Raw genomic sequence first — 121,896 nt, forward strand, 5'->3', positions numbered from 1 at the left:
GTTGGACTCAATGATCATCATGTGTCCCCTATAACTCAGTTTATTCTGTGATTCTGTGATTCTGTGACCTCATGGCAAGCCAATTCCCAGCTTCCAAAAGCCTGTCAGATTGTATTTCCTTCACACATTCACTCAGCAGTGACTTATATTTCTGACATATGGACAACATGCTTGGCTGTCCCAATAAAGTATGTCTATGCCTTCCCATCTTCAGCAGAAACTGCAGGCATTTCCAGTGCAAGGCAGAGCTGCAGCAACTTCTGCCTAAACTAACATTTCATTTCCTTGCTACAGCTCACTTCTATTGTCATCACTTTCATGCCTCGAATTAACTTGCATCTGTTTCGTGTTTGAAGTTTGTAACACTTGCCCACTTTGGCTACAGTAGTTTATAACCCAGCACTAAACATATGTTTATGTTTACTGCACACTAGCTCTGAATCCTTTGACTTAGCATTGTATCAGTTCATTATACCACTAATGGAGAACTCTGAGACAGGGCTGAAGCCTAAGTGGCAATAAATTGGGGCATCTTTTGGAGGTGGTTGAAGAGAGGTGGCCAGTGAGACGTGCCTGGCCTGACATCCAGAAATGTTGAGCTCTTGCCACCCACCCTGTAACCACTGGGATTTTTAGCACCTCCAAACATGAAACCACAACAGCTTTCAGCAAAACTGTCATCTGGATCTTAAAGAAAATACTAAAATAGTTTTCCATCTTTGTTCCAGAGGCCTTCTGGAACAAAGCACATCCCACCTACCTGTAATCTAAGTGTCCATTGCCTTTGCAATAGGGCTAATGAGATCTTCAAAAGGATTTCAGAAGGCCAGGAGGGAGAGGGGGTTGTATAATGTACTATATTACACTTATAATATATAGCATATTGCTAAGTGGTACTTAACACCTGCCCTAGCTGTTAGGTGACAGACTGGTGTTCTGGCACCAGCTGAGGTGAATTTTAAGACCACGTTTATATCCATTAGCGTCAGCAAAGCTTCTTCTGTTTTCCCTCAGACATGGTACTGATGCCAACATCTGGGTGAAGTAAGCACACCGCCTCCTCCTCCTAGCCGGAGCCATTAAGGTGGTGCCTAGACAAATGTGTTTGTTTTTCATACAGATAACAGGATGCTCCTTAGAGCTAATAAGTATTTACTTTCCCTTGCATTGCTATTATCTCCCTCATTGAGAACTGTAATTAACATCATTGATCATTTGTGTAGTTTGCCTTCTAATAGTTTTTTTTTGTGCTATGGTGGACTGAAACTGCAATGTGCATTATGTCAATACAGAAGAAGTTATATTTGATCTCTGCCCTTACACTGGTCTGATCTACCCTGGAGCTGCACTGTTCCTGCGACACACCACAATATTTTACACAGTACTTCCAATTTAAAAGGGACAACCACATATTTTCCATGCAACAAAAGTACCCTTGCTCACAACACTTGAATTAGTTGCTTCCACTTTGCTCATTGCTTCTTGATGGGGATAGACAGCCAGACCCTGAGGTTCTTCTTGGAGTAAGTTTCTCTCACCAAACCATAGGGCACATGGCATGCAAATACTGCTGGGGACTGAGAGATGGAAGGACCTTCCCTTCACTCTCTCTGCACAGGCACCACTCTCAAGAGGTTGCTTCAGACAGGACAATTTCCACAGGAATGTGACCATCTGACAATTGAAAATGTCAAGAGTCTTCCTGTTGTTGCTTGCATACAGTGAGGATTAAATAAAGCCACAGCTATGATGAAGAAGGGCTTGCTCTCTCACAGAGCTTGAGATGCAGAAATCAATGCTGTCTTGCTGGTCAATGCCACAAAGCTGAGTTTGCAGCAACAGATACCTGCCCAAGCCAGTATCTCCAGGGCTGCTGTTCTTCCTGTTCAGGAGAAAGCATCAGCTGACAGCCATCTGTGGTCATTTGTTTAATTCAGGCAGCAGGAGCTACACAAATAATAGATTAACAATAATAAAATTTGTGCAGTAAATTGTCCTGGAAAGTAAAATCTTCTGCATGGCCTTTATTTTTTTTCTGATTTCCACATACTCACATAAGTGTGAGCACACACTGAGAGGCACACTGTGAAGAACGTCTGCTTTCCAAAGAGTCTCTGAGAAGAAAAGCCATCCCAGGCATGAGATCCATTGCAGGACCCCAGTATCCTGGAATGGTGGCTGGAAGAGGTGTCAGCTCCCTCAACATCCCCAGCAGAAAGGGCCTTCATTAGAGTCCAGCCAAGCCACTCACAGCATCACCTAATCAAAGACAATCCATGCCAAAGCCACTAAGCTTTGCTTCCCCTCTGCACCTGGCTGCTTGTGCCTTACCCAGTAAGAAACAAGCTGGAAGAGAGTCACCCCAGTTGCTATTACATCTACCTGCATTGCTTCCTAACCTGTTAGAAATTGGAATGGGAAAAACATCTAATTTCTTTTGTCTTGCTTTTCTCTCATCCTGTTGGCTAGGAAATACCCAGACTCTTCCCTAATTTGGCATAAATTCAATGCACCGATTCTCAAACCTTCAGAGCAGAGAAGAATCCATTAAGCTCATTTCCATTTGTTCTAGCAACAAATCAGTATATAAAGACATGAAGAAAATAATTTTAACTACTTTTTCCATTATCTAGTTATCATTTCCTGCCATTTCCCATTTGACTAGCCTGGCTTCTTTATTCTCCTTGTGTCTAGCCCATAGCAATTATCTCAATATCTAGGAAAAAGCATTAGGTTTTAAGATCTCAGGCTCCCTTTTGACAAAGGCTTTGCAATCCAGAGACACTAAGGGGAGAGGATTAAACTTCCATCTGTTTGCCTTGAGGGGGCAAAGCAGAGAAATCAGAGAGAGGTTTCAAGAGATGCTTGTGTGATAACATTGCACACTCACCAGGCAGGGAAGTCTCAGGGTAAGATGTATTTGCTTGGGAGCCATCCCAGTCACCAACTGGAACAGGTTCTTAAAAATTTGCTTTATGCACAACAGACTAGAAAGATTCCTTCAAGTCCCTTCCTCCAGAGTGTCTGATTGCCTCTCTAGACCTGTGCTATCTGCAGCTGCAAAGTTCTGGACAGCAGGGAGGAGGAAGTGGCTCGATCCTGCACTCTGCTGAAGCTGGAACAGAAACACCAGTGTGGCTACACGCAGAGGGAGCAGAGAAATCCCACAGAGGAGCAATCCTGTCCCTTTGTAGGGGTGATCATCCCTGGCACAGACAGGGTAGTAGGTGGTAGGACCAACACCTGCCCCTGCAGCACCCCAGTCCTGAGGTCACTGTCCCTGGGGAGGGGGGGTGCAGGAGCCATTGCAGTCTGGCTGCTCCGACCCTTCTGGGCACAAAGCTGAACGTGGCTGTGACTCAGCAGCCTCTCTCCCTCACCAGTGGCTGGTGATGAATTGTATTTAGTACCATTCTTCATTCTTGTTTTGGGGAGAACAAACATAAACAGACTCAGCTGTAATTGTTGCCATGTCTCTGCTGCTTCCTCCTCTGGCCAAGTAGGGGTTTTCCCACACACTCATAATTTTAGAGCAGCATTTTAAGTACTTTTTCTTATTTTTAACAAATTGTGTGAACATTTCTTGACTGGTGGGAAAAGAAGGAAGGAAACTTCAAAGAATAATTTCTGATTTTGTGCATACTCTGAGGGAAAAGTTTCTCTAACCTGTCTGTAGAAGAGGGTTTGTCTGCTCTGGGCAGAGAGTTTTGCCACAACACAAAGCAGATTGCTTACCAGCACCCTGGAGAAGTCCACATCAGCCCTGGAAAGATCAGTTGTAAGGATGACTTCTCTAAGGACATGGCCCAGAAACATGGTGCCCCTGGAAACAGGTCTCCTGTCTGATGATCTCTGCTGAGATGATCTCCATCGATCATCTCGAAGGCTGATGTGGAGAACTGTGGCTGCTGCCACACATCCTGGCCTGGGAAGTACATACCTACAGATCTGTGTCTTCTCACACGTGCTTGTGCATATACAGGTATCACAGTGATCCTATATTTAGGTTTCCACTCCCACCCCACATTTGGTTGGAAGCTGTAGCTCATATCTGGAATGGATTTGAAATTTTCTTAGGAGTTTCTACTTCCTAGCTGGAGAACATATGGATTGGCCAGAGAAAGCAGGGAGAAGAGCAAAGAATGAGTGTGTGGTCAGCTGGACAGGGCACTCTACTCAGGTTCTATTGGATATATTGTTCATTATACAAAATATTAAACAATTATAAAATAATTTATTTACTACTGATATATAATCCTCATCCTCAGCCAGAAGATCAAGATTACTTTATTTATAAAGTTTATAGACACATTTTTATGTATTTTAGAATATGTTTAACCCAAAGCTCACCAAGTCAGATGCTTTCCTGAGAGACAGGAGACCTTTGGTCCAGCTTTCACTGACTCAATACCCAGAGGATTGTTTAGTGACAGCAATGGCAGTGACAGTGACAGTGCCCCTGCAAGGCAATCTGACCCAGGCTGGCCCCAAGCACAGACTGCCAGCCTTTGCAGCCTGCAGTTAGGTGTTGAATTGAAGGTGTGGGGTTATCTTTGTGCTCTCTGCAAGCTGGCCTGTTGAAGGAGCAGATCTCTTGCTGCCAGACACCTGCCTGTGCTGTGCACCCAGCTGGCCCTGGTGAAGGATCTGCCCCCCTCTGGGAGCTGGGAGCTTTGGGGGTGCAATGCCCATGAAACACAGCATCTCAAGAGCCAAACTCACCTGGTCCACATGCTGTGTAATACAGCATCAGCAAAGAGCTGTATGCAATTGAGTTCAACCCCGTATGCTTCCTCATGCTGGCTGCAGCCATCCCATCAGATCTTTGCCCAGTGCAGTCATCCAGAGGCTGCAGCAAAAGCCTCCATATGCCATAGGAGCACTGAAGGCTAAAAGCAATTCATCCATGCTGTGTTACAGTGCTGGGATAAGTTCACATGTTGCTATTTATGTTAATTTTGTATAGCATACATGGATATTTTCAGGGGAGAAAATAGGTTATCGCACGCTCTGATTTTCCCTTTGTGCCAAAAACTTTCACCTTGGTCCAGGTAAAAACTCTTAGTGACCTTTTCTGTCTGTACTCCACTGTCCTGTTTTGAAACCCCATATTTCACTGCTGCTAATGCTGTTTGACTGTACCAGACTTTTAGAAAGCTGTTGGCAAAACACTAGCAAAAATCAAGGAAAAATAGATTTAGTATCTAAGAGTCCAGGTGGGCAACTGAGTGTGGAAGAAATCAGTAAGATAAGAAAGTCAAGTGAAGACTGAAAATTAGCTGTGTATATTGTATTTCTGATTAATTTTCACTCAATAATATATGTAGCAGACCCCTGTAATCTCACTGTTTGATGTTTTTATCCACTGTGAGAAAAAAACTCTGACAGCTGTGATCAAGCAGATCCATCTGTCCTGCAGCAGCACTTTCCTCAGGAGCAGGCAACTCACAAATCCCAATACTGGCAACTACATACTTAAAAAATTTCTCTTATGTATTGAAATACTCTGGAAACTATTTGTGAGCAAACAGTTCCCAGGATATTTCATTACTCATTACAGATTTGCAAATTGCTCATGAATGATCAAATATTAATGTGTAGCTAGGGTGCAGTCCCAGAAGGGATGCACTGCTTTGATAAGGATTGGCCGTGCTCAGTGGGCACCGGCTCGCTGCTGTGCTCAGCACTCCTGCAGCCTCATCCACGGCCACGGTGACACAGGGAATGTCACCGAATGCTTGGCCATGTACTGAAGATTACTGGGGCACTCTAACCTGCTTGCTCAGACACTCACAGGAGAAAGTGGAACGCTTCCCACGTGTGGAGACACTCCATACACAGGGCTGGCTGCTGGAGCCCTCGGTGCGCTGGCTCCAGCACGTGTGCAGCCCCGAGGTGGAGCAGACTGTTTTTCTGATACCGTGTTCATAACACTCCACCCAAGCCTCCCTGTGTAAATAAAAAATAAAGTCAAATCATGTCAGTAAAGAGTGGATTACACTGGTCACTGGGAGTGCTTGTGTATGTTCAGCCATAATCTACGATAAGGTGCTTGCCATAAAATTCCTCCTGGAGCCTGTAGCTCTCCTGGGAGCTGCAAGATGCCAGCAGAACCACCAGGGTTTTGCGTCACACAGTGCAGGAAGCAAGGGGGGCACTGAAGAATGGGTCAGAGACCCAGAAGGCTGCACAAGTCCCTGGGGCCATAGAGTCCCTCTCTATTACAGGAGAAAGGCAGGAGCACCAATTGCCAGCAGCAGATATAAGGAGACAAAGTTCAGTTCAAAGAGGTAAAGGGTTGCAACCTTTCTACAGACAAAATTATCCCACAGTCAATAAAGCACAACAGAAATCAGGACAGATAACAGAGCAAGTAATGAAGGCAAAGATTACAAAACTCCACAACCAATCCATCCCATAGCAAAAAGGTGCTGTAAAGCAATTTTAACCCAGCATATAAACACAACTAGAAACATTATGCTTTGGTACAAGATGTTTTTTAAAACAAAAACATATGGCAAGTTTCATTTGCATTATCATAAATGAATATCTGAGCAGGCCCCAAATTTGGTGCATTTTTTACAAAAACAAAAAAAAATTATTTCTGTCGTCTGTTGATGAAGAAAAAGAAAGTGTTTCCAGCTTCTGATATAAAAGCTTCACAAAAAAATCACTTACAAGAGAGTGTTTGTACTTCTTTTTTATGGAGAGGAAGATCCCCACATTTGGGTCTGTCCCGTCCTGAGAGGAAACTGCTTGTCAGTGGAGGTTGGCAGAGCCTGGCTCTGCTCACCCACCTGGGAGTCCCTCATGAGGGAACCACTCTCCTATCTGCTCTCCTACTACCAAACAGCCAGGTGGAACTGGGTTGGAAGAAACATAATTGTGGCTGTCCCCTAGAGTCCCCAGGAAAAAAAAAAAAACAACAAAAAAAACAAATAAGGGAAAGCTTATTGTGGACTGATAACAGCTAGGGAGGCTGGGAACAGTACCTGTTGCCAGGGAGAGTTTGCTCCAGTGCAGGCAGGGCACCCTGCACCTCCAGCCCTGTGGACAGAGCAGAGAAAGGCATCCAGGGGAGGGAGGGCCGGAGCAAGGATGTGAGATGAAGAGCTGCAGAGATTGCAGCCAGCCAGAACAGGACTCAGATGGCTGGGGGGGGGAGATTCAATAAGGTGTTGTGAAAAAATATTGCATGCATTCATGTAATTAAAACCCTGATCATCATGCACTGTGTGAGACAGAGGGGGATGATGGCTGAGAGCACAACTTTGTGCACTGGGTAGACTTAGAGAGCTGGTCTGCTGCAGGCTTAGCACACGTGATTTCTTGTGTGCAAAAGCATAAAAGGCTTTAGGTGAGGAAACGTCCCTACACCACCTACAGAAAGGGGAAGCTGCAGCCTAGGACAAGGCTCTAGAGCCAGGTGAGATGCTGCCCTGACAAACACACATCCACACTAATTTGGCCCTTGAATTGTGTCCAGCACGGGCTTTTGCTCCCCCATCACTAGCCACAGCCAGGGCAGCCAGATCACTGCTCAAGGGAAAGCACTGAGTAGATGGCCACCAGTGGTGTGACTGTGACTGAATGCTGACATCAACTCTCAGCTCCCCTCCATGCTTTGGCCAAGCAAATGCCATGGCCAGGAGGGGCTCCCCCAGAGCCCACTTTGAGAGCAGGTACCCAGTGCAGAGCTCAACAAAGCCCTGCCAGCAGCAGGGACAAAACAGCCCCTGGGACCGGAATGAATTATGCATAACCTTAAGTATTTTCAGGATAGAGGCCTTAGCTCACTGGGTTAAAATACCAGAACGATATAAAACACCTCTACCTCTGGAACACACTGCACTTCATAAAAGTGCCTGAGACCCTGCTGGAGCTGAGCCATTGTCGATAGCCATAAAAAATTGGTTAATAAATCTTCTTCCATTGATGAAATAGCTACTTCACAGCCAGAACTCAACAAATTGAGCATTTCAAAGCAACCTGCTTGACACAAGCCCTGATTTGCACACCAATACAAGCATCCCCAGCCTGGGCAGGACCCTGACCCTGTTCTGCTCCTCCCTCCCCACTGTCACAGCCAAGTGCCAGGAGGAGATTTAGTGCATCAATATTTTCCTCCCAAGCAACAAGAAGGGGATTTATACCGCAGGCCTTTGGAGTGAAAAAGTCCCAAAAGCAGAGACTAGCCTGGCACTCAGCAGCCACACTGCTACACCACTGGCACTGCCAAGGTGACAGTCCCCTGCCCCAAAGCCTCTCCCTGACAGATGCTAGCTCATCATAGTGCCTACTTTATTTCATCATAGTGTTTACCTTTTTGTTTTGGTTGGAAAACAGGTAACAATTAATGTTAAGAGAAAGGCAAGTGTTTCATCACCTTGCTGTCTTGAAATTTTAATCTAACAGGTAAAAAAGCAGTTACAGGAGAGGCTTCGTTCTTGACATGCTGTCACAACTCAGTATTTTTTAAACACAGCCTATAGCCAAGGGGAATGAAACAATACATTTACTCGAACAATACATTTCACCCAAACAATACATTTCACCCAAACAATACATTTCACTCAAACAATACATGTTCGCAACTGCACAGCTGTTGATATGTTTAAGCAGAGTGATAACTAGAAAGAGGAAAATACTCTAACATTTCAGTTCTAATAAAAAACTTCTTTAAAAATTGAGTCACCCTATATTCATGCCAGTGTGGGTTTTTATGAAGTCAGGGCTGACTTGTTCTCTTCCTTTCTGCCTACAGGGAAAAGAGCAGAGTTCAGCTGGAAGGCAGGACCTGCTTCCTAAGCAGAAATATTTATTTAGTGAAAACTTGCATTTAAATATCGATGTTTCAACAGAATTTACTATTTGCTTAACCAAATGTTATTGATTTGCCTAGACAATCATAACGGGGAAATTTTAGGCCTTTTTAGCAACACTGAATGTTTTAGAAGCAGTGATGAGCAAATCCTAAATTTTTCAAATCCACGTGAATTGTGGCTCAGATTTCACAGTAAGTTGTTAGCATTTGGGTTTGCAAGACAGGTGTTTGGCATTTCTAACTCCCTGCTCCCTTTAGGAGACATCAAACTAAGCATTATACTCCTGCGGTCTTGAAAGTTCAAGTCAAGGTGGTTTTTGTTTTGCTTTTCCCCCTGAAGGTCAGCTCAGGATTGGATCCTTTTGTCAAGGTTGGCTGGAGAGCAGAAGGCTCTGTTAATCTGCAGGCACTGCGGCTCCCTCCTGGCTTCCTTTCCTTGCAGTTTGTTTTACTTCAGGATTCACCCCCTGGCATTGTAAAGGCTGCAGATGAGGGTTAGAGGTGAAACAAAGAAAATGAGGTTGGGTGTTTATTTAGAGGGAGACAGAATTCATAATGTTGGAGACACTGGGCCCCTCCCAAGAGATAATCGTAATTTACCATCCCCTTTCCACCACTTATTTTTTCCCAGAAATAAAACACAGTGACAGATGCAAAACACTACTTTCCTAAGTAGCTCCTAGAACCAAAACAAGGGAGACGGTTTTTTCTGCAAAGTGACCAGACACTGGAACAATACAAATATGCTTCCAGTGATCTCCATGAGAGAAAGTACCTGAAAAAAGAAATAAAGGCAACTTTGCCTCCTTCAGAGACTTTATTTTTTTATTAACTCAACTTGTGCCTGATTTTTTTTTTCTTGGTAGATTGCCTTCTTATCACTACCTCTTTTTCATGGGAAGGTCGAATTTTGCTTTCATTTATTCACTGTAGAAAGCAACTGACCGGGAGCTAAGGCACATCCCATCTCACACAGGCAGCCTGGTGATATATTTTCCCTTCTTCATACCTTATTTTAATTATCACAAGAGCACTAAGAGAAGGTGCAGATGCATCCATTACACTAAGAAAAAAACTTGCTCTTTTCCCAGGCTTTTTTTTTTTTTTTTTTTTTTTTTGTCGTTCAGCCTCTAGGGCATCATCCATTTGCAATGAGATCCCTGGATTTACAACAACAGAGCAAGCGGTTGTACAACAAAAAACTGGATTCCGGGGTCCTGATAAGAGAAGGCAAGCGTCCTGCGGCCGGAGCCTGAGCAGTCATCCCTCCGCTGACCTGGCCGAAGCAGCGGACCTCGGGGCTTTGTGCTGAACGCACACCGGGGCAAAGGCGAGAGCGGCGCTCAGCGCCGGCAGCGCAGCTCCGGCGCTCGGCTACCAGAAGGGGCTGCTTACTTTCAAGCTCTCCGCACAGCCTGTAATCACTCAATATTGAAACCAGATTTACAAGCTCTTTAGAGGAGAAGTTTGTGATTTCCAAAGCAGACGCATTTGGTATTTCAGAAAAAGGTCAAGCCCCCTGTGGAGTAAGGGGTTTTTAATAGAATCAGTTCAGCAGGAGTTAAGAGGAGACATACCAACCCAGCGGCTCCCAAAGCCGGGAGCGGCAGAGACACAAGAAAAGCTACAGCCATTATTGTTTTCAGGAAAGAATCAGAGAAAGAGAGAGGCACGGGGTATTGCCAAACTAAATCTTGGACATTTGATTTCATTTATTCCAATCCGAGAGACTTTCTCAGTTGGAAATAGAGGGCTGTCCTTACACTCCCCGGCTCGCAGGGGTTTCAAAGAAAGTAGTGCTTGTTTTTGTCTGCAGGAGAAACCTGAGAGTGCTTAGCACAATGGCAAATCCAGGCTCTTAACTCAGATGCATTTAAAAGGATAGCCTTCGATGACTGTCTCACTCTTCAGCCTCCAGCCCCTGGCCGGGCTCTTCAGCTATTAATACTTGCTGCCTGCCTCGCTGGGTTGGGTGAAGTGGCTGTCTAGGACTGCTTTGTTTCATGCTGGTACAGCACCTAGCAGCCGGGAAGCCCAGGGAACATCACTAAGGACCCTCCTTGTCACAGGAGTACAAATTTTTAAATAGTGCTGGGGCCTGCAGGCTGTATAAGCAGCCACTGCAGAAATACTGGCGATGAGGCTGGCTACTGCTGGCTCCAACGCCCTTTGGACTCTGCAGTCAGTGGTTTCAGTGAAAAGATTTGCAGTGGTTTCAGTGAAAAGATTCGGGGCTCATTCCATAACTCACATAGCTGCTGCCAGACAGACACCAGAGCTCCTAACACACTTTCCTCCGTGTAAAGGCTTAAAAATAAATTGGAAATCCAGATTTCAAACTCTCCTGGTTTTGGCTGGGATAGAGTTAATTTTCTTCTTAGAAGAAAGCTTGGAAGACTCATAGCCCAGGAACTCCTAGGCCGTATCAGCTACCACACCTAAACTCCAAGTACCACCAGGTAACAGAAGCCCAGGAGATGGCAGCTGCTAAGCCAAGCCCCAGCCCCAGTGCTCTGCGGCCCTGCTGCCATGACTGCAGGGGATGGCAAACAAGCTCTTCTTTAAAACATCTCCACAGCAAGGGGCCAATTAGAGCATCCTGGTCTTACTAGCCTTTTAATGGCAAGCATAAATAGGCCCTTATGTATTCAAATCGGCAGCAAATGAGTAGTGAAGGTCACAGGATGCTTAAATGACTATACAACATGCTCCCTCTGATTGCTGGAGAAGGCACTTAAAAGGTTTAGCTATTAGATTTTTCTAACTTGTCTAGTCACAGTAACTACTGGGGCAGCTACAGATGATATTTCAAGTTTGTCTCTTTCAGCATCAAGTTCCCAGTCAGTCATTCCCAAAAAAAAATACACTTGGCAGAGCAGACAACTGCCCTAGATTTTCAGATCAGTGCAAAGGAAGGGCAGAGCTCTTATAGGAAAGCAGCACTTTGAAAGGTCAGCCAGAAGACCACAGGCCAGATTCCAAGAGAAGTTGTGGCCACGTAACTTCTTAAACTTCAGCAGCAAAAGAGGTAGAAATCAGATGTAATGCTCTGCCTTAAAGCAACTCTCCAGGCACACTGAAGTAGTAAGAAGGGTCAGCAGCTTGAGGTACACAGATGAAACTAATCCTTCTAAACTGCACTTTAGTATTGCAAACATGGGCACAGTGGGACCTTGGCATTCCCAAGGCTCTCACTGCACTTGGCCCACATGAGTGTTTAACTGTAGAGGTAAATTTGCAATTTCAGTACCTCTGTTTGCACAGCCAAGTGACCAACTTATCTCCAACAAGAACCCTACCACATCGTTTAAGTGTACTTTCACATGAGCCTGTGACTTAGAGGGGCAGTTTTCCCTGCTTACATCCCTTTGCACTTCAGCCTGCACATCCCAAAGCAATCTACCACAGCAAACAGCACATGGGATCAGAGCATTGCTGCGTGGCTGTTGTAACCCCATGTGTGTTAACCCTTTCTCACTGCTGGCAACAGTAGCACCTCAGCATCACAGCCAGAACAGGAGGCAGACGCATTTCTAAAGCTTCTTAAAGCATAGATGGATACTAGACACATGCCAGGTTTTATCTTCTGGAGCAGAATTTTGGATACTTCTTTCACCGCAATGTGGCTTCAGCCTTTTAAGCAAGTATACTTTAATTATTGCAAAGTCCAATATAGCAAGGAAAATAAATACAATAAATTCCTTGAATAATCCAGAGGTTGTTTTTAGCAACTAAGCATTGAATAAATGAAATTATAAAGTGGTGCCAACTAGCAGAAGGACTAAGAAGCACTTAAGTGCACAAATATCGGCCAGGATATGCAAGAACAGAAAAGGAGGAGTCAGAGATTAAAGTACGGTGTTGTTTCTTCAGTCCCACACAAAACTAAGAGCATATGATACTTAGTTACATGATAGAAGAGCAAGGCAGATGCTTTCCACTGTGCCCAGAAGGGTTATAAACAGGGGAAAAAAAAAAAAAAACAACAACAAACAACCAAACCTAATAGGCAGTGTAGTTTTGGGGTTTCCCTCTCTGCCCTCAGAAAAAGTTTGGGTGTAAAAAGTACAAAAGCAAAACAGATCATAGAAACAAGAATTGTGAGACAAGGGAGGAAAACCAGCTATAAAGTATTAGGAGTCACTTTCTGACACATTTTGCACAGAGGAAGTCTTTCTTCATTAACAGAGGAAGAAAAAGTCATCATCGCACAAAGCTCTGGAAGAATTCACTGAGGTTATGAATGAAACACAACAGCCAAGAACCAAGGATGTGGGTTCACTGCTACTTGAAGTTTAAAATAAAGATTCCACCTTCATTCTCAAATAACCACCTAAAGTCCTTTGCAGAGTAGGAAAGAGTCTGCTTTCAGAATCTAATTGTTATGCATGGCATTACCATGTACACCTTGATTTGTTTCCTACTGTTAACCACAAGAAAAGCCATTTTCCAAAACAGAAATCACAAGCAAGTTTCAGAGAAAATATATATATTTTAAAAAATCTTTACAATAAGTCAGGAAACATAGGAGCTTGCATACAGTTTATTATAATAACTCAGTTCTCAGCTCCCTACAGTTCAGATAACCCTGGTGACAGTGTTTACAACTTCTATCCTTTGCTTTTGCAACTCTGAAGCAAACAATATATTTGAGTGTATTTTACTCTGTGCAAATAAGACAACTTTTGGAATCCTTCAGAAGAAATATCCAAGATTCTGTTTGCAGAGGTCCTTTGTTTCTCAAAGATGATTTATGAGAGTTTTTGTTTTAAGATAAAGTGCTCCTGTCCAGCAGAACCCAAAGGCCTTCAAGAGTTCAGAGAGTAAGTTTAGCTCAGATTAAAAAATAATTGGTCATACAAATTCCAGCTTCCCATGTCCGCTGTACATTCCCCAGTGGACTAGTGAAAGAATTTTATCATTGGTGAGGTCTGAATGTCTCATTTTATCACAGGTCATGCAGCAGTTCTCGTGACCAGTCACAGGCACCATGCATTCCAAGTCCAATTTTGCCACCTGCCCTTTTTTCGAATGATGTCCATGAAAACTGTAGTGCAAACGAGAGAGCATTTGCTGTCGTTGATCTTGCAGTCTCTTGTTTTCACTCCTGAGCATCCTCAAGGCCAGCATGATAAGAAGCACCAAGATTAGCCCACCAGCTATTGGAACAGCAATTACAGCTGCCCTGAACCATAACTCTTTCGAAGAAGTCAATTCTTGCACCTTGGTGATGAGATTCCTGCTGCTGTCATGTTGATATCTGCTGCCTTGTCCTGCAAAGGGGAAAGATGTGAAGCTTACTTCAGGATTTATAAGTACACTGATTTACATACAAGCATCTCCCTTAAATCGCACACAGTCAAGTTTAAGGAGCAACTGCTACACACTGTGGTATCTACAGAAAATACCCCTGTAAAGAAAAGATTTCCAAGTTTGTTTATAACATGGAATTTCTTACCCCAATAGTCAGTTGAACTAGGAACACCACTCCCACTAACTTGGACATCATATCAAGATGGCAATAGAAACTTCCAATATTAATGCAGACAAAAAAGCTAACTGGTTGAGATGTTCCCCTGCATCCAGCCACCCACTTCTCCCTCTGGTGTCTCCACTTACATTAACAACTAAACCAATAACATCAGAGGCACAAGGTTTTGACTGTAGCTGGCCTTATGGCCTGAAGAGGGGTTTCACTGAAGCTTTATTGACCTACCTGAAGCATCACCCCTGGAAGGAGACAAAACATCATGTAATCCTCTGTAATTGCACATATCTTCATGACAGCATTCCAATGTGGACATGGTGGTGGTGCCAGAGTGGTTTTGTGCTTGTTTGGCTTGGCAGATATCAGCTGTGCTTGCAATAGAGTCCAAGCAGCCATGAGTAAGTGGGGAATGTGTATTCTGGGGATCAAGCAGTCTGGAGAAGCAGGCACTAAGCTCAGATTTGCACATATAGCCAGTTGCAACACAGTGTGCAGCATCACAGTAGCATCTGATTTCACCTAAAAAACAAAAATTGTGCAAGAAAGGTAAGAATTTGGTCCTCTAAGGACACCTCACCATATATACTTATTAGCCACATGCATCACACAACCAAACTCTGTGCCAGTTTTCAGATATCTCTCCAGGCTGCAGAGCCAAAAGAGCTGGGGCTGTTCCCTTCCCATCACTGTACAGCGCCTGCCTCTTGAAACCTTAATCCTTGTAAACGCCTTGGGGCACTTGCTTTAATGACTACTACTACAGTCCTTTGAATTAAAGCAAAAGCATTTCACTAAAACAGGGACTGGGGGGGGGGGGGGGGGCGAGAAGGTTTTTTTTCCAAGGTAAATAACTAACAATTTTATAGTTACTTCCACTCGCTGTCAGCAGTTGCATTTAAGCACATTTAAAGTGAAATACCAGTTCTAAAAGCAACACACACTTTCAGTCCTAGAAGAAAGTCACATCTATGTTTTTAACCATTACTTCAGGAACAGCATTCTATTTTTATAAAAGTAACATTTTTTTAATTGCACATAAGAACACAACAAAAATACCAGGCTTAAATATTTATGTGACAAATGAAAAAGAAAAACACGGAACTGCTGAATTGTTTATTACCTCTCAATACTGCCCCAAAATTTAAAAGGTTTAACTAACACCTTATAAAGCTATTAGCTAAAACCATTACCATCTAAGTCTGTCAGATTTTACTGTGTGCAACTGAGCAACTATTTCTAATTTCTACAGAAAGAGAAAATCTTTAGCTAGTTCTTCATGCAAAAAGACTTTTTAATCAATATTAGAGAATAAAATTGTTCCAGTTTCTAATTATTCTGCTCACCAGAGACAATGACTCTCAACTCAAATATGAAGTTTCTTAATGGAGTGAAACTGCAAGGCTAAAGGCTCCCCCTTGCCTCTCCCCAGTTTCACATGCAATCGAACATGCAGTAGAAAAGAGGAAACACTTAAGACTGAAAATCCTCTACCGGCTCTATGAAAAATATCAGGAAACCTCAAAAATTCCTGAAGGAAGCGATAAAAAAGTTCCCTTCATAAAATTCTTCATTTTGTGCTCTCCAAACTGCTCTGGTATGAATTAAACATGTCCTGTGCTGTAGCAAAAACATACTCTTTCTAGGCAAGTTGCAATTCAAACATAATTCAATGTCCCATCGAGCCAAGGTTTAAGAGGAAGTCAGATTTTGGAGACATCCTTGGAAGAATGGACTTAAAGCTACTTCTGGTGTGCCTACTGTACTTGCCACCATAGTAGCAGCAAGGCTTTCAAAGTTGACTGAATAGTCAAATGTCTTCCTCTTACAGTCTGTATTCTGAAAAAATAAATCTCCAGGCTTTCCTGCTGTCACCCCTTCTTATGATGTTACCTACCACCTACATCTAAAAAAAAAACCCTGTTCTGTAAGATGTTAAAATCATCCCAAACAAGTTAGCTTCCCCTCGTCTGGGCTACCTTAATACTTTCCCCAAAATGCTACTGGAGGCTCCAGGCCTTGAAGTTCCCGCTGCTCTTTAATAACTCTACTTAATAGAAGCCAAATGATGGAGTGTCTCACTGTCTCCAGTCCAATTCCCTTGGGGTTTCAGACCAAGTAACCTAATTTTTCATGAATTCACACTCACTGTCATCCAGCATGTTACAGGAAAAAAGACTCAATTTTCTAAGCATTCTATATGAGGTCTCCCCCCTACCCCTCTGGAAAAAATAGCTTTCATAATTTTTGCACTGTTAAGTGCAAGCTACAAACATGGCACAGTACCAAAGCTGACTGCTCTTTCATGAGCCTCAGCACAATACGGGAATAAAGAGAAATAATACACATCTTCCATTTTATACAATCACTGCTTATACAATCACGTTTAAAAAAATCTACATGTTATTGCCCCAAGACAATATTTTAAACAAAATCTGTCAGGCTAGTCATCAGGTTAATTCAACTGCTTTTTAATTAAAGCCACGTTTTCAGTGAAACAAAATGAACTTTGTATTACTGTATTTCTGTCAATTCATAAAGTTTCTTCCTGTGCTATGCAAAAGGCCAGAAAGGGTATTTAGTATTTTGAAAGAGCGAACAATGCCCTTCTGTTCCCTCCTCTTTCTTGTTACTGTATATAGCTATTAAAGAAAAATGTCTGCTTTTAGTCAAGATGGCTACAGGAGAGACTGCAGGCTTCTCTTAAAGCTTTTGAAGTCAACAGCAGCCAGAAGTCTGTGATCCCCTAATTATATCATTATCAGGCACATAGTTTCAGTATCTGCGACTTCACATCACTCAGTCACTCCCTGTTCTGCCCGCTTTGATGGGGCCAGCAGGCTCCCCCCTGCACGCTGCAAGGCTGTTATTTAGGGTTAATTACAGCCTTCCTCCCAAAATAAATAAATACCGTCGCACATCACCACCACGCTAACTTATCCCTTACCCCCCTCCCCGGAGCACGACGATTACCGGCAGCCAGCGGGTCGCCTCTGCCCCCGAGGGCGCTCCTCGGGCGGCCAGACCACGGAGCACAGCCCCCAGAGCTCCGGAGAGAGCACAGCCACCCCCAGCGGGCACAGCCCCCGGAGAGAGCACAGCCCCCGGAGAGAGCACAGCCCCCGGAGAGAGCACAGCCACCAGAGCTCCGGAGAGAGCACAGCCACCCCCAGCGGGCACAGCCCCCGGAGAGAGCACAGCCCCCGGAGAGAGCACAGCCCCCGGAGCTCCGGAGAGAGCACAGCCACCCCCAGCGGGCACAGCCCCCGGAGAGAGCACAGCCCCCGGAGAGAGCACAGCCACCCCCAGCGAGCACAGCCACCCCCAGCGAGCACAGCCACCCCCAGCGAGCACAGCCCCCAGAGCCCCCGGAGAGAGCACAGTCACCCCGCGGGCGGGCACAGCCCCCGGAGAGAGCACAGCCCCCGGAGAGAGCACAGCCACCCCCAGCGAGCACAGCCACCCCCAGCGAGCACAGCCACCCCCAGCGGGCACAGCCACCCCCAGCGGGCACAGCCCCCCGAGGGAGCACAGCCACCCCCAGCGGGCACAGCCCCCCGAGGGAGCACAGCCCCCCGAGGGAGCACAGCCACCCCCAGCGGGCACAGCCCCCCGAGAGAGCACAGCCCCCCGAGAGAGCACAGCCCCCCGAGAGAGCACAGCCCCCCGAGAGAGCACAGCCACCCCCAGCGAGCACAGCCCCCCCCAGCGAGCACAGCCACCCCCAGCGGGCACAGCCCCCCGAGAGAGCACAGCCCCCCGAGAGAGCACAGCCCCCCGAGAGAGCACAGCCCCCGGAGCCCCGGAGAGAGCACAGCCACCCCCAGCGGGCACAGCCCCCGGAGAGAGCACAGCCCCCGGAGAGAGCACAGCCCCCGGAGAGAGCACAGCCACCCCGCGGGCGGGCACAGCCCCCGGAGCCCCCGCGGGCGGGCACAGCGCCCGGCGCGGCCGTCCCGCCCGGCACCGGCGGCCAGGCGGGAGGGGAGGGACACGGGGCGGCCGGCACAGGCCCGGCGGCTCCGCCAGCACCGCGGGGTCCCGAGGCAGCGCCGGGCCCGGCGGCTCGGGCGGCAGCTCCCGGGACCCCGCCCCGCCAGCCCCGCAGGCGCCCCGCCGCAGCCCCTCACCTCTGGTGAGCAGGACGGCCATGGCGCACAGCTCCAGTTGCAGCCAGATGAAGATGTAGCTGGAATGGCGATCCATTTACCCGGCGCCGCTCGCCGCAGCCCGCAGCACAGGCACGGCCGAGCCGCCGTCTCCCGCCCCTGCCCCGCCGGAGCGCCGAAGAGCCGCTCGCCCGCGGGCAGAGCCGTGGTGCGGCCACCGCGGCGGCGGCGGGCCAGGGGACGGCCGCGGCTCTGCGCCCTTCCCTCGCAGCTCCGCCACAGGAGCGGCAGCAGGAGCGGCGCGCTGGCGGTGCCCGGCGGGCGCTGCCTCACTGACACGGCGGCGGCGGCGCCCGCCCCGTAAATACGGCCTGCGCCGGGCGCCACCGGGCCCGCCCCGCCCCGCCGCCCCATTGGCTGCGCCAGCCGCGAGTGGGCGGGGACTCGCTCCGCCCCGCCCTCCGGCCCCGCGCCGTGACCCGCGCCCCGCGCGCGGCGCCCCCGGGCGGCGGCGGCGGGAGCGCGCTGGGGCTGCGACCGGCCGCGGGCTCGGAGCGCCCGGAGCCCCCAGACCGCCGGCAGAGAGCCCGCCGGCCGCACCGAGCCTGCCGGCCGCACCGAGCCTGCCGGCCTCACCGAGCCTGCCGGCCTCACCGAGCCTGCCGGCCGCACCGAGCCTGCCGGCCGCACCGAGCCTGCCGGCCGCACCGAGCCTGCCGGCCGTACCGAGCCTGCCGGCCTCACCGAGCCTGCCGGCCTCACCGAGCCTGCCGGCCGCACCGAGCCTACCGGCCTCACCGAGCCTGCCGGCCGCACCGAGCCTGCCGGCCGCACCGAGCCTGCCGGCCGCACCGAGCGCCGCGCTCCCCGCCTTAGGTTCGGGGCTCTCCGGGGACGGGGCAACGGGCGCCGCCGGGTCCCCGAGGTAATTCCCTACGGAGGCAGCAGCGCGGGGTTCCACTAACAAACATCGTGTTCTGACTGCGAATGCGGCGGAGGCACGATGGATGGAAGGACGGACGGACGGACGGGTGGATGGACGGATGGATGGATGGATGGGCTGCCCGCAGCCCCAGGTCGCGGTGACGGGCAGCACCGGAGCGGAACGAGGCGGCGGCCGAGCCCTCCGGCCCGCGCCCGCTGTCCCGGCGCTGCCGCCGGCCCTGCCTGTCCGCTCCGGACCCGCAGGGCTGCACGAGGGTGCAGAGGTGTTGCCCGAGCGGGAACGGCGGCAGTTCCACCGCAGCCGGGGCTTTTTTCCCAAGGTTCTGGAAATCCTGCGCTTGGGCTCGGCGCAGCGCGGAGCCGGCAGCCGTCGGCTGCAGCCGGGGTGTCCATCCCCGGCCCCACGCCGGTGCCCACCGTGCGGCTCGGGGGCTCCTGCATCTCGCACTCAGCCCGCAGGGTCGCACCCACTGCTGTCACATCCACGCAGCCCGTGGTACAGAGCTATTAGCGAATATACCCTGCACTAACTGTTCTCCTTCCAGTATTTCGTTTCCAAGAACAGCTGTTGGGGATGGAAGCACGAGCTGGTGTTCTATCACTGAGCTTCGATACAACTCCTGTGGGTCCTGTTTAGCTTGGACAGTTTTCCTTCACGTATTGGCCCTGAAAAAATTGTGCCTCTTAATTAAAATTTCTTTGCTAACTTAGTTTTCTTCTTTCTTTGTTCATTACGTTTTATAAGCCTTGATTTCTACAGCACAGACTGTTTCCCATTTATGGGCAAAATGCTTTACGTATTTGGGTCCACTACTAGTATTAAAGCTGTTGGATAATGCGTAGATAATAATAAAAAATTTGACAATTTTCATTTGAAATTTTTTGTCAGTCTTTAAAGACATTTTCAATAGGGGATATAATACCTCATGTTGGAGACATTCCTCCCTGAAAGAGAAAGGAGGAAATATGAAATCTGAGATTGAGATAACTCCAGTTTACTTTGGCAGAGAGGAACAGACTGGATCTCAGCTAATTAGTGCTGATGCCATCACATGTTATAATGGTTTTACTGTGAGTCTTGTGATTTGCATATGTATAAGATAGATACACGTGTGCTGCGCTGCAGTCTTTACACTTATGTTAGACATATTTGTACTCCACCACAAAGTAATTTGCTAATTCTTGTTTCTGTTTTGAAATTACAAAAACAGCAAGAACAGCCAAGTCATATCTCCCAGTCTGGCACCAGCTATCAGACACTCATTTGCAAACATACGAAATATCATTCATTATAACTTAGAATCATTACAGCAACATGTGCAATTCTGCTTCTCCTGTTCCTATCAATGGTGACAAGCGCATTTAACAGATCTCATTTGTTACATGCAGTACCGACAGACTGGAAATGGCTTTTATTCATGGAGCCACATTACTGCACTAAGTAACATGAGAGACTCCCTGAGTATTATAAACATCCTGGCCAAGGGAGCACAGACAGACTAACCAGTGGGCAATGTGCTTGAGATCAGTTTTGAACAGCAAATTTCATTGACAGCTGTCAGCTTTGAATTGTGAGGTACAATTTACTGTAAAAAAACTTCTGTTTCTGTATGCTACAAGTGTGCATGAAGTATCAAAAGTGAGGGAGGGACAGCAGGGATCACTACCCAGCCTTAGTTCCCCTGAAAGCAACTAAAGACCCTTTAGTAAACCTGTGGATCAAGTCAGTGTCAGAAGGGTTTGACCGATTTACTGTGTCTCTTCATTCTCTGGTACACTGCTCAGAGAGACATGCAAGGTTTGTGTGGGGTCCTCTGACAGACTATAACATAAACAAGATAATTCAGCTTCTGCAGTGCTAATTTGCTTTTGTTTTAGAGACAAGAGCTAACAGGGCCAGATTGGCCTGTAAAAAAGGGACAGGAGACAGACCCAGCACAAAGCAATAATAACAACATGTTCTGCAACCAGAAGGAATGTGGGATAATGACTACAAGGAACCATCAAGGAAAGCGTCAGGAGCCTGGGGCCGCATTACGTGTCTCCAGCAGCCATGGGAGAGCAGCCTAAAGCCTCCACTTGAACGGACTGCAGAGCCTGTAGTCAGAGCCTGCAGAGCACAGGCTGCTCCCTCCCACCAGATACGGTGAAGGCCTTTGAAGCCAACATGAACAGAAGGACCTGGTTGCAAAATCAGCCTCTGAGCGCTTCACAGAAAGGGACTGCTTTGGGCAGCATCTCACAGGAGCACGTTCTCTGCATCAGCTCAAAGCTCTGTCACAGATGCAGAATTTTGTCTTTAAGAAGAAGAAATTGCCAACTAAAACAAGAGATCCATCCAACGAGTCTTTGCAGGCCACACAGATGCTGGTTTGATTCTTTTACTTCATTTCACAAGCCAATAGTTGCAGTGCCAAGTTTCTGGCAGGAGGACTTTAGAACTGACAAGTCCTTCTAAAAGACCAATGTCCTGAACTATTGCAGACCAGGATTTCTCCTATCAGGCAAGCAACAGCTCAGGACAGCACCTGCTCTCCTCCAGAATCACATTTCAGAAAAGGCTCACTATTTCCCACCTGGAGCGTGTGAGCAGTTGCAGCCATGCAAGAGTCTTCTTCCAAATGTCAGGGTGCAGTCCCTCCAGTGAAAAGCCAAATCACATCCATCACCTTCTCCAGAATCTCTGTATGCCTGAGAGTCCCAGCACAGGCATGAGAGGATGGCTGCCATGAGGGATTTAGGCCTTGACTGCATCAAGGAGGAAAATAAAACAAGCCAAGACAGAAATCAGCCTGGCAGAATTTTCTAAGTACAGAACTCTAAACAAGAGAAAAGCTCTTCTCTGACTATGGGAACCCAGCTTTAGAAAATTCAACTTCCTCCTATTGTTTTGCTTCTTTCATATATTCTCTTTCTCTTTTTCACATGAATTGGCATAAATGCCTGTCCCTGCTGTTACTGCCTAGTGTTTATGTGCCACCACAGCAGCCTGTCTGCAAAACAAAGTTATAACTTCAGCCTGCAAGTGTCCCTGAGTTAGGCAACTCACCCCAGAAAAACAGTTTGGAATCAAAGATAATTCTTTCATCAGACAGCTTTGAACATTATCATGAATTCCTCACCCTTCTATAAGCATTCATGGCATGCTGTCAGCTCACCACCATTTCCCCCAAATGATTGGATGTAACCCTCCTGTCGATTTCTAGCAAAAAGCCCTGTGTTTTTACACTATGATTCTCTTGTTTGAACTTTTTAACAACAAATCCACCCCCCCCCCGCAAAAAAAAAAAAAAATAGGCAAAAATAAAAATGTATTAGAGGCTGCAATATGGAAATCCTTTCTACAATCACCTCTCTAGTCAAGGCGTTGCTGCTGCCTGTCCTGGGGAGACCCACATTCCTCAGGGAGATGAGGATTTGCATAGTGCTGGATCTGCATGAACACACCAGCATTTGTCAGTACTGCCACACTGGATGCTCTTAGCAAGGAAAGGTTAGTACTGCTGCTTTGGAGTAATTTCAAACGGGTGTCAAAAGCAACATTTGCACACCATATCCATTCCTTTTTTCACCTTGAAGTTATGATTCAGCTGGGAATTTCTCATTTGGGAATGATGTGAAGTTAAAAGCATTGGGACTGTTTAAAGCATCTTTGGAGCAACATTAATCAGAGTAGTTTGGGATTTTTGTTAACTGCTTAACACTAGCCAACAAACAACCATTGTTTTTTGAGTTGCTTTGCTAGCATTTGGGATATGATACACAAAAGCTAATTCTACAGAATTACATTTATTTATGCTGATTATTGCCTTTAAAAAATAATTAAGGCTTAAACTAGCTTAGCTTGGCATAAAAGCCAGGGGGCAGGGAACATAATGTGACTGTGAAATTCTTTTGGCTTCCCACTTCAGGGTCTGGCCATGGATTTCCTGAAGCAAGTAGCCATTTCAGGATCTAAGGCTATGCAGATCTCAAAGGCTGGCTCCTCCAGCCACTCCCCTGTGACAAACAGGCTGCTGAGCAGGTTCCCTCAAGGTTAACAACTCCCAAGGAGCTTTATCCCTGTAACTGGGGCAGTTCAAGGAGGTGGACATAGGCCTGCACATTAGTCCCTGCTCATTTTCAGCAGCAATTAGCGTGTCCCCAGTGAAACCCAGTTACCTTCAAACTGAAGGAGGGGAGCAGCGTTCCAGAGATGATCAATTATACATGTTCACCTAAAATAAGTAGGAAACCAGACTAGTGTCTATGTCGCAGGATCCACCTCTCCATGCACGTGATATATTATCCAGATGGCACCAATCTGCATCCCCCTCAGACACAGGACATGATAAAGAGACGCTACTTAAGAGGCCCAGAAAGTGAAGCATTTCCTGCCATGCTCATCACTTTTTTTTTTTTTTTTTTTTTCATTTAAAACTAATCCTCCCTCCCCCAAGTGAGCTGCACTCCTACTCCTCCCAATCAATAGGGCGATTTGCATTTATCCTCCTGGAGGCATCGCTCCTAGAATCGGGGCCAGAGCGATCCAATCGATAGGAGAAAGCTGGAGCAAGACTGGAAGAGAAGCAGCAGAGAGATTTCCCCGAGGGAGAAATGCAAAACACTGGAGAGAGGCAACAATTATTGTAATTGAAGGTAATGAGGCCGAGGCGCCAGCCCCAGCCCTGCTTACCATCATTCAATACAAAGTGAGACACGCATGCAGGAGACGGCCCGAGCCCGGCCGGCCCCGCGGCGGCCCGGCCCGGCTCCCGCAGCCGCGCCCAGCCCCGCAGCGGCGCGCTGCTCCGGGACAGGCTGCTGCGCTTGGGAGAGTCACTCTGCCCTGACTGCTGCCGGCGTCCCAGAGACCTCCTTTCCCTGTCCCTAGGAGGCTCCGTGTCTGTAAAATTCTCCGTGTGTTTATTGTCACCGTGCGGTGAAAGTCGCGCTGAGCCCCAGATCCATCGGCCAGGACCAAACGCCGTCCTGTCCTGAGGCAGGACAGGCTCAGCCCCTTAACCTTCAGCCTTCCCTGCCCGCACCCTCTCTGCCACCGCAGCCGGGGGTGCGACTCCCCGGGAGGAGACGGGATGCTGGAGAGGAGCTCCACCTGCCCTGCGGCTCTCGGAGCGGCTCTGCCGGGGCGCGGTGCAGGTGGTTCGGTGTCTCTGTCCCTGTGCCCGGCCTGAGCTCGGAGCAGAGCTCACACCGGCTTGAGGCGAGGGCTCCGCACTGGACGCGCTCAGCTGCGCCTTCGCCCTGGACCCCTCGGCCGCCGGGGGTCAGGGAGCCGCCATCACCGGGGCAGGCTTGTGGAACTCTCCCCGGGATTGAGGCGGCCGGGGCCGGCGCGGGGGAGCCCAGAGGCGGCCGGGGGTCAGGGAGCCGCCATCACCGGGGCAGGCTTGTGGAACTCTCCCCGGGACTGAGGCGGCCGGGGCCGGCGCGGGGGAGCCCAGAGGCGGCCGGGGGTCAGGGAGCCGCCATCACCGGGGCAGGCTTGTGGAACTCTCCCCGGGACTGAGGCGGCCGGGGCCGGCGCGGGGGAGCCCAGAGGCGGCCGGGGGGAGCCCGAGCGGCTCAGCGCGGGCGCCTGTCGCCCTCTGCCGGCAGAGCCCGCCCTCGCAGGGCCGGCCAGGACACAGCCCGGCCGGGGCAGGGCCGGGGAGCGCCGGGCGCGGCACGGGGGATGCGGCTGCTGCAGGCGGAGAGATGAGTTACACTCAGCGTCTACCCCCGGCCACATCCTGCACACGGGAGTTAACATCCAGGATTCAGCCATCACCTTCTGAAACATCCATGTAAAGGTGTTACATGTCAGGATTTATAAACGGTACCTAAAAAGTCAAGCACCACCTATCGGATCTGGGTTATCAGGTGTCTAGAGATAAGGAATGGCAAATATTAGGAATTTGCTTTAGATCCCAAGTATGAGAAACCATTAATTAAGTGCTGTCACAGCATAATGTCTGCGTGGGGGAGAAGAGCTGAGGCTAGACATGGCCAAAAAACCCTGGAAATCGAGCATTACTGTAGCAGGACAGAACATGTAGTTCAACTAACATTTCTCCCAGAAAGCTATGGTTTGGATATAGGACATGTAGTGAAATACTCATGTTTGCCACTGAAACCAGAGCCTCTTTAGAATAAGAGCTTATGGCCTAAGCAAGAGTCTCAGGCTGATATTTGCACATGCAAGACAGACTGTCCATGAGTCTGAACACAAACATCAGTTCCTTGGAGGACTTATCCCAACCCTTGGAAGACTTACCCCCAGCAGTCAAACCCTGAGTGCCCTGCAGGGCCTGGGGGCTATGTGAGACTGTTCTACACTCTTGCAAATCTATTGTCAGCAGCCCCTTCACAACAGCAGCTCTAAAAGCTTTTGATGCAGATAAAGAAACTCTCCAGAGATACATTACTTTGTATTAGTCAATATTTATTGCTCCAGCTCTATTTTCTGAGCCAAATACCAGAGCCAAGGCAGTCAATTCAAGTCAGGAAAGCCTGCATACATTGTAACAGACTGGAGTCTCAGCTACTTAAATAGGCAGCACTCTGCCAGATTACACCAAGCTCCAGTTCTGAGAGACATTTGTAAATACAGTAGAAAAAACTGAAGGAAGAGATAGATCTCAGAGCAAGGACCAGCAGTTTCAAGAAGATGGATATGTATCTTAATTGTATCTTAATAAGATTTTAATAGTTCAGCCCCACAGCTGCTGTTTGAAAAAGAGGGCAGCAGGACATCTAAGCATAGATGTGCAATTAAAACAAAACCTTAATTCTCACTTTATCATGAAAAGGAGAAGGAAAAAAAGTATTTGTGAGAGAGGACATGAAGAGCTAAGCCAATAACTGCTGTGGACTCACTTAAATTCTAGCAGCCTGTGATGGTGTTCTCCAAGGGGAGAGTGTGGACAATTCTCTGCCCTGACTCTGGGGCAGGATCAGTAAGTACACCAGAGATAGCTTGTAATTCTGAAAACTCTGAGTCAGAATAATTGTAAAAAGGACAAATAACAGGGCAGGGGGAGCTGCAGTGAACTTTGACAAATACATAAGAAGCTGAAGGGATTCAATATCCAGGATGTCAGGCAGGGCAGCATCTGAAGACCCAAGCCCACCACCTCTGGTGGGTTTAACCAGGGAGGGTGAAGGTAATGACACCGTCAGCTTTGTGCTAGCTCTCCTTGAGGAGCTCCCACCCCTGTGACAGGGACTGCAGATGGGATCACCCATCCCTATCACCTGCTGCTGAAGCACCCCAGGAACAGGTTTGAGCACCCTCTGACTGAGAGGATAATCTCAGGCAGAGGAGGAGGATACACAGCTTGCTGCCAGCAACACCTCAAGAAGCCACAAGGGTTCATATGTAGGAGCACTGTGAGATCAAAGGCAGATCAGACAGAGGAAGGGATGGGTGGAGAGAGCAGTGTTGGCAGAAACTGATACCAAATGCAACAGAAACTCAGATTCCTGACAGTCCAGGCCTCAGAGGCAGAAAGGAGGCAAGAGGGCTGAGTTCAGAGAGCTGAGAGTCCTGGAAGTGGGGAGAAGTGTGGCCCCTATGTTTTCATAATCATGAATGCAAGACATTAAAGTTACACAGGACTAAAACAAAACTAAGAAGCCTCAGAGAGAGAAAGCAGTTCTGATTATTCTCAAAGCACCTTTTGTTACAAAGAGTATTATATGGCAGAGTAGGATATTAAACCAAGGTCTTCTCCACAGGTTGCAAGGCAGTAGTGAAACACAAGAGTTAAACACACTGGAGGTGGGGAGCAGGAGAGTGCTGCCCAGAGCCCCAGAGCCAGAGGTGCTGGACAGCCTTCCCCAAGCCTTGTCCCCAGCCCCCAGGTCTCTGCACTGCAGAACAGAACTGGTTCTGCCTCCACTGGGCTGCCATCCTCTTCCTCTGCCATACCTCCAACATGCTGCTCTTCTACTCTGATGTGTTCAATACTGTTACATGTTTATGGACAAATACTTTTCCTCCACTTTGACTGAAAGAAGTTAAAAAAGGAGTGTGTTAAGTTAAAAAAGGTGGTGAGAGTGTTGCCATCTGAGCCCCAAAGGGAGCTTCAGAGATGGAGTTCCAATGTACCAAAAGTAACGAAGAGACTAAAATATGGCCTTCAGCAAATACACCAGTCTGCCATAGACTGTGAACAGGCTGGCCAACTGCTTTGTCTTTTTTGTTGCCTTTGATGCTTATGGCAGCACCATGCTGCCTGTGGCTGCTGCAGCCCTGTCTGGCACACCCCCCTCTCCCAGCAGCCCATCAATGACCACCTTCTTTTTTAATCAATTCAATAATAACCTAATTTTCACTTTCATCTTCACTATCGAGTCCTAATGAAACAAAATTCTATCAATCTCTCTAAAGACACATTCAGAGTGATATTAAGTTTGTCTCTTTATGTCCCCATGGACAGCCTGGCAGGAAGGTTGATAAAACACAGAATGTCCTTTTAACTCCCAAGGGCAGATTTTAAACTTATCTTGTTCTAACCATGGGAGTAGCATAAGGGCTGATATTAGGAGCCCAGTTAAGGGAAACTGCTGCTGAACACTTAGCAACTGAATGGCTATTAGCATGATAGAAATCAGACACAACAATCTGCATTAATTAGTATCCCTGTTGTTAACACTAGATACATGCATTTCTAAATAAATACATGTAATATTCATCTGAATTGCATTCCCACGAATAAAGCTGGACTCAAGCTCTGTGCCAAAGGAAGGAGGACCCTGAGGGTTGCTGTTTTCAGAGCAGGGCTGGCAGAAGGAGACACTGGCAGCAACTCTGCCCCCATGCTGTGTCCAGCCAGGACAATTTAATTTAACCAAGTCTCTTTGCCTTTCCCAAAACCCTCAGGTTAAAACAACATTGGCTAATTCATGACACAAATGCCAACTGAAACACATCTATTTCCAGTAGCAGGAGGTAACACTTGATTCAGCTCTGAGGAGGCTGTGCAGGGTTTCTCTGCCTGTCCAAATGGCAAGAGCTGAGAATAACTACCCACCAGCTTTGTTGGGCTGCTGGGCTCCCATGAACATCAGAACCAAAATTGCTCAAGATCATCCCTACTGACATGCTTTTCAAACCTCTCCCCAAACCCCTGAATTTCTCTTTACCCCTGTGTCTCACACTTTATTGTTTGCTGTATTTACACATCAAGCTAGAAAGTAGCAACAGCAAGAAGAACTGAACTGTTGAAAAAATGAAGTGGAGAGAAAACTGGCCAAAACAGAGAGGAGTCCAAAAAGCTAGCAGGGAAGAAGGATGAGGAATGAGCCACCCAAGAGAAAAGCAGTGAGCGGATCTGAGCACAAACCCCACAGTGAGAAAAGCTGGTCCTGGCACTCTGTCTGCTGGGGGATCAAGGGGTGATGTGCCAGGAAAAAGAGATGTGGTAACGAAGGCTAAGGACAGAGTGACTGACAGGGACTGGCACTGCCAAACTCTGACGTGTGAAAAATTGTCCTCACTGTCCTCTCTACTGCTTTGCAGCTTGACAAACCTAGGAGCCCAGCTGGCACTGAGGAGGTGCTTGGAAGGACTGGGGACAAGGAGTAGGTACAGGAAGAGCACAGAGATGAGGTGCACCTGAAATTTGGCAGGAGCACAGAAGCATTCAGGGACACTGCGTAGGACAGTGCTGTCAGGATCCCTCTCTCTGCTGAGAGGGACCCTCCACATCCATTCTGGAAAATCTGCAACAGTGCTCATACTTTCATTCCTAAAATCTACCATGCTCCAGAAACAGATCATTATTTCCAGCATGCCAAGCTCAGAATTTTTCACTGTGCCCAGAAAACAAGTCTCCCCATGGCCTACTCCATCCCTAAGGGTCCTGCAAGAACACTTGGGTGAGGAATATCTCACTGTGGCTGACTGAGTTTTTCCTTTCTGATTTCAGTGACGTAATTAGGAAATCACAAATGATGAGGCTTTTTGAGAAGGCATGCTCCTTCCCTCTTTGCTGGCACATCTGTAGCAGTCCTTCTCACTACATTTGTATCATAGATTTACTTCATTTTTGTTGAAAGAAGGGGTTGTCAGAAATCTGAAAATGGAAACTGAGCCAGGGTCCTACCTTAATCCTTAAAACTACACAGCTGCCCCAGACTCCCTCACACAGATTGCTTAAAAATGTGATGGTATGCAATGACTTACCATCATCAACCAGCAGGAAATGGCAGATAGTGTGTCAGGAGATACCTTCAACTTATAAAGCATGTTTCTTCTAGAATGTCCCTAAAGCCCAGTATTAATATCAGTCAGCAAAAATTATTCATTCTCATTATATTTGATTAAAAGGCCTGCATTTTCTCAATTGTGGTACAAGTGATGATCCTAAATAAAAATGCACATGCCAATTCTGAAGCAAGAGAAATAAATGTTAATTGATTCTCTATAAATTGGGAAACATGTAATTCTGTCACCAGCCTTATCACAATATTAAACTTCATTGGACCATTACCAAAACCAATCCTACAGCTGATTCAGAAAGCACAGTAACTCATTCATGAGCTTCTTGTTTCCTCCAGACTCAGTGATTAAAAGAGTGGGATCCTTCAGGGGAATTTAATGGTGCTAAGTTCCCAGTTGCCACAGACACACTCATATATTAACACAGGGTGGTGGTTAAAAACCAGGTCTGAATGTGGTGGACATGGGAAGCAGAGCAAGCTGTCAGTGAGAGCCAGAATGAGTTGGTGAATTTGCACACCCAGCAGCAGACACCCATTCAAGTACCCCCACTGAAAACATCACATTTACTTCAACAGATGGTTTCCCTCAGCAGAGGCAGTGTCCTGTGGACAGTGCTCCACTGCAGGGGTCCAGCTGACCTCCATACAAAAGACCTTCTCTTCACCTGGCTTTCCCTTGAACTGCCCCTGCAGAAAATCTTTAGAAAATCTTTAGAAAATATTAATCATATCCCTGCAGAGATCATCAGAGACTATCCTGTTTGACCCTTTAAGAATAGATGAAAGGAACAGAAATGAACCATATTTCTCAATCGATCTGCAGAAATAATTCAATTATTCAAAGTGCTGCCCTACCCCACGCTAGACTCCTGCTGCAGTACATAAAATAATGTGTGAGACTTGTTCAGCATCCAAAGCTGAAGTCATCAAGTTCTACAGATGTTGGAAGTTCATCTACAGTCATCCAGAAATGACAAGGAAAGAACTGCAGGCAGCTATAAAGTATCATGGCATACATAATCATTTCAGAACCAAAGAAAAATAAAAGTAACACTTGACTAAAAAAAAACAAACATAGTGCAGTCAGAGTTGCTTATACCTTGTCCTACCTGCCAAGGACACAGAAAAACTTGTGTTTCTTGCAACTACTCTCTATATATTTGAAGATTTGAATATTGCATGTTCCCCTCTTTCATAGGCTGCCCCAGGCTAAGCTACCCCTGTTTTTTCAGCCCTCTCTTCACATAAAGTTTTGGAGATCATTGTCCTCATTCTCAGCCAGATTATTTCCAAAGTGCAGTCTTCAAATACAGACTCCACCCTACACCTCAGACCCTCCTTGCCTGATTTTGCAGGCAGGAACATAGCACATATCTCTGAATTTGCTGCTTGCCTGCAACAGCAACACACTGAGATGTATCCTGAACTGATCTCCAAAGGAAGAACTTCATCTCCCTGTTGCAAATTTTAAGGCTACTCCAGAGGATGTTCCTGAAGAGTTGTCTAGCTAAGGCAGTCCAAATTTCAAAGAAGAAGGTAACTGGAAGGGAGTTTGGGAAAGATGGCATCAGGTAAGGTGTGTCTGACAGACACACAGCCAGTACCACATTCAGCTTGTGTGATACAGATGGGCTCTCAGACACCTTCCAGAGCTCAGCTCCTCAGCCATGTTCCTGCCTTGTGCACAGTTGTTCTTTTCACCAAGGAGTTTTTTCAGAAAAAATACTTTTCGCTTACTTTACACCCTACATTGTGAAAGAAGAGATAACATTGTAGCCAGTATCATCTCTTACTGTTCTTTCTTTCCTTGGTCCATGCTAGAACAACTTCTTTTGGCATACTTGGGACTCATATTTTAATTATTATTTAAAGGAATTGCCAGTTCTGCTTAACTCCTTTTTCCTTCAGGCTTCCTCCCTGAAATTACTTGCTAATTCTGATTTTACTCCAGACTTTTGCCTATAGTTTGCTCTTCTCTCACTTTGTATTCCTGAACAGCAAATACCTTACCTTTTATCTTCATAGTCAACACGTTTTGTTTTACTGGTTAGACTCAAACCTAGAATTCACCTTTTTAAATTACTTTTTACATATATAAAGAATGTGGAAAAAAAATTAATTTTCCATCTCATTCATACAGGTAGGAATAGGCACATATATTTATGAAACACATTATGGCAACAAGTGCTGGAATTTCTCGCCAGTCTGCATCCCACTCATCCTTTCCCAGCAGATGATTATAGCCCTCCGTGACCGCCTGCCACGCTCTGTGCTTTGGATGACACTGCTGGATGCTGAAAGGCAGCCTGGTCCACCTGATTTTCCTACTACAGGAGCCTGCAGGAACATGTGCAGCCACAGTGCTCCTTTCCCTCTCATCCTCCCTGACAGAGCCAGAATCTCCTGTGAAAATCTTCACCTCCTCTTTGGCATGGCAGCCACTGAGGTGTTTCCTTCTGCACTGATGGGGCTCAGTCCCCAGTTTGTGTCTGGGCAAGGATCCAGTCAATCTTTCCTGCTATCAATCCTGTTCTGACTTCCCTTTGCAGCATTCCCTCTCTCATTAGCAATGCTGCTGCAAACCCTCAGCTTCCCAGCTTTTGCATTTTCAGCATCCACTCTAGCTGGGCCTGAAGAATGATGATCCTTTCTCCACCTGCCTTTTCCTCACCCAGATTTTGCAGTCTGCTTCCACAGAAATTTCCCCAGAATTATTCTCCACACTGGAGCATGTTGGTCTCCCTACCCTCACCAGGAGAAAAATGTGGAGTTCAGTCCTTGGTAAGCCAGCCCAGGATCCAGGCTGAAACACAGTGTGTTTGTGGTGACCATGTGGGCCTGGCCCTCCGAGCGTCAGGTCAAGACAGGTCTGGGCTCCACCATTCCTGCCTCTCAGGCTGTGTCCCACCTGTTAGCCATGTGAAATTCTCCTTTGTTACCCTATTCACTCACAGATGCTGGGGCTGGGGCTTCACAGGCTCTCTCCCAGCCCAGCTGCCTCCTGCTTTCTTATTAGGTTGCAAAAAGAGGGCAGAGATGCTGCTTCTCATTAAACTGATGTAGCTGGGGAAGCTGCAGCAGATGGCTCTGGCTGAAGGGATTATGTGGCTGTGCTGGGATTCCCCATAAACTCATCTCAGACAGAACCAGTTTTCTCATCATCTGAAAAGGATAAATGAGAAAGTCTCTTAAAGCAGCTGAGGACTAGGAGCAGCAAATTTTCTTCATTAACTTCTGAACAAGGGTATTGCTTCTGCCAGTGCAGCTTGTGTCACAACAGCAGAAATGGGGCTGGATGCACCAATTCTAGACATCAGCTCTTTTAGGATTACATTGTCAGAAGGACAAGGTAATCTTATAGTGAAAAGAGGTGAGCTTGTGTCTCCTTTAAGTAGGCACCTGCATTGTGTAAGAGAAGCCAAACATTTGAGAGACCTGTTTTTTCCTCAGTGTGCACAGGCACCATTGGCTTTGTTAGCAGTTACTATGTTTGTCAGGCATTAAACCCCCTAATATTCAAATGGAGTAAGGTAAAAGTTTTCAGCTGTGTTATTTTAGCTATTTTTCTCACCATTTATCTTTAATATCTCTGAAAACATAATGAGGTTGGCTCTTTCTGTGTTGAACATTATGAAAGGGATGGTAACTATGCCCCCCTACCTTTTTACAGTCTATTCTCCATACAGGCTACATTTTAATACTACAGGTCACCAAGTTTCTCCAGTCTCAGAAGGACTGGGTTAAGATCAAGGTTATACCTCCCTAGCCCAAATGCAAAAGGTGGCTACTAAAACAGGGCCATTTCCAAACTGTTTATGAGCTGATACCTTAAATTATTTTCCAAAGAATCAGGAATAAATAACTCAAGTTTGTGTCTCTTCTCAACATTGAAAGAAGGGTTCCTATGTATTTAAGTCAAGAGATTTCTGCAAGCCTACATATTTTTTGACATCTCCAGAAACATTCAGGCATTTGGATTTTTTGGGGTTCTTTTTTTAACTTGTAACACTTTAAAGTGGACATCTGCACCATGGTACCTCAAATATAGGACCTGGGAAAGGCTGAGCTCTCAGAGGAAGGGACTGCTGGGGAGTGGGGATGTGACAGGAAAGGGAAGCAAGCTTGTAGAGTTGTCACTGATGTGTAACTAGGTAAAACAGTGTAGGCAGGGGGGATAACCATGCCTGGGTTAGAAAACCTATTCCAAAATTCATTACTTAGATGCATGCAAATGTTAGAGGGAATTTTAGACAAGCTAATTTACCTAATATATTAAATTGTTGCTGATAGGGGTTTAAACTGATTAGTAATCAAACCAAGATACCCAGTTTCCTCTTTCCTTTCTCAGCACTTTTAGTGGTTGTCATTGCATCTTGTTTTAAAATATACTGGCTGTGCAGTGTGAGGGTTATTTCCTAGTTTCTGAAATGCTCCAAATCCTTTTTGGGACTGAGAAGCAAATATTTCCTATTCCCAACTAAAATTATGAGGGCCATTCCCATAATTTCTCCCAAATCTAGGCAAGTTTTCACTCAGCCTGAGCACTGATCTACTGTTGGCACAACACAAACCCACAGAAGGGTCACATTGTGACCCTTTCAGCTGCAGGACTACATTTGACCCATGAATGAGCAAATAAGGGACATGATCTCCACCCAGGTCACTCCTAGGAAATGTATTCTTAATTCAATATATGGGTTTGTGGTACAGAGGAGGTATTTTGGCTGAGAAACCAGCCTGTGTCCAAGCATTTTTGGGAAGTCAAATATACAGGAGCCAAGTCTCAATTCTCAAATTAAAATCAATCAGTTAGGTTGCAATATTCTGTTTATGCTGCCAAGCTGGGATTATCAACAGAATTTGTTTTGTCTCCAGTATACCCCAGTATGAGCATAACAGGCTAGAAAATCCCATATCTTGGTGGAGCTGCCAGGGCCTCCTCCTTTATCAAGACAGAAAAATGACAAATCAGGGCAGAGAGCAGAGAAAGGAGAATGGGCAGTCACAGCATTCTTATTCTCTTGTCCAAATTGTCTACCTCCCAGATTGCAAAAGCCAGAAATAAAAGCAAGTTATGCAGCCCTAAAAGAAGTAAGGGACACTTAGGCAGAAGTGCAGAGGAGAGCTGGTGTCATGCAGCAACAAGTTGTGTTAAAAGAGAAAATGCATCCAGGAAAACAAAGCTGACTGGCAAGGTCCAAGGGGATTTTCTTGCTTTGCACCAGTATGGATATTAATCAAAAGCACTTTCAAAAGCACATATTAACCTTCCCTCAAGAAACAAGGAATCCCCACATAACTGCTCTCTTCCACAAATAGGAAGACCTTGTGAAAATGTCTCTGGGGGTCACAACCTGCAGCCCCCCCTCTCACCAGCTTTGCACTGGGAATGCATCTCCAGCAAGTGCCAGCAGGAGCCAGGGCCTCCCCAGCAGAGGCTGAGCACTGCCACACTGCCTCCAAGATCTAGGTTCTAAGCACCTACAGTGCACAGAATGTTTCTAGCCATAGCCATAGCTTTACCCTCAGTTTACAAGCCATAGCCTTAGTAAATGGAACTTCGATCAAAAACTATTCTTCTGTCTCTAGATACCCTCAACCCCCTGGTATAGTTTCTCATGGTCAGAAACTATTAGCTTCACATCACAGGTTTTTGGCATGGCACCTCTGTAAAGAAACAGGTTGCAGCTGTACCCAAGCATTTGGCTTAGCTCAGCACAGCAGGAGATGCTGGAAGCAGGGGGTTAAACATGTTGGAGTAACCACAGCCCTTCAGCTTCCCCTTGCAGCCAAACTTGGAATCTGCCAAGAGCTGCGTTCCAATAAAATGCAACTCACACAATCTGTAAGTGCAATAAAATAGCTGTTAACAATTCTGTAACTCTCTCTCTTTTAGCTTGTAAAAGCCTGAAGGTCAGCTGGAAGTCAAGCTGCATTTCTTTGGAAAGAGGGCAGGCCAGTCCCGGGTGACCGGTTCCTGTCCTTTTGCCTCCTCCTCCGGGGTCTCTGAAGGGCAAGCACTGTGCCCGGAGGGGCTCTCCTGCCTTATTCCCACACAGGGGAGCAAACAAGGGTGTGTGGCCAAAGGGGAGCAGGTACCAGAGGACCTTGCCCATTCCAGGGCAGCTCAGCTCTGCCTTTCATCAGCAGTGACACTGGGACAGCACTTGGTTGATGTTTCCCCTTCTCTGGACTTGGCACTGCGGATGCTCAGGACCGTGAAGTGAAAAGAGAAGCAGTTTCAAATCTATCCTAGGAATGAACAAGTCTTAAAATCACCTGGTGAGCTCCAGGTTGGCTGGGGTTTGGCTAGGTATGCACACCCAAACACAGTGCTCCTGCAGTCATGTATGTTGAAATTTAGGGTCATCTATTAAGGGACTGATGCAGCTCTGCCATATATGAGAATGGGGATGTAGGATGGGTGCAGAGAGAAGGAACAAGGGTAAGAGAGGGAGGAAAAAATCATCACCACTTCTTCATCACAAGACACTTCATTTCTAGTTTGGCAAATCAAGCAAATTTACTTGTCATCTCCAGGGTCAAAAACTCCCTCACGCAATCACTGAGATTTGGAGGGACAGAATGTGGGACAGAGTGTGCCAACACTACAAGTAAAAACAACCAGTATGAAAGCATTGTTTTCTCCAGTAATTTCCCAGCTGTGTTCCCAAGTATATAAAATTCTTGAAAGAAATAACATCCAGACAGACCAGACAGAGGACTGAGCCACACCACTGGAGCAGCCCTGGCGAAAGCTGCAGTCATTGCAAAATGGCATAATCAATTTCAGTTAATTACCAGTTGAGAGAGCAAAGCCTTCATGGCTGGATCCTTTTATTGTTTTAGCAAATGTTATGCTATTATATTTTACATTTAAACTCTGATTATTGCAGTTAAGAAAGGAGGGACTCAAAGGGGAAAAACAAAAAGTGCGCTGACCTGCAAAACCAGTTCAAACACAGGCTTTGAAATCAAGCATTTTTTTCCAGAGTGACATAGGAATACTCAAAACCTCGCTCTTCCTAACAGGCTTTTGATCACCATTACTTTATTGTAGTTGAGGCCAGGGCCTTCATGGGGAGATTTGGATGAGCACTGTGAGGGAGGAGGAAAGGTGAAGCTGAACATCATCAGCAGGCTGAATGCTGCAAGCCCATGTGAAGAGAGGAGAGCCTAAAGTTTAGGCAGATCTGCAACACTCACACAGACCAAGTGCTGACCTTTTAATATCTTTTTTCTTTTAAGTGCCCTTTAGAAATTCCATTTGCCATAACACCATTGGCAGAAGGGTATAATGGCAGGTAACAGCAAGATGCACCAAAATAATGATGAAACACATTCCCTTTTTCACCTAGCCTTGTGTCTTCAGTCTATTCTTAATCAGGGACAAATCTAGGTCCCTTGGGGATTTGATTACAGGAAACCAGCTGTAGTGCTAGAAGAGAGCTCTTCCAGAGGGAGTTGGTGGGGTTTGTGCCTGGCGATGTACTACAAAAGTTCAAACTGCCTCGAATTGAGCTCTGTTCTGCACTCTCTTCTGGGAAAAAGCCCGGAGACACAATTATGGTGTGGGTGGTCAAGAGCTGGGGAAACAGCACATGAGTACAGAAAACAGCACTGGGATGTGCCACACAAGGCTGGCACCCTGTCACCTTCACCCACCAGTGTGTGCCTCTCCTCCGTGTTGCTGCTGCCACCACTTTGGGGAAAAGCACCGGGTGAGGCCAATTTTGTCCCAAGCCCGGTGGGATCTCCGCAGCCTAATCTCACCATGCCGGGGCAACGGGGGTGGAGGGAAGTGGGTTGGCAGGAGCGATGGAGTCAGTGGATGTGGTGGAAGGTGGTGGAGGCAGAGGGTAGCGATAGATACAATGGATGCAGTGGATGCGGTGGAAGCAGAGGGAAGTGATGGATATGGTGGATGGGGTGGAGGCAGAGAGAAGAGATGGAGGCGATGGATGCGGTGGAGGCAGTGGGCGCAGTGGATGCGGTGGATGCGGTGGAGGCAGAGGGAAGCGGTGGATCCGATGGATCCGATGGATCCGATGGATCCGATGGATCCGATGGATCCGGCGGAGTCGCCGCTGCCCCGGCGGGCGCGGACAGAGCCGCGCGCACAGCGCCACCTAGCGGCGGCTGGCGGCTCCCGCCGAACGGGGACGTCCCGCGGGAGCGGCAGCGGGAGAGGGAGCGGGAGAGGGAGCGGGAGAGGGAGAGGGAGAGGGAGAGGGAGCGGGAGAGGGAGAGGGAGCGGGAGCGGGAGAGGGAGCGGGAGAGGCAGCAGGAGCGGGAGAGGCAGCGGGAGCGGCTGCGGGAGCGGGAGCGGGAGCGGGAGAGGCAGCGGGAGCGGGAGCGGGAGAGGGAGCGGGAGCGGGAGAGGGAGCGGGAGAGGCAGCGGGAGAGGGAGAGGCAGCGGGAGAGGCAGCGGGAGCGGGAGCGGGAGCGGGATCGGGAGCGGGAGAGGGAGAGGCTGCGGGAGCGGGAGAGGCAGCGGGAGAGGGAGCGGGAGCGGGAGAGGGAGAGGCAGCGGGAGAGGCAGCGGGAGAGGCAGCGGGAGAGGGAGCGGGAGAGGGAGAGGGAGAGGCAGCGGGAGAGGCAGCGGGAGAGGCAGCGGGAGAGGGAGCGGGAGAGGCAGCGGGAGCGGGAGCGGGAGCGGGAGAGGGAGCGGGAGAGGGAGCGGGAGAGGGAGCGGGAGAGGCAGCGGGAGAGGGAGCGGGAGCGGGAGCGCTCCTGGGAGACTGACTCACATCAGCCCCGACCGCCGCAGGATGCGGGGCGAAGCACAGTGACAAGGGATGAGGAAAAGGCCGGGGTACTTAACGTCCTGCTGGCGTATGTTTCCACAGAGCAGCTGTTCTCTCGGTACTCAGCCCCTAAGGTGGAGGAAGAGGATGGGGAGCAGAACGAAGCCCTCATAATCCAAGAGGAAATGGCCAGTGACCTGTTAGACTAGTTGGCCAAGAAGGCCAATGGCATCTTGGCTTGTACCAGCAATAGTGTGGCCAGCAGGACCAGGGCAGTGATTGTCCCCCTGCGTCAGCGCCACTGAGGTTGCACCTTGAGTACTGGACTCAGTTTTGGGCTCCTCAGCACAAGAATGACAGTGCTGGAACATGTCCAGAGAAGGACAACGAAACTGGGGAAGGGTCCAGAGCACAAATCTGATGAGAAATGGCAGAAGGAGCTGGGGTTGCTTAGCCTGGAGTAAGTAGGCTCAGGAGAGACCTTACCATTCTCTACTGCTGCCTGACAGGAGGCTGTAGCAAGGTGGAGGTCAGTCTCTTCTCACACATGGGAAGTGACAGGATGAGAGGAAATCATCTCAAGATGCACCAGGAGAGGTTTAGACTGAATATTAGGAAAAATTTCTTCATTAAAAGGGTGGTCAAGCACTGTAACAGACGGCCCAGTGAAATCATCATCATGAAAGTGTTCAAAAGATACGTAGATGGGACACTTGGGGATATGGTTTAGTGGTGAATTTGGCAGTGCCAAGTGAACAGCTGGATGCAGTGATCTTGGAGGTATTTTCCCTTATGATTCTGTATTTCTACATGTGCTGTCCACTGAAATCTCTGTGGGAGGGATAAGGGAATTGCCCTTTTACAGCAGAAGGAGACTGACAAAAGGAGGTGAAGAGCAGCAGGAAGACAAAACTAGGCAGAGGAAGACAAGGCCATGATAGTAAAAACTTCAGCACCAAGATCATAAAAATTCAATGGATTATAAAATCCTACCTAGAAATAGAGAAATTGCATGACTGAAATATCCCAGCAAGACACTTCGGTGCACACATGAAGAGGGGACACAATCCCTGACCAAAGTTTACGATTACTGACAGGATGTAGCAAGCAATTTAAGAGACATAAAAGTGTGCTGAGAAGAAAAACAAGCCTCAAATAATTAAAAGGAAGAGTAACACTTCAAATAAAATGGCCCCAATGGCTCAAAATGGAAAAAAATAATCAGGTAGATTTCTCAGTTTAGGGAAGCCTCTAAAGCCACTATAGCCTACTTCTGCATTGATTAAAATGCATTAATAATCTCTGAGTTTTAGGTTAATATTGAAAAGCAGATTCAGTTAAAAGTATTTCCCATAGTTCACAAAAGTCCTGTCACTCATTCTAGGAAATTCCACAAAATTTAAAAGCACACAGAAAAGATGGCATTTAATGATACTGAATACAATTTCACTTCAAAATTCCCAATCTGTGCAGAAGTCAAGTGTGTAACGAAATGAACAGGCAAATCTGACTTAACTTTTACCTTTTTCCTCCCCTCAGCAAAGTACTAGACTCCTACAGCTTTTTTTAAATTCAGGGGGTTTAGGGTACACTGTTTCTGACAACATTTCTCATTTATGTACAATATGCTTGAAAAAAAGATGAAGGTATTAAAAAGGCACATCTGTGCCTTTTTGTGAATCACAACTGTGCTAGATTCCCAGGTAGAAATTCTGTCTCTTGAATAACTCCGTGTAAGTGAGATAATCATTCCAGCTTTAAAAAGAAAATCTAATAAACTCTACTATGAAGAGGTACAAAATACAAGGTTATTTCAATATTTCTGCTTGTCAGCCTGGGATGCCATTGCTGAAAAAATGCAATTAACAAAATTTCCTTGTGAAAAAACTCTTGCAACCCACTGGAGTTGAACAAGGCTGTAAAAAGAACAGAACATCATTCATATGATAATTTTTTTCTAAACAACAATGTAAAAGCTAACAGCAGGTTTTTTTAGGTGGTCCCCATCTAAAACTTTATATAACCCCAAAAGCCTGAGGCATATCAGTATTTTCACACTAGATCTTACAAAATCTAGTGCCCATGGGCTGGCGCATAGGATGTGAGCAGAAGTTAATCTTTTGATATGAGTGGCTTACCTAAAAATAGTAGCAGCTATTTGGGTCAATGCATGATAATGAAAATTCATTTTGAGACTACTAAATGCTGAATAATCAATCTATAGCATGCCTGAAGTAAAGTCTCTTACTAAATACTATCCTGGGATGATGTGTGCCACTCCCAACTGCAGAAGGCAGATTTTTGTGAAACTCAGACCACCGTTACATTTTACCAATGCCATGAAGGGCAGTCATATGAAACTGCAAAAGCATGGAACAAACTCCCATGGAGCACCTATCAAAATGTTGTCTTCTGATCAATAAACTATTCTAAATTGAACCATTAATCTCAAGTAGATTGAAACAATTGCTGACATTTCAGATTAAAATAAGTCAGTCACAAAACTACACCTAACACATAAACTCCACTTAATCTTATACTGATCAAGGACCATCAGTACTGACTCTGGGTACTAGAGAATGCAAACGAATTCAAATACATTAACAGTTAGGAGAGAAAGTCACAAATGTTACCTAGGAGGGAAATACAGAGATTTAGGGGCTTACACCAAAGATTATTCTAGGTGGGGTATCAGAGCCCCAGAATTGCTGACATTGATTTTTAAGCAAAAGGAAGCCAGTTTCCAGAGGAAGAGGGGTCTGGCCTAGCATTATTAAAATTAGAACTGAGTTGGCCATAATAGCAGTGCTCAATGCAGTTCAGGTGAGTGCTGACTCTGGAGGTTCTCTTGCTCTAACCCTCCAGAGCTGGATGCCTTGTGTGTGCCAGAGAGTTTCCTGCACTTTGGAGCTACCTCAGTGATTACTGCACTAAAAACTCCAACTGGGTAAAGAAGTGCCAGCTGAAGCAGAGGCTTTTTATCAGGCCATGCACTAGGTCTGTCTCTGCCAGGGGCAGCACTGGACTAGCTCAGATACCACATTCTGCACACCCCCTCTCACCCCAAGCTGGCACCAAACAGTTCCAGCTGCCACAGAAGTGATGTAGATTGGCTGGAGAGGGAGAGAAAACACATGCAGAGACAGAGCCTGTGTCTCTGTACCAGCACAAGGGCAGGGGTCTGCCAAGCACCAGAGCTGGCCCAGGAGCTGTGGCAGATCCCCAGCCTGGCTGGATGCTCAGACCTGCAGCCAGGGCACGTGCTTGCTCACAAGGCTCTCACAGGGGAACCTACAAGATCCTCACACAACAACTGAGGAGTTCAGGAAATGCTCCAAACTCATCAGATGGCAGATGAGGACAGCCAAGCAAATTTTCTCTCTCTTGAGAGAGGTTTGGTATCTGATGAGACAATCCAGGGCAAGAATAGCAGTTCAATGTTAGTTTAACAAGGAGCAGTAGTTGAATAACATTTCCTTGGAGACAGTGCTTCCCTTATATACTAGACCTAGCAAAGATGCACAGTTTACTTTGGGACAGGTGCTTTGTTTAAAATATATTGAGTGTGCTTGATAGTTAGAAGTTAACTTAAGCTTACCTGAAGGCTCATGTTAATAGTTTGATTGTTATAATTTTGTTGAGATTAACAGCAGGTACAAATTCAGAGTTGAAATTTTCAGCTGAAAGCATACATGCATCCAAACCCCAGAAAAACATACTTTACTTGGAGCAGTCTCCATGTCCCAAGTTCCTGCTCTCTGCATATGTAGCCCAGAGTTTTAAGAGCGTTTGCCATTTGAGCTTACAGCTGACCCAAGTGTTACTCTGACCTGCCCTTCAATGTCAGAAGGTGTCAGCCCTGCCCTTGCTTGGCTCCTTGGTGTGAGCCCTGTCAGCCTGTGAAGTCAGTGACATATTGACCAGGCACATTTCTGCTGGGGCTTTATTCCTTGGAATACTCGAGGTTGACATAAAGGCCTCAGCAGGAGCACATCACCAGGAGCAGGGAAGCAATAAGCAAGGGTCAGTTCTCTCTGCAGGGAGCTGGGTGTCAGATAAGCTGAGTGAAGCCTCACCCTCACTGAGTAAATCTTTCAGTGAGGCAAACCAGAGTCCTGAAAGATCTTGTCCTATCAATGTGATACATATATTCCACTCTACACACACCCACACCCGTCTCCAATTGTTCAGGTGAGGAGGTGCCAAGGGACGTAAGAATAAAATACACAACACATTAAGCCTCTTGTTTTAATTAAATGAAATTCAGATACCACCCTAGGTCAAAGTGAACTCTGGGAATTTTTACCCTAAAACCAGAGCAGTAACTAGAGGTTCAGTTACCCATGCTTCTACTGGCAATATTAATGCAAGGCAGTTTTATTTAGAAGTGAAGACAGGGACATGCTGTCAGTAGTTTAAGAGTTTTTCCACTTAAAAAAAAAAAAATACTTACTGTGAAATTGAATCTCAAACATGGTGGAATAAAGGAAAAGTCTTTACTCTGAGGATGCAGAGCAGCAGCTAAAGAAACCTGGGTGGAAGTGATGGACATTGGAGCTCCTTGGCAAAATAACATAGTCCAGACTTGCTGACAACACATTCACCTTCTGTAGCACCATCTGCCATGGGCTTGGTCATTTTACCAAATAACTCTTTCCAGGCTGTTTTCTGCTACTAACCAGAATGCATCCAGCAGAACAGGAACCTCAAATTTTGACAGCATCCCAATTACACTGAAAAAAGATCCAATCACAGATTTTTGCCCAGAGAAGTATGTAAGACCTTGTCAGCAAACCTGCCTGGCCAGGCAGAAGAAAGCTGTCTAGGCTTTTCAGAACTATGAGGCAACATACTAACTGAGCTCAGAACTCTGAGGTAACACACTAACTGACCTCCTAAAGTGGCAACTTTAGAACTAATTTGGGAGAATGAGGAGAATCAATTTGTGACTTGCACTTAAATTCTAGCTGCTGATACAAAGGACTGTGACAGTATTTTCCATGAGTGATTTTCTTGTAATATACAGTGAAAAGGAAGATGAGTGTAAATTAACATTCTGGGTGTCACTATATTAACACAATTTCACACAGCTCACATTCTGAGACTTCAAACTGGAGCACAAGGATTAGTCTTTGAGTGTGGTGTTGCATGCAGGAGTAAGTAGCATCCCTTTGCAAATGCTCTCTGGCACATGTGACTAACAGAAGGTGACAAAATGTCACACATAGTAAGTGCAGGAAAGATCAGGCTGTTCAAGCTGGGTTTGCAAACCTGCAGTGCTAACTCTGTTAAGTGGAGCTGTGTAGTACAGTTGCACACAGCCCATCAGCTCCAGGTAGGATTGTCCAGGATGCAACAAGATGTCCCAGGACGTTCCTAGTTCCCATGGGAGACAAAACCTGACAGTTCATTCTCTAGAAAGTCCTAGCTCAGGCACAGGTGGGTTAGTGCCTTTATTAGGGAGGAGAAAATTGCTTTGTGACTTTCAGATTCTCAGCTACCTGGAGCCCTGAGTGGTAGAGAGCCTACAATCAGACAGGCTCTCCAGACAAAAAAGCCATAGTTGGAAAATACAGAAATCTGTATCAAAGAGCATCTAGGAAACAGTTCCAGATGGGCCAGTTCAGCAGCAGCAACACAGGCATCCATGGAGGTTAAGAAGATAAAGCTGATGCCTACAGCTATGAAGGACTGAATCTTTTTGAGCATCTGTTGTAGACCAGAGGCAGAAGATAAACTTAACAGATATCTAAAGAGTGATGTGTAACTGGAATCCAAAACTAACAATGCTGAAAATATTTTCTTGCAGAAGTCAACATCTATATGGATCTCAGTTGCAAATGAAAGATTTTGCTTGACTGACTACATGAAAACAACTGACAAAAAAAGGGAATTTTTCCTTTTGCTAGGCAATGAAACAGATTCCTCCCACATCAAAAGCTCCAATTCTTAAGAAATAATATAAAACAAATATGAAAACCAAAACAAAAGAAACCTCTACATATCATTAATCAGCAGTGATGGGCAGAAGAGTAGTACTGATGTCAATTTATGGCACTTTAACTCAGAACATTCCTCTGCTGGAAACTTCTGAAAGTTGAGGCATTATTTTTAAAACATCCAGAGTTGCCTCATGATCATCTTGTATCTGTAAATGAGATTGATTTGGTGAGGACAGATTATTCCAGGATCAGAAGTAAGGATGACATATTCACAGAAACATCCATCTAATTCCAAGAATGGACTTGATATTTAGCTATATATAGAACAGTTGTGTGTTGATAGAGAATTGGAGTGATTTCCCCTTACACACAGTGGATTCATGAGACCCTGAGGCACCATGGCAGTGATGCTCAGGGTACATCACTCCTTCCTTCCTTCCTTCCTTGCAGCAGAATATACAGCACTGGCCATGGCAGCCAAACTCACAGCAACAAAGGACTCTGCTCAAAGTCCTCAGGTTGTCATCACAGGCAAGGTGACACTGGAAGAAAAGGGTGACAGTAAGACATGGCCTTCTTTGACCCACTGACTTAGGAGTCATAGTACAACTACCCAATATTTTTTCATGTATTTCTGGGGATAGTCCTGCAATGAGGCTGCTCCAAAAAACCCCAGGTATTTTACAAATGCTTCTTGGCCTCAATTATACACTCTTTCTGAACATATTCTTAATTGCAACAGTAAAGACAATATCAATATCCACCAAAAGATAAGATGCTCCTACCAAAAGAGATGCAATTAATTAAACTAGTCTGAAAAGAAAAACTACATTGCTACAGATCAGTGTAGGCAGGGAAAGTTGATACAAATCGAGCAGTTGACCACAGCACCTTCAGGATCAGTGAAAAGAATACATTCACCTGCAGAAGAGAGTGCCTTAACAATAAAGTAAAAATAGGAATTCCTTGGATTAGTCATGTCATTTTACAATCATATTAAGCTGCTCCTGCTGTAGTCCTTGATCATGCCACATCTGATAAAGTACTAGCCCAATGTCACTGCTTGCAGTATGACTGTACCAGCTCAGACAATCTCCTCAGTCATTCTGAAGGCTGTTTTTCTATTATACTAAATAGGTGCTTAACAAATGCATAACTAGAAAATAAGTGCAAACATATGCAACAACAGATCTTTCCCCAGCTTCTCATCACTCTTCCTTGACCACCTCAATTAAGTAATTAATATAAAAAACACATCCCCACAGCTGCAATCATCACCTTCTGAACACCTGCCTAGGAAAAATACAGGGGAATTTCACTTGATTTGACTTACAGGTGCAGAGCAATTCAATAAAGCCTTTTTAATTAACCAGTGTGAGGGATAGCATCAGTTTCAGGATGGATAATTAATGAAAAGCTGGTAATCCACTAATAGGCTCAGCGCACCTGCTCATTTTTGTCCAGCTTCAGTTACAAGATTTGATAGGGAGGAAAAAAAAAATCTGTGTTTTTTCCCCAAGGAGTTTATAGAATGTTGGCTTTGGCACACTACAGAAGCTGAAGAGGGACTCCAGATCACACAGTAAGGCCATGATTGTATTTGCATCTTGCTGAAGCCATTTTGAAAGGTAACTTATTCTTTGGTTAGTGCCAACTTCAAAGCAGTGCCTGCAATCCTCTTCCCTAACTTGTCTAATACCGAAGTTTGGCAGGCTGTCCCTCCTCAGCTAACAACAGCTCCAGGTTTTGGAAGGGTGTGGAGGATGAGGAGGAAATCTGTTGCATGGTGAGCAAATACAGAACCCAACGAGGTGTGGACATGTAATCAGATGTTGACAAAGCAGCCACCTTTACTGCAGAGTTAGGGAGGGCATCACCTGAAAGAGCATGTCTCTGTGTGATGGGTGTTTATGCAGGTGGTTTGAGGGGTTTAAAGCGGCACATTAATCCTTGTGACTCCCAAATTATCTGTGACCATTCATACTTTATGATAAAGTTTTCAAGTGATAAACAGACTAGTATTTTTTAGGCTGGAAAAGGATACTCATCTGCAAAACTGCAAGATCAACAGGCAGTAGTTAAATATAAGACAATTAATTCAAAACAAAGATTTAAAAAAAATATCCAAAGTAATTTTCTAAAAATAAAATTACCTTCTGAGGGTCATTGATACAGGATATTACAGAGGGCAATATAACAAGCAAAAGGAAACAAAATAAGCTCATGGAAAACAGACCAGCATATCTATTAAGATAAAAGCCACCCTTGTCTCAGCAAGTAACAAAACAGCAAAATACCTAAATTAATGACAGTCACTGGTGAGAGTGAGATCCCTTGCACACCCCCATGCACTTCACATGCTATCTCCCTACACTTGGACAACTTCCAAAAATAGGATGCAAGGCAAATATGGAAGTCTCAGGAAGAATTTTGTCACACAGCCATGAGTCTTTAAAAACAAAGAAACAATGTATGTTCCAATTAATTCATTCAAGATTAATCCCATCTTCTGAGAAAAATCAAACATTCGCATGATATAAAACACAACAGAACATAATGGGTTAAAAAGTGAGGAAAAATTACAAGTTCATCTGTCCCAACTTCCCATTGTTGTTGTTAGTTAGGTATTTCAACTTGCTCCATTTGCAATGTTTTGTGAAATCAGAGCATTCAGCTTCTACTGACGAAAACCTAATTTTAAAAATCAGTCCAAGCTCACTCAACAGAAAAATCAAGTACCATTTCTGGTGCTGAAAGTATTTTTTAGGAACAAAACACAAAGCATCACATGTTCACATGTCAACACCTGTGTCATCCTTTTTGTTTTTAATCCATCTCCTACTATCTTTCCTACTTAACAGACTGCTGTGACGTATACACCTCTACAAATATTAAAATCGTACTGCCATCACGATTTCTGTCGTTTTTAAGCAAAGAAAAAGTCACGTTTATTTTGTAGTAGCAATAGTTTCTTTTTTATTTTTAATATACTTTAGGAAACAATATACAAAGCTGAGCTTTTCCACCATTTTCAAACGGTGAGTTGCTCCAATTACACAAATTCAGCGTTTTGTGATGGTTAAGAACAGCAGTCAGCACCAGACTTAAACAGTTAGCTACAACACAAACATCCTTCGAAATGAAATGTCATAATATCAAGACAGGTAAACCAGGAGTTAACATATGACAACTGTTGGAGAGGTGTCTTAAATCATCCTTGTTGAATTTTATATTTCCTTAAATATTTTATACATATTTTCCTGTTTACAAGTTTTAAACAAAACCTCCCTTGAGGAATTATTTAAGTACAAAAATGTTCAACAAGAACAATTCTAATAAAGAATCCCCAAAAAGACCAAATTTCAATGTGTTGACCAAAGGAAATGAAAACCAGTGTTTCTTTGCTTTAACATGTTTATTACAACAGATACAATTCACATCTGACTAGCTTTTTTTTTTCCTCTTTCCCATCCCACAACCATGTTAACATGTTCATTGGGCTATTTCCTTATATTTGAGCAAGTAATGTACTTTCAGCACACATGCCCAGCAGTACTCTAAGTCCATTCTTACAGGGTGCAAATGGAAATACGTTTCAATAATTTATACAAACAAGTGGGTTATGCTCAATCACTGCAATTTTAAGCTACTGTACACAGGAATGAAAAGATTATAGAAAAAGTGCCATAGCAACAGTGCCTTAAGAAAAGAGAAAATTAGAAGCATTAAAAAGCTGATAAAATCAGATTTAGAATTTCATGGGGAAATGGAACACAGAAGATGAAAAACATTTCTCTGTAAAACAGAAATGGAGAAGCACTGCTCTCGACTCGGTGCAAGTGTGGAAACAGTTGTTTTGTGGTATTTTGTACATTGCCCAAACTGTTGCAGCCTTAGACACAAATCGCCTGGCGCTTGCATTGAATTTTAGGAAATGAAAAATTTCTGAATGATAAATTAACTAAAAAAAAAAAGAAAAAAAAAAAGAAAGAAAAAAAAAGAAAGCTAATTTTGCAGACAGGTTTACATGTAAGAGGCTAGGTATTTAGCCACCTCAGCATTGATTAGTTTTGGATGTCTAAGCTCTGATACACATGGCTTCCCATGGCTTCACTCTACAAAATATATTTACAACGTGAAGAATACATCTACAATAAATCTACATTTCAAGGGTTTTACAAATCATTCTTGTATCTCTCCCCTGAATTTGACTCCCTCCTGTCCCCTTCCCCATGTCATCTTTTTTTCTGCCCAGCTCAACGGTCCAAAGTCTACTCAAATGCAGCTCAAAAGTGTTAAGACTGGGCATCAGTTTAATAGTTCCTGTACTCAAAACATGTGCAATTGTTTACAATTTTTCACACCATGAAGGAATTCTGATTCTTTAGCTTTTCAAGTTCTTTAATTTGTTGCCTCAAAAATAGTATCCTGCAAGAGAAAAGAAATGAATTAGTATAAACATTTCCATTATACAGATGTATTAAATAAACATCTACACAAGTCCTTCTACAATTTCAATGAAAGATACCAACTTCCTTAGCCCCAGTAAAAAATTCAGATATCAAGTTAATCCCCAGTCTGTTCAATAACCTACAGCCACATGCAGATGCACAAAGGCTTGGTGCATTTGACACTTTAGTTCAAAAAACTAAGTTGCTGTATTTCTATTATGACTGATAATATAATATACAATACAAAATACAGTTGTGTTTAGGTCTGCTCTTCACTTGAATGTAGCTCCCAGAAAAAGCAGGACACTGGCAAGTAAGGCAAGTAACTGAATAATCTGGAGAACAGCATTATGCCTGTGTCATGTTTTCCAGATTATAAAACAACTTAAAGAGCTCTTAAAAAAAAAAAATAAATTTTCTTCTCACTTGCCTTTTTAAAAGTATTTGGCTCTGTGGCTAATGGTAGTTTCTACTTATGGTAAGCTCCAATCTCAAGAACATTTGAGGCATCATTAAAGGGCATCTAAGATAAAAAGTCGTAAGTACACCTTGCTTAAAAATAAATTATACTGCTCACAACTTCTTTTATCTTTTTTTTTCCTCTTCTCCTGAACTGATGTAAGTAATTACCGTGACTAAGAAACATCTTGTTTCACAGGACTGTCTCTCAGAATTTTTAATGGACATTTTGAAACTACTTTTCATGATGCTGAAGTATAATGCAAACATATCAGCAAAATAAGAAAATACTCAGGGAGAATTTAGGTTTTATATAAATATTTTATGAAGGTTGAGCAACTTTAATAAATGCAGAAAAAGGAAAAAATCAGCACTTTTGTGGAACACTTTACAAATATGTGCCCAGTTCATTAAAAATTAATTTTCTACTGAAAAGTAGGTAGAAAATAATATACTTATATAGAGACACAAAAAAGAAAACAATTAGTTTCAAGGCATGGGCATATAAAATATATCGGTCAATGGAAATTGCCTTTTCACATGCTGTCAGTTATGATTCAAACAAAGCATGTGCTTTATCTAGAGATTAAGTTCCTCCTTGGAAGAAATTTAAGTAGCACTCTTCTGTGCAGAAGTACAGAAATAGTATCATCATTTAAATGTATTGACTTTGATAATGCCATCCTTTGCAAAAGCCTCCCCCATCAACTTGGTTACTTATGCCTTGTATTCCACTTCTTTAGGATTGCAGCAAAAATAAAAGATACATGTTACTATAGACTCAAAGCCATAATAATAATTATCCATTGACAGTTGAAACATACAAAGTGTACAAGAAAGAAGGTACTATTTAGTGAGCTGAACAATGACATTTGACACGTTATTTCAGATCAAATGTGCAGAGACAAATGACACCTTAGGAAATGAAAACTGTAAGAAGCCAAGCTGTTAATTAAATATACTACAGAATTAATTCATGTAGTGAAGTTATGAAATAAAGCTTCAGAAAGAATGGGTATTTTCAATTCTTTATCAGGAAAGGTTTACAAATATATTATAGCCTGCTTCTAAAGGATGCAAGAGCTTCTAGAATAAATTGAGCAATTTTAAAAGCATGCAACACAATTAAGGTGGCTCCAAATATTAAGTGAGAAGCATTGTATTCGAACTGTAGTATGACTTAATAGTTGGGATAAAATCTTTGAAAGAGGAAACAATATGAAAGCAGATAAAAAATCATGACTACTGGTGAATAATTTGAGCATGTATTTTATGATTGCAGTTTCCAATCTTGTACAAAAGTATCCAAAAGCCTGGCTGTGTATCACTGAAGTGATACAGAAGACACCTGCTATCACTGACTTAAGAAGCAAAGTCTACTTTGCTATAAGCAAACATTAATTTTTCCTTCACTTGTGATGTAAATTACACCTGTTCAAACTTGCTCTGGATTTAGAGCTATTCAATCTCTCATATAAACTGTAGTGTTTCAGATCAGGATAAACTGCAGATGTGTACCTATGTGATCTGTGCATAATGTATGGGCTGATACTCTAGAAGCATGCTGAAATATTGTGAGCTCATCAATTCTTCGTAATGCACTAAGGTTTCTGCAAAGATTCTTATTTTCTCTCCAAGTCAAAGTAGATACAGAAATTGCATATCTGGTTCTGTTTAGTGGAGAGAAACAGGCAGAAGGTACACAGGGAGGACAGCCTGCAAACATGGCAAGTACTGGTGTACTTCTAAAGTATCAGTAAACAGAACTCATGCATTATTCTTGCAAAATAATGCAAGAATGGAAGTTCTAATAACACCCTAAAAACTGAAGATAAGCACAGAGCACACACTTACCTTTGCTCACGCAAAGTTGCTTGAATTTCACATACTCGAACTAAAGACCTTAAATTCTTTAATTCAGTACAAATTTCTGACATATGCACACTTCCCATGTTATGGGCTTCCTCACGTAATCTTGATGCCTGCAGTGGTTAAACAAAGGTTAGAATTTTGAATCCTGCATTGGAAACAACTGGCACTAGCCAGAGAATTGCTGGATCAGTGTCTCTTTAAACAGCAAAGCACTCTAATTTCAAAGGGGAGTATTAAATCAGAAGTACATTAAGTTCTCTACAGAAGCCCCTTCTGAATCACAAATAAACAACACTGCTGCCCAGAAACTGTCTAACCTATGCCTAACCTATCAGGGCTAGTTGAAAGTTTCTTGATCCTAAATGTTTACCCGACCATCTGTAAAGACAGTACATGACAGGGCCTGGAGTTTCTAAAATAAGTTTTTCAAGTAGTTCCAAGTCTCCAGCCGTTACTCCAATGACAGAGTTAAACTTCCCATCTAATTAAGCCTTACTGACAAAAATAACTGAATACCATCTTTTTTCTAGATACCTTCTACCTGACAAAAAAAAACTTGGCAACCCTCTTCAGGTGTTCTGTAACAGACCAACTCCATTACTTTAATATTCCCACTTAGTTAGCCGGAGATAAGCAGAAGTGTAAATTTGAAGAGCACAACCTATCCAATTCCCAATTTGAGCATTTCTTTAAGTGTCATCACTGTACAGGATATGACTCTAGAGAACTCCTCAACAGCACCAAGGAGACCAGTATGATTACCTGAGGCCCTGTGTATTACACTGCAATAAGGAATAGGACTTCTTTCAAGTGGCACATGGAAAAATTGTTTAAAAATACAGTCTTCCCTGCAGCATTACTGTTTAACAATGCTATCTATCCTCTGCTACACTGGGTCTAGCTGGCACGGAATGAATTCTCTTCACAAAGAGAATGGTGCCACATGGTGACATGTTTTGAATCTGTGACCAAGCCAGTGCTGACAACAGTAATGTTTTAGCTGTTTCTAAGCAGACCCCACACAACATCAAGGGTTTCTCCCTTTCTCCACCCAGCAAATACACTTTGTGGGTGGACAACAGGCAGGGAGGGAACAAAACGGGGACAGCTGACCCAAGTGACCTCGGGGATATTCCACACCATACATGTATCATGCTCAGCAGTAAAACTGGGGGACAGTGTTCCAGGGTTGCCATGGCTCAGGGACTGGTGGTGCACTGGCTGGCTGGTAGTGACTGCTTCTGTATCACTTTCCCCCAACCCTCTTTTACTCTTTGACCTGCTTTTATCTCAACTCCTGAGTTTTCTCACTTTTGCCTAATTCCTTCCCCTATCCAACTGAGGCAGTGAGCAAGTGGCTTTGTGGTGCTTACCTGCCTACCAGGATTCATCCACATCTGCTTAGGTACTTGTACACTTAATTTTCCTTCCCAAAAATAATGTTATTTAGCACAGGTCTTCATCAACTTTTGGCATTTCTCCAGTTCAAAGCAGTATTTTGTGTTCTAATTCCCTACATTAAAAGTTTTTGTTTCTGTAGTTTATTAACATCCAGGAGTAACCTGGTCTCCAGTAGGATATAACTGCCCATGTCTTCTCTGCACAACTTCAATTACTGAATTGTTTTTCAGTTTCCCATGTCAAGCGCTTTTTATTAGTTCTGTGAGGTGATTGCTCTAATTCAAGAATGTTTTAGCTATTAACTATTGCACAGTACATGTTTTCAATTCCAACTGCTTTAGCACATACCTGTCCTGACTCTTCTCATTTATTTACTTATTTATTTTTCAGTTTACTCTGGCATGTGCTCTTCCGCCTTAGCTTCCAGATATATAGTGTAATTTAAACTTATCTGAAGAAACCAAGGCACTGGATTTTTAGTCAGTCCACTTTGATCTATCTTCTTCACTATGTACTGCACCTATGTACTTTCATTCACTTTTGTATCAAATATCTCAAGTGCCTCAAAACTGTCTATAAAAAAACCACCATACAAAATCATCTGAAATAGCAGACAGGACAAAACAGCATGTAGAACAAAGGAAGAAGTACCCAACTGAGTACATGACTGCCTAACATTAGCTGAGTTTTTTGATCTCTTTATCACCAACAAGGGAAAAAGACCCCAAAACCTGTGCACTGCATAAATCATCTGTTTCCTATATTAAGATACTTGTGAATTCAGTACACTGTTAAAATAATACTTTCAAAACTACAGACCAAGGCCATAGGTAAGTGCTTGTGTCTACACCATTTCCTTCAAGACACTCCACAGCAATGCCTCAGTGTTTTACTTAGTACAGGTTGGTAATATCTTAAAACTGACTTTAACAGATCAGTGATAAGAAGCAAGAACCCTAACAGGTTCTCAGTTTAGACTGTGCTTGTGAGAGTCATCTCGCCAGTTACTACCCAAAAGTCTCCAGTGTAGAATTGTGCCATCATGCAACAAGTCTTCAAAAGACCAAAGTAAACGGGGCTAGGTAAGATTATAACCCCAAACAGGTTGCATCAGCCTGTGGAAATAACTTAACTAGATTTAACAACCAATACGGTTCCTTTGAGTAATATATTCCAAGCAACTGACATGCATCCATTTTCCTTGTATTACTCCAACAGAAAAAGCTTAATGCAATTAGCTGTAAAATATGGATGGCAGTCAGACTGGATTTCCCATTACGTAAAAATAGACCAAATTCAGTCTGAGTATTCTACATCATTTTACAAAAAAGGTAGAGTTTCTTTTTCACTGTGCAGAACTAACATGTCAGTAACTAAAATCACAGAGTAGTCTCAATTAGTTTAACTGTACCTAATTTATAATGTTTTCCCCATAACCAAAATATCATTATGAAAAAATATGTTGAACTCTAAGTTCTCTGTAAATTTCAACAGAACTTTAGCAGTAAGAAAATAGTTATGAGGATAGCTATTCATCTGAGGGAATTTCAAAAGCACTGACACTTCAAGTGAGACTGAAAATACCCAGCCACTGAAAGGTAAACACATTTAAAACCTGCAGGTCTGGCCTAATCTCTCTCTCCTCCCTTCTGGCTGAGGACAAGCATAAGGGTTTTAACACTTTTAATTCCTAGAAAATGCAAGATGAGTAAGAAACCCGAATTTTAAGCTACAGATTATTACTCTCACAGGTAACAAAGCATAGGAGCACTTACCTGCTTTTCTGCATGATCTGCAGGCCAGCCTTGAACATGCTTTATAAGGTTTTCATTGAAGTGTGCTGCTAACGTAGGTGTTAATGAACATGTGGGTCGTACAGATGTATTTTGTGGTGCAGGTGTTGAGTTTGATGCATTACTGCTAGAGGTATGATTTGGACCTGGAGATGGACTTCTTTGACTACTAGAAGAAAGAATTAAAAAAAGCAAGTGAGCATTTAATAACATATGTGAACCTGTAGAGAAATGAACTCTGAAATTGCTTCCAGGCACAAAAATACATAAAGTGTTCAAACCACAAGTAAATACTTCTGGCAGACCAAACCTGTGCCATCTTTCTACAAACCTCTAATTAGAACTGAGTGCTACAGTGTAACAGGAAGATTCTATTGTTTGGTAGTGTTTTGTGTTTGTCTGATTTTTAACTCTGAGAGCTGTTCAAGAGAGATATAAGTTGGCCCTAAATGGTGTTGGATAGAAAAAATATATATATTTATGTTCCTCCTTAGAACAGCTGCAAACCCAAGATTTTCAGTAATGATGTATCAGATGGGATTGCAAACAGGCTTATTCAAAAGAGGTTTGCCAGAATAATCATTAAGAACAATGCCTGATGTCCTGATCTGAAAATACAGCCATATGGGATTTGAGCAGTTTACTACTCATGTCAAAACACAATCTATATGGTTTTGTGACATTGTACATCTTTACTGAATGCACTCAGGAGAACAGAAATATCACAGAAGCAGCATGTTTGTAGCCACCAAACCTGACTGCTTTACTGGAACATACTCAGCACAACAGTGACAGTACCTCATAGTTAAATGTTCTTTGGCACTACATGTACTGAGAAATAGTAGCACTAATTGTGTAAGTGAAACTCTCCCACTGGCAGAAACTTTTCAACACAGGCCATCATTTCTGTCTATTTCTTAAAACTTTTATATTACCTGCAGGCAGGAAGAAAGTATTATGAAGGAGAACTAAATTTTAAAGGACTTCTGATTCATCATGTAACCTGTCAGTCCCCTTGAAGACTGAAAACATCCTTATATAATGCAACTATCTGTCTAGTCTAATGCCCAGACACTTACCCTAATCAACTCAAATTTGCAAAGAATTACAGCATTAAGAATTACAGCCAACAAACTGGATGTCTGACTGGACCTGCTGGAACAAAGCCGGAGAGTCGCCAAGCAAACAAGAGGGATGAAGAAGCACTTCTGTAAGAAGGCAATTCCTCCCCTCTTCTCAGAGCTTATGAGATTCACAGTATCTGGAGCACTGTGTAGTGGGAAGCCTAAAACCTGACAAGAATAAAACTGCTACAGCAAAGGAATGTAGCAGAGGACCACACAGGTGACTAAGGGGCTGAAGCACATGCTGTATCAGAAGAAGGCTAATGTTTATTCAGTCTGGAAAACAGAAGGCCAAGGGGAAGGGGATTGAGAGATCTTTCTGCAGATTTTTACTACTTTTGGGGAGAACAGACTCTTTTCAGAGATGCACAGTGATAACACAAGAAGCAGATACAAGTTGCAACAAGGGAAATTCTATTTAGACATGAGAAAAAAGAATCACCATAAGGGCAGTCAAACATCAGAAGATATTCTGAGATATTAAACAAAGAAAATTATCTAACTAATGCCCTTACCAATTCAAACTTGTCAGTCCTACTGTAAGCTGGGACCAAAGTAGACTGCAGCCAGAATTCCATTCCAAAGTAAATTATTCTAAGTTTCAATGTATCCATTTAGCATCAGCATAGTGATGGTGCAGAGACAAGGTACTTTTATTAATGAAATAGAATTCAGGCATAACCTTATTTACTCCTTAGTTCTACTAGAATTAAATTTCCCTCTATGACTTGCCTCTTCTTCATTTATCAGCCTGTCTTCTCCTACTTCATGAGTAAGAATCACTCTTAACACATCAGAAATGTTTCAAGAAAATAAATAAATAAAATCTGTGGGCTTCTCAAAAATGAAGCTGTTATCTTAATTATGACTGCCACAAAATATCCTAGGCACTGCTGTGCTAGCAGCAGGGGGAGCTACGAATGCAGCAATGACTGTTCCAAACCACCACAGTATTTTTAAATGCTTCACTAAAGGGAAGTACCTGCCTTAGGTGAGTTAAAGACTGACTATGCCACAAGTAACAGAATGCCTCCAGAGAGGCAAAAATATCTGTATCAAGGGTATGAAAACATGATGGTTCTGAAATATACTACTACAAACGTCAGAAATTTACAACCTACAAAAAATACAACAAAGTACCTCCCTTCACAGCACTTTCCCAAGGTAAAGGAAAAATTTTCTCAGTCCTTTCTGAAAACAGAAAGAAACTATCAACCTGATTAAACTATTAATTATGGAAGCATGAATTTAGTTTCATTTTTAAAGCAGCCATAATTGATAACATATCTTTGGAACAATCTCTGACAGACAGACTTACTGTATGCCTGCATTGTGCTAATTTCCCAACTTAAATGGCTGAAATGTTCGCTTCTTAAAAGTTAACAATAGCTACTCAGGTTTTCTCACAGTGTTTCCACCCCAACAAGTCAAAAAAAATTTTACCTCTATTTACATAAAACTTTTAATGAGCCAAAGAAATGCAGTTGTGATGAACTTCTGCTCAATTAATCAGTATTTAGGCTGGAGAAAAACGCAACCTTAATTCACAGAACTAAAAATATTCTGGACCATCTATCCACACTTCAGTTTGCTAAATTGTTGTTCACGCCTATAAAAGTAAAAATTGCTCCCAAGAGCAATTCCAAATCCAACCGACTGCTTTCACCTACAAAGGAATCATCTGTTCCGTATCAGAATCCGAATTCAGGCATACTGCCCAGACACAGCAAATCTTTTGTAGGTAAGTAAATCAATATCTGAACTGGTCCACTTTCATTCAACTCCACTGCACTCAATAGAAGAAAATACCAGTCACACGGGTTTTTCCAAGTCACCTATTCCTTAATCTTCCACAGGTTGTGAACGAGACACTTCAAAGCAAACTGAACCTGCATGAATTCACGATGCACAATAGAGCAGTCACAAACATGTATTAATTTGAGAGACACAGGATACTGCACAGAACTAACATTGTCTCAGTATCTTTCACCCTGGCCTGCACACTGCCTCCTGCCACAGGAGTGTGCTACCTGCACAATGCCCCTGCTTCAGCAGTGCTGGGGCAAACTCCACCAGAACCCTGATGCCAAATGGAGCAATGGTTGGCAGAGGGACAGCAGATCCCTAAACTCACTGTAGGTAAGGGTCATGCTGGAGTACAAACTCATGTGACCCAAAGGAAGGGTGAGGTATGGGCTAGCAAGCCAAATGCTCCCCAGTATCAACTCACACCGACTCTAAGGCATGGTAAAGGTTTCCAAGAATAAGACTATCTTTTTTAAGATCTCCTGTGCAGAGAGGGTGATGAGCGAAGAACAAAAGGGCCTATGTCTTAGAGCTGTCCCCCAAAACCTCACCACTCCTCATAAAAAAGCGTAACTTGCTGCAAAGTGTAACTGTATCTTTGGTACTGTAATTTAGAAAGATTTAAGTAGCACCATTCATAATTACTAGGGACTGGAGCTGGACACTTTGCCTTTATTCTCCTAAAAGAGATAAATTAGTTATAGGCTTGTAATCTTACAAAGTTTAGAAAGTGTCTGTAAAACAGCCTACATTAAAAGCTCAAAACTTCTGACTTGCTCAAGTCTGTACCCTCAAACTTGCCAATACTCCAGAGTCTCCAGTAAAGCCAGCTTCTGGGACATGACTGCCAAGCACATAACAGACAACCCTGCCCCCCAAAAAACCTCAAAACATAAATCTCTTCTCCCCACAAAAACAGCCAAAACCAACAAAGAAAACAAAAGTCCTCTTTATTATTAGTCCCAGAAGGGCAGATAAAAGGACCTCATAATTGTATGATCTGGAAAGCATTACCATGTGTAGTTTCAGGTATGCTGACAATGAAGGAGTATTGGGTTTTGGTTTATTGCTTGTTTTTTTAATACCATACCACATCACACACCTTATTCAACTACTCTAAAAATCCAGCTATTAAGAACTGTAGATTTACAGAACCTCTTAAAATGTCAGCTTCTTCCTACCACAGTTCTATACCATGACTCCATCACGCATCTGACATGACTCACGACACATCTTTGGTTACAGCCCCTGGAACCAGTATGACAAAATGCAGAGCATCTGGAGCTATGACAAGTCCATCTTCCCAAAAGAAAAATTTCAAAGATACAGATTCTAAATCCACCTTGTAAATCAATGGTTAAATGATGGTATCATGCAACATCACCTTAATAAGTTGCAAGGTTGACAAAAAAGTCTGGCCAAGGAAAGGTATTTGTGAAATTTACTTAATTTTTAATATTTTTCATTAGAGCAGCAAAATCACCTGACAAACCAAAAAATCATGCTAATTTCAAAATCAAATGACACTACAGCAAACATCTAACACTAAGCAAATCACAGATTCTGTAACTGCACAGAGACAGAAACTTCAAACTCTGAAATCACAATACAAGGAATCACTTATAAAATTGACACCAGAGTGACAGAACACAACTATGAGCTCCATTTTGCTTCTGTGAGAATGGTCTAATGATTACTCCAAAAATGGAGAATCTACCACATTAAGTATGTAACAAAGATACTTAGCTGCATCACCTCAGTAGCAGCAGTTAAATATAGCAGCAGTTCAATAAACTGGTCAAAGAGAGTCCACTAATGGCAACATATACTACATACACTGAATGCAGATAAAAACTAATGACAGAAGAGAAAAGTATTTCAATATACCTTGAACGCTGAAGGCTTCGTGGAGAGGCAGGTTCATGACCTGCCTGCTTGTCAGCTATTACTGGCTGCTGAGGTGCTGCCTGGGAAGCTGGTCCTTGTTTAACACCTGGGGTAGCAACCTGAAAAGTCCAAAATTTCATTAGAATTCCTCCACAGTAAAGAGTAAGAAATAGAGAAAATAAAGGAAATTACAGTTTCAACACCTGTGAGGTTTTTTTTGGTACAAGGGCTTTTGCTGACACAATTTTTATTAACTTCACAAGATATTATTTAAAAAAAAAATTCTAGTTCCACAGCTGTGAAAGACTTTTTTTTTTTTACTAAGAATAGACATAACAGAAGCAAATTTAGACCCATGTGACTTATCAAAATATTGCAAGCTTATATTATTTTTGACTGTATCTTCCATCTGAACACTGAGCTCATTTTCAACCTCAGAAAAGTTGTTGATTACCCAAATAAAATCTTCATGTACAAACTTAGGAGTTCCCTACTTGAAAATACATTACACAGTGTCAAGGACATAATTAGATCACAAGTGTATTAAAAACATCTCTATCAAAAATGGAAAAGAAAATCTAAAACATATTCATCAGTTTGCTCTCTCTTTTCTCTAAGTTCTAAACCCTAAGTTTAGAACTAAAGAGAACTAAGTTCTCTAAGTTCTAAAATAGTCATCAGTACCTTCTTGGTTTTCCTGTGTAGTACACATTCAATGCAAGGTATTAAGATACCAACAGTAAGATAGTCTTTTCTGTGAATTTCTGAACTACATCAGAATGAGGAGTTTGGGAATACAGTAATGTCTAATTTATAGCAAACAAAGTTCAAGATATTTCAACTCGCCCAGTGCTTGGCATACATCAGTCAATTTTGAAGCATGTACCAGAGAGGCTGAGCTTCAAAATTTATCCTCCACTTCACAAAATCAAGCTAACAATTTTAAGAGAAAATGGAGAGGGCAAATAAAAAATGGCTTCTAGGGATCTATACTGACAAAAAACTCAAATTGTCTGGACTGTCTGGCATTTGCTGACTTCATATTAGTGTAGATTACTAACTAGTGGTCATCTGAACCTCCAGAAATTCTCTACTGCAGAAACAGAAACAGACTTCTGTGAAACAAACCACAGATGCTAAGTCAGACACTATCTGCTCGAGTAAGCTCAAGACATAACTGGATTCACTTAAATATGCGGGGGCGGGGGGGTCTTAATGCAAATTCAAACTCTAATAAGTCTAAGAGGAAAAGTCACCTTTTAAAATTATCACTAAAACTGTGTTCTTTCTGGTTTTTAGATTAACAGGCATATAATAAAGAAGTCTGAGTAGCACATGAAAAGCCTAAAAGGAAAAAGCAAGATAACTGTAAGATCGTTCTGCTGTTGAAATAAACAGAACTATATAGTTCAGAAGGGTGAAACAGTAGCAGATCGTAAACTGATTTATGAGAAGAGACTACACAAGTACCTTTATGAAATACATGACATGAATAACTTTGCTATTAATGCCTGAATTTTGTTAAGCCTGTGAGCAGTCATTAAACCCCCAAGGCTGTTCAAACAGAACAATTTAAAAAGGGAAGTCCATCAGCAATAATGGAATCATGCAGCAGATTCAAACTGGTAAAGTAACCAGTGCTTTGCCTGGTAAACATAACCAAGAGACCACTAAGAAAATGTGGGATTTGTAAAATAAATGAACCACAAAACTTCTCAACTATTCAATATTTTCCAAGTGTTTCAAAGACTGTAAATACATATACCAGAAACAGAAAAATATTAAGGGCTAAAAAAATTCAAAAAACAAACCAACGGAAAGCAACATTCTCACTGAGCTTGAGAAGTCTGTGTAAAGTGCTTTACACAACCACTTTGCAGAAATTCAGAACAATTTCTGATCACACAATACAGGCACAGCTAAGGCAAAAGGTGACCCCCAGTGCCACATGCACACAGCATGCCCACAGGCCGACACAGCAGCTCCAGCCTGAAAGCAGCGCTGACATGTTCAAGCACTCCTAAGCACCTGTGCTGTGCCAATGGCACTGCTGCACCACAGCAGCTCAAATACCTCTGCACCTGGCACCGAGCTCTTCTTGCAGAGAGCCAGGTCAGCTTTGTCTGCTCTAAGCCCATGTGCTCTAAAACCAAGTGTGTGTCCTGGCACAGCACCACATCTTGATTAGGCATAATTTACCTCAAACTGTACAACTGGACAAGCAACCCTGACTCACATATCCAACTGGCTGCTAAAACAGACATGGTCACACCAGAGCTAGCACCACCTAAGTTTTTCCATCTTATGGGACTGAGTTACACAAATACAAGAACTATCAAGACCGTTCTTTTTTTATTAAACTGGCAAAGTATCTGCTGCAGAACCAAAATTTGTTACTTCTAGGACTAGCAACGAATCTCTGGGTTGTAGAGACCAAAAGAGATCTACTTCCAGTTATCAACAGTACACAATTTAAGAATATTCTTTTTCATATCTCAGGATTTGGAAGTATCAAGTATCTCAACTCTGCTATTTGATAATTTTATTACTTGCCACATAGCTATGGGATGTGAACACAGATTGAGGATGCAATCCAGAGGCAGAAACCATGGTAACAACCAGTACTGGTACACACATAAACCTTTGCAATTCACTGTATCACTGTCAATCAAAAGAAACTGGGAGAATCACTTGGTTTTCTTTGTACTCATGAAAAAAATCTGATGAAAGAAAATTAGGCATTTTGAATATAATGAGGAATGCAATGTGCTCTCCTGAGGAGAAAAGTATTCCTCAAATGCATCCAAGACATTAGAGGTTTGCTTTTGAGCAGAAAATTGAGAAAAAGACACCTCAGCTAAACAGGGATGGTGATATAGAAGACAGATTTTAGGAAGGTGGGGTGTCTCACCCCAAAGTCTAAAGTCATGCTTCTCAGGAAAAACCTCAAGAGCTTATTTGTTAGCTTCAATTTACATCTCCTACTCACTGATCCAATGAAATAATTCTGAATGAATAGAGTGAGGGGGCAGGAAGAGAAAGGGACATTACGTTATTGATCTGTAAATAACTAGAACATTTCTCAACTAAATCTAAGACTAAACTAAATCTGAGACTATGTCAAGTTGATTTCCCCAAGAAGTTCTCTCCCATTCTAAACATCTTTTATTGGGTAAGTCTAATAATTGTATAAGTTGTTGCCTTTGAAGTATGTTTTTGTTTCTATTTAAATGCTAGAATATCAATGCCTTGGTAGTATCTCCAGACAGCATCTGAAGCCAGCATAAGAATTTCCACAAGAAAAGTGAGCTATATTTCATGCTGGAGCTGCACTGCCAAAATACAGTCAAGTAGTTGCTTCCAGTTTGTTTCTATTGGGAAAGTTAACATACATGATTTATTATCCTATATACAACTATTAGGACATGGATATATAGGAACAATATTTAATATTATGTATCATGGCTTCTTATTACAATATGGCATAAAGCAAAAGGAGCTTACCTTCTGCTGGGATGATACTGGTGGCGTAGTCATCAAAGGTTTAAGTGGAACAGTGTTAGTCTGTGGCGTGCTTATCCTTGGAGACACATATGATCTTGGTGATGAAGCATCAGATGTTAAAGACATTGGAGACTGATTAGATGGCTGAGCTGTAAAGGAAAAAAAAATGCTTTTAGTAAAACCATGTCCTACCATAAATGAGAATTAGATTTTCTTTTGGTACTTTGGAGTATGCTGTATTAGATGATATAGAAATATGTTCAATGTGAACAACTGGAACAATCTAATGTTCAACAATAATCCTAGCTAAGGAATTGTATTTCTCCCAAACTCCCCATTTCTACAATTTCAGGGGAGGGGAAAGAGAAGAAGCTATTAGGAAATGCTTTTTACACATGAAGAGACTAAATCGTATGTGACTCCTATTTTAGAGTGCTCAACTTGATTTAACCAAAAGAATACATGAACAGCTTATACAGAAACCTATTCATCCATTCTAGGGTATACCTACAGTTCCCTACCCATGGTTAAAAATTACCATTAGTACTGCTTACCTACTCAGTAAGATGACTGCATTTATTGTTTTGGTTTAAGTTTCTAAACTTAAGTTTTAAAGTTTTTTTACTAAGTTACAAGCCAGAATATATTGGAAGTACCTGAAAGAGTATGTTGCCTGGAAGATGAAGAAAAAGTCCCCCACCAGAAAGAGGAAACTTTCTTTTAAAATTTTAAAGTCTCCCCCAAGAGTCACAGTTGCACAGTACCTACAAGATGGGTGTTGAAATAAGGAAGAGTTGTGTTTTACACTGTTAAGTAACAGCTAATTCCAGTCCAGAATAAATTGAGAGGGTCTCACAGAAGTTTTACATTACTCATGTAGAATTTCTTAACATACAAAGAAAATCCCAAAAGGTGAGACAGAAGCATGTTTACTTAGTAGTGTGTCAGGTTCCTGCTCTTCCATAACGATTTTTTATCCTATCTCTGGAAAAAGAAGTCATTCCACATTCTCCACACCCTGTGGCCAAAGTTATGGCAAGAGACAGATTCCACAACTGTATCAGCCTTTTTAAAACATTGTATAACAAATTTACATAAGTGGGAAAAAAAAAAACTGAGTACCTTGCGTAGACAGTTGTGCAGCTTGAGAAATTAGGGAGGTGATATTGAAAGCAGATGGTCCAGCGGTAAGAATTTTATGGAGTATTGACTGCAGAGAGGCTTGTGTCACAGCTGCTGTTAAAACTGAAAACAAACATTCTGTTTTACTGACAATTCTAGAACACCACTTTAAACTGTTGAAAGTGGCTAATTACATTTAAGGCACATTTTCCTTCAGATCCATATGCACTATGACCAAAGATCCACTGAACTGTTTTTCAGTTACTTGATTTCAAGTTGACTTGGAATGTCCAGCAGGTCCTTTCTTTAGTAGTTTTAACTTTAAGACCTACACTTAACAGAATTTTTTTTTTTTTTAAGAATGTCAAGTCTTCTGTTTGACCTTATTTAATCAGTAATAATTCTTGTAAACAGCAAGAGAAAATTTGTTCAATTTGCTACTGTAGTAAGCAGAATGTGATGGGTTTTTTTAATTAAAATAATTTTTTTAAAAAAGCAAAAAGCAGAATCACTTCAACTCACTAAAAGAGATGAGGGCAGACTTCATGTTCAAGATGAAGACAAATCTCTTTCAGGTTAAAAATCCAAGTTTCTTCTTATTAATAAAAAAAACCCCTTATCTGTTCTGGGTTTAGGTGTCCTATATCATCCCCCCCAGTAGAAAAACCAATCACTTTTACCCATTTTAAAACTGCACAATACAGGAAGAGCATCTTGCAGTATGAGATGACAAAACCCTGAACTATGAGCTTCTGAACTAACCTTTCCAAAAAGGTCTACAGGCTCTGTGGGATAGTTCCTGAATGTACCTTCCAGCCACGCATACTCCTGAAAAAACTGACTTACCAGGAACAAGCACAGAATGACTCTGAACTGTGTGCACAGTAAGGACAGCCCTGCTATGCAAGGTGAAGTCACTCTGCCCACATGGACACAGCCAGGCCCTCATGCCATCAGAACAATTCTGAACACTCTTGTTCCAAGACATACACAGCTGCTGATCATATGGCAAGAGAAAATTACTAGAAATTTCACAGGGCAGCCTTTTAATAAAATACAATTGGGCTGAATGAACTTTCATTTTTCAACACAACCATAACACTCCTTTTTTTTCAATGCAACCTAGTGCACTGCAGTTTCAAAGACTTCTCCCTGCACAGGAGAAAGAAACCAGTGACCTACTCACTTTCTGGTACTGAATGAAGACAGAATATTTGCTGATTAAAAGGAAGCAATTGACCACTTTCTCTGATAAATAATTGCAAGGTACAGAATATTTAGTACATACTTGATTTGCACTTTCAGAAAGTTAAAGACAATTAACTCTCAGCACTCCATGCAAATGTTTTACTTCCTATTTACATCAGTGATCCATGCACAAGAAGCAAACGAAAAATCCTACACCATTTTATCAGTAACCTGTCACATGCAGACACATTGGATAAAACTGCATTCAAATGCATCAACTCTACCTGCTCTTGCAGCAAAAGGCACTATAGGCGAGTGACAAACTGACTTCTAACAACCTAAGCCAATTTCTAACAACCTAAGTCATTTTCTAACAAAAATCTAAGGGACACACCGATTATATGTACAAAATTTCACTGGCTAGCAAAATTACTGATACACTACCTGTATTCAGAGAGGCTTTCTTTGTTATGCTAAAGAAAAAAGTTATTAGGCAACAAGACTGATGAACCCCTAGAAGTTTCACAATTTGCAACACACATTAATAGAACAGCAGCACAAACTACAGAAAACAAAGAACAGTGCACGAAACAAAAGAACAAAGAGCTCTAACGAAATTTTGTGCAACAGACAAATGCTGATATAGTGATTAAATCACCAGTTTCAATTACACTGCTCATGTACATCAACATTCATTAATTTGAAAACCTTAAATGCTGAGAAGGTTTAATGGAAAAAAAACCCACAAAAGTCTCCACTTTACCTAGGGACTAATTTATTCACTTTTCAATTAAAATAAGGCTTTCATTTACTACAGCCTGGTATCCAATAATACACTGATGTATGTAAATGAGAGATTACATGAACTTTAAAGAATCCTTACCTTCATTGATTTTGGATATATCTACGCTAGAATTATTAAGCTGCAAGGTGGCTTGCAGAGCAGGCAGCAGCTGTCGAAGGAGATTTGGGTCCTGAAGTAATGGAGGAATTGGTGATTGTGGGATAGGTGAAACAGGAACTGTAGGAGCAGATGAAGCAGGCGCAGAAGTTGGATTCAGTCCAGAAGCAGAAGATGTAGAAGGAGTTGTGCAAGAATGGGATACAGACTTGTCCACAGATGCAGACTCTGAACAGGAGACAGACAGTATTTTTCATTTTCCCCAATACAACCTGACAACTCACTAGTACAATACTCAAATTCAGAAGACCAAATGCCTAACTACCATTTTAAGAAAAAAAACTCACAACATTAATGGAACAAAAATTTAAGATAGCATATTTCTGATGCAATTTACACTATTGAACCTAAGATTTATTATGAGCACAAACACACAACTTTTCCACTTCAAGATACCGGATGAAAAGCAGTCAGTATCAAAAATCTGCCATTTTTTTCCTTAAACTTTTATGGCATATATGGGCCAAAAAGTCATTACTGATCGCCTACACTCATATTCTACATTTTTACTTATGATCCCTGTCTTTCTTTGGAAAATATGCTATGAATAAAAACCTTATAGCCCACAGATTTTACATATAGGCTACTGTGTCAAATTTGAGGGGAGGGTATAAGCTGTGCTTCATTTATGAAGAGACCAGTGCAAGAAGTCACAAATAGAAGTCTACTGTACAAAATCCAGCTACACTGCTGAGGCTTTAGAAAGGATAATGAGCTGTAAAACAGTGCACAGCAGTGTGGAAAAATATCTAAAAATGTATCTGCCCATAATTAATTTTTAACTTGTCAGCTTCTTCTGAAGCATTAAGACCTATATCCTTTATTTTATTAATGATTTTAGGAAATATTACCACTTATTCGCCAAAGAAATACATAGTACTTAAATACAATTGTACTATATTGCAATTTGTTCTGATTAATATGAATTAATTAATTTTAAATTATTTCCACTTAACAGAAAGTTGTTCCTCCATTCCAATATGGTGAGAAATTTCTGCAACAGAGAATTATTTCAACCTACTATAGGTGTACCATCAGTCACTTCAAATATCCTTCCTTTAAGAAATCTGGACCATCATATTTCAATCTTAGCTCCCCCTTCTCTCATCCTCATTAAACCCTCAGAGACCTCTGCCCACAAATTCAGTCAAGACTAACACACCTATAGTGCCAATGAAGTTGGATGCAGAGCATAAAGCTATGGATCCAAGATCACATGCAGGATGTTTGCCCACAATAATGAAAATATGGAGTTTAAAGCCACCTCAAACCAGGCAGAGAAGGTCAACATGGATATTCTACATTTCAGGCAAAAGGCTAAAAGTTTTCCCCAAAATTTGGGAAAACAGGCTGGGAAGTTATTTTACTTTAAGGGTGTGCTTGTTTTTTTTATTTGGAAAAATGGTCAAAGGAAGATGATGCTGACTTTACTAAAGAAGTGAGACGGTCTGATTTGCTTTACTACAGAAGAATAAAATGTTACAGAATTTCTAACAGCTTTTGTATTCCAATAAGCTTAACTGCAACTTCCAAGACTAATTTGGAGAAGAACCCTAAAAACTAACAAAAAATTATGGAAGTGACGATGTATAAATCTTTTCACTAAGATTTCTAATCTCAATGGGAAGAGGATTTCTGCTTCCATGCTGTTACAGTATAAATAGCTTATAAAGGTCACAAATACTCCAGAAAACTTTTTCCAGACAAGTAGCTGAGAAATCTGAACCAGAAAAAAAAAAAACCTGCTGAAGAATCTGAATTTGAAAGCTTGCAAGAATGTAATACCGAGGACACAAAGACATATTTTGGAGTTTCAGGTGAACTTCCAAAAAAGATGTGCCCCTGTCTAATTACAATCTCCTCAGAGTTGGTATCAATGTATCTGTGAAGGAACCTGGTCATTTGGCCAGGAGCTGTTGCAAGAACAACTTAAAAAGGGGCAAAGGGGCTGTTACAAAGATTGAATATGGGGAAAAAAGAAAAACCTGTTACAAAGTTTCTGCAGGGTTTTCAATAACATGAACTAGGACAGCTGATTAGGGATTAGTTAGAATAAAACACTAAGTCATTAGTAAACGTTTTTGTTATAAAGTATTTCATCTTATGTTATAGCATTCAAAGTAAACATTAAGACAATTGCAGGTCAAGACATATACAACAAACAAGACTCCTATCATACTAAACAAAACCATGTGGAGTTGAAATTGAACTTGGATCTGTCACAGTCCAAATAAGATCAAGATAAACCGGCAAACAAAAGCAAGGTCAATAAGCACAATGGGGCACATTAGTACTTACACGTACAAGCCTGCTACCTACAGTTTTGAAAACCTTACCAGAAAAACAACCACCAGAAAACTTCAAAACACAAAATACCCTCATTTCAAAATGAAACAACACTGCAACTGCCAGCATTAATTTAAAAACATATTTAATGTATTTATGTTTGTCTTCACAGTTATTTTAAGTAGAGAAGCAACTCACTACTGTGTTATTTATTCATGTAAGCAAATACCTCACACTACACCACCATACCAAACAGCTGGAAGTGCTTTTCACCCATGCTGCAGCTCTGAACAGAAAATACACTGAATCAAAGGCAAACTCAAGCTAACAATGCAGTTAAAATAAACCTTTTACCCACCCAGTTCTGGTGAGGATAAGGTTTATTTTATTCACTTTATTTACTTATTTCTTGAAAAACAGAACTCAAAACATGTCATGCAAAACCACTGAATACCATGAGGTCTGTAACACCCGAGTTTTTATGCTTTAAAAATGCACACTGAATTGCATCAACACAATACAGTCAAGTTATTTTTTTCAGACAATACGGAGACACTATTTCACATAACTGTATTACTGCAGGTATTTTAAGTATAAGTTAAAATGTATCTGTTAAAGGTGTTTTTGTACAATCACCCTATTAAACCTAGAGAAAGGACACAAAGCAAGGATAACGCCTAATGCTAACATCCCAATATTCCAAGATGTTTAGCAACTCAAAAACAATACACTAAATGTTATAAAAGAATACATGTCTATGAATATGACTACCTACATGTACATCACATTAGAACAGTTATTTAAAATCATAGAGGATGTAGAATAAAATGACTGTCCAGATCATCATTGCATTATGCAAATTAAGTTATTATTAATTAAATTCTTATTATTAATTAAATTCAAGCTAGAAACCTGTTTCTACCAAAAAAAAAAAAAAACCCAACCAAATCCAAACCTGTAAAAATTATTGATAGAAATTCAAGTATTTCTTGTTTGTATTAAGTAGCTGTGCTGGTTATGGCCAGGACAAGGTTAATTTTTGGAGTAGCCAGAAGGGTTGGGTTATTCTGTACCACCTCACTTCACTGCCAAGGGCAGAAGTAAGGGAGTTGTTTTCCAGTTGGCATAACGTGAATTGTCTCTCTTGTACACTTTTTTTATTAGTATTGTTGCTGTTAGTGTTAATTTTTTATTTCATTGCTGGTTCCAGTACATTTTTCTTATCTCAACCTGCAATCTTTTCCTTTTGTGCCTCCAGTTCTCCTCACTAGCCTGTCACAGGGGAGAGGGAGGAAGCAGTGAACGAACAGTGCATGGGGAACACCAACCATAAACCTCAATAGCTTTATTTGGCTCTCAATGGGGTACAATGGGTTGAGATAATCAGATCTGACCAGAGCGGTTTGAAATAAATTGATTGAAGAATTTGTTGTACTGGGCAGGGAGTCAATGGTCACAGTGCTCTCTGGTCTGTCCACATGGTTGTGGCACCTAACCCTGTACAGATATTCCTGTGTATGCCCTGTGCACCCACCATGGTATTTTTTTCATAGCAGGGAGAGTGATGGATCAGGACTGCTGTGTTGCTGTATTGTGGGAGAACAGTTTATGACACATGGGGCAATGAGGGTTTGGGATGTGTGTTCAGGAATGCTCTTTTACCCTTCCTTTGAGGCTTGTCTCTGGGAGTCCATTAAATTGTACCTATACTGTGGGCAACAGGGGCATGTAATTTTCCCCAGCTTTTTATGTCCTTTGTCACTTTCAGGCCTATTAAACCAGCTTTTGAGAATTTTGTCTTTCCTTTGGTTGTTAAGAAAATCATGGTCTTGGTGCTATGTCTCTTGAGTACAGTCAGTACCACGTTTAGAGTCAGTGTGGTCCCCACCATGTTTAGAATCTGGAGAGACATTTCTAAGGAGAGCTGCTCCACAGGTGAGTTGTCATAAGTGGCATGGAATGCCAGAGAAAATAGGCCAGTTGTGGGCGAAATTCTCTGGTTCAATGGTTTGGAAGTTTACCCCTGAACAACTACAGGATCCTGATAAAGCAACTGTATATTTTCAAGGAAGACGGTGTGACATCTCCAGAGGGGAGGAAATCATTGCAGTGTGCTGGGCACTGGCTATTCTTCACCAGACATAGTTCAGTAGTAGACAGTCCCTCAGGGAGAACAGGAGGAAAACAAACAGGCACGGAGACCACTCAAAGAGCAGCTGAACCATAGGATGAATCTGTGCCAGGAGCAGTTGCCCTACACTTAACAAGAAATCCAAGATCTAATCAATTCAGTTACTGAGGGATGAAGAGGAAGTAAACCCTCACAATAGCAGGAAGAGGAAGGGCCAAATATAATTACCCAATCCCTATCCCTGAGTAAGTTGTGAGATATGCAGAAAGATTTCAGCTGCCAGTCAAATGACCTTCTGGTGATCTAGCTGCTCCAATGCTGGGGTATCATAGCCCATGATATGAAACTCGATGGCAGTGAAGCCAAGCAACTGCGATCCCTGTCCTGGGACATGGGCATTGAAAAGGGAAGTGGGAAGAAGACAAACTCTCAGCCTCTGGAGGTGACTCATGTCATGCAGGAGGGAAGGTATTGTCTTCAAGGACAATCTAGTAGTGCACTCCAGCATGTAGAATGCCATGGGAAAAGGTATCCAGTATGTGAATCAGATGTGCTGGCAGTAATCTACAGAGATTCAAATAACAAGCAGTCTCTTGCAGATTCAGATCAGGTCCACTGCACACAGTCCATGTGGCAGAAGTTTATACAGAGCATACCACTGTCATACTGGTATTAATGTCCAGAGAAGGAGAACCAAACTGTACTTCATGACTACCCAACTCCAGCAATATGAAGATCATCTTGACTCACACCTTGGCTGTGGAGACTGTCCAAGACTTTGGACAGACTTGAAAAAGTCAGTGAGGAAATGTCCCATGACCTGCCAGTACAGACCGAAGTCTCTGCTATTGGGAGCAAGCACTCCCCCGCTCAAGAGAGAAGACACACACAAGGCAACCTGTGTTTTTTTCTGTGAGCAAAACAGAGGACACGAGGAAGTGGGATGGAAAAATCTACCTATGCCCTAGCAGTATGGGTATGTGAGTTGAATGCTTGGAAGAACAACAGGAAATTCTTCACAGACAAATGCCACTCCAGTTTTCAGTGGAACAAGTCTCAGACAGAAGAGACTTCTCATCCTCTAGAAGGGACCCCTAGTCTATATTTACAAGGAGTGAGCAATGAGAACTATGACCAGGACTAAAGGGGCCCTACCCCCAACCAGATGGGGGAAAGGGACACTCAGATCTATTGGCTCAATGGATTCTATCATTGGATCCAATGGCCTGGCACATCAGACCCACAAGAGTACAAGGCTTTAGTTGACACCAGCACACAATGTACCCTGATGCCATCAAGATACATAGGGGTAGAATCCATATGGATTTCTGGGGTGACAGGGGTATTTAAACAGCTGACTGTACTGGAAGCTAAGTGAATGTGACTGGGAATGAATGGCTAAACTACCCCACTGTGACTGACCCAGAAGCACCACACATCCTTGGCATATATTACTTCAGGAAAGGGCATTTTAAGGACCCAAAAGGGCATTGCTGGGCATTTGGGACAGATACTCTAGCAACAGAGGAAATTAGACAGCTGAATACCTTGCCTGGTCTGTTAAGAGGACCCTTCTGTCCTGGGAGGGTCCCAGCTGTTCTTCAGCTGAGAGCTGAAGAACAACTGGTACCCAATTACTACCACAGCAGTCACTGTCAACAATACCACTGAAACTCCCTATCATAAAATAATTTGTGAGCTGGAGAGCCAGGGAATGACAGCAAGACTCACTCATACTTGAATAGCCCATATGGCAGATGTGTAAATTCAATGGAGACTGGAGACTAACAAGTGGATTATCATGGCCTGAATGAAGTCCCACCAACACTAAATGCTTCTGTGCTAGACATGCTTGAACTTCAGTATGAACTGGAGTTCAAGGCAGGGAAGTCGTGCTGCTATTGACATTGCCAATACATATTTCTCTATTTCTCTGGCAGGAGAGTGCAGGCCACAGTTTGCTTTCACCTGAGGAGCATGCAGTACACTTGGAACCCACTGTCTCAAGGCTGCAAACACAGCTCCACCATTTGCCATGGACAGATCCAGAATGCACTGGTAAAGGGTGACGTTCCAGAACATTTGCAGTACATTAATGACATCATTGTATGGGGGAATACAGCGGAGGAAGTTTTTGAGAAAAAGGAGAAGATAATTCAAATACTCCAGAAGGCAAATTTTGCCATAAAGCAAAGTAGGGTCAAGGGGACCTGTACAGGAAATTCAGTTTTTAGGAGTAAAATGGCAAGATGGACATCATCAGAGTCCAATCAAAATAGCAGCCATGTCCCCACCAATGAGCAAACAGCAAGCACAGCTTTCCTAAGTGCTGTGGGTTTTTGGAGAATGCATATTCTAGATTACAGACAGGTAGTCTGGCCTCTCTATCATGTGACACAGAAGAACAATTTGAAGTGGGGTCCTGAACAACAGACTTTTAAACAAAACAGGATCATGCAGTTGTCCTTAGGCCAGTCAAGACAAAAGATGTGAAAAATGTGCTCCACACTGCAGTCAGGAAGAATGGTCCTTCCTGGAGCCTCTGGTAAAAAGCACTCAGGGAAACTCAAGGACAACCCCTGGAGTTCTGGAGTCAGGATACAAGGACTTGAGGCCTGCTACATCCCAACTGAAAAAAAGGTACTGACAACTTATGAAGGGGTTCAAGCTGCTTCAGTAGTGATTGGCACCAAAGTACAGGTACTCTGGGCATCCTGACTGCTGCTGCAGGCCTGGATGTACAAGGGAGAAGTCCCTTCCACACCTGATGCCACTGATGCTACTTGGAGCAAGTGGGTTATGCTGGTTACACAGCAAACTCAAACAGGAAACCCAAATCACCTTTGGATCCTGGAAGTCATCACTCACTTGTCGAAAGATGAAAATTTCAAAGGAGGAGGAAAAAATGCCATGTGCTGAGGAGACCATACCATATAATCAGCTGCTACCAAATGAAAAGTGATAGTCTCTTCACTGATGGTTCCTGCTGTATTGTAGGGACACCCTGAAAATGGAAATCTGCAGGACTCCTACAAAGTAAACCACAGAAGCTACTGATGGACAAGGTGGATCAAGTCAGGCTGCACAGGTGAAAATCATCCAGCTGGCTTTAGATATCACTGAATGAGACAAAATGGCTAACACTCTACCTCTACAATGAGTCATGCACAGTCACAAATGCTCTGGTGGCTGGACTGATGGAAAAAGACCAACTGACACTGGAGAGGGAAAACCATCTGGGCTGCTGTACTGTGACAAGACATGATTGCTTGGGTAGGGAAGCTGACTGTAAAAGTCTGTCATGCAGATGCTCTCTGTACCCGAGAGTTGGGCTGCTGAAGAACACTGCAACAACAGAGGGGTGGACCAAGCTGCCAAGCTTAAAGGGTCTCAGATATATATGGACTGGCAACATAATGGTGAATTATTTATTTATGACTCAGTGGGCTCATGGCACCTCACATCACCAGGAAACAGATGCAACATACTGACAGGCTCACGACTGAGGGCTGGATTTAACCGTGGACAGTATCTCACAGGTCTTCCACAACTACTAATGCCACACCACAATCAAGCAGACCAAGCGGGTAAAGCCCCTGCTGTACAGTGGTGAAAAGTACAGGGAAGCCTAGCAGATTGATTATATCCCATTTCCACAAATCCACCATGGCAAGCTCTACATGCATACAATGATAGGAACAACCACTGGATAGCTGGAGACATACCCTGTGTCTCACGTCACTGCCTGGAACACCACTTCGGGCCTTGAAAAGCAAGTCCTGTAGCAGCATGGTACCCTGAAAGAACTCAATCAGCCTCATTTTAAAAACAGCCTCATAGACACCTAGGCCACACTATTGAGTGGGTATATAATACTCCCTATCACACACTAGCCTCTGGGAAACCTGAACTGTACAACAGACTGTTAAAAACCACATTAAAAGCAGTAAGTGGCAGGACCTTTAAACAATGGGAGATAAATTAGGCAAAGGCTACCTAGTTAGTTAACACTGGAAGCTCTACCAAGCGAGAAAGCCCTGTCCAAAAAACACTTTCATAGAAAGGGATTAAGTCCCTGTGGTGCATATGAAGAATGTATTAGGGAACAGTTTGAATTAGTCCTTCCTCAAGCAAAGGCAAAACCTATCTACAGGGTAGGCAAACCCATCCATGTTTTTGCTCAATGACCTGGCTGCACTTGGTGGGTAATGCAGAGAGATAGGGAAACACTATGTGTACCTCAAGGGGATTTGATTATATTGTGAGAACAGTCTGTAATGCTGAATTTTAAAAACACTGGCTGCTGACTGACACTGTCACTGTATGCTGTATGTATGTCACTATATGTATATTGTGGACAGTACAGACTGCTTCAGATGTACTAATCAGGAGATTCTGATACATCTTGCAATTAGCTGGGAGCACACCAGTTGGAAGGTGTAGGATTTGGGCGTGACGTAGGTGGTATAGAATAACGGGTGGATAAGATCCTGGATCTGGCCAGCATAGGGCTAATTTCTGGAGCAGCCAGGAAGGGCAGTTATTTTGTACCATCTCACTTCACTGCCAGGGCTGGAGAAGGGAATCTGTCTCCAGTCTGAGAAGGTGGCAGCATCTCCCATATTGCGATTCCCCCGTGGTCAGCTTTTGTTCGCATGTGAATTTTTCACCTTTTTTATAATATTGTTGCTTTTACTATTCATTTCTTATTTCATTGCTGTTTCCAGTAAATTGTTCTCATCTCAATCTGTGATCTTTACCTCCTCTCCACAAAGGGAAACTCCTCTGTGATGGAAACTCACATGTTAAAAATATAGATTACAAATTAGTTGTATATAATTGCAATTTTCATCAGCTTAATTTAAACCCATCTATCTTACTTCATGGCTTAGACAGGATACTAAATCCTAGAATTGCTGCCAACAAAACAAAGCCTCCAAATATCTTCACATCCATTTTTGAATAATGTAGCTACAAAGTTTAGAACCTTGTTTAATTTTTGATGCTGTACAGAGCCTGCAAGTTTTGCCTTTTGAAGTTAATTTAACTAGCCAGAACTCCTCAAGATGAAATCTTTGACAAAAACCCTCAGGTATCACTCACTAGGGTGTATGGATTTCCCCTGCTTTTTCCACAAATAGAAGCAGAAACTCCTCACTCCTTTCTTCTCCTCTCTAATTTCTTTTTCTGTTTCATTGTTTATTTTGCCACAGAATTAAGTTTACTTTCCAACATCTAAACACTATTTTTTAGTTTATCAGAATTTTCAAAAATGCCTATTAATAATATAAGCCTGTGGTTCTTAAGTGCACTTGAAGCCCTCAAACATCATGAAACACAGTCAAGATGAATATAGCATGCTGAGAAAAGTTAAATATCTCCACAAATTTAAATCCAGTAGCTTTTCAATTCTGATACACAGGTCCCTACACCTGTGTCAACATCAATTCATGTTCCTTGACAAGCAATCTACACTACTATTGCAGAATAAGGATTTGGATTACATGGCAGTCATTCATAAACCTAACCTGAACCATTAAGCATCAGACTAATTTTGATATGACAACTGGAATTCTACTAATACAAAATGCAAATTAATCCACATCTTATAAAAAATTTTTGTAACAACTTAAGACTTTTGCAGGCTTTACACCACAGACTATGGCTGATGAAGTAGAACAGGGCAAGGCTGCAGTCTCTTCATTATCAACATCAATTTCAAAACAAATGCTATGCAAATGACTCTAACCTCACCTAAAATTTCAGCTTTTATCATGGAAGTCCCAAGGAAAGCTTTTTAAATAATAAAAAAACAGAATAAAAACTAAAACTAGAACACATCATGCTGTGATCGCTTGAAGTTGTAAGAACTTCATTAAATAAAATTTGTTTTATCTCTTCCTCTGAATAACTAAAAAAAAAAAGAAAATTAGATAATTTTTAAATTACTGTTTGTGATTTTAAAAATATGATTTGGCACCAATTTTCCATTATAAGCTATGCACAATAAAGCCTCAATATCTAGAGCTTTTAAAAAAAATTTAAAAATCCATTCACTTTGTGGCAATAATGTGAAAACACAGTTTGCCTTCTGACAATTATGCAAATAAGTTTATTAGATGCAGCCTACATACAGACCTGTATTATAGAACTAAACACCTTTCTGGACTATCAACTGCATTCACGTGGAAAAAAATGACCAAAAATAAAGCCATAAAAAAAAAAAAAAAACCACAAAAAACCCAAAAAAACCCCCCAAAAAAACCAAAGAAAACCAGAAAACCCCAACCCCCCCACCCAAGAAAAAACAAACCACACCAAAAAACAGAGGAAAACTAAGTAAAGCAGATAGCAAAAAGAAATACCATTAGATTTGGAGATTAATTTAATGAGAAGAACTATTAATTGGTTTAATATTAAGAACTATTAATTGGTTTAATATTAAAATGGAGCAGGAAAAAACCTTTTTATAATGAAAATAATTTTTGAAAACCACAATGGTTAGGGAAGACCTTTCTATTCATAACCCTCTCCACTGGGAGTGTGACTCATAATCACATCCTTTGGACAAAAAGGAAAATCCAAGTTATCAGTCAAAATTTTGTATGACAAGAACCAGTATGACATAACATGCAGTTTGTTTTAAGTTTTGCAAAGAGGTTTGCCCAAGTTTTTGCTGAAGTAAAAACACCAGGTCAAGTCAGAATGCTTGTAATGCTTCCAAGCAGTGGGAATTTTTTAATAACAGGGCCAAACGATCCTTTCAGAAAAAAACAAAAAAACCAAATCATTTTCAGCAGTTTCTGCCAAAATGATCTTTAGTTTTTTTCTAAGCATCCTTAGCTTTTCAATTTGAGCCAGTACATAACTGCATCTTGCCATTACCAATCTCTGCCCTTATGACAAGAATTTTTGCTCCTAAGCAAACAGCTGATCTGCCAGGACTAATATTCTGAAAAGCAACCCTGACCCTACAAGCTTGAATGCAAGAGGATGGAAAAGGAAGCCTTCTGACTGTTCAGCTACACTGCTTCAATGCAGAGGCTTGACACTGACAGTCCCACACCTCTGTTGTGCTGCTGCCACCCTGCTGTGTCTGCTGGAGTCCTGTGAGCACCTCTAATTTGCTTACTCTCCTCTTGACCACGGTGTGCTAAGCTCATCAGGCACATGAGTGTGACAGAGAAGTGGATGGGGAAAAAAGAACAAAACTGTGAAATAACTTTTTGTGAAGAAAGGACTTCACTTCACAGCCCTCTTTCTGACAGCTAACATACTAGTACTCCCGGCATGACTAGCTTTAAATTAATGCTCTATATTAGCTAATTCTTACTCTAATTTACAGCAACAAAGATTTATTTTTAATGACATGGAAATTACTGACTACTGTTGACTAGACAATTCCTAAATTATTAAAATGACACTCTGAGTGTTCCTATTGCTTTTACCACTGATGCAATTTTTATCCCATTTAAAACAAAACAAATGCATCCAAAGTCCTTTGGAGTCAACTCTAAAACATTACCCAACCACTTTCTTGTGAGCTTGAACTGTTATCTTTGCACTGCCAGCAACTACTAGGCACTTGTGCTCTCACAGTGTGCTCTCTGTGGGAGAAAAACTGCATTACAAAATTTTCAGAAATGTGTATCTTGTCACCCTATAAACATCATCTCTGCTTCACTGATTAAACAACTACTACCCAGAACAGCTAACAGAACTGCTTTATTTTCTGCTCATGATTAAGAATGATAACACATTTTTGGTGCTGAAGCACCTGGAGTGTACAGTCCACCAACTAAGCTCTCTGAGCGCTGACAGTCACATTTATCTGTTTTACGTAGTTCTGTTGTGATCTACTAAGGACTGCAAGCCACAACAAAAATACATAAATACTTAAAAGCAATGCATTCTGTAAACACATTTGACCAAATGAAACTATAGTAACAGTATCAACTAGATTCTCAAAAATAATTATCTAAATTACAAAAAAAATTTCCCTATTTCTCACATCTGGATTACTCCAGTCTTAAAATTGATTTTTCTTTGTATTTTACCTCTGCTGTCAAATGTAACAGCAATGTTCAGCAAACAAGTATAAAGTATTGAAAGAAACTAACAGTCTCATGTAACTTTTTCTAACTGACATATGAATTGAGTAATATACTTGAAACTACAAAACTCAGCCAAAGAAGATGCAACAATACCAGAAGCAATGTTAATAACTGTCCACTAAAGCTAGCAAGTGTTACAAGAAAACCACAAGGGTGAGAAAAGGAAAAGAAGCACCAGAGTCACAACCCACCCAGCATTGCACTGGCCAGCTTGCTGTGTTCTCATAAAAGTTTTAGAATACTGCTAGACTAGAAACAGAAGTGTTGCCTTGATAGGACTTGAAGGAAAGGTGTGAGAAGCAGTATCCTACAGACAGACACACTGTTAAGATATGAACAATACAACATTTCATTCTGAATTAGAAATAGGAAAATGTGATGTGCCCTACAGATAAAGCAGCCAAAAAGTAGGAAAAGCAACCCCACACTTTACCTGCATAAAGCACTCACAGTGAGCACAAACAGAAGCAGCAGATTCTGACTGGAACATTCAAACCAAAGGGTAGAGGTCAAATAGTTCCCCAGGAACTCTCCACTACTGCCAGCCATTCTACTGCTAACAGCTGAGCTATAGTTCAGCCAGGGATTTTATTCAATCTCCTTGTGGGACTACAACATACCCCTGCAGCAAAAGAGATTGAGCTGAAAAAAGCATTGTCGTTGGGTTTTGTGTTTTTCTGTTGTTCTGCTGTTCAAAACTATTACTGCTTAAAAAAAAATACACACTGAAATCAGACCTATTAAAACAGTGGTACATATATGCTGGCATAAGGCAACCAGCAACACATTCACAAGAAGCAAGAATTGATTTAAGGAAGGACTACTGCACATATTATTCAGTCATTTGGACCAACCTATTTTTATAGGCAAAAAACCACAGTTTTACCTCTTTTTAGAAAGTGATGGCATAGTCAATGAACTGAAAAAGAAGATCAAAGGCTATTTCCTTTACTACTTAAACATAAACCTCTCAAACTTTTTCAGATTTGCAAAGACTTTTAGAAGATTGTTTGAACCAAGTGTCTCAGGACAATTACTGTATTTTCAGTTTGTATAACAGCTACAAAAAAGATTTTCTAAACTGCATATTTCTAGTACTGCAGGTTCACAGTCACTCCCGAGAGAATGAGTAACAGTAAATCATCCAAAGTACTGCTTCTTCCCTTTTCTAAAATTTAAATATGTAAAATGCTATGGAAAATTTACTGGTTTAATTTCCTTAAAAAGACAGTCTGACATTCACCAGAAAAAGAAGCCAACTGAATGTACTGTTTGATGAGCTTTTATCATGACAGCAACTGCATTGAATTCTTCTGTTGCTGTACAAGAGGTAAAAAGCAACATGTAAAAACTTACATTTTCTAGAGTAAGATTTTCAAGCCCAACATTTACCTATTCTAATTCTTCAATTATTTGCTAACTTTCTGTAACTGACCCTTTTCTGAAGCTCAGCAAGTACAGTATTTGCTAACAATCAAGTGCCATGAAACAGATCAATGAGGCATGATTACTACAGAGAATCTATTCATTTAACCCACACAAAATTAAAAAAAACACCTACCTAAGAATACAGAAATTCAGTGAAATATTTAATATGGAACCATCTGCAGATTCTAACATAAGATTTACAGTATCAAGACTGCCCTGTGTGATTGTTTTCAATGTTATACCCTGCTGTACATTCTCAAATTAATGTTGTAAGAAATATTTAACTTTCTGCCAACATCTGTAGCAGTTGTTAGAATGGGAAGTTCCTTCAATTGCTTCATGAGTCATGTCTTCAATTAATGAAGATGTGCAGTAAAGCAGCAAAATACCCAGTATGAAATCTGATCACACCAAATGGGAATTAAGAACAAGCCAGAATTGAGTAATAATAAGAGAGATTTAAAGTGCATTTAAATATAGAAATGGAAACTGTGTAGATATATTAAAGGAAAGAACAATTGACATGGATGTTTTGCACTGTAATGTGTACAAATGCATCAAACTGCAATCAGAAAATAGAGGTTTAACTGAAGCAGGTAACAGCTGCACTCTGTACAAGAACCATGCTTGAACTAGTACACTTTACTTCATGCTTTACTGTGTTTAATAGGAAAAGGCTTGCTGAAAATAACCTGTTCCTCTGTAGTTTACAGTCAGTATTATTATGTAAAAATTGCACAAACTGTCAAGAAAAAATGTAAAAAAAATTCCTTACATGCACAATTGTACATGTATTTGTACACGCACAAATGACAGTACTTATCAGTGTATTCTATTGTTCAAATATTTTGTGTGGCCAGCTGTTCTTAAGTCTGTAGAAGTTGGAACTTTAATAAACAAAAGTGGAAGAGTCAAAAACAAACACAGAGCACAAGACTGGTGTCAGACCAGAGTCTGTTTTGGTCTTCTTTTTAAAATTATTTAACTAGGCCAGCTTGCAAGTATGGACAGGGCAACAAGCCATCTTTCAAAAAAATAATTCAGTTACATATTAATTATACAGTATTTTAAATTAAAACAAAACATGATTATCAAAAATTATTTTCTCCCTCCCAAAGTCCTCAAAGCAGAATTTTCTTACACAACACCACTCTGAAAACACAACTACACCAAAGTAACACACTATCATTCATGATACACATCTCATTCTCACAAACTTTTTGAGCTCCTCATTCCTAATAATGAAGTAAATCTAACTAAAAGACAGAGATCTGAAAGGTCATAAACAACCCACAGTGCAGTCCTGATCTTCACTTGACTGTTACTGTATCTACCAGGTATTACCAGATAACAGAAATACATACTATCAGATTTAGAGCTGAAGATCCAGTATTTCCCAAGATACAGATCAAAACAGATTAACAGATTAGCTCTTACAAAAATGTAGAAAACTCTCGCTTTCTGTAAGAACTGTGCTTGTGTTGATTGATAGGTTTGACACTGGCATTCCAAACAGTAACAGAAGTTCATAAAACATAATGGTCCAAAATGACTTTCAAACTGTGTAACTACATAAAAACTCAAATAAATGGCAAAGATCCAAAACAACAAGGGAGAAGACAAGAATTAAAATATGTTCTATAAAAATACATCTTTCAAATTATAATTTGAAATGTTAATTTGCAGAATAAGGCCATAAATAGTAAACATCACAGTGTCAATTTGAAATTGTGTAAGATACAGCAAATTGGGTTTGGGGGAAAATAAACACATTAAAACAGTAATCAGGTTCTAAGCACACAATCAAACAGGAAAAAATAATTAAATTCTAGTATTAACATACTTTGAACAAGCAGTGTAATGCAATGCATCATCTAGAATACTAGAGGGAATTTCATTAGACATACCTTTTCTCTCTGTTTTCTGTGCAGGGATGGAAGATGCGGATGTAGACAGTTTTGATAAAGTGGATGCTCCATTAGCATCAAAGGATTTCTTTGGCTGGTGATCAGATTGTAGAGAAAATGGACTAGGAGGAACAGTGCTTGGGGTAGCAGTTGGATGAACCACTGTTTTGATGGGATGCTGAACTGGAGTAGAACTACTGTGAGTCTCTGCTCTTGGCAGTCTGTAGTCTCTGTCATTGTGCCTGCTCGTTTGAGATAAAATATTCTGTGGGAGCATACTGCTGGTGTCACTGGAATGCTTGTCTTCCACTTTTTTCAGGATTCCCCAAGTGATGTTGCAATTAAAAAAAAAAAAAGATTGAATTAGAAACAAGTCTAAGATTGTAGTAACTGATTAATACAGCCGCACACCAACAACTAGAGCTGACTGAACTTGTGATTAAAAAAAGCTTCAAGTAGATAAGTATCAAAAAAGGCAAAATTTAATTCTACTCACTGACAAAATGCATTTTCTCTGACCTTTGCTTGATTTAGAGCTCCGGTTAAGCACTGTGTTTTGATGAAAGGCTGCTTTATAACCAGTGTTACAGTCAAGTTAACTTTTGAAGTCTCCTAAAAAGATCTAAATCAAGATCTATTATTTCCATCTTGAATTTAGTGTGAAGAGATAATTTATGCTATTTTTCTTTTGTTCATCAAAACCCCTGAACATCAAGTATAATTTAATAGTTTCACATTCTAGCCTTCAAAGAATTCCTCTCCATGCCACTTGAGTACTGCTACAACAAGCTTACTTACAATTAATTCAAGACACTTATATATATTAAATGAATGACTCATCTGCACTGGTCACATGATCACAGACTTTAAAATATGCTACTCAGTGAATATACCAAGTAAACAGAAAGTAATTCTTTTATAGATTCTTACATTTTCACCTGTCACAAAACAAATACTCACTGCATTATGCATGACTGCTATCTTTTTGCAGCATCCAGTATATTTTAGCATATGCTGAAGTTCCAGTGTACACAGAAAAATACCTCTTCATACATCTCCACCTTGTCAAATCCCAAGAGCGTGGGTGAAGAATAATACTTTGGCTTCTGCTTTTAACTACCCTGAGAACTATGCTACAAATTTATCCAAACTACATCAGCATACAGACAGAACCTCATAGTACAACTATTTTCCAGAAGAAAACTGACAAATATTAAAGCTAGGTATCAGGACAAGAATCTCCAAGTCACAGAAATTATAGACCAGGGAAGATTTTGCTAGGAGTATTGGCGAGATAAAAATACGCTCTCAATAACACACACAAAAAAAGCCTCTGAAACCTCTGATATCAAAATCCATTGAATTAGGTTATTATTATTTTTAGATGTGAAATCTTTATTTTTAAGGTAAGAATATGACATTAACAGGTCTCAATGATCACAACAGCCCAACTAAACCACAGATTATTCAAGCTGTTTGAGTAACTACCCATGAAGATAATTAAACTCGACAGTAAAAGCCACAAAAAGGAGGAGACCATGAAAAGCATTAAGGAAATGTTGCACTAGTAAAGGTATTTAAAGAAACCACATTTGGGAGAGCTATCCACTTTGGCTCTTATATATGAAAAGGTGGGAAAAAGAGCCAAGTAAAGGGATTTTTTAGTTTTTGAAGTTTGGAAAAGAAAATAGTAATGCAAACAAGGCAAGAATATATTGCTGTTAAAAAAAAAAACCCACATACTTCCACTGGCAAACCCACTGGCAGCTGTCGCCTGCATCACCTCTCTTCTGTAATCCCTATCTTTTGGAAAACTGTTAACTGACATTTTGCTTGCTTCTTTTTGTCTTTGCTCTCTGAAGAAAAGAAAACAAAAGTTAGGTAAAACCTTACATTATCTAATAATAAAACAGTTTCATTAAGTTACATGAGATGAATTAAACTGTTAAGAGCTTGCTGCTACAGGTGAGGTTAGCAAACTCCAGCCACTGCTTCCTTCCATCTGTGCTTGTTGAAGCCCATAATATACCAGTTCAGCTCACTAATCTTGTCCAAATAAAAAACCATCCCAAAACAAAACATGAAAAACAACACTCACCCAGAAAACCAAAACAAAAATCCAGCCAAAACAAACAAATAGACCCCAGAACAAAACAAAAACCAAACCAACCAGCCTACAAAACCCCCACAACAACAACACCATCACCACCCAAAAAATCATCCCCACACAAATCAACCATACTTCCCTCTCAGGATCTGGATTGTCAAGGGATAGAAGAGGTGCCAGAGGCCATGGTAAGGGTAGGAACAGAGCAGACTTAGAGCACAATCTTTTATAGCAGTAATCTATTAGATAAGCTCAAGTGCTCTGGAATGTGCTTAAGAATATTTGTTCTTTATGTAATTAAAACAAATACAAACATATACCTTTCCAGCCACTCTTTTGGTTTTTCCCATTGTGAAACTTCTGTTCGGCAGTTGTAGTAGTACTTTTTGCCTGAAGAGCTGATGTGTTCAGACCAATCATCCGCAGAATCAAAAGCCTTTAAAATACAGTGTTGAACAAAAGACTACTTGAAAGTTTTGATATACAAATTTAACAGCTTTCACTATTTTTAAAACTACATGGCACCTTTTATGTACCCGTATCATTGCTTTCCACCACTTCTAAATACCCGTTTCATTGACAGCTTGAACATATGACCAGTATCCTGTTGCATTTTGCAAGTTTCCTCTGGTTTATTCCCATCAAACCCCTTAACAAAATCTAGCAGTCCATTTAGTGGGATATAGTAAGATCAATACTGATAACGTTAATTTCTTTCACCTTACAACACACTCAGAATTACTATCTAACCAAAATTTTTCCACCGATCACAAATTTACCGATTTAGGTTTCGGGCAATTTTTTACAAACACCACGCTGACTGCTAAAACTTTGATACTGAAGTAACTAAAATTCACAATATGTAATGCACATCAAGTAAGTAAAATCACACTGTGTTCTCCAGATTTACCGCGAAGTTCATGGAAAATATTTCTGTACCCATGTCATTTAAATAATCTAATATTTTAAAATGAATGACAGGTAACTCAAAGCTCTAATGATTACCAATTAGAATAGTTTTAAAACATATAACAACTGCAGGTTGGGTTTGCAGAGTGTTTATAAAATAAAGACTGATGTTGGAAAACTCAAGCACAGTGTACATGCTGCCTGTCTTAAGACAAAATTATGAAAATATGGTGTGCATGAACAGGGCAATTCAATGATAAAATTCAATCACAAATACTCACTGCATCAGAAGTTTTGCTTGGATTATTGCTGGGATTAGAAGAATGGGAATTTGAACTATGAAGAGTACTGTGGTTGTGTGAATTTTCTTGTGGAGAGTAACTGGTCCCTGAAAGAAAAGAGGAAGACTATTCACCATGTTATGATTTCAAAGTAATCAACCATCTGCATTCTAAGGAGGTCAAAGGGCAAAAGGAGGGAAAGGGAGAAGGAAAGTTGTCCAAAACCTGGATCACAGCCTGGTGAACCATAGGTCAGATGCAGAAGTATTTCAAGAGACCATATGCATATTTCTTTTTCATATAGCAAAAAACTCACTCTGATTCTATAATTAGAGTAATGCAGTATGTCCCTTCACTGGTCTAACTCTTAAACTTTATTACATTACTAGCAAACAAACAGCCTTTAAAATTTTGATACTCTTAAGAGTCCTAACATGACAATTCAGAAATTAACAGACATTTTATCCTCAACATTATATCAGAAAATTGAAATAGGCTTATCAACAGCCTTCATGGTTAGATGCATAAAATCAGGTTTTAAGTTTACTGAAGCAATGCTGTTTTCTTAAAACTGTTTTTTTTTCTTAAAACTGTGATTTCTTTTGAGGCTACTTGTTATTAGTTCTAGGTAACTATTTCTGTTTATGCATACTGAATAGACTAAAATTTCCTGCACCTCAGTCTTTGCAATAAAGGTACTGACATCTAGAACACCAAAAGCAGCACATCCCAAATGGCCACTTGCTTCTGGCCTCCCTACCAACAACTCTTCAAGGCAACTTGGTTTTCCTCAATGTGAAAACACTTGAGCAGCTGAAACGAAAAAGGAGATAATTCTCAACATCTTTATATCTGTATTTGTGCCTAAGCTCAAGTCACCTGAAAAGTTCCATCTACAATTAAAGAAGGACAACCATTCCACGCTACAACCTTCTTTTAAATTTCCTGCTCTTAAGGCCTCCCATTCCTCTAGAATTTCTAAGCAAGTAAAAACTCTTCCATTGTTCTTGATGGGATTTTTTAAAAGTTCCAAATGTTCACATAAATCACACCAAAGTAAGAAAAGTAATTTGCTTACACATTTCAGGGAAAAAACCAAGATATTGCAAATATAACACTCACCTAGCTTTTACTTTCCCTACTGAGAAATTTCTCAATACCCAGGGGTACTACATGAACATGAAGTACCACTAGCTTCACAAGTTGTATAGTAATCTAGTATTCATAGTAAATAAGAAGTCAAAGTGACTCGAAAAAGGCAAAGCCTTTATCTTATGCACAATTACAGTAAAGAACGGTAAAGGACTGATAGGTAGGAGTGAATGGAGTCATAAAAAACCCATTGTTTCAAAGTCTTCAGAGAGCTACACACACAGAACATAACTAAATGACACAGTATAGTGCAAAATGAGAGCCATTATAATGCAAATTCTGTCTTCTGAGGCATCTAACTACACAAGTGGTGACAAAATTGCTATTTCAAACTTCTTTCTCCCCACCTTTAACCCCGCAGGTTAGAAAGACAGCCCATCACAAAACCAAAAGGAGGTACACCACCAACAAACTATTTAGTACCCTACAAAGACTAAAGGTCAATTTGCACAAACATGAGTTACTGCAACCTGAACCAGCACTACCTCAAAACCTTTCCCTACACTATGTTGGCTAAAACTGTATGCTATTTTCTGTAAAGATATAAGGAGAAAAAAATAAGGAAAACAGACTAAGTCTCACACTTAAATACAGTTTTCCAAAAGCTAGTCCATAATCCTACATCAAAAGTATCTTGCATGCTCAGAGCCAGCAGAATGACTTAGTATGGGGGCAACTTAGGCTTGTCAAAGCGATACTTATAACCATGACACACTTGTGATGCGCGTGCCTAACAACAACAAAACCGCATTTATAGATGCATTTGATTTCCCCCCCCCAAGATATAATTAGTATATCCTAATTACAAAGCTGTACTCCTCAGTAACACCAACAGTCTCAATTTTTTTAGACACTGATCATGTAGTGAAATAGCTGCTTAATATTTTTGTATTAACCATTCTTTTAGTCTTTATTTACTATATTCTTCCAAGGTAAAAATCATTAAAATTTCTTAATGTATTTTTGTAGGTTGTTCAACATAGACATATCTAAATTAATTTCTCCTAAGAGGTAAAATCACCTCCCTTTTTCAAGGAAAAAAACGAGATGAGAATTTACCAGATGGCTTTGTTTGAACAGGCCCTTCAAAACATTAGAATGCACATTAATGCATTTAATTTACCGTAATCCTGTACCACAGTTGCAGTATCACTACGTTTTGGTCAGCATGCTTAAGATGTACATGCTGATTTTTAAATACTGTAGTGGCCTAAATACACCACCACTGTGATTCTAATCTAACAGGCATTTCCCAAACATGAGAAAGAGCCAACCACACACCTATTATACCAATAAAATATTGTGAAGCCAATTCTATCCAGCGCATAAACAAACACCTCAAATTCACTGTGCAGACTTTCAAACCCCACATGGTATATCAGCTCAGCAGTATGCCCCCATTTCCCACTGTGCCCAGCCCCAGTACTGAACCACCAAGCACTCTGCAGGAGTATCAGAGCAGCTACAGCAAGTCACACCCACCTCCAGCCGACCCCGATAGGCAAACACTACCATGCAGCAGTTTCTTCAAAAGGGGCCCCTGGGCCTCTCAGAGCTGCAGTCCTCCCAGACTGTCCCCAAAATGCTCCATCCATCAGGAATCCTGTCCTACCTGAGCTGGCCTCAGCTGCATAAAAACTCATCATGGCTGCTCCAGCAATGCCGACTGCCTCCTGTCGCCAGGACAAGCGACGTGGGCAATTTACAGGGCCAGCCATAAATGCATGCTGATGGTGCAGGGTAATTACAGGTGTGGCTTCACCACCCAGACCTCCATTCTGTTTTACACATAATACCACTTTATATTTGGATCTGTACTCAAACTTCAGGAATGAGCATACAAAAGGATTGCTGAACTGCTATTTGCTGTTGGAAAGCTTACAAGACCAAAGCAGATGATACTCTGGAGAACAAGAATTTTAGGCACTTCAAACAAGTTAAGGGCTTAAACACTGTATGTACACATGACAATCATATTACCAAACTACCTTTTTACACGGAGGCAGAAAGGTTTTAGTATGTGGTTAAATCCATGCACAGCTGTCGCCTAAGAATCTGACAGTCTAGCCAAGCAAGCAGTGCCAGCTCAAGTTGTCTGAGGAAGTTGTTGAAGATGTTTAAAGGCCAGAAAGCAACCCACAAGCAGAGGTCTACCTCTAAAAAAAGTAGGTTCCCCTCACTTGAATGATCACTTTCAAGGCCTAACCCTGAGCCATTTTAAGGTGGCTGTGACTTGCCACCAGCTCTGCATCTCCCAGCTGCATGCCTGGCAAAGCAGATCATGAGAACATGATCACCAGGACTAGTCCATACCCAGAAACAGGCCTGATAAGGTAGAGAGCATACTATGTCCCTTGAGACAATTCCTCACGGCAACTTATCATCTCTTCCTCTTACAATTAGACGTTCCTTATTAGCTACACTTTCCTCAGGAAAGAGGAACAAAGACCTGGTTTTGTACTCCTTATTAGCATATTTTCAGATTTAGCAATTGCTGATAAATATCTTTGATGCACCATAAGGAAATTAATAATGTGTTATAAATACTCCAATTCAGTTTCAGAACTCCCCATGGAAATGTTTACTGTACAATCACAGTGAGTTTCCTCAGTTTAATCATTATTTTGAAAGCAGTTAAAGCTAGAAAGAGCTACTCCTAACTGGAAGATAGCCAACAAGGGCATCAGCCCTACAGTTACATAAAATTGTAGCAGTGCAACTGTGTGAGCAAATCTTCCCTAGTGATTAACAAGTCATAGGGCAGGTCAGAGTCAAGGTTAAAATACCACAGCTATCTTCTATCCTTTCCAACAAAAATCACATCTTCCTTACTAATGCATGAAAATCAGCAGAAAGCACAAAGAGCAAGGGTCTGGGAACCAACTCAAAATTGACTTAATGCTTACTAGAGATTGGAGATTCTGTTACACTAGGACTCTTAATGTTTTTGTAAGTTTTTTTCTATATCCCAAGTGCTGAATCCAAGACACTTTGAAATGCAACAAGGGCTCAAAACTATGCTGCACTTGAAAAACAGATTTAACATACACTGAAATAAGAATACACCATTTTGCAATATGGTCAACTTTCTCTAGCAATTATTACATTTAATTAGCATCTCTATTATCACCACTACAATTCTGAAAGTATAAAAAGTTCAAATTTTGAGTTAACTAAAGACCAGACTGCTCTAATAAAGCACCTGGTTTCCCTCCTTTCTCCCCTGCCATCTTTCAAGACCAAACTAGAACTCCTTCCTTTCCAAAACCTGTACACCTATACTGGCAATTACAACATCCACCTGAAACCATCTAAAATAGATTATTCTAATCAAATGGCAAGAAAATTTAATACATGACTGTGGATTGTCCACCATCCTCCAGCATCCAAGTATCTTAGCCTAATTTACTCTTTTTTGGTTCATAACATCATACAGTATCAGAATAATAAAATCTACTGAAATGCACAAGTTGGAACAGAGAGACATTCGAGTTGCAGTATATATACTGTTGCACCACATGACAGTTAACGCTGGAACTCAAAGATGGTCTGCTCCTTCAGTCCCTCTAGAGGGAACTGGGATTCAGGAAGGGCTTTAGGAGAGTCACCGTTTCTGTGCCCACACAGTAGGCATGTGGAAAGAAACACACAGAAAAGCAAGGAAGGTCATTACCTTTGTGACAACTCTATCCATACTTTCTATGATTCCATGTTCCACCTCTGAGCTAACATGCAATCAAATTCATTAAACTACAGGCAATATCAGAATCTGAATTTCTTCAAAAGAACAAATACCACCAAGTGACAGATACTAATTAGTTGTTAACAGAGAAGACTTCACAGCCAGGTACGTTTATGGTGGTGATATTATATGGGGATAACTAATTAAGATGGCTTCTTCAAATGGTAAAAATTATAAGAAATGTATCGAGGATAAGTCTAAATTAAAATGTCTAAAGTGTATTTCAGCTGGCTTTGTTATTTCAGTGCAAATCTTTGTGCAGAACACTTTCTAAAGTACTGCATATGGGAGGAAATAAAGCAACACAATAGGAATACAATACCCAACATGCCAGCAGTAACAGAACAGCCTATCATGGTCATTTTGATTTGCCAAATGTAAAAGTAGTAAGACAAAACAATTTTTCTTCACTGCATTTTTATGAGGCCTAGTGTATTGAAATAAACATGGCTGCCTTCCACATGCAACCAAAAACATAAAAACTTGCAATTTTCCTAGCAGAGCAGTAGCCCCAGAGAATACACCAACTGTGCAATAACATCTTCCAGAAATTCATAACCAACTAAGTTGAATGCACAGTGCTTTGCCAAAGAAAGAAAATCTAGCCTGATCACTGTTCTTCCTAATTACATACTCATTATGCCCCCCCAAATAAATGTTTTATATCAGTCAAGTAGCTTTATAGAGCAAAAAAACGTACAAAGCCTTATTTCATTCCTTACCTTTCTCTCCTGCCACACTGCCAATCCAGGACAGCAAAGTCTGTACTGTTTTGCAATATCCAATTCACAGGGTAAGCATTCCAATGTAAAGAAGTTCCTTTTTTCTCCAAGTTACCATTCACACAGAATTTCACAGACATCGGCAAAAAACATTGCTATAAACAGACCAGGAGTCATACATACATGGAGTGGCACAAATGACCAAATGTGGATGAAAATTATACTGTAAACATATGGTTTTATTCATAATAGAATCTTTCTTCTAAAATGGTAGTAAGAAAGTGACACCTTGAAAAGGAAGTGAGGAGTAGTAAACTAATGAAAGTCAATCACTCATTTTACTAATGCAATACTCAGCAAATGCAAAGGTATTACTGATTATTAAAATGAAAAAGATAAAGTTAAATCTTACATATTGCATAACGTACAGTAAATTTTTTTTTTGCTCCTTGCTGCTTAGTTTTCTATTTTTAATTAGTTATACTCAATTTATTTCAGAAATTGAAGCTTAATTTTAGGGCAAACAGACCAAACTGCTCTGGAAAGAACTCCAATCTATTCCTGCCCACAAAAAAGCAAAGCAAAAGGTAATAAAATGCCTCAAACTAAATTCAAACTCTCAGTTTTCAAATAACAATTCAGGGATTCACTACTCTAGCAGGTAACTGTTTTCCTAGGGCTGTACTTCAGCCAAAATGAGTAACACAGCTTGGGTTCTCCTCACTGATAGAGCAGATAAACTTTTTGTCCAACCATCCAACCTGCTCCTTTCCTTGTTACAGCTACAACTTAATAATTAAATAATTTTGAGGTTATTTTCTTTCTCCCCTCAGCCCACCTCCTAGTTGCAATGAGAAATCACTTCTCAACTTAAGACACAACTTCGAAAATTATCAGGTTCACTAATGAGGTCCACTGAATGCAGTGAGTTTCTGTATGATCTAATACTCAAATGCCACCAATCATAAAGCTGAAAAAAGCCTAAGAGATGAAAAATGGATTTTCAGTACACTTTAGACATAATTACTACCGATTTTCTTCTTCAAAGAAAATCAGTATGTCAGTTTCCTTCATATCTCAACTATCAAAATAACAATAAACAAAGACTGGACAAATAATTTTACCATCACCCATAGAGATGTTTATTCTTTACTTTGAAGTGGGGTAAACAGTATAATTTGAAAGAATTTGCCTGTTTCTTAATAATTAAGGCACACTACTAAATTTTAGCTTCTAAACATTTCTGGTAAGACTCAAAGGTTACTGAAATAGATTAAACAAATCATAATTACAAAATTGATTTATGTGGAATTAAAAACTATAGGTAGACAAATTCTGCAGATTAACATTTGCAATTTCCTCCCTGCAGGGAACTCTACGTTCAGGTCACCTAATAAAAAAATGCTAGCAACATCCTCAACACTGCTGAAGATCTACTAAGACACGCACTTCATTTGAGATCAATCGACTTGAAAAAAGCAGCTTAAGCAGCTTCACCCATGGAAAATGTGAGTACCATGAACTACAGCAACACAGAGTCATATCCCTAACTCTCTGGCTCATGACATCAGAAGATTTCAGTATGTTTAATAAAAAGACAAAATCCTTGTTCAGTATCACTAATGACAGTTTGAAGTATTTTTGAGTTTGCAACACTAATTAACATGACCATATTTGTACAATGAGTGGGACATTGCTCTAAAAAGAAATGAAGTAGGTTGAGAAAAAGCTGAAGTCTGCTTTCATTCTGGACTGTGGCTCCCAAAACATTTACATCTCTAATACAGTGTCAGAGACTGCCCAAGAGAGGTTCTTCCAACCTCAAGTAACAGCTTCATACAGAGACATTTTCATTATTATGACATGAAAAAACTTATGTGTTAAACTGACAGCTACGAGCCTTACCACAGTCTGATAACCACATTATCTGAACTCCACATGGATCAGCTCAGCAAAGAGACAATGGACTGAACTTCCCCTTCAAGGCTCTCCTCAGCAACACAACACAAAACCCAAACGAGCCTCCTACAAACACACTGTAATACAGCACTAAGCTCAGGGATGGAAGTCTAACAGCACCACAACACACTCTTCTACCTCCAGCAACATTTCTACAAAACTGATCAACTATGATTAAGCAGAAGACTGATTCTCTATTTCTAATTCACATTGTCAGCAGAGAATTACAAATTTAGAATTTTTTTCCTTTCAAAAGCCAAGAAAAACTAGACAACGCAAGACATTAAAAAAAAAATACATTAGTCATCTGGGGCAACAGGCACATACTCAAAGGCTTCGTGAAAATTAGGCTCAAGGGATACTGAAGTGCATAACAATTCCTTTAACACTGCAGGAGGGGGAGGGGGCAAGCATCACAAATTTTACTTTTTGTTCAAGGAGCTTCCCGAAGAACATAAAACACTGGAAGAACCACTGATATTTATCAACACACACTGCAGATGGGAGTTACTCAAACTCAGACATTTCATAAAAACTGTGTCTTTCAGTATTTTTAGATTACAAACACCAGAGCAGGACAGTGAAAAGACTGACACACCATAACCTAGTCATCACAAACTGTAGTTTGATTAACATCAGGGATCATGCAAAATAATTTCTGCTTATAAAGGAGAAAAAAATGTAGTTGCCCAAACACAGCTCCGAGACTTTTTCCCCTTTTTCTATGTATCCCCAGCACCAAATTAGCACACCCACTCAGAAGCTCCAAACAATTAAGATATGACAACTTAATCTCCCTAACAAAATCCACATAGCAAAAATAAGGCTACTAAGAATAAAGCCAAGTTGTTTAGCAACTCTCAAATTTCTTTTGATGTTTTGAGGATAGCTTCTTGAGGACAAACAAGTTTAAACAGAAGACCCTGTGAATGCAATATTACTTACAAATGAACTTGCATTGAATGTTTCCATTACTAGACTTAGAATAAGGAAGTTGAATCTAGAAGTTTTTATGCACATAGGTAGTGCCACACAATGAAAATGCTTGTGAACTTCATCCCATCTTAAGTTTCCTTCAGGTCAACTGAGCACAGACTATTGACAGTCAACAACTCAAGCACATGGTGCTGTACAAGTACTAAAAAGAGGGAGTCTGTTACAAAACATTACTGCAATCCTGCAAAAAGGTTAGTGACACACATAACACACTTACCCTCAATCAGAAAGCTGTGGCAGAAGCAGTGTCTAACCACATTAATATAAGGCAAGGAAAAAAAGGCACCATGTATCTTCTTAAATGTGTCTTTAAAATAATAACTGTAAGTCAGATTATCTCAAATTCCTATCTTAAGATACATCAAACACAACAGAAGAACCAACCTCCACTTCAATACCAGATCATTCCTTGAGGACTACTAATATCTGCTATTTGAGGAGAACTTTCTTCTAAGACTACAGCAATGTCCCTGTCTCACTAAAACAGAGAAAGCATTATTTCACCTAAAATATAGATATTGAATGATCTGCCTATAAAGAATTCTGGAAAATTTCGGTTTTCAGAAAGATTACTGGACATGTTATATCTTCACCACAAATGAGAAACCTAGCTTGAAAATTTTTAGTATTAAAAGCAGCAATTGGTCACTACACTTTTATTTTTTTATTTTGAAATTACTAGGTTTAGAAAAAATACATTTCCAGTTCTGGACATACTATGCCATGTATATTTATTACAGTATAGACATGCAACAAGCATAATTTTAATTTCATGCTTATTTAATTTTCAGCTGGGAATTGTTTTTTGAAGAGATGCAAGTAATACTCAAAAAAAAAAAAAAAGGAGAAAAAAAGCAAGTCAGATTACTTTATTACTTTCTGTCACATAAAAGTTCTTCCCTAATAAAGGAATGCTGGCCCACAGCTCTGAGTGGAAGCAAAGGTGGCAAGTAAGGATTGACCTAAGAATTAATATATATAGTGGTGTGGTTTTAAAAAAATAGATTCACTGCTTTATTTCAGGCTGGCCCAGCTCAGCTTAACAAAGCTTAGCTCAGCTTAAAAAGGTATTGTGCAACAGGGCTTTCAAGCATCTAAAGCACAACAGGTGACAAGACAATTCAGCCCTCTTCCCATTAAGTAATTCTGAAATACATACATCAAATTCAACTGGTCTTTCCTGAAACTACCTTATTAGAGGAAAATAAGCCTCTTCACAAAAGCTGCAGTTTATGTTTACAAACTCAATCTATTTTACAATTGTTTGATTGCTTAAGTGTCTAACTTTATTTCTCTAGTTAAGTAAACACTCTCAAAAGGACTATACAAAAACTGCAATCATGTGTAGCTGGGATGGAACTATAAATCTGCTTTGTAAAAGTATTTTCAGAAAGCTTGACATTACTAAATATATATTGCAGGTCACAGAAATTATATTGACAGGTATCAGAAAAGTAATGATGAAAGTTTAGACCAAAAAAAGACCTTTTGAAGATTTTTGCTGCCCCTCAAAGACAGAGAATTTAGCTCATTTAGCAAACTGTTTATATTTCTGGCTGCCTTTTTCTTGTCATGAAGCACTTGAAAGCTGTTTTACATCTCTTTTTTTGAGTGACAACAAAAGGAGGGTATTATCATTTTTTATCATACCTCTGCTGTAGAAACAAAACAAGTTAGTTATGTTTTAACACTGTGACAAACTTTGACAGACTGCTCCTTTGTAACTCTCCTTTGTAACAAGTCACATTAAGGAACAGATGATTATTCCAAAATACTACAGCACCTCATCATAGGTCTCTAGGTCTCATTTTTTATTAATTTCAAACACAAGGCAATATTGTTGCATGCATGGAGATATAAGTCAAGGCCACAAAAGCTTGCCAGACATCTCTTAATGCACCCGGCAAAAAGAATGAAGTCTCTTGTCAGTCATCTGCTCAAAAATTTATCTCCCTTTCCAGTGACCTGAAGGACAGGCTTTCCGATTGGACATACTGGACTCTCATCACTGTCTACAAGTATCTGAATGGAGGGTGTCAGGATGGATCCAGGTTCTTCTCAGCAGCGTCAAACAACAGGGCAAGAAGCAATGGGCACAAACTGTGGTGCGGGAAGTTCCACATGAATATGAGGAACAACTTCTTTACTGCCTGAGTGACCAAGTATGGAGACGGTTGCCTAGGGCGGTTGTGGAGTCTCCCTCACTGGGGATATTCAAGAACCATCTGGACACAATCCTGTGTGCCCTGCATTCTAGGATGACCCTGCTTGAGCAGGGAGTTTGGGCCCCTGTGGCCCCTTCCAAGCTGACTCACTCTGATTATTCTTGAACAGTATTCCATCGGTCAGTCTACTTCCAGTTAGCAGACAAGTACAGTTTGTGCCTTAGAACACACATCTCACTTCACAAGCTTGAAAGCAGGGAGAAAAAGGGAAACAATCCTTACTGAAGAGCTACACAGTGAATGATCTCTCTGTACAGCAAGAGACTTTTCCCTGAAAATGACCATGAAATTGCATAAAAGCCTGACTTTGTAAACAAATGCAGTTACCACTCCAAGTTGTGTGCCATTAAATTACTATTATTCACAGAAGTTATTACAGCATCCCCACTCAGTCAGAACAGAGGCAGAGCATTCTCTTCCAAGTTCTGCACAGCTTCAGTGATACTTGGCTTACTGGACACTTTACACCGAACAGGTAGAAATGGCCAGGAAAACAAATGTAAACTGCCAATAAACAGTATTTCTCTTAGAAAGCAGCCATGTCCCAAAATATGGTTAAGGAAAAATTCTAATCGGGGGCCATTGGGGAATGCAGAGCAAAATGCTACATAATTTACAAATTGCTATCTTGACTACGGTCTAGTATCAGGCAGCTCATCAGAACTAATAGTTTTCATTACTTCTCTTCATCTTCAGAAAAGCAACCCAAAAGTATGAGTTTAGTAAACTGTACATTCCATTTATGTTAAGTCAGAGGCAAGTAGCATGTGTTAAAGCATGATGCTAAGTAAAAATCATTCCCTTCTAATTAGCTCACATATCAAAAACAACCAAAGTCACCAAATCTTGCATATTGTCACTTATTTTCTCTTTTCCAAATATAAAATCTGCTTATGTACAAAAGCTTACCAGGTCTAGCAGGCAGACTGACTTGAACCTACTACAGTTACAATCCAATGAATTCTTAAAACTAAGATATATATTTGCTTATACAGAACAATTATAAATGGAAACCTTCAGAGGTCAGAGGACCTATTTACACATCTGAATTTTATACTCTCACATATAAAAGAATGGAAAAGCAGTAAGTGAAAATTCCCAAAGTCCTATTAGAAACAGAGGCTGAGAAGCAGCTGCATCAACAGGTTACAAACAAATAGATCTGCTTATTAACATTTGATGTAGCCTCCATTTCAGATCAAGTCTCACACTAATACATCTTTACTCTAGCAACCTACACTAGATACTTGAACTTCATTATGAGAAACAGAGGACTCCATCCACCTACATGAATGAAGACTTAGCATTTAATACCACCATATTAATATAACAATTCTTACCTAACATGAATAATATAGAATTAGGGGGTTTTATCTTCCATTCTGTGCTAGTTAAAAGCAAGCTTTGCAGGTACTTTTGAAAAGCAATTTTCAATATTAACATTCTAAACTTCTACATTTAAAAAGTATAAACACAAGTCAGATCTTTTACTGTGATTCTACAAGCACATACTTTTCAATTTTTTTTCTACTAGAGATCCTAGCAAGAGTAACATAAAAAAATGGTTATACAATTGATCCCACAAAAACTCACCTCAGAAATATTGTCAAATCCACTGCATAAATGGAAAGCTTCTTTCTACCTGAAAGTTCTAAATTTGAAAGCAAACTTAAAACTAAAACCCTGTCTGAAGGCAGTAGAACTAATAAAACTTAAAAGAAAGCTTTTATAAATACCAGAAAGAAGAAACTTACTTTCTCCATTTTTTTTTTTTAATCCAAAGAAAAGCTCCTAAAAGGTGAATGATCCTGGAAGCAATTCTATTTTTCTTAGAAAACAAACCAGTCAACCCCTACCTCTTTAAAGCCATCCAGACAGCCAACATTCATGGAACAGTGAAGTGAATCACTAAATCTACACATGGCTGTTGGGGGATATTCAAAACATGTTTCATGGAGAGCTCACTCTCCTTTGTGATCAGACTTCTCTCATCCCAGTTTCTCTCATCCCATCCTTGTTTGCATATATTTCTACTGTGTATCATACTGTGGGTCATTCTGCTCTATACAGTTAAGCAGAAACACCCTCTGCCCTTTTTATACCAAGGGTTGCATCTCACACTTTTACTTTTAAATTATATATATTTATAGCCATATATCTCCCTTTCATTATTCCCAAAGCTATCCTACTTATCTGGCCTCTTTATTTTCTTTATCTCAACATTCATGCATTTTAAAAGACCTACAACAGCCTTCTATCCTCAAGCATGAGAGTCCTCAAATCTTTGTATTTCCCTTTTTCTTTAATGGAAACATTTTTACACATCTACAAGGTCCTTCATAGTTCTATTCCCCATAAACAATGCTGGCTTTAAGTCCGTATTTGTTACTGTTAAGAAACTTCACACTTGAGCTGGTCTCATAAGACCCCCTAATCTCTTCAAACCCCACACTTGCCTATAGCAGCTGACCTATAAATAAGAGATGCACTGAGGGGGGGAAGCTGTTCATTATGTTTTAAACACTTGCATACAGAGACAATACACCCATGCACAGGGACCTGAAAGCAAGAATAAAGTTAAGGCAGTTTTTTTATATGCTGCATGTACAAGTGCTCTTAGGAAACCAGGAATGTGACAAAAACTTGCAATTACTCCACGGTGTTTAGTCCAAGGTAAACTTGGAAGTCTCTCTCCAGAGAACGACTGTCTCTGTACACAGTCTCTTTCCACAGAAACCATGCAGTAAGCAACTTTGAAAAATGCTTTGTTTGCACTGTATCAGTATGGAGGGCTTACCCGTAACATGTTTTAAAACCTTAATTGAATTTCTCACCATGGATTACAATTCTACAAAAGATTCTGCCACAAATATTACAAAAACAAGCTGTTAAAAAAAATACCTTTTTACACATACTAAGGATATTAATAGGAGGTGGTTCTATCATTTTTGCCTAATTAATTTTCAATCAATTCCTGCTTATATTTTAAATGTGTACACTTAAATATTGAAATTGCATTTAAATTACATTCTGCATTTACCACAAAAACATGAACCAGCCGTGAGTGAATCAGTGTGCTACACCACTGAATCTTCCCATTTCTCTTCAGAGTTAAAATTACTAAGAGATGTACAGGAGGTCTTTCTAAAGATTGAGTTGAGAGGGAGAGATCAGGTTAAATCAGCTTTACGTTCAGTAGTAATGCTCCGAATTTATGTCCTATTTTGTTTTCTAAGGTATGAGAGAAGAAGAGATTGTTCGTTTGGGACTTTAATTCAGTTTAGGAAAATAAATACTAGAGATGTTTCAATGAGATTTGCTTTGTTGAGTTCAGCTAGATCACAGGAAGGCAGCAACACCTGTAGTAGTTTCAAACTGAGCAGCACCAATTTTAAAATAATGCAGAACAATTACAAAAAATAAAAACCACACAGCTTCTTTCCTCCTCTATGAAAAATGCAAAAAGAAAACAAGACAGGTAATTATAGTAGTATCACAGCAAATTAATATTTCTTGGTCATATAAAGGATTAGATTAAAAATGTTTGCACTTTTGTAATGTTTTTCTTTTTTCTACTATATGTTTCTATTTGAAAAACTAAAATACTATAGCAATAGCAACCCTTCAGAGTAATTCAACAGAGAAAATTATAAATTATTTTATTATGTCTTTTGCCTATTAGCAATATGCAAATGTTCATTACACTACAGCTTTTCACCTATATTTTAACACCTACCTTCAATTCATACTGACAGAAATACACAGTATACCAAAGAAAAATTAATACCCTTCTGCCCACATCTGTTCAGCTTTGGTTTACTACATACAGTACACAGGATTTAACATAATTTTGGTTGTTCTAAATATATTTTACAGAGGTGAAACTGTGGCCAAACTAACCTTACTAATGCCACACCAATTAAACAGTACAAATGTTAAACTTTTAAAATTAGTAATTTCCCTTAGACTGTTGAAGACTACTTCCTTATTCCAGTCTGTTAACGTATGATGTGAAAACACCTGTTTTAAATCAGAATAAATGAAACTTTCCACTGTCTTAACAACTAGGAGAAGGTACAGTGGGATGGTGTTCCTTTCATTCACAAAACTACAAATAATTTATTTTCTTTCATCCTGACTGCATGTATACATGCTTCACACCACCCCCCAGCTATGAAATCCTGCTGGACCTCGTAAGGACTTCAGAATATCTCTCCTATCTTATAACACCTCCAACACACAAATAAGCAAAGCAATCCCCACATAGAGCTTCATCCTCCAGATGTTTTCATATATGCATGATTCCACTAAATGCAGCTCTGTTCAAGCAGATAAAATTACCAACTGTAGCAAAACTAAGAACTGCAATAGAATGTGGGACTAATTTTTGGACAGGTGAACAGGAAATAAAAGAGGACATCTCTGTATCCTGAAAAGTAGCACAGAAGAGCAGCATATGGGCATTGCACATGCATTTAATTCTGAGATTACTACACTTCAAATTATTATCAGATACAATGAAATTCAGCGTATTAACAAAAGAGGCATGTTCTTATAATGCACCTACACACTTCTCTGTCATTAACAGTGGCCTAGAGAGCCTCAGCATTAAATCAAAGAAGGAAAAACAAATAGGATTTATAAGAATAATTGGGTATCCATGAACACATTTGTAGGGTTACACTAGTATGTCCTAAAAAGGTACTTGAAAGATACTTCCTTTATTTTACTAAAACTATTATATCAAGTAAAACTAGTGCAGCAATAAACATGTATGTACATCAGAATTTGTTAGCTTTATACAGAAAAAAGAAGCACTGATTTAAAGCTCCAAATTCTCTACTGGAATACTTCACCTTGTACCTTGACACAAACACCAATCAACAGAACAAAAGAACTTTTCCAAATTCAGACAGCAATTGCAATTTTCTAAACTCTGGCTGTTTGTTACCTAACACTGTTATTACCTGGAAAATCCTATTATTTTCCTAGGAAGCAGGGATGCAAAATAAGATCAGTTAAAAAAAACTGGGGATATTGCTACTGTTTATAAGCCTGTAAAAACATAGGAGGCTAACTTGACTGTGAACATACTTCTTCAAATTCCTGTCAAGAAAGGCTTTAGTATGTGCTACCTTTGATCTATTAGAGTTCTACATAGCAGCTAAATACAAAGAAGCTTTTTTCATTTCTGTTGGAGTTTAATCTATAGAGCATGTAACTACAAAGTACAACACCACAATACGCAAAGTCATTGAAAGGATGCAAAACAGCCAATATTACTAATGAAAAATCGGAAAATTATTTCATGTTATCAAATGTTGCTGTATGCCTAAATAAATGAGACATACTAGTTAAAATAATAACAAAAGGGTTTATTTAATCTTTGGGACTGTAAGGAAAACTACCATACCTGTAAAAACCAGAAAATTAATAGGTGTTATAATGCCTCAATGATTGCTTCCAATTAAATTCCCACTTTGGGTTCACTGCAATCACCCTAGCTGAGTACAAGGCACATTTAGTGTAAGACATCACTTGAGTTGATACTGGTTAATTTTAATGAGAAATCAGTGACTGGTTAAGTAGAAGTTTGTTAAAGATAACTTACCACCATCCCTCTCTCTAACTCTGTGAGTGTGCACACTTTTTGCTTTACTGTGCCCTGTGTTGTCACCGTATTTGTTTTCAGGGCTGTCAGAGCGCCGCAGCATTTTATTTGGTGGCGAAGGATCTGTGGCGTCTCGCATCTTGTCATGACGGTGATCACCACCACTGGGGTGACTCTTGGATGTGTACTTAAGAGCCTGTAACAGATCACAAGAACATAGGCATCTACATCAGATACAAAATTTTTGGATTTTTTTCTTCTCTTTCAGAAGTATTTTAAAAGTTAAATAATTTTCATTGCCTATTAAAACAAATCAGCATTAGTCTTCCTAGTTTTAATTACCTACATTAAAGCAACAAGTTCTGTAATTAGAACTTAAACCAATTTCTCCCACTATTAAATCCAATGCAACACTTGCTGTTAAGAAGAATCCTAGTTTCTCTATCTTTCCACTTATGAATTACACAGTTTCAGCAGTAAATGGGCCACAGCTCTTCAACAGTTTTGGGAAAGGAACTAGTCTCCACTTGTTACTAGGAAAACAAACTTTAAGTTACACTGAATCAGTGTAAACTTCAAATATGTCCTCCATACTCTAGTAAAGACCACCTGGTTGCATCACTATCTTGAATTTCTGTGATGTTTTTTTCAGTACTAACATCCTTGTAATTAAACCAAAAATAATTCTAGGGGGCCAACATGTAACATAATAACTCACTCTAAACTCTTTACCAAAAACTACATGTTCTGCCGCACTCTGACCTGCTTGGTTTTGTGAACTCCTGAGAGGCAAGTGTTTACATTTTTGTGAACTGCCACTGACAGCTGCCTTGGACGGCTCTAGTGCACTTCAGTGATTCAAATACACAGAAATGCAGTAAAACAGTCCAATTCAGGGCCCACAGAGAGCAATATCACAACATACAGCTTTCCACAGACTCGAACCTCGACAATTTGGTTTCTTCAGTAGACACAGTAAAGTGCAGTATCCACCTTACACAAATTGAGACTATTGTCGGTAACTCAAGGATTTGATGGTTTCTGAACATGCCTAGCAGCTGGCAACTGCAGAAATTAAGCCTCACTTGCAGCCCCAAGTTGGTCAGGCTCTAAACCCATGCCCTGCTCAGGTTACAGCCCACAGCAGCAGTTTTGGGGAGAAGAAAGGGCTTTGGGGAGGGGTTGGGGGAGGGGGCGGTGGAAGAGCAAGACTCCTTTTGTTTTTAGAAGAAAAACATTCACCTCCCTTGGATCTCCATCCACTCCACCACAGGTGACCCCGGCTCCCTCTCCTGCCCCTCGCACCCTCCCCGACTCCCAGGCCCGAGCCCCGCACGGGTCGCACTAGGCCGCTCCTGCTCGCCCCGGCTCCGCAGGCCTCGGCCGAGCAGCGGGGCCCCGCTCCCCGCGCCCGGGCCGCCGCCGCTCCTCCGCCGCGCGGCGCCGGGCCCTGGGCCCCGCAAGGGGCCGGACCGGGGCGGCCGGGGCACCGCGGCCTGCGGCGGCCGCCGGAGCCTCCGCTGGAGTAGCACCCCCCCCGCCTCCCCTGCTCCTCCTCCCGGCCCGGCGGTACCTGGTAGGGCTGCGAGTCCCCCCTGCGGTCGTGACAGCTGAGGAGAGAGCGAGAGAAAGAGAGAGAGGCGTTAGCGAGCGCCCGTTACCGGCCCCGCGGCCGGGCCGAACATGGCGGAGGGGGTGGGGGGGGCGGCCCCGCGGGGCCGAGGGGGTGAATTTACCCATCACTGAGTCTCTGCTGTTTCCTCGCATACATTACCATCAATGCCCGGCCTGTGTGTGTGAGGGTGAGGGGACCAGGAGGGCACGGCCGCGGCCGGGCCACAGGCGCCGAGGGGGGAGGCGGGGGCGGCAGCGCTCCGGGGGCAGGGGCGGGGGAAGGGGGCGGCTCGGGCAGCTCGGCTGGAGCGGCGCTCACGGGCCCATCGCCTCGAGAGGGGAGACGCTGGCAGCTCGGCCCCGCGCGCGCTGAGACACACCGGGAGCACCGACTCGGCCACCGCCTCCCCCCGCCGCGCCCGCCGCCGCCGCTCCAACTACATCCGGGGAACTCGGGCGACGCCGCGCTCGGTCAACGTCGGCTCTTTCCGGCTCTTTCCGACGCGCTCCGTCCCCTCTGTCCCCTTTGCTCTCGGGCGACTCTGCCTTCGGTAAACATCGGCTGCGTCCGCCGAGCCCGACGCCCCTCAGTCCCTCCCTTCGGCAAACATCGGCTGCCTCCGCCGCGCACGACGCCCTTCAGTCCCTCCCTTCGGCAAATATCGGCTCCTTCCGTAACGCTCGGCCCTCCCTGCCCCTCCCGCCTCGGCCCACTCTTGCGAGCGCTACCTGTCTTCGGAAAACATCGCGTTTTTCCGGAGAGACGTTTCCGTGCGGCCGTCAGGGCGGCGCCACGTTCGGAAGCGCTCGGGTATTTCCGTGGGCCGGCGCGGTCGCTGGCGGGAGCACGGGGCCGGGTAGCCGAGGGCAGCGCTCCCTCGGTGGCAGAGCCGCTCCCTCGGTGGGGAGGAATCGCGATCCTGCCAGGCAGGTGGGGGCAACAGGGGGAATTACGGGGGGCGGGGGGGACATAGGAATGGGAAGGTCTCCTCTTACCTACCCCCTCCTCCCCTTCCGCCCGGGCACTCGATGTGCAGGCGGGAGCCATTTTGTGCGCGGCGCGTGTCGGCGGGGCCGCGCTGTGCGGCGCGGAGGGTGTTAAAATGTCCCTGGGACGGCGGCCGCGGGCTCGGGCTGGCCTCGGTCCCGGGGTGTCCTCGGGGGTGTGAGGGCGGCACACGCCGTGGCCCCGGCACATGCGAGCCGCGTCACCCCAGTGTTGGGGGAGCTGCGGGCGCCGCCGTGTCGGGAGATTCCCTGGCCTTGGCAGTGCCTGCTGAGCCACTCAGGGCTGTGCCCGGTGACAGGACGAGGAGCGACGTCCATAAACTAAAACACGAGAAGTTTCACCTCAGAATGAGGAAAAACTTCCTTTGAGGGTGGAAGAGCACTGGATTAGGCTCCCTGGGAAGGGCGTGGAGTCTCCCTCTGCGGAGATATTCAATACCCACTTGGTTGCTCCTGGTGACCCTGTCTTGCCAGGGGGTTGGACTGGATGATCTCCAGAAGTCCCTTCCAACCTTATGCATTCTGTGATTCTGTAGTTTTTGCTTATTTCTGACCAGGCCCTCGAAGTCTGATGTACAAAGCATCCTATATTCAAGGTTGTACAAAGGTATTATTAACCGTATCATAAATACTTCGATGCCAGTGCCATGGCAGTGTCATAAGGGACAGCAGTTTACAGTAAAGGTTTAAGAACATTTGCCAGATTTTGTCCTGTCTGCCTCCTGAAAAGGGAAGAGATGTGGCATATCTGAGAATGGGCCTGTTAACTTAGAGAACCTTGCCCAGTGGCTCCATCTGTGCTAGTGAAGCATTATTCACGGCAATGCTCTCACAGATTTTTTTTTTTCTGTTTGTTTGTTTGTTTTCCTTTAATTTGAGTGCAGAAGGCCATTGCTGAAAGGGGACTTCAGGGAGTGAGTGCAGGATGACTCAGCAGGGAGCTGTTCTTCAGGGTTACAATAATGAACTAGTGAAATGCATTGAAGATTTATGTATGCAGAAAGAAGAATTGAACAAACAAATCCGGCAAGCAGAAGAGGAAAAGAATAAACTCCAGCATGAAATCCAAGTCCTCAGTGAACAGCTGGAGTGTGTATGTGAAAACTTGGCCCAAAAAGTGGCTTCACGGAATGAGCTTGATAAAATACTTGCTGAAACTGAAGCTGCTTACATGAAGATTTTGGATAGCTCTAGAACTTTACTTAATGTCCTGAAGAAGGAAGTGGGAAGCTTAAAGCATTCACCAGATCTGAAAACCCATGTAACATGAAACAGTCAAATGTTTGGACTCTGCAGTGCTAGAATTCCACTAGGTGAGAAACGTGGTCAGCCACGGAACCCTACAGCCACAGTATAAGCAGAGAGCGGTTTTCTTCCAGTCTTTCTGTATGTTTTTTTATTTTCAAATGCACTAGAAAACAGATTAAATAAAGTTGCCGTTTTGCTTTAAGAAATCTACCTAATTGAACACTACGAAAAATAGCAGATAGGTAGTTGAGGCAGATGGGAGACTGTCAGTTTTGACATCATTATGCTTCAAGTCTTAGAAAAAAGGCATGTTTTATTGGTTGACTTCAGATGGCTCCCAGTAAATTATTCTTTGAAAACTAGTAGATGCAAGTCAATCAGATACTACTTCTTTTCATTTTACTAATGCTTAGGCTTTACTGTTGGGACCAAGTTGAAATGAGCTACTTTTACTTTGCTCTAGGAGCTCGGAGTTCTGATGCCTGCACAAAGACAGCCCCGTTTACAATAATTGCCTATTTGAATAATAGAGGGATAAGGTGAGAAATCAGGAGTAATGCAGGGCATGGAGGCTTAAAATTTAACACTGTATGTGGTTCATGCATCTTCTTAAGGTATTCTTCAAAGCCTTGTTTAGAAAGGAGATGTGCTGCAGTGAAAGGGTTTGGTGCAAGTGCAAAGACAGGTGCACCATGAAGGCTTGGACCAGTAATTCACTTGGGGGTAAGAAAATCACGTCAGTAGCAACTAGAAGTCCTGAAAAACCACTGGGGTCCAGTTAAAAATACAGAGGTAAATAAAGACCAAAGAAGATAATCCTGGCTAGAAGCCAGTAATAGAATTTTTGGAAGCCTTTTTAGTTCCTTTTAGCTTTAGACTGATCTGTTAAATAATTGTAATAAAATTGTGGAGAATAGTAAACATCCTAAAATGATATGAAAGAAATACAAATGAAAGGTGAAAGAAGAAAATGAGAAGTGGTTTTCAGCTATCAGTCATTCTTACAGAGGACATTAAAATAGAACTTAGTTTAGAGATCAGGGATAATATAACAGCATGGCATAAATATCAGTTTAATGCTGTTTTTTGTTTCTGCTGAACCTCTCTGTTCTGCAGAAGTCTCTCAGCAGTGTGTGCACGTACATGTGCATTTTGTCCCTCTTATTGAAATGTTACAACAATGACTTAAACTGAATCTCCATTCAATACCAATTACTTAAATTGAAAGAAGTGCAGTTGAAATCTCCTGACTTGATAGTGGTGTGTTTGTAAGGTGCACATATAGAGGGAATGAAGATGTGAATAGTTTTGGTAATAGCTCTTCATCAATAATAGGGAGCAAATTTTATGTTCTTCTGGTTGCCAAGCTACATCAGGGATGATTGTGACTAGGCTAATCAGTTTACTTGTATGGCCCTTTGGGGAATTCCCAGTGGGTAATGCAGAGGTAATAAAAGTGTATTATCTCAGGAGCATTGCTATTGGAGTATTGCAGCACTCAGGACCACTTTGTTTATGTTGAAGAGAAACAGGAAAATTTTGCTATTTTTAGTAGCAAAAAAGTGATTTATTTGACTGGACATTTTATGACATTCTATCTGCCCTTAGACTCATAGTAGTAACTGATTTACTGGGAATAGGAAGATTCGGGAAAAGTACTAACTAAAGAGCAACAACTTGGAGTTGCAAATGTAAGCTGCTTCTTATTAGCTGCACTAGAACTTAAAATTGTGAAAAACAATTTCTATCATAGAAATATAATAGAGAACAGTACAGTTATTTATAGTATTGGTTTCAAACAATAATTACAGGTTTGTTTTCCTTAGAGTAATCATAAATAATGCCTCTTGCTCTACTGAAGCTGATAAAACTAAAGAAGCTTTAAGAGAAGCCTTATAAGACTTTAAAGAAATCTACTTCACAGCCATTATTATGGCTAGTTGCATTACAGTGTCAAAACTAAATAACTGGAGGTGCTCAATTTTTTTTTTTTACTAAAAAACTAAGGGAAAATGTAACTTGGCTAGTACTTACACACAGATGGGGGCTTCCCAACATTCAAATAAAAAGATGAAATGTTGCTAGAATTCCATGATTGGGATCGAGTGAACCCAATCTAAAATTTCCATTTAAATTCACATTTAAAAGTGGAGAGAAATAATAGATCTCTAGGTCTTGCCTATTTCTAAAATAACTCCCTAGTGTGGCAGTTATCATGCAGAAATAGTGTTTAGCATTATATTCTGTATTTACCCAAATGGACCCTTTTATTGAAGTGGTAACCTTTTTTCACTGCTTTTTCAGACCCTATAAATCTTGACATGAATAGCTTTTGTTAAACAACTTCTCTTTGCTCAGAAGACATGCAGACTAAGTTAGTCCAAAGTATTGCTGGAAGAGAAGTGATAATTTGCAGATGGCAGCAGCTCTGCAATGATAGCCTGAAACAGAAAGTTTACCTGGAATAAGGCAGGTCATAAGTTTAAAGTATCATACTAATTCCTAACTTAATTTTTGTATTGAATTTTTATGACTCTCTTGAGTTTGACCTGGGTCCTTACTGTAGTGCTTACAGTCTAGGAGCCTTACGGACAAACGTTGGGTTCCTAATCTAAACTGCTATGTTGGGTGTTCTGTATCTTATTAAGGTGTGAGGAGACACAATTTTTGAAACTCCTACCTGTGCCTGATTCAAGGGTTTAGTGAAAGGCATCTGGATCAGTTGTCTAAGTCCTGAATTCATGTAAAGGCAACCTTACCTGGCTTTCAAATAATAGAATATAACTGGAAGAGATCTAATGATTCCCTGCTTCTATAGCAATGCTTCTTGAAAATGTGCCCAGCACTTAACACACTAGTGATCTACAGTTTTTTCAAAATATTTGACTGTTGACTCCTTGCAAGTAAACTGAAGAGATTTTGGCAGTTACCAGAGAAACTGCTTGTGGGTGGTATGTGGAAGTAATTTTCTGTGTGGAAATGATTATAGGAACCACTGGGTAAAGTGCTTATGCCAGCAGACATTCACACCCCATTACTGTCTCTTTTCAGAGGTGCTTACCCTGCACTTCAGGTGTCTCCCACGTGCAGTTTCTGTTAATCCCTTTACAGAAATGGGCGTGAAATTAGGGATCCACCCTAATTTTAAGGGTAGGGAATAAAGAGAAGGTGTGATGTGAAGTCCTGGTTTGGGAAGACTGGAGCATGAGGGGTTAGGATAGAGAGATGAAGTTTCTCCTAATTTCTTCTGCTCTAAGTGTTCTTGTACTGATCTACTGCCTACAGTTCTTGCTACCCAATTAATTAAATTCTAGAAATCATCTGAGTTTCATCTAAACTCTGGATATTCTCCCCCTTCCTTTAAGCCCACGGATAGTCAGCAAAAGAAGCAGTCTGTGTTTTATTTTCTCTTTCTGTCTTTTATTTCTTTTTGTTCCAGCAGGAGGCTGTGGAATGTGACCCTCCTCTCTGCTGGGTAGGTGTGCTGCCAGGCTCACACAGGATGTTGTTTCCTATCCCGGTTGCTCTCCTTTGAACAGTCCTCAGGGAGTTGCTCAAGTTTTATAAAGAACCTCCAGTTCTGTGTGTACTTGATGTAGTTTGTATGTCAGATTGAGCTTGGAGACTTTAGGCGGAGCATTGGCAGGTTTTGGCTTTTGATGAATGCAAGAGATTTGTTTCCTTGGACTAAGAATTCTTCAGACCAGGAAGACTAGGCATCTTCGAATACCCAAATAAATGTACATTCAAACAATGAAGCAAGCTGTAGTCTAAACCCAGGTGACTGGACCTTGGATTGCTGTTTCAGAATTGAGAATCATTTCTGTATAGGTCTTGGGGTACAAGTGTGTTCCACTTCAAATCGAGTAAGTGGATTAAGCTAAACTGGTAATTCTATAACAAGAACATTCAGAAGATTGTTAGCCAAAGGATTAAATGTTGACAGTTAATTCATCATACAGATGAGTCTTGTTCAAAAGACCAATATCTGTTAACTTCTTAGATGATTTTGCTGGTTAGGAGAGATTAGAGTGATAAAGGTGTACCTTGTGGCAGTTGCCTTAACTTTGAGCTTGGGGTTTTATGCAACAAGTAGACAAAATAGTTATTTAATAAATTATTTTCTAATGTCTTCCTTTTCAGGAATGAACAAAGAATTATTAAATACTTTAGTGTTGATTTAGTTGTGTATGTGTTGGTGGTTTTCTTAACAGATGAATAGGCAAATTTTCCTAAAATCAGAGTGCTCTTCTAGCTTTAATGCATGTTTTTAAATATAGATGTAAATATTTTTTTCTTTTTCGGGTGAAGGACAGACTAGCCTTTGATTTAATTTCTGCACCAATTGATTTGTCAGTGTCTGTTGTTTTAATGGGGTTGAGTCAGGCACCATGGCCACTTCTTGAGTGCCTTTTCTGTGCCTTTTTTAAACTTGGGATGGGTTTTTTGTTCTTTGCCCCTTAACTGCATGTAAATCTGTCAGGGATTATATTAAATGCCCCAGAGTAGTCCTTGATGGTTGTCTAGCTCCGTTGGTTTCAGGTGAAGTTTGGTTCACTGTCTAGCTATAAAACCCAGCTACTTGCATGTTAGGTGTTGATGAAACTTGGAGAAGTTCAAGCTTGAAGAACAGGGAGCTATATGGTTATTCATAGCTCTAGCTTGTGGGATTTGTGTGAAAATAGTGCAGTATTGTAGTGTGTAATGTCAAAAATAAGGTGTTAGTAGAATTGGGGCTAGTAGTCTTTCATTTTGTAGTTTCAAAAGTAGTTTTACAAGATCATGTGGGGTGGGACACTTTGCAGGGTTTTTTGCCTATTTGTGCAAGGCTATGGGTATGCTGCAGTAACTACTACAGAAAATTTGTAAATTTTAGTACAAACTTGGGTATCATATTTAGCAGCACAGTGGAAAATAACAGTATAAAATGCATGCATTTTGATCATAGCACACCCGTTGTTTGTGACCCGATGCAAAGCTGATAATATTTTTACATATGCTTAATTTGAATGTCACAAATAGGAAAATGTTACTTTTAGAATAGGATTCATCCATTTTGGAGGGGAAAAAGCCCATGTAGATGAAGATCATGTTCAGGAAAAGGCATTTGGAAAAAGTCCTGGCAGTCATGCTCTCGGTGTGGGGTTGATTGTGGTTCCACTGATTGTGATGGGATTTTGTTCCTCTGACACCTCACTTCAGGGCCTGTGAAGTTTCATGGAGTGGTTTCTCCTCTCAGCCTTAGCAGCACTCATGTACAGTGTGTGTGTACTTGGTCCTGAAGGATTTAGAACAGTGTTGAGTGTTCTTGTTTGCTGTCTTATGTGAAGTAGGCATTCAGCTTCCTGCCAACCTAAATCAAGACCACAGGAGTGTTAGAGACTATAAAACAAAGAGGCTGAACCATATTTAACACCTTCTGTGAAAAATGTTTAAAATTATGAAACCTGATGGACTGGTCACAAAGCATTTTAAAGTTAGATCTTCAGAGGTACTATTATTTGAGCTTCATATGTGTAGGTTCTCTTTCTTCAGTCAGAGCTCCCATAATTGACTTGAGATTTTCCATTGATATGGGATATATGGGAACACTTCTAGAAAATTATTTACAAATCTGTCATGGACTATGATGTAATTTACATTTTTTAAAAAACCATATAGTTGAACATAGTAAAAAATATATTTCTTTCCTAAAGGCTTTCAAATCTCTCTGTATCAAGAATTAGATCAAAGTACTATTTCTTATTATATGATTATTAAAGGGTTGATACAGCTTGGATACTGATTCTGATCAGGCATGTCTGTCAGTTCCTGACACAAAATCCTCTTCATATTCTGCAAGCTTACACTTTTTTAAAACCTCTTTTTCCTTATACAGTAAGAGCACTTTAAGTTGAATTTCAGCATGAAATATTTAGGGTTTTGAATTTTTTTGAATATAGTTAGTATTCAAGGATGAATCATACACCATCAGGGGTTCAACACAAAAAACTGGCAGTAATTATTACATGGTTTTGCAGTTGTTCAGTAGCAGAAATCCTGCTAGACATTTGTGCTGCTCACTGCCTTGCAGTAAGTTTAGAATAGCTGCTGTAACTCATGAACCCAAGGTACTTTTTGTTAAATACTGAGTTTTCCTCAAGTGGTGTTGCTAGCATGAGTGGAATGGATACTCCATTCCAGGGAACACGGCGAGGAAGACAAGCTGCCTCTTTAGTAGGGACCACCATCTGGAAAGAGAGGAGCATCCTTTTTAGTCTTGTCCATGGTGAGACAATTCTAACGGGTTAGAATGATCATAGTTCTCTGTTGTAAGGTGCACTGGAGCAAGCTGACAAAAAGAAAACCCAGTCCATGCTGTCAGGCACAGGGAATGTGGTACTTGATTGCAGCCAGATTATCTTTAAAGGCAGGAGCTCAGGTACAGCTGGAAGCAGTGTAGCTGCTACAGAACTGGGCTCAGGGAGGGTTGTTTTGCCCTGCCAAGAAGCAGTTGACCCTGTAGACACACTTAGGAAATCTGATACACTCTGGAATTATTGGACTTGTTAAAAAAGTGCGACCTCTTCCTGTTCTTGAAACTCAAGGAATTCTGCATCTTAGGGACACGTGACTTAGTGACATGACTGCATGAAAAAGATATTTATTTAAAATCCTGTACATTTTAGTGTTTTTTCTCTGAAGCCTAGAGTGTTCTTGCTTTAGGTTCAGGTTGCTCAAGTTCAAATACCTGTGACCAAAAATATAAATGCACAAGTTCCACTGAAGCCCACAAGTCCATAAGTTATTGGTATTCACTGTGTAGTACACCAAGTTCTTGGTCAAATGCAGTCCTAATCCTTCAGTCAAGTTGCAAACTTTGTGGCTCCTCTTAGTTTAAATGATTTGTGTGAAGTGTTGCTTGCTCGGTTTGGAATGTGCTTTTGGTTTTTTGTTTGTTTGTTTTTCAGTGAAGTATTCCATTGTGGCCTCCCGTGGCACTCTGCCATACACATTCATGGCGTGCATGTGGAATGTTTTCTTTGAGAATGTCAGAAGGAAACTACCTGTACAACAGCAGTTTAACTGAAACAAGATTTGGCTTTATGCCATGCTGGTGTCATTTAAAAAAGTGTTTAGAAATGATGCATCTATAAATATGTGTATTTATATAGGATATATAAACAAGTGCTTCCAATGAACTGATCACATAGTACCTCACAGAGAATGTTAATATCTTTATCCCCTTGATTCACAGTGACAATCAGTAGTAATCTGCCCAAATAAGAGACAGATCTGGGAAAGGAGGCTTTGCTATTTCAGCCTTAATTGAATGCTCGGACTTGGACTGGTTCCCAGGGATTCATGTCCTGTTTGTGTTTTAACAAAAATGCATTCTCAACCTGTGTCTTGTGGGCAGGGATAGATATAACTGATTAGAGGCACACTTTTCTGCTGTTGCATCCTCCACATTGCATGCAGTTTGGTGATGATGTTTATATGTGTTACTCCTTTCTCCATAGATAGGCCCTGCCTGACAAGGTATCCCAGCTCCTGAGCAGCCACTTTCCATACCTGCTCTTTTCAAGCCCCTGCTTTGGGACTTGTAAGAGGTGGGGCAGAGGAACAGAAAGAACTTTTAATGATAGTTGCTAATTAATTACCTTTCAAAGCCTAACCTTTTTTCAGGTACCTTGCCTTTATAGATCCTATTGTTTTATCAGGCTGCTTATTACCTTATACTAGTCCATGTAAGGCCACCAGGTTTTTTAGGCATGGAGGCTCCCTGATGCTTAAAGGTAGTGGGAGGTCTGAATTCTAGTCCATCTATAACAGCATACAGAGCACATGTAACAGCAGCAGGCTGTGAGGCAAGCATATTCCACCACAGCTTGTTTTGGGCTAATGGATTGAAGTAGTATGGCAAGTGAGGAACTCCAGATATTTGGTTGGATGGGACTCTTCTGTAGTGAAAAACTGGCTGTATGAATTCAGATTCATACAAATGGCTGGCTGTATGTAGTGAAAATAAGATGGCTGTATAAACTCAGATTAAGAACTATTCTAACTTAGGACAGGTGGCACCTGAATATGCAAATATTCATATATTCATACACATATATATGTGTGTGTATAGTTAGACATACATTAAAATGTATATATAAATATACTCATCATTTTTGTAAGTATAGGGAGTTCGTGGTAGAAAGCTGTCTAACATTTTAGTATTATCTGCCGTTAGAAAAGATGGTTTAAACAGGTTGGACATTAACAGCTTGCATGAGGCTGTGTACCCTGTTTTTTCAGTAGTCTTCACAGTCTTGCTTCCACATAAGCCATCATTTGTAGGACCATCCTCATCTTCCTCCGCAACAGTTTTTGTTGTCTCCATTTCCCAGCCCCTTGTTTACCATGTTTTTAGTTATCCCAAGCTGCTGACCAGAAACATGCTGCTCTTTTGACATGTGGTGGGTCAGAGATGCTTTCACTATCTTGATATTGTCCAGATATGTTCTGGCACACTTGGGAAAGTTGTTTGCATGATAAACAGATTACATTCAATTTGACAGTGCCCCAAAAGTTAGGATTGGATGGGGTGATAATATTATATTCCAGAGAAACAACAGACACCTGATCCAAGTTTCATCGTAAAAAAAGGGTGTAGGTCAAAGCAATGGATGGATGGGAATTTTCCTGATACACTATGGAGATTAAAGAACAGAAGTTTATTTTGTTTGTTATTGAGGATGAATAATATAATCTTCTGCAGATAAAGGTCTCTATGAGATGCTGTAATTTAGTTTGTATTAAGGCTGTGTTCAGAGTGATGTGAGTTTGTTTCAGAAATGTTGCTTTGTGTTTGAGAAAAAATGATAACTTGAAATTAGAGGAAAAGGAGTAAAGTGCCGGATCTTGCAGATAATGATCTCAGTGAGGAAGCTGTTATAGGTCAGTTGTGTTTTCTTCAAAGCTCTGAGTGTGACCTGTATTGCAAATTAATAAATATGTGCTAGACAGAGTGGAGTATGGCACAATAAGGCTACTTGGGAAAAGTTATGTCAAGGCATTGTATGTATTCAGCAATTTTCTTTGCAATCCTGCTCTATTTTACAACCTAATCTATTTCCCACTAAGATGTGCTAGAGATAAACATTGCAGATGCCTTTGTGTGCAGAGAAGAAGGAGAGGCAATTAAAAGTCTGCATGCTGTGAAGTCTCTGGGTGCCAACAGTGTCTGCACAGACCTTTACAATGTTTTGGGGAACAATTGGTTTTCCTGCTGTCTGGGGTGACCGAACACAAATAGTTTTTGAACGAAGATAGTAACTCAGTTATTTTCATGCTGGCTAAAGTCCTGCTGGTTCGCATAAAGGTTTCCATTTTTATTTACTGATAGCAAAGTCTTGGTGACAAAGTAGTTCCTCCAGATCAGATGCTGTTTTATTAGAATGCATCATTTCCTTTCTGACAAAGAAAGGGCAAACATCTGATAATGTAATGAAAGAACCTGGGGCACTATCTGGTATTGGCCTCCATCAAAGACAAGGAAAAGCACAAAAGAACAAAACTGCTGCCCATAGTCTGAATCAAATGGGTTGCCTCCAAGAGTAGCAAGTGAGAGGGCGTTTCTTTCTTTTAACTTGCTCCCTCCTACATCATTACTGGGCTGAGTAAGAAAAAATTTTCTTTTATATAATAATAAATGGGATCATTTGCTTTAGGAAAAGCTAGTTCCACATAGGAGGCAGCTAAAGCTGGTCCATGGGAGCTTTGTTTACTTTTTTTGTCAAAAAATTTTACAGCAAATTCTAAAAGCAAGCAGCCATTGTAAGCCGTTGTAAGGAAGAGAAACACCAAAATGTTGTGTTTCCTTGTCATTGCAGACCTTTTATACTTCAGTAACTTCACTCCTATGTGCAGTTTCTTGGCTGCAAGACTGCTTGTCTAAAATGTGGATTTTTTATCTCAGACCTGCTCAGTCTAAAATTCCTTTTCTTATTTTAGATAAATTTAATAAAGGAGTATTCTTTTTTACTTATATTGCACGTATATTATATATACGTGTTACATATTACTTACGTAAGTATGTTGTTACTTAGATAGTAAGTATGTTGATACTTAGAAACTTAACCTGTAACTCTTAAGCAGAAAGTTTTTTTCCAGGGCTTAATATGCTACATAGGTATTACTACATGTGTTACCACACTGATGCAGCTGGAGTGAGGCTTGGTCCTCACACAGTAAGATGACCTTTGAACTTTGATTAGCTGGTAAGTATTTTATAGTTTCAGGTGTTGGCAAAGTCAGAAGCAGCCAAACATTGGGAGGTGTAACTTGACTTTGCAGATTTAAATTAAAAGTTGCATATTGCCTTATGTGGAACTTGGCTTTGTTTCAAATAACTTCTCCATCTGGTTGTGTGGTGGGAGAGCACAGCCAAATGTTTTAAAGAGGTATCAAAAGCCATAGAACAATTTAAATTGGAAAGAACCTCCCAGATGGTCAAGTCCAACCATTAACCCAAAACTGCCAAGCCCACCACTAAACCATGTCCCTAAGTGCCACATCTAAGTGTCTTTTAAATAAAGAATAGCTGCTTGAGCTACTAGATGCTACTTCTGCTACACTGGTGTTGTTACACTGTTACATGATGTAACTTGTAGTTAAAATAATCTCATTAGCAGGAGCACAAATCCCCTTACACTAACTAAGGTAGTTGTACAGTGTTACTGGATTTCAAAATGTAAACTTCTCATTCTTGTGCTGTGGCCTGTATAAGAGCTGAGAAGGTAACAAAAAATAATCTTAACATTCTGAAATGAGTTTTGAGATATTCATTAGAATTTAATAGGTGCCCAAGAATTGTATGCCACAAGACTCACTAACTCAAAGCTAGTGGGTCTGGTGCTCTGCTTGCTGTTGCTCTGGTTTTTAAGATTCAGGATTCTGCATGCATTTCTCAGGGACCTGGCTCCTGAAAGCAGGGCATTTTGTCTTTTTTCCCCCTACCCTCTGAAGTTACATTTCTCTTTCTTGTAAAGAAAAGGCTGAAAGTGCAAAAGCAAGTAGAAGGGCTCAGAAATGCAAATACAAATAATTCTAAATCTTTTTCATTATTTAACGACAGACTCACACTTTGTTCTTGGTCTGATGTGTCTTTTTCAGTGCCTGAGAATTTCACACCATGTTATACTTTAGTCAAGTCAGATGCAAAGATGGCTCTAAGAAAGGCCCCCATAATCAGTGGCTGTAGGACATAACTGGCTTTCTGTACTGTGTATTTAAATTCCTCTCTTAGTACCTTTAGCAGCTACACCAGCTTTCCACAGTCATTACGGGTTACTCACAACTGTCAGAGAAGCTCCTTTTCATCCAGCCTCAATACGATCTGCAGGTGTCAGGGACCAAGGTGTGGCTTGGAGATGGGATTGTGGAGTTTCCAGGCCAGCAGAAGCTGGAGGCCCTGTGGGATGGCAGGGGAAGGAGGTCTGCTGACTCGTGGCAGAGAGAGCATGCAGCCCCAATACAGCAGCAGCCTGTCTTCTGCCAGAAGAAGTATTAACCTGATGTCATGCTTCCCAGAATCAGGAATCTTAGAGGAACAAGCAATTTCAGGCCTGAAAGAGGCTTCAAGGGATATCCTAACATCAGAATATATTTATTCCCTGCAAGTGAATGCAGGAAAGGTGAAGGGGAAGATGACTGAACAGAACGGGTTTGTAGTACTTGCAGAGCCTGCTTTGGAGTCCAAAAGGCCAAAAACACGATCACGACATCTAGCTGAAGACTGAAGATGTTTTTTAGAAATTGAACAGTTTACCAGACTAAAGCTAAAGATTGAAGTAAGTATGCTGTATAAAGGGTAGGAAAAAGACATTTTAATAAAACTAATGCGGATCAGGAGAGAATAAGCAATTGACAACATCCAAAGGAATTTTTCCAAGATTAGAATGTCAGAAGAACTGCCAGAATTGTGTAATTTTTCAATATTTTTTGTTAAAACATATAAATTAGTATCTAACATGAAGAAAAATTTATCACAATAGAAGTAATTGAATCCTTGGCAAAATGAACATGGATTTTTATGCCATTCCACAATTATTTTTGACTAAAACTTTTAATTTGGCTCAAACAATAGCAAGGAGGCTTTGTGGGTGTCATAATATGCAATCTAGATTTGAATGATTTGTTTCAGTCATTGTAAAGAGGGGACAATAGAGGAAACATGACAAAAATATAGACAACAATGAGTAGGGCTGCACATAATTTTGGCTCTCCTGTTTTTATAATAAATCTTTGTGGTTTGCTTAAAGCCTCAGCTCCCAGATTCATGTAGTAAATAATCTAAGATTTCATTATATAAAAAATTTCTGATTTCTGCAATTCAAAAAAAAAAAAAAAAAGCTTATATACAAAGCAAGAAGAGGACAAAAAGTCCTTTTTAAAAGACAAAAAGTAAAATCCACCTTTACTCTGAAAAAATCCAAAGGCATAAAGACTTGATGCTGCTATTAGAGCTCGGGTCAGTATTTATAGTGTGTTGTTTGCTCAGACAGACATTGCAAAGCCTTGTATTCCATCCTTTTTCTTTCCTTAGCAACATTCTCTCAGAGCCTGGAAAATAACATGCCTCTGCCCTCTGTTTTATGTGCTTTTTCCTTCAGCAGATGCTGCCAAGCCCAGCGTCTGATTTCAGTCCTGATCTGGAATAACTCCAGGGGCGTGCATGAAGCCATCTCTTTCTTCCCTCCTAAGGGGGTGGTGGCAGGGAGGAGACTCAAGACTATTGTTCTCCATCTCCGTGTCCCTCCTGCAGCAGCAGCCAACATTGTTCCTTTTTATTTACTTCCCCCTCTCTGTAAAGCAGCAGGGCTCGCCGCAGAGGGATGCAGCTCTCATTAGAGTAATTAGGCTGATTTATGAGAGAGTGGCACAGTGAAGGAGAGCTTTCCTAATACAGTGTTCCCCACGGGAGGCTGGGCACCCCCCCAGCTGCTGGCAGTGGAGTGCTGGGCCTCCCCGCTGGCTCGGACTGGAGAGCCCCCTTCTCTTCAACCTTTAATATCAGTGAAGATAGACAAACACATGCAATAAACACTTCTTTCCTTCACGTGATAATCTTCACAAGCTGTATGTTCCAAGTTAATATTAGAAGTCTAAGGAAAGTAATAGAGGAGAGGGATCCTTCCATAGTGTTAACTAAGTGTATGTTTTTTCTTATAAAGGATTCTTCAAGCAAGTTCACTTTGTCACTGGAACAGCAAGAGCTCTCCTGCTCTGTGAAAGTTTTGCATTACTTTTATGAAAGGCTTTTGTATGATGAGTTAGGAAATTTCCTTCTTCTTGGTGTTATGAATATCCTTTTTTCATCACATTTCCTTGGTAACTTCATGGCAAGATACAGTATATGTCTGGGAAGTCCTGCTGCACTTTGGAAGTCCCATTTGAAATGTACATGGGCCTATTTAAAAACACATTTAAGCTTTTAAAAATTTATTACACAAGCAAACAAAAAATAAAGTATCATTAGCAATTCTGCTTCTGTTTCTGCCAGGCACAAGGATCAAACTTGCAAAACTTGCCAGCTGCCTGTACTTCCCAGTGCAATATTTGTTGTCACCTTTATGAAAGGTGTCTTCACTAACAGGGTCGTTTTTATAGTGCCTGAAGGTTAATTAAATATTTTTGTAATCATCCCCCAAGTCAATAAGAGTGTATTTTATCCAGGAGCATTTTAGTGGTGCTAAAGGCATGTTCAATAGCCTCTTACATTACAATCTGAAAATCTTCAATGAACCCAAGGAACTGCCAGTAGAACCAATCCAGAGAAGTGAAAGCAATAAAAGAATGAAGAGTATGTTACAAATTGTCATGAAAAATTGTACTGCAATTGTAATTACCTCAAATGCCTCATACCACCCACAAGAAAAAGCACACAGGCGTTCAGCACTTTATGCCACCTTCATATTGCTCAAATGCTCTCAATACACTTTCAACTGGAACATTCGCCTCTTCCCTTTGCATACAGAAAAGCAGTGCAAACCTCAGTTTCATTCATCCCATTCCCTCATGTAAAGCCTCAGTGTATTTTTGGCCACCACAAAGTTGATCCATGAGGAAATATATCCCCCTTTTACAGACTTCCATTCCTGAAGCTGAGTAAGAACATTCCTCTTAATTTTGTAAAAAAATAGGTGGGGAGAGCAACCCCTGAGACCTTTACAGTTGGAAGAAAAACTCTGGTGCTTATTGATACCTCATTAGTCTGTGTTCACCACAAAACAGCATCTAAAAATGTATCCAAACCAAACTTTAGTCTCAGAGGTCATTGTTTCAATAGGTAAATATGCAGCCTAGTTTTTTGTGCCTCCAGACACAATGATTTCTCTGATGGAAGTGGGGCATTCCCATGAGAGGAGCTCCTGGTGTTGCTGTGTGCAAGGGCAATCTGTGAGGAAGAGACACAGCTATAAAATGGAGAAATGGTTAAAACTGTGCAGTATGCCTCTCTCCCAAACAATCATACTGTACTCACTTTCCTTCTCAGAATTGCTGCCTTAGGGAGGTAACGAATTACCATTGCCATAAACCATAATCAAGATCAGATGTGCAAAGGTAAAGGCCTTGCTCAAATATCAAAGGGGTCTTAAACTGCCAAAACAGAGCAAGAGAGAGAAATCCTGAGGGAATCAGAGATGTAATTTATGACTGACCTTCATTTTACTGGGAAATCTCTGCTCTTGAATGGCAGTGCTCCCATGAATGCACGTTTTATTTTGTTTCAGCTTATTGGGAATCTTTGTTGCAGCAGTATTGATGTAAATACTCCCAAACAAAGAGCCAGGGACAAGGACTCACGTATGCATTCTAGAAACATTTTTCTGCACTGAACCCATCTCAGCAGTGACAGGGCCTGGCTTTGTCATCCCCTCTGCCGTGGCGCTGCCTTCCAGGGCTCACTTCTTTGTGTTCACATCATTGCTTGCCCAAATGACTCCACATTTTCTGCATTCTCATAATCCAATTGTATGGGAAATAAAATGAAGTAACAACTCTTTAAAGGGATTTTTGCACAGGAGCAGCTGATGCTTAGATGAGCTCTCAGTCATTCAGAGTCCAAGCAGTACAAGAGAAAATAGACATATTAAATCTTTGCAGTCAAATATAAAATCACAGCACCACAGTGCCTCAGCTTCCCATGTGCTGCCTCCCTTTTTGAATTTCACAGGGTATCATTTGGGGCCCCACTATGCTTCAAAAAAGTTAGATTAAAATCTAGTTTTAAACTTGTCTTTGCAACAGACCCAAACTGCACACCAAGCATTGGAGAAATTCAAATCCACATTTCCATCTGTATTCTGTATTTCATGGCCCAATTCCAGCCATAGTTTAAAACAAAGATGCTTAGCTGCTGTCAGCTGAAGTACTTGGGTTCCCTTGGCTTCCCATCAGATATGCTGTTTTAAAGCAAATACTCATTTACATCATCTCAGAATTACACTCTGAATTCTTTTTAAATTCCAGTTAAACATTTTGATGTTAAAGCATATCTTCTAAATTATCCCTTATACTGAACATGAACTACAAACAACAGAAGTGCTTTGAAAAGAACAGATTGTCAGGAAAGCCTGTAGAGTTGTCCATTCTGAAGAAACATCACCAAGGTGTTAGCTATTTGTAAGTTACACTTCTTGTCTGATAACCAGAAAGAGATATCTGTCATAAATGTCATAACTCCTTCACAGCTTCCCCTCTCAGCTTCTTCTGTGAACAGCTGTCAATATGCATAATGAAACTAACTTTAAAAACCCCAACAGATAGGTTTGATAGCTGATTTAAACAAAGTGATCTTTTAAATTGAGCTTTTTCAGGTAAACCCCCCTTTGGAGTTAATTGGAGGGAGTTACTTTTCATCACTGCAGCCACACAAAATATGTCCATTTTCAGTAAATAAGGAGACGTCTGCAACAAATTAACTTCGGAGTTTTGGAAACACAGATGGTATTTGTTACACTTTCCCAAAGGGCTACATTTGCTCCAGAGAAAGAAGAGCTTTTAGCTACTCTGTTATTTTTAGGAGTTTGTTCATCCCCGTAATTTCCACTTCACTAAGAAGAGATAAAATCTGATTTGCCCTTTATCTGCTACCAAGCAAGCAGATTAAACAATTCATTTTGTCACTCGCGCTGTGTTTCTGCCGCCTCGGGCATTTAATTGTAAAACTCGGTATGTCTGTAAGGTGAGCCATGGAGATTCTGTGCTCTGCAGGGGCGTTCGGTGCGTCCCGGGAAGGCAGAAATCCCCCGGCGCTCTCTGTGCGCTTTGGCCCGGCCCGGGCAGGCTGCCCGCCCGCCAGGAGGGGGCGGTCCTGGATCTGGGAAAACAAGCGTGAAACATTTCATAGCAGCCTTTGCTGGAGCCCACGTGTCTGACTGTCTGCGTTTTTGGAATTTTCACCCCCATCGTGCTGTAAGAAATTTAATTTAGGACACTCCCGGGAGGGCAGAGTTCCTGAGAGCCTTAGACACAACGGGCAGTGGAAGGGCAGAGCGTGCAGCAGAGCCTGCGTCCGTCCCACCGAAACACGGGCATCCAAGGGAGAGGGCTAACTTGGAAGCCTGTTTGTCTTTGCTTCCCTCTAGAGTCG

At 41.5% G+C, this 121,896-nt stretch overlaps 4 protein-coding genes across 21 annotated transcripts; 2 read left to right on the top strand and 2 right to left on the bottom strand.

Moving 5' to 3' along the window:
- Positions 1 to 13,296: 13,296 nt before the first annotated feature.
- On the bottom strand, positions 13,297 to 18,757 carry BAMBI (BMP and activin membrane bound inhibitor). The gene is made up of 3 exons (XM_021543059.3): positions 18,440 to 18,757; positions 14,541 to 14,831; positions 13,297 to 14,097 (listed from the first exon to the last, which is right to left on the bottom strand). The coding sequence occupies exons 1-3, from the start codon at positions 18,513 to 18,515 to the stop codon at positions 13,679 to 13,681; spliced, it is 786 nt and encodes a 261-aa protein (XP_021398734.1). The 5' UTR covers positions 18,516 to 18,757; the 3' UTR covers positions 13,297 to 13,678.
- Positions 18,758 to 37,529: 18,772 nt separating this feature from the next.
- On the top strand, positions 37,530 to 38,671 carry LOC146768127 (uncharacterized). Its single transcript, XM_085574136.1, has one exon. It carries the CDS (start codon positions 37,530 to 37,532, stop codon positions 38,526 to 38,528), a length of 999 nt encoding a protein of 332 aa, XP_085430262.1. The 3' UTR covers positions 38,529 to 38,671.
- Positions 38,672 to 47,208: 8,537 nt separating this feature from the next.
- WAC (WW domain containing adaptor with coiled-coil) lies at positions 47,209 to 104,226 on the bottom strand. 17 transcript variants are annotated; one of them, XM_085564655.1, is made up of 14 exons: positions 103,743 to 103,766; positions 102,973 to 103,009; positions 101,400 to 101,595; positions 84,993 to 85,099; positions 84,123 to 84,238; positions 83,439 to 83,551; positions 81,696 to 82,004; positions 65,752 to 65,997; positions 63,681 to 63,803; positions 62,559 to 62,707; positions 59,055 to 59,173; positions 54,220 to 54,406; positions 51,026 to 51,153; positions 47,209 to 48,689 (listed from the first exon to the last, which is right to left on the bottom strand). In XM_085564655.1, the coding sequence occupies exons 1-14, from the start codon at positions 103,757 to 103,759 to the stop codon at positions 48,620 to 48,622; spliced, it is 1,917 nt and encodes a 638-aa protein (XP_085420781.1). In that variant the 5' UTR covers positions 103,760 to 103,766; the 3' UTR covers positions 47,209 to 48,619. The 17 variants fall into 17 exon arrangements, with proteins under 17 accessions (XP_085420781.1, XP_085420825.1, XP_085420811.1 ...); XM_085564699.1 differs by lacking the exon at positions 103,743 to 103,766 and adding an exon at positions 103,394 to 103,467 and having other exon boundaries at positions 54,220 to 54,403; XM_085564685.1 differs by lacking the exon at positions 103,743 to 103,766 and adding an exon at positions 103,394 to 103,467.
- Positions 103,843 to 105,475, top strand: LOC110477324 (microtubule nucleation factor SSNA1). 2 transcript variants are annotated; one of them, XM_021543027.4, is made up of 2 exons: positions 103,843 to 103,944; positions 104,906 to 105,475. In XM_021543027.4, the coding sequence occupies exon 2, from the start codon at positions 104,947 to 104,949 to the stop codon at positions 105,289 to 105,291; it is 345 nt and encodes a 114-aa protein (XP_021398702.1). In that variant the 5' UTR covers positions 103,843 to 103,944; positions 104,906 to 104,946; the 3' UTR covers positions 105,292 to 105,475. The 2 variants fall into 2 exon arrangements, with proteins under 2 accessions (XP_021398702.1, XP_085420857.1); XM_085564731.1 differs by having other exon boundaries at positions 103,843 to 103,940.
- Positions 105,476 to 121,896: the final 16,421 nt, after the last annotated feature.

The sequence above is a fragment of the Lonchura striata genome, chromosome 2 (genome assembly GCF_050655825.1).
Source record: "Lonchura striata isolate lonStrDom1 chromosome 2, ASM5065582v1, whole genome shotgun sequence".
NCBI classification, from domain to species: domain Eukaryota; kingdom Metazoa; phylum Chordata; class Aves; order Passeriformes; family Estrildidae; genus Lonchura; species Lonchura striata.

Coding starts and splice junctions, on each gene's coding strand:
- BAMBI (XM_021543059.3), bottom strand. CDS start 18,515: ATGGATCGCCATTCCAGCTACATCTTCATCTGGCTGCAACTGGAGCTG. Junction 14,832..18,439: donor GGCCGTCCTGCTCACCAGAG/GTGAGGGGCTGC, acceptor TTTGTTTTTTAG/GTGAAATCAGATGCTACTGT. Junction 14,098..14,540: donor TTCCAGGGGTGATGCTTCAG/GTAGGTCAATAA, acceptor TCCCCTTTGCAG/GACAAGGCAGCAGATATCAA.
- LOC146768127 (XM_085574136.1), top strand. CDS start 37,530: ATGGATGCGGTGGAGGCAGTGGGCGCAGTGGATGCGGTGGATGCGGTG.
- WAC (XM_085564651.1), bottom strand. CDS start 104,211: ATGTGCCGGGGCCACGGCGTGTGCCGCCCTCACACCCCCGAGGACACC. Junction 84,239..84,992: donor CAAGCAAAACTTCTGATGCA/GTGAGTATTTGT, acceptor TGTATTTTAAAG/GCTTTTGATTCTGCGGATGA. Junction 51,154..54,219: donor CAGATCATGCAGAAAAGCAG/GTAAGTGCTCCT, acceptor TAACCACTGCAG/GCATCAAGATTACGTGAGGA.
- LOC110477324 (XM_021543027.4), top strand. CDS start 104,947: ATGACTCAGCAGGGAGCTGTTCTTCAGGGTTACAATAATGAACTAGTG.